Raw genomic sequence first — 144,179 nt, 5'->3', positions numbered from 1 at the left:
GATTATGAAGTATATCTTAGTGCAATTGGTGCACTCATATACCTTGCAAATACTAAAAGGCCTATAGCCTTTTCGGTTAATATGTTAGCAAGGTATATTTCTACTCCTACTAGGAGACATCGAAATGAGATCAAACACATGAGCTTGCTTTATTCTAAAGATTGCAGTCTCGATCTTATTAGTTATATTGATGCTGGATATTTATTTAACCCGTATAAATCTCGGTCTCAAACAAACAATGTGTTCACATGTGGGGATACTGCCATATCTTAGAGATATACAAAGCAGGCTATCTAAACACTTTATCGAACCATGTTAAGATAATAACTATTCATGAAGCAAGTCGAGAATGAGTATGGTTGAGATCCATGAGACATCTCATTCGAGAAAAATGTGGCGTGAAATGTGACAATGTACCCACAATTTTATACGAAAATAATGCAACATGCATAACACATCTTGATGGAAAATTCATAAAAGGAGGTAGAACGAAACACACTTCATTAAAACTTTTCTACATACATGAGCTCCAAAATAATGATGATATTAACGTGCAACAGATTCGTTCAAGTGATAATGTAGCTGTTTTATTCACCAAGTCTCATTCAATTGCAACTTTCAAGAAGATGATGTACAAAGTAGGGATGCCAAGGTTCAAGGATGATCTCATTAGGGAGAGTTAATACGCGTTGTACTCTTTTTTTCTTACGAGGTTTTGTTCCACCGGGTTTTCCTTATAAGGTTTTTAATAAGGCAACCTATATGCGTATTGTTAGAGATGCGTACTCTTTTTTCTTCACTAGATTTTTTTCCTACTGGTTTTTCTAGTAAGGTTTTAACGAGGCACATTATCTATCAATTAGACATTTAAGGGAGAGTGTTATAAATATATCATATATAGTGAATGTCTACTTTACCATATATAGTGAATACCTACTTTACCATATATTGTGTATATCTATTTATGGAAAAGTTACAAACCTCAAAGTTAGTTTTCCCCTATAAATAAAGGAGTTTTGCTTTATTGTAATTCGCCCGATCAAGAGATCTTTTAAGAGAAATAAGAATGACTCTCTTCATTCTCTCTACTCTTCTTTATTCTTTCTTGTTTTATAACAGTAAGAGTCTTAAATTAATATTTGGAATAAAAATAAGGTCTACAAATAGAAAGTGTTTACTATTTTTTCCGGCAAAAAAAAAATTGCTACACTAATTTTTACTAACATTAAACGTGTTGCAAACCCTTCATTAAAATTTTTCACAATAGATAAAATTGTCTTTTTACTATTATTTTAATAATTATTTAAAAATTAATATTTAATTATTCTAATATATAGTACTTCAAATTCAGCTAAATATTGGTTATTAAATTAGATGTAGAACTTGAAATCTACTAAACTTTTAATTTTCAATTCCTTTTCTTGTTTAAACTATGTAAGAGTCTTAAATTAATATTTAAAATAAAAATAATGTCTACGAATAGAAAGTGTTTACTATTTTTTCCGGCAAAAAAAATTGCTACACTAATTTTTACTAACATTAAACGTGTTGCAGATTCTTTCAATTTCTACATTGTAACAATATTACACCTTTCATGAATGTTTATAGGATAATTGTAAAAACACAAAAGATTATCTATTTAAGAGTTTAAATTCTTTTCTTAATACATATTTTTGCATGCTTATTATTTTTGTTCAACCTTTCTTGATCTATTCTAATGTTTTCACTGCCTGTAGATTTGCCGCTACAAAGGAAAAAAATAAATTTACTGACTAGCTTCTTCTTCTTCGCAGGTTGTAGGGCCAAAAAAAATAACAAATCGAAATTAAGGTGTGTGTGTATATATATATATATATATATTATTCTTTCATGGATTCAACATATTATAAATCCTACTGATGAATATTTATTTTAGGTTTTATGATATAATTGTATTTAAATCTAATTTACAGCTATTTTATGTTTTCTCTTCATATTTTCAGAACTAAAATGAGATAAAGATTTTCGTCCGCAAGATTATCAACTTTAAAGAAGGAAGATCTTTCTTATCAAAGAGGACCAATTAATAAAATATTTGTTATTTTTATTTTTTTTTCACTATCAAATTATAACACTTGAAAAATTTGAGTTAAATTTATTTATATATATTCCACATTCTACATAAATTATATCAATTTTATGTATAGTTGTATGATTTTAATTTATATTACCTTATATATTTTAATTTTTAATTGCTTCTTTTCGCGTGTTTAGGGTGTCATTCTATAACCTCGGTATTTTTCTTAATTAGTCTAAAGTTGTTTATATATATTCCATAAAGTATATCAATTTTATATATATTTGTATGTTTTTAATATATATATCTTACAAGTTTTGATTTTCAATTACTTCTCTTCTCATGTTTAAGTGTCGTTCTATAACCTTGGTAGTTTTTTTTAATTAGTTTAAAGTTATTTCTAATGTTTTTGTATTAATATATTAATTTTGTTTAATTGTTTTCATATTTCAAAAATCATCAATTTGCTTATTAATCCAAGCATTTTTTCTTTTATAATATTAAAATAATTTTATCAAATTGAACTCATTGAATGAGGTACACGTTGCGATGCGCGTATCCTAAGACTAGTAATACTAATATAAGTGACCATTTATAAAATTAACCCGATTTTTATATTAGTGATATAGAATTTAAACTCTTTTAATTAAAAATTGCGTGAAACCTTAATATTAATCGTTGGTTAAATTATTGCTAGTTCTTATCCAAACTCCAAAATATGGAGTTGCTATTGTACCAAAGAGACGTGGCATAGTGAGAGATCTCCATAAACTAAATTTATTAACAATAATGGAATAAATAAATATTGTACTCCTAATCAATTAATTGATGAGAGTCTCAGAATCATTGGTAAAGTTTGTGTTATATGTTCAGAAGGTTACAGGTTTAAGGTGTGAAAATAACCTTTTGTAAAAATATGAGGTAAGATTGGGTATTATAAATCCTTGAAGTTCGACTCTTTCTGAACCCTACTTGTGGCGAAAGTTTTAGTGGATCGATCTATCTGTATAACTCCTAATGTATTGATTAACTAATTGATTAATATATTAATTAGATGGCGCATAGATGTCAATAATTAATGGAAGAAAATGCATGTTTGCGGTTGCAAGTTGCTACCTATGAGATTTGGAATCACTTTTTCGATACAAAAATGTTACTAGTCAATTTTCTATGTTTTATTAATCATATATTATAAAATAAGTGAAGAGTTTTTTTTTTTCTCTAATAAAGTAGTGGACATAGATTAGCAACAAGTGGATCAAAAGTTAATAAAATAATGAGCAAATAAACCTGAACCACAACCTTAATATATAAGACAAGTACAGACATTCTTTTCTTGAAGTTTCAATTACATTGTAGTTCTGATGATTAGAAACACTAAGAACTCTTTAGTTTTATCATAGTACTTCATTACCCAAATCACCCACTCACCATGTCCCCCTCCCAATATATATATATTAATCTTAAGTGAAATTCTGTCCGTGTGAGTTTGCTCATATTGTTGATCATAATTTTATTTTATATGATAATGACATTAATTGAGCTTAAACAAAATAATGATGATTCATGTAACCTATTCTAACTATATAAAATTGAGGAGTTAGTTTATTTTATTCTTAAATAAGCATATTATTATCTCTTAATTTGTTCTCATTCATAAAGTTGATCATGAAACTACTTTGGCACCTTCATGTTGCCACTTTGTTAGAATGTTCTACTCTGGTTTAAAAAATGGATTTGTTGGTTTATTATATTATCTTGGTTTAGCTAGGTTTAATATTCACTCTTTTAATACGATATCAGAAATAGATTCATCTTTATTCTTAATTTATATATTTAATATTAAGTTACAAATTATATTGTTCGATCTCCAAATATCTAGTATTTGATGTTTCAAGGAATGGTATTGAAAATTTACTTCAACATTATTAAGTGTATTATTGGAGATGGATTTTCGTATATGAGAATAGTATTACAAGTAGGAGTGGAGTATAATATAGGAATAAATTCAGAATTTAAGTATTTATTGATCATGAATGAGAGAATCAATTATAGAATGTATGTATAACTCTCTTGATACTTTTATGCCACACATAAATATAATAATCGACCTCAAAATTTTAGATTCTGCTGAACGCACAAACTTATGGTCGAATTTAATAACGATATCATCCTTATCTAATAAACATTGAAAAATATAAAATATTATGTGCATACATTATGTTATTTCCTCGACTCTTTACGTGTTTAATTTTTTATATTTTATATTTTTAATTTATTTAAAATAAAAATTTTAACTTCGCCAGGAATTACTAAATCTATCATTGGACAGACATATAATGGTGGGTGAAAGAAGTTGCATGCAAATGTATGGTTTGGCGGAACTCCAAGAGAAATTGTCCTGTTGTATTATGACAACCAAGTAACTAAAAATGAATATGCAATAATCAAATGAGTGACACTAGCCTTATAGTGATTGAAAACGAATTTTCACTATATTTATATGAGAATAATATGTTTTAGTTTAAATTAAAAAAATTGATCGCATAATATTTTTTTCAATTGTCCTTTTTCAAGTGCATATTTTCTTCTAGTTACAGTGTCAACATGGTGATGTCAGTCTGACAAAATGACAAAGTGACAATACCACACTGGTAGACTATACAAGAAGGCGTAGTCAGAATTTAAAATTTATAAATTTTAAATTTATTAGTTGTTATCGAATAGAGACAAATTCAAAATATAAAGTTTATGGGTTCAAATTTTATATTTTAAAGTCATGTATTTATTGAAACTTTAATAAATTTTCACATATAAATTTATGCACCGCATCGAATTCAATTCAAGTGCTGAGTTTAGATGAACATGGTATCAATACTCTGCATCCGCCTTTGTTACCGATACCTCATTTTATACAATTACTGGATTCGAAATTAAATACTTGACATACTCAATGATTTTCTAATACATAAACAAGATTTAAACTAAAATTATTGGAGTCGTTCAAATCCGTACCTAATATTGTAGCTCCATCCCTGACCATACAAAGAGTACCTCAATAATCATTTAACATATGACCAAAATAATAAGGGAACAGTTCTCCCATTTCAGACAAGAATTGGTTGATTATGAGATATTTTCTGATAGGCTGACATTAACATCCATAGACTATCTTGAAATTAAAAAAAATAATTAAAAAAAAAGATTTTGAACTAGGAATACACATAAGACAAATAAAGCTATTTTTCTTTAAAACTATCGTGTTCGGATTAACTTTTACACATCTTAATTAATTTTTTGAAATATTTGTCACCTCCACCAGCAACATGTACCAGGTAGTTCTATCCATCGAGGCTAAGATAGATGGAAAGAAAAATCACTTAATGTTTTTATTTCTACTTAGTTTTAAACCCGAACGTTCTCAACCGATTTTATTGATCACTAGGTCACACCCTTGATGCGACAAATAATAAAGTTATTAATAATAGTAAATAACAGATGAAAAAATATCTAAGATGCTATTAAGTAGATTTATGCAGTGTATTCAGACTCAAGAACATAACTTGCCTAGGATATGTGGTTACAATAAGAATATTCTCCTACAAATCATTTTAATTTGTTGTATGGATCACAATAAAAATATTTTTCTAGTCATGGATTTCATCATCCCAATATGAGGTAAATGACTCTTGATTTGCACTAAATTAATTTAAAGTGTGTAAATGGAAGCATCTAATCATATTTAGTGATTTTCATATGGAATAAAGTTCCCTTTTTATCTCTTTCATAAATTGTTAAAAAGCAAAAATGTAAGAAAAGAAAATAAATCACCTAGAGTGTGGTCGAATGGTAAAGGTTAAAAGAAATCTCCCAAACTTTAGTTCAATGATAAGAGCATAACTTGTGATATATGAATTTACACACGTTATGAATTCGAGGAGTAAAAAAGACAGACTATTATCCACTAAATTTCGAATGGTGAACTACTTGCCCTCGAGATTTCTTGATCATCTAAAAAAATTTAAAAAAAAAAAAAAAAGAAGAAGGAAACAATGCAAGGTTTGTGGTGCTCTAAGACTTTTAGAGTACCTTCCACTAAAATTTTTGGAGTACCACAACAAATAAGAGTCCACAAAAAAAAAAAAAAATATACTACGTGGTATCTGAGTCAGCTAGTTTACCGCTTCTTCTTTTTAATGACTGTGAGATCTAAGTCAATTTACACACATCTTAATTAACTTTACAATATTTTTACTATCTCCAACCATCACAAATATCATGTCTCATATTTTTCTATAATTTTTTTCATACTACCTCCAACCATCACAGATATCGTGTCTCATATTTTTCGATGACTTTTTGCTTATGAACAATAAATAATGCCTTGATCACAAAACCAATGAGAAAACAATCCAAATGTAAATACTAAATAAATAAAAGTTCACCAATAGCGTAGCCACATATAGTTTAGACTGGCCAATTAAAGCCCCTTCGTTAAAAAATTATATTCCTTTTGTCTAACTTGACACGAAATTTATGAAAGAAAGAAAAATTTTTGAGGCTTGTGGTCTACAATTAGTCATAGATGTTTCTATGACTATAAATCATGTCATTAAGAGTAAAACAGATACGTTAAAATTAATTGGTTACTAAATATAGGAATCTGTTATTCTTTTGGGGGATTGACTAAAAAAATGAGTCATATAAATTAGGACCGAAGGAATATTACGTATATGAAGAATTATACAAAATATATAAATCAAAAATTATTTTATATATTAAATTTTGAACACTCGTAATGAAATTTTTTATTTTGCCACTTCAGTGAATATGTTAAACCAGTTGTTGTATTGTGGGAATTATTTAGCTAATGGCCAGTTGATTGAAAAGGTAATACGCCAGCATTTAGGTAGTAATATGTTAAAAGTAAACAATATGGACAATTACAATTCCTCTCTATGGGTCCCTTTTAAGTGGATTTCGACTCATCATTATTATAAAATAATCATCATTAACAGGTTTTAAAAATAATTTTTCACTTTAAAATTGACCTAGATTTCGTCATCTACCACTATATTATTGTTCTCAAATTGGATAGCCTCTTCTAAGATTGACTTTCAACCTCCATACTGTTCGGACTTTTTAAAAATATTATAGATTATTATGTCGAATTTTTCACACGTATAACAACATTTTTAAAGAGTCTCAACATGTATCACAAACATATCTTCTTTGTTAAACTTGACTATTACATGTACTATTTAGCAATTATCCAAAATTGGATCATGTTAGAGATTTCATGACATGCATGTATGGAATGGGACAAATGGACATACATAAATATGTTGATGCATCATGGGACCTGTCAAACATATTGTATGACCACAAAGACATCAAAAACACATTGAAGTGACATTAGTTTTCGGATCCTTCAAAAATACAACGAATAAAGGGTTGTTCAGCTAAGAGTAATAGTATTAGTACAAGAATTTCCCCTTCTGAGCCGCTAAATTATGAGGTTTGGCACGTGTCAAATCCTGCAGAGTGCATACTTTTGGAGTATCCGACATGAGTGCACTGAACCTCAGTATATCCAACACACACCTGGCGTTATTTTTGAAGAATTCGAGCAACATAGTAGAAACACATACCACTTACCACACGTGCATACATGAGTGCACTGAACCTCAATATGGAGGATCGGGATCCAACACACACCTGACGTTAGTTTTGAAGAATTCGAGCAACATAGTAGTAACACATACCACTCACCACACGTGCATACATACCATACCGCCTTTTTATCGATGTGCTTCCTAAATTGATGTTGTGATTTTTCTGCTTATGTAAGCTCTCCCCTTACTACAGTTTTTAACTCTGTTTGTTGCTTAAACTGGTCCACTTTCCTCCTATAAAAACCCCTCATTACTCCACCAATGCTCTCCTACAATCTCACCATTATCTGCAAATTGAAGTTTCTTCATATAAATTTAACTATGATTCCATCAGAGGCTACTGCAACTCACTACTTTGCGTCCGAAAATCCTTCACCTTTGCCTCTTGACTTCAACTTCATGCACAACAGTTTACCATCAATCCAGTTTAGCAGATACTTAACAAATGTACCAAATTATCCAACTTCACTTCATGTTCATGACTTTAACAATCTGCCACAATCTTGCATCAGTAGTAACTCTACCTCTGATGAAGCGGACGAGCAGCAACTTAGGATCAACGATGAGAGAAAGCAAAGGAGGATGATATCTAACCGAGAATCAGCAAGAAGATCCAGGATGAGGAAACAAAGACATCTTGATGAGTTATGGTCACAAGTTCTTCGACTTAGGACGGAGAATAATAATTTGATTGATAAATTGAACCATGTTTCGGAATGTCATGAAAAAGTCCTTCAAGAGAATGTGCAGTTAAAGGAAGAGGCTTCTGACCTTCGTCAGATGCTTACTGATCTCCAGTTTAACAGTCCTTTCCCTGATTTATGTGACCTCGATGACGACGTTCCATGCACCACTGCTCATCTCAAGGCTGAATCATCCAACCTATCCATCACTTATTCAACAAATCTGCTTCACTGAAAAGAGAGAGAGATATGTTTTGTTTGTTTACTTTTTTGTTCATGTTGTATGTTTTACATGAATGCCAAATGAGTCTTTATCTCATATCTGAATGCCTAATAACATCTTAGGATTCATGTTTACTCTCAGTTAAGCCATTAATGTTTTTATTTTTTTTAATAAATGTGGTGTCTGGGCCAGCTTCCATTCCACAAGATACCTGCCACCTCTCACCAGCAATAGGTACCTAATAACTCAGCCCACCATGACTTGGACAGATGAGAAGAAAACACCAAGTGTTTCTGAGAGTTTATGAGCTACTTCATTGACCACTAGGCCACACCCTTAGGTGCTTAATATTTTCATGCATAGTTTAATCCTCGCTTATTCTATAGCCACGTCCGGATAAGATTATTTGAACATGAAATCAACAGTAGCCCCATGACATAAAAAACAAAATCAAAGTTTCCATGATTGATTTACCTCAGTGACCAGTACTCTGAGAAACCGCAGTAGGATTGATCGATCAGTCATTAGAACAATCACCATCAGCAAAATCCAACAAAATTCTTAACAGGAAGGAAAACAAGACATAATTGAGTGGGGGAGAAAGGAGAAAAAAGGAAAGCAGCACTACAAACATCTATTTTTTTTTTTCACTTCCACATCACGGAAAACAGTTTATGCAGCGAGTGGCCTCAGTAAATTGAGGTCAGCAAAAGGCAGGCCCCAATCCCATGGTCAGACCTATTTTGATACATATTAGCACAAGCATTAAGACACATAGAAGTGGAGGGTGCTGGTGATAGTGGTTCATTATAGAAGGAACTACTATAAGAAGCAAAAACAGTTGAAAAGGAAACCCCACTTTGACAAACTATTGTTTTTTTAACTTTTCTGAGGACCGGGTTATCAAGTCTATCCAAATATGCAGTTCATACTGAAAAGACCATTCCTTTCAGGTGTTACTGGGTATTTTTGACTTTATACAACACATTCGCAACTCATATGCCTCATAAACTCCCCTCTTTCTGTGCCTATATCTCTATCTCGATCAGTATCTCTCTCCGTGTATCTCAATACTTATGCAGATTCGTCATCTCCCAGATTAGAAGACATAACTTTCTACAGAACTAAACTTCCACTCAGTGATAATGAAACGAACCTAGAGCCTAACTCAACCTCGAAAAGGCAGCTTAAGAGGTGAGGATTGTCCAACACCATATAAAGAGACCACGTGCCTCTTAACCCAATGATACGGGAGTCCAACACTCAGATTTTTCAATCCATTCTAGCATCAGTATAACAAGAGGATAGGGATTTGAGTTGCATCCTAGTGTTGCAATCATCCTGAAATGCAGGATAATTAACAAGAAGATGGACTTTCTCTAGATTTCCACTAGAACAAAGAGGTCATGACACAAATAGATAATAAACTACATTGCTCAGACTCATCAAAAAAGCTGATGAGGTGTGTCAGATCCTCCAAATATAGTATATTTTTGGAGGATCCGACACAGGTGGTGCAACATTTTTGACAGTCCGAGCAACATTGGTAGTAACTACATTTCTTGGATGTCAGTGGAAGGAAAGAAGTGGCTCAAGGACAAAATTGAGCTCTGACAGGACCTGATCAAAGCAAATTAGTTGAGCCTTCATCTTTGTTTTACCTTGACATTTTAGATAACCGATTTGCTTATTTGAAAGCCAATTGAAAGTAAGAGCCTCAAACACATTGCTTCATATTAACTAACGTTTTAGATTCTAGAGTAAATATAAGTCTCAAATCACTGAGCCAGAATAACAACAATAACAACAACAAACCAAAGTGTAATCTCACAAGTAGGGCCGGGAGAGGGTAGAGTGTACAGCTGTTCACTGACCTTACCCATACCTTGAGAAGGTACAAAGGTTGTTTAAGGCAGTAGCAATAGGAAGAAACAATAGCAAGACAAAACACTAATCGAGGCTAAAGAAAAAACAGGTCGTAGTAAAAATCTAAGAATACGAAATATAAGATTAATACTAATACTCCTGTAATGGGAAAGTGATAAGCCCGATTATCTACTAACCTTCTACCCTAATTCCCGACCTCCACACCTTTCTATCAAGGATCATGTCCTTAGTTAGATGAAGTTGTACCATGTCCTACCTAATCACCTCATTATGCTAGAACTACAATGACGATAAATGTTAGGTTCAGAAGCTATACAAGACGACTCTCTGAAAGTTCCATTACGTTAGAATGATCACGTGGTCAGACATGCACATCAGATACCTATAACAAGCAAACGTTATGTATTGTTTCCTCTATCTGGAGACTGTGACCTTTTCTCGTGAAGTTAATAGCCACCATGACATGAACAGACTAGCAAACAATTTACCTAGTGGCTGGTATTTTCTCTGCCTTAAACATTTCTGCTAATTACAGTATCATATTCCTATCAAAAGCTAAGCAGAATGCTTTTTAAAAGACAGTCAAAACACTATTGAACTCGATTTTAAACGGCTAAAGAAGTGCAAAGTTTAGTGGCACCTGATGTTCAAATCCTGAGTGATAGCATATCCTCTTAACCTGGATAATCCAGCGATTAGCTGGCCGTGTTAGGTACATTACGCCAGTAATGGATGCAAAATACTATTTCAGTTTGTACATTATACGCAGTTAAAGCTCACAAATAGTTCCATCATTAAAGTTAAAACTGTATATAAAGTTCTCAACCCTTGTGAACATGACATCAGAATCATCACAAATTGTTCATACAGCTAAGTTTCATTATTGTTACTTTATATTACTGTGTTTTGAATACAAGTCCAAAAGCTCATTTGTTAGCCATGAAAATGGTCATAAAGCCTTTCCTTTTTAGCCACAAAAAAGGATTTTCTTCATAAAGCTTTTCTTTATCAGCCACAAAAAGGATTTTCTTCATAAAGTCTCCCTTTCTTAGATTCCAATCTCCTTAAAAGTGAAGTAATCTTACTTCTTCTACCTAGTTCTTTTGTATTAGAGTTTGCTTGCGCGCTCCATTAACTAATTGACTCATACCAATTATACTTGGTGAGATTCGAATCCGAGATCTCAAGATAGTTTACTCTTCTTCTTTTTTTTTTTATCTAAATTGGGAGCGGGGGAGGGGATTACAAGGTGGGAATTCAAACACTCACCAACAAGGTGAAAGTTCATGCAGCCAACCAACTGAGCTACTAAGATTCCACTATGTAGTTTACTCTCACGTCACAACTATTAAGGTGTTTTGTCATCAAATTATGTACTTTACCGCATTTCAGTTACTTTACTCAATAACTATGTCTCGATCTCAAACTAATTAGGTCTATTCCATTCCAGGGGTTAGTCATATTTAGACAATTTTTATACTTATCCTTGCAATTTCCCTCCATCATCCAAAAAAGGAAAAAGAAAAGATCCAAATAACATATTTCCTTTTTTAGTACAGCTTTAGCTCCCGGATATAAAAATAAAATCAACTAAAAAACACAATTTAACAACAATAACATTAGTCCCACAGTGCAGTCAGTAGCGGAGCCAAAATTTTCACTAAGGAAATTCAAAATTCGAAGAAGCCGTAGGGTTTTCAGCATCAACAACAAAGACATAAAAGCAATTTTAATTATGTATAAACTATATAATTTTACGTCGAAGTACGTGACCCTGTCTCTTAGTGGGGTTGGGGGTTGGGGGTCTGAGGAGGATATGATGTACCCGACTTTACCCCTACGTTTGTGGGTAGAGAGGATTTTTTACAATAGACCTTCAACTCAAAAGAAATAATATTCGAAGCAGTATTGCAAGAAAAGTACAACAACAAAGTAGCAATATACAAAACAAATGAAGCAACCATTATAATACACATAAAAGAACAAGAAATTATGTGATTCTACATAGTAATACCAAAAAAGGAACACAATTTAAGACCAAGTAAAATAAAATGTAGGCAACTTAAGAAAACTGGATATATATATTGAAGAAGAAAACTACAAGTAGAAGGAATCCAAGTGAGCCTTTTTAACCTAGTTTTGTTCCAAAAAGCAGGTATGGATGTAAATAATGTGGCAGATATGAAAATATTTTCTAGAAAGCAACTTTACATCAAGCTGAGAGGGCAATTTCCAAAAGTGCACTGGAGGGAGCTTGTATGTAATAATATGGGGCTACCAAGGTGGATTTTCATACTAAGACTTGCTATTCTAGGCAGGTTACCAACGAGAGACAGGTTGTTTAAATGGGGTGTTGTGACTAATCAATCTTCCCATATTAGTTGGGGCATAGATTGGTGGTTTGCTTTTCCTCTTGAGCTAGCTTTTGAGTATGAGTTAGGTCCAAGATTCATTTGTAACATGGTATCAGAGTCAGATCCATTCCTCTTTTGGGCTTCCGGTCTACGCACCAGTGCCAGTTAGATCTAGGCGTGAAGGGGTGTTAGAGTGGGTAAAAGTCCCACATTAGTTGGAGAATGAACTAGTGGTTTGCTTATATGGATTTGAGTAATCCTCCCCTCACGAGCTAGCTTTTGAGGTTGAGTTAGGCCAGTATCTATTTCTTGTCATGATATCAGAGCCAGGTCCATCTTCGTTTTGGGCTTTCGGTCCACGCGCCAGTGCCAATTGGGCCTGGGCGTGAGGAGGTGTTAGAGTGGGTAAAAGTCCCACATTAATTGGGGAATTGACTGATGGTTTGCTTTTGAAGTTGAGTTAGGCCCGAGGTTCATTCTTGACATCCATAACACATTTGTTTTTTTACATGTGGCGTCTCTACTACAATATGTAAAAAATTGTCATGGATTGGTATTGTACGGGACCCTAAAGAATGGAATGAGGAGATATCTTGGGTTGTTACATATCTACTTGCCGCTACTGTTTATCACGTCTGGAGGGAGAGAAATTCTAGAGTTTTCCAGAATAAGAGGCTCTCATCTATGCAGATAATATGACAAATTATACAAGAGGTGCATGTAAAGGCTACTATGAAGCATAAGATTACCCACTGGTTACAAGACTACAACTATTATCTTGCTTAGTTTGACTAGTTTGCTGTTGTTACCTTTTATGTTTACTTGGATTCATGCTTTGATGGTTGTGGGGATGTTATGTCTATCAACCATCTTTTAACACCATAAAACGTCCACTTTGATAATAAAATAATTTTTTGTGTTTGTTATACTGTTAGTTTGTTTTGCGTACCATACTAATTTATATGCACTTATCTTTTGTGTTGGTTATACTTTGTTTTGCGTACCATACTAATTTATATGCACTTATCTTTTGTGTTGGTTATACTGTTATCGGTCCTAAGCTGGGGTTGTATCAGAAACAGCCTCTCTACTTCTACGAAGTTAATGGTATGGTCTGCGTACACTTTACCCTCCCCAAACTCCACTAAGTGCGAATACACTGGGTATGTTGTTGTTGTAAAAAAAAAACTAAAAATTACATGAATACACAACTTATGTTTCCAATATTACAAAAAATCCCAACTCTCTAAATATATCACAAAAATTCCAACATATACACAGAATGTTATGCATATGTGTTATGTATATTAATAAGGAGAGAGAGTAAAGTAATTAAAAAGTAAAAAAGAGTGCAATTACTTCGAAAAGGGTTGGTATTTATGTTATTTATATATAAAACAAATGTATTGGGCCACAATATCATAGCCCAAGATTCCATTTTCTGCTCAAAATAGCAAGATATATGTTTTGGTGCCTCAGCCAAGAATATCAAGAAAAATAAAAAAAGCTACAAGTAGTTGGTCTAAATATGACCAACTACTGTTATATTTTATTTTTAAAAAAAGCTAAGGATGCCTAATTTTGATCAAATGTTACCTTTTTCCGAAAATTCCTCATACTCTTCCTTTGACTATGTCATTTATACTGTCTAAGCTGAAATCACCTCTCCAAAACCCTCTAAACTAGCCAGAATTGAGTGAAGAAAGTGTAGTGATAGCCAAAATGAATGGCAAGAAGCATGAACCAAAGAAAAACATTTTCTATGGCCTGATGCACTTCTTCAAATCTGATAACAAACAGAAGAACAACATCTCTGAACATGTTCAACATTTCACAATTATGCACTTTCCAAGGGTGATAATGTTGGAAATACTTTCAAGATTACCAATCAAGTCCATTTTCCAATGTAAGATTGTTTGCAAATTATGGTATCATCTTTTAACTTCCGACCCTTTATTTGTTAAAATGAATCAAACAAGATCCCATAATATTCCATGCATTTTGCTGTCGAATGGTGATTACTCCATCTCTTCGATTCTTGAACTTAAAGCAGGTTATGATTATTATTCTTGTCGCCGTAATAGACCCATTGTGTTGAGTCATAAGTTTCACCTCCCTCCAGGGGAATTACCATTGCGCGTAGTAAGTTCATGTAATGGGTTGCTTTGTTTGGTGAGTGGTCGCATTCGCTATGAAAACCATTCGATTTACATTAACAACCCTCTTTTGGGAGAGTGTTTCAAACTTAGATTGCCCGAATGGAAGAAAAGTCTTTGTCCTCTTACTTATCGATTTCGCTTTAGTGAATCCTCTGAGCAATATAAAGTGTTGAGATTTGCAGTTATGTTTGGGGGTATTCGTGATGTAGTAGAACTGGAGATTCTTACTCTTGGCGTTGATGAGAAATGGAGATATGTGGGCATAGTTCCCCGTCCTGTATGGTTTTTTTATGAAAAGATTTATGTCAATGGTGCTATTCATTGGATGGATTGTGAAAATCCTTCAAGTGTTGTCCGCATTAACTCATTTAATATTGCGACAGAAGAAGCGAAGACCTTGCCAGCTCCACCTGGTTTGGAAAATTCAACCTCCAGTTGGACGCTAGCAGAGTTGGGGAATTGTCTCTGTTTGATTGACATTATCGCTTTTGATCCTTTTGATATATGGTGGATGAAAGAGTATGGAATTGCTGAATCTTGGATTAAAGATCGCATTCATGGGAATGGTATTCCTGCTGCTATCCGTTGTGTTACATTAGCACCATTCATAATTTGGAAAGATGGGGAAATGTTGATGCAAACCGATAGTGATAGCATACGACTAGTTTCTTACAGTCGAAAAGAGAATAAGTACAGAAGGGTCAAGGTTTACGGTAATGGCAGTGCACGTAGTATATGTATTCCAACCTATTACTCGCTCAAGACCGTCATGGGGGACAACTTTCAAGTCTCATATGTTTATCCGAAGATTGAGATAGCTTAGATATTTAGTTCGTTTTTCCTCCAATAGATTATATTTTCCTTTCACGTGTCCAGCATAAATATACAGACATGTTACCTTCTCCAAAAGAAAAAGAAAAAGAAACAACTCTGCCTATGCAAGTATACATTATCCTTTTTGAACATTCCTAAGTTATTTGCATTGCAATGTCTACAAAGCTGCCTTTCATTTATTAATTTCATTCTGCACTTGTCTTTATAGAACGGACTTTCCAGACCCCACTTTGTGGGAATATACTGGGTATGTTGTTGTTGTTGTTGTTGCTGCTTTATAGAAAGAACTAGAAGAAACATTAGCGTATCAATCAAGAAAAGTTTCTTCAAAGAAGTGCATTTTGATTGAAAAAGGTACTTGTTTGGGGTGAACAGGAAGTGAGCTTTTTGGTAAAGTTTATAGGGCGAGTGATGTTCCCGTTGGGTAGTTCTTGACTTAGTTGATGGTTTTCTTGAACAACAGACTTATAGCCAAGCTATCCATTTCCGTAAAACCTAGTAATCTTCGAATCATGATCAAGTAATTTATATTTTCATTTGAGTACAAATCCACCTGGTTTAGCTTGACACTATGCCCTATTTTATTCTTGCCTTGTTTTTGCGTCCAACTTGGATTTCTATGGCTGGCTAGCTTTACTGGCTTTAATAGCTAGCAACTTTCCTTTATGATCAAATCGACATTGGATGAGGCCATTAGGTCAAATGTCTTTAAGATGCTGGTGTTGCTTGAATCCAGGTAAGGAAACAATGTCCCCCAACTGTTTTCTGCAGGCTCCAATTGCTAACAAGCTTTGGTAATTTTTCTGTTCTTTTGCATGCCTTAATACTGCCGGACTGCAACTGCGACAAGTCATTGTTACTTCAAAACTAGGGGTGGCAAGATCAACCTAAACCCGCCCGGTGTTTCTATGGGTTAGGACATGAATTGTTTGTTGAGTTGAACCTAAAATGACCCATCAATCAATTTGGTGAAAATGGGTCAAAGTAGTATTGAGCTCATCAATCAGTTCATAGATTGGGGAATCGTCTCTGGTTCAGCTCCACCTACTCTATAGATTAACAGCTTAGTTCTTTTGATTTTGTTCAAGATGAAAGAAGTTGAATTCTCTACACCTACCGTATAAAAGGAATATGATTACTAACTTGACGGAGCCAGAATTTTCATTGAGTGACTTCAAAAGTAAATACAAACACTAGTCAAAGTGGGTTCAGCATTACTATATATACATAAAAAATAGTACAATTTTCGTTAAGATTAACCGCTAAATCCAAAGTGGCTCCACCACACCACTGGTCCTGATTATCAGTTTGGTCTTTTCTTTGTTGACCATAAAAACAAATGCAATTTGAAGTTTTTCAACTATTTTCTTCGGCAATAACATGAGAATCAATGATACCAGTTAACTAAAAGAAATAAAGGAAAACAAAAAGGAAGATGATAATGGATGAAAGAAAACAATTTGAATCAAAATCAACTAAAATCAAAATAAGAAGAAAACATAAAGTATGAATGCAAAAAAACTACGTGAACCAATATAAGAGAAAAGAAAAAGTCGTATGTTTGTTATAAAAGATGAACACAAAATACTACTTAAATAAAAGAGCAAATACATCAAAACCCCTTCAAACTTGTTGCCAAAATTTACTTTAAATTCTAAACTAATCGGATAATTATTTATCCCTTAACAACTTTCAGGAGAATTAATTTCCCTTTTACGGCTGATGTGAAAAAAAAAAAAAACGAGTGAATTTTTTTTTTTAAATGGCCCAATTTATATATATTTAAATTAAAAAAGAAAATAAGAAACCCAACATCATCTTCTTTCTAGCACCCACTTCCCCACCTCCACCCCGTTTCTTCATCTACTTCGAACCCCCACCCTTTTCTTTGTGTATTGGTGTGTTTCTTTCTTAGCACTTTTACTTGTGGAAGATTGATTTTTGAATTTGAATTCATTGAGGTCTTTAATGGTGGTGTTTCTTTGGTTGTTTTATTCTTTGGCAAAGAAGAGCTGATTTTGGACAAATCTGGAGAGAATTTTTTAATTGTAGAGAAAGTGATTTTGGTTGAATTTGAGTATTTGGTGGAAGTAGAATTGAGCTTTTTTAATTGGGATTTTAGTGCAAATTTCTCTTCTAGGATGGGCTTGATGAGCTTGATTTTGATTTTGGTTGAACTAAAAACTGAATCAGACAAAGAAAATTTCGTTTTTGGAAGCTTGATTTGATTCTGGATTGTACCAAAATCAGAGGAAGAAGAAGAAATCTTAGTTAATTTGGTTTGATTCTTCGAAGAGCTTGTGAATTTGATGGGCTTAGTTTAATTCTTGGAATTAGAAAGTGAATTTATTTTGAATTTTTTCTTGATTGATTGCAGAGGATCATCATCATGGTTGAAATGGGCTTTTCTTGATTGGATTAGAAAAATCATCATCTTTAGTGGTTGAAATTAATTTCTTCTTGACTAGTTTAGGAAAATCATCATCAATATCTAGCTCCAACATTCTTCTTCTAATTCTTATTGATAAAAACATTAAATTGATATTTTTATGATTGTTCTCTTGGTAGTGTTAATAGTGAAAATGAAAAAAAATTGAAGAAAAAGACATTTTCGTAGCAATGGTGGGGGATGGAAGGGGAGAAAAAGTGGTGGATGGGGGACTACTATCTCTGTTGAAGAAGAAAAAGGCATTGAGGTGGGGTGGGGGTTGTGAAGAAGAAGAATGAAGGAGGTCTATTTTATTTATATAAAATAATATATATATATATATATATATATATATATATATATATATAAATACAAATAAATACTATATATCTTTTTTTTTCTTTTTTTAAAAATAAATATATAAAAAGTATGTGTGTGGGATTATTTTTTTTAAAAAATAATTATAATTTCTTACGTGGCAATGACGTGGCGCTGATTTGGCGATGATATGACGCTTGTGTAGTGCACTCTCCGTTGTGAGAGTGGGATTTCAATTTTGAGGTTGAAATTAAATAATTATAAGTTAAGTTAAAGTGTTAAAGTAAATTTTGACTATAAATTCGGGGGGAAATGATGTATTTTCTCTAAATAAAATTATAAAATTTTTTTATATAAAACCAAGTTCTAAATTCTTTTTTTTATGCCAGGAGCCAATCATAAATACTGCCACCTAAAGTGTCCCACTTATATTTTGACAAAACCGATTCGTTTTTGGGTAAAAGTCTAGTTAATTTAGGAGTGTATTTAATATTAGGATTTCTTATGAAAAATAGTTTGTTCTTCCTCCCAAATATTAATTCATAAAAACACACTGACATCTTTTGTTTCATTCTAAAAACATAATTAATAAATTTAGTTTAATAAAGCAAACCAAACCAGAGTGTCCTGGGAACAGCAATGGGTGCCAAGAAAAGTAAACCCATAATCTCTAAGCCTCTTCATGTTCCAATTAGTGTATCTAATCCACCTTTGGATCTTCCAATGGTGATCATGTTGGAAATTTTCTCAAGATTGACAATTAAGACCATTTTCCGATGTAAGACTGTTTGCAAACGCTGGTATCGTCTTTTAGCTTCCGATCCTTTATTTCTTAACATGTATCACACAAGATCTCCTAACTTTCCTTGCATTTTATTCAAGGATCGTCATGCCAACCCTTCGATTCTTGAACTCAAAGCAGATTATGATCATTGTTCTAATCATGAAAGACCCATTGTGTTGAGTCCTAAATTTCACCTCCCTCCACTGAAATCGAAAATTTATATAATCGGTTCATGTAATGGGTTCATTTGTTTCTTGGACGGTGAAGTGCATGATGAAAATCGTTCGGTTTACATTAACAATCCTCTTTTGGGTGAGTACTTCAAACTTAAATTGCCTAAATTGGAGAGACGTATCGTTCGATATGTTGCTTATGGATTTTGCTTTAGTGAAGCCTTTGGACAGTATAAAGTATTGAGATTAGTAGTTACGGCGGAATTAGCAGAATTAGAGGTTTATACTCTTGGAGTTGATAAGATATGGAGAAATGTGGGCCAAGTTCTCTGTCCAAAACCTCAATGTGAATCATTTGGTAATGTTAATGTCAATGGTGTTATTCATTGGCTTGGAAAATGTACCAGAATTTACTCATTTGATATTGGCACAGAAGAGAAGAAGCCCCTGCCAGCTCCACCTGGTTTGGAAGTTTCATACTGGGATTTGACGCTAGCAGAGTTGGGAAATTATCTCTGTTTGACCGACAATAGCTCTTCTGAGCATCTTGATATATGGTGGATGAAAGAGTATGGCATAGCTGAATCTTGGACTAAAAATTGCATTTTGAAGTATAGTATTCAACCAGATATCCTTAAGGATAGGTTTATACCAATCATGATTTGGAAAGATGGAGAAATCTTGATGCGAAGAGATGGTGGCCCACAACTAGTTTCTTATAACCCAAAAGAAAACAAGTTTAGGAAGGTCAAAGTGTACGGTGGATTTGCAGCTACTAGATACAACCCAAGCTTTTACTCACTCAAGACTATCATCGGGGAAAGTTTTCAAGTCTCTAATGCTTATTCGGGGAAAGTTTTCAAGTCTCTAATGCTTATCCGATGACTGAGATAGCTTAGATATTTAATTTGTCTTACTTCCTTCTGGATATCATGTTTTGCTTCCATCTTTCTAGAGTAATTTAGCTTAAGACCTTACAACTTTTACTGTTTTAAGATTTACTTTGAGTTCTGGTAGTATAACTCCGCACCTAAGTTATTTGCATCGTAAAGTCTCCAAAGCTGCATTCCTTTTGTTCATTTCATTCAGCCCTTTTCTGAATTGAACGAACTACAAAGGAACAAAATGTCGTGCTATCAGTTAGGTCGGCCTTGTTTGGGCTAAACGGTACAACATAACTCTTTTGATCTTCTTCAAGATAAGAGAACTTGAATTCATTGCGCCTCTCTTATTATAAGCTGGCTTCTATATTAAAGGATAGGGTTTGAATTCTGTAATCTCTACACGACTGATACTCATTTCTTGCTATGAAATGCTTATTGGAGTTAGTTACCTTTGGGTTTCCTGTCAAGTTTCGAACATTTTGGTTGCTGGTGTTTTAAAGAAGCAGCAGGATGAGAGGTGATAGTCGTTTCGTGCTATGAGATGCTTATTCAATGTCTTTTACTCTCTTGAAGCATTATATCTGGTGGTATCCACAGTCAGTTAAAACTTTTACGAGTTTCTGATCATGCATACTATGAATTTCCTATATTCCATATTTTCTATTTTATGCTATGCTGTGGTACAATCTCTCATAGCTTCATCCTTTGTAATGTATAATGAACTTTATGATCTATCTTAATATCTCTTCCTTTTGGTTGGTGTTCTTTATTCAGCCTCCTTGATCGAATTTAGATACACGTATTTATATTCCACATTTTTATGCTTCATATGCATCGACCAAACACTATATTATCTTATGTGAATTTACGTTGGGATTAATTATTTTTAATCTCAAACCAAACAACCCTGAAGTGGTGAAGGATACTGGTTTATTCAAACTGAATGGCCTTGAATTGGGATATGTGCGCAATTGTACTTGCACAATTTGTCCAACCTGAGCTATTATGCCTTCAATTCAAAATGCAATCCAAATTCTCAGGTGTTCATCAGAAGACAGGTATTTTTGTCAAATGAGATACGCGTTTTATTCACGTGCGAAGCGCATACCCTAAACTAGTATAAGAAATATTATGTCACACAACAAACTAAGGCCGTACCAAATACATAATCAATCAATAAGAACTAATTAGGACCATAAAACAGAACAGCTGTACTCTTCAATATCAATTTAAAAACTAACAATAATTATACGATAGCATTTAAAAAGTAACAATAAACGATAGAAGGCTATGTACGTGACTATAGATACGAACAATCTCGTTTGGTCCTGCAGCCTCCATAATTTCAATTTCTCTCCAACAATTCTGCAGAAGCTTTTTGTTGTTCCTCCTTCAGGTTTATGGTGTAAAAGTTATTTTCCAGTGAATGTGCAAGGAATTTCGAACGACATATCGAGTGGATTTCTACGAAAGATGGTTCCGACACAAGAGAACCATAAAATTTAGAAGGACACTTGAAACGCATTAAAGACTTGATAGGAAGACGAGAAAATATATCATAGACAATATCTCTTTTTTTCTTCTCCATAGGAAAACCGTTTGCTGCTGTAACGTAGGGTTAACTGCCAACGCCCATAGGGTTTTTATTCATACACTAGGTCTAGGATATTTGTTTTATTTAGTTATTATACCTTAATTTTAATTATAAAATAAGTAGACATATTATACAAAACCTCCCCAATAATAATGATTTGTTTCTCCTAATTCATATTGGAATAGGTTTTGTAATCCTATTTTAATTTGATTTTCTATTGTTATAAATAGGGTACTTAGTCACATATGTTAATTCCACTATTTCAAATCTAAAAAATTGTTACTGAAATTTGGCAAAATGGAACCCAACTTTCTTCATGTGGACAAGACTTGAAAACCTCTGTGAGAGTCATTTGATAATGTTAATGTCAATGGTGTTGTACCAGCATTTACACATTTAATATTGGGACAGAAGAGGTGAAGCCCGTGCTAACTCCAACTGGTTTGGAAATTCCATCCTGGTATTTGACGCTCGTAGAGTTGGGGAATTGTCTGTGTTTGTCTGATAATAGCCATAATCAATATGTTGATATATGGTGGATGAAAGAGTATGGAGTAGCTGAATCTTGGACTAAATATCGCATTTTGAAGGATAGTATTCAACTAGATATCCGTAATGACAGATTTATACCAATCATGACATGGGAAAATGGTGAAATCTTGAGCAAAGAGATGGTGGCACACACGTAGTTTCTTGCAACCTAAAAGAAAACAAGTTTAGGAAGGTCAAAAAAGTGTACGGTGGATTTGCAGCTACTAGATACAACCCAAGCTTTTACTCACTCAAGACTATCATCAGAAATATTTATGTTTTGCTGGCGTAATTTAGCTTAATACCGACCAACTTTTACTGTTTTATCATCTATGTTGGATCTGTATGCTCGTATCGTATCAATAGAACGAAGGAACAAAATATTGGCCTATCAGTTTTACTTTGAAGAAGTGATTATTTATGTAAAAAGTTACTTTGGAAGTTCTGTTTGGGGTAAATGTGACAGGTTCATTAGGGCAACTTATTTTTTCTCTACTCTCCTAAATCCTAATCTTTTTGGTTGTTCTTTCCTCATTTGGACTATAGTCAACCAACCCATTTTTCTTGCTACCTAGTAATCTCCAGTTTGTTTCTTGGCTTGCAATTGAATAACACTTCAGTTTCTCAGAGCAGTTCTTACTGGCACTACTTTTTCCTTACCAAATTGAGCAATGTTGTGCTAGCATTACTAAAAAAAAAAAACAGTTTTTCTGACCACAAAAAACCGACCACATGTAGTCGGTTTTTATTTTTTTTAAAAAAATATTATTAAAAAAAACGAACACATGTGGTCGGTTTTATATTTTAAAATTCCAAAATAATATTTTCAATAATTTTTATGTTAGTTATTATTCATTTTAAAAATAATAATAATAATAATAAATAAAAAACCGATCACTTGTGATCGGTTTTTTAATTAAAAATAAACTAAAAGAAAATAAATTTATAAACCCGATCACTTGTGGTCGGTTTTATTTAAAAAATATATTTACTTAAAAAAAACATAAAAAGTAAAATAATTTCAAAAAACCGACCACTTGTCGTCGGTTTAATTAAAAAAATACAATTAAAAAGTAATTTTAAAAGCGACCACAAGTGATCGATTTGGGAATTTAAAATAAAATAATAAGATAATAAAGATATCAAAACAATACAATTAAACCTAATCTTTACGCAAGAAATTCTTCAAAGCCAACCGATATTCATCTACGACCTATAAACTACAACAAAACAATACAATAGTGATCACAAAACGTCGATTTTAATGAAAATAATTCTCGTCTAAGCGAAAACTTTAATCCTAAAGAATGACTTGAATGAAAATAAAGAAGATACATATATACACAAACGTTGAATTCTATTATCATGACCTCATTGATACACTACATTCAAAACGAAATTGAAAGTTATTAACATGTTCAAAAGTTACATTGTACACACTTCTCCTTTCATAAAAATTTAATTATAAACACACAAATTAAATATAAAAAAATAATCACACAAAGCAGGTTAGCCAGAAAAATACTTCAAACGATGAACTTAGATTGATATTATAAAAGAAACTCCAAAGTGCAAAAGATATAATGTAATTAAATTAAAAAAAAAAAAGAGTCTCACGCTATAAAAAAAGGATTCATAAATTAAAAATAAAATGACTTCTACTCCTATAATCTCACGTACAATAATTTTTATATTGTAGTAGCCTAGTAGGGAATTTTGTTCCAAAAATAATGATAGTTTTTCATAAAGAAAAAGAATTTTATTTTACCAAGATATTTACCAAAATCAAAAACCTATGTATAACATAAAAAGCAAACTTTTATGGTAGTTTTAGTTTTTCCAAGAAATATAGTACTGTAAAGCATAAAACCTACGGAGTATATTCTTTAATTTAATGTTCATCTCAATATTTATAAAAGTATTTTTTTGATAAAGTTTGATTTTAAGAGTATTTTTTTAGTTGAACAGTAGAAAGAAAAATATTCATTAATTTTTCTTCCATATATTTTAGGAATCTTATTTATTTTAGGAGGTTTAGTTAATATAATAAAAAATAATTAAATAATAAATTAAAGAATATAGTAAAAAGATAATTTTGTCTAAAGAATAGTCTTTTAACACTAAGGGACACTTTTATCATTTTGCCTATTATTGTAATAAGTCTATAAATAGAACATGTTAGGGTTTATTTCATTTGGTTGTTGAATATTGATGTAAGAACACTTGAGAGAAGACTCTCTAGGCCGAAAACTAGGGCATGACAAGCGTGGAAACACTTGTGAATATGTATTGTTTGAAAACGTTGGTGCTTGAGCGGTGGAATCCCTCTCGTGTCTTCGTAAGAGTGTGGTGTTGCTATTGTAAGTTCCAGGGGTCCTTAGATGGAATATGTCTATGGGTTCTTGGATCTTATTGTAGCATATGTCTCACTTTCTATCTTTACATTTCATGTTTTAGTTTGTGTTGTCTAGTGAACCATTGGTTCTTGTTGTTCTTGTAATCTTGTAACCGTTGATTCTTGTTATCATAGTGTTATTTCTTCCTACTATATTGTTGATTATCTCTTGTTGTTGTTGCTGTTTTTGGTGTCAAATAAACCTACATATCTTGTATTCATGATGATAAAATAACTAATTATATGATTTAATTTTTTTAAAAAAAGTTGATCACATGTGATCGTTTTTCGACAATAATTTTTTTTAAAACTAAATCGAACACTTATATTTTATTTTGTCAATAATTTTGTAAAAACCGACCACATGTAGTTTATTTTTAAAAAGATTTTCAGAAAACTGACCACATGTGGTCGGTAACTAAAAATATTTAAAATACCAATCACATGATTGGTATTTTTGATAATTTTTTAAATACCAACCATATGTAGTCAACTTTTTAGAAATTAATTAAAAAATATTTTATTAAATAAATTAAATCCTACCCGACCCAACCAAATAATGCAATTCCCAAATTGAAATCGCGACCGTTAACACACACACTGTCTTATGAACATACCCACACTAAATCCATCCACTGGCTCTTCTCTCTCTAATTTCCCCCAAATAAACAAAGCCCTAATTTTCTCTCTCTTAATCGTCCAATTTTCGGCATTTTCCATCAATTTTACCCTTCAATTTCACTATTGAATACGAAATTGGGGTGTTCTAATTGAAGGTAAAATCAGTTTTCGTTGGAATTATTCTAGCTGAAACTGAACCTAATTCTTCAGATTCACTGGTGTTTCTGTTCGTCTTCACGGTAATTCATTTTGCGAAGCTTTTCATTTGTGGGTTATTTTTCGTTTGCATAAACTGTACTTGTGTTACGGGGACTCAAGCTTTATGCTTTTTATTTTCCAGAAAGCTCGCATTTTGTTGTAGGTTTAATAGCAAATCTGTGTGAATGGACACTTGGGGATGAACGAGTAATGCTAATTTTGCTTGATTATGTTATTTGGTATAGGTTGTGCATTTTTGTATGTGTTAGTTTCGTCTTAGTGTCGCCGCCGAGCTTCCACCGCCGCCCAGGTACCAACCAAACAACCCCTTAGTGTTATCCCAACATGAACCAGTATGATTATGACTAGAATTCTGATTCTTGAATTCCCAAAAAACTGCAAGTAAAAGGAGCAAAAAGTAGTAGATATTTTTTCCAAGAACTCAACATTTTTCATCATTTCAATGGGTTCCTGCCTTTTCCACTCTATACACATTTTTAGCAACACCCATTTTATCAATTTCCATCACAATTTTGACACTTTGGTGTCTTTATCAGTGTTAGTGGCCTAGAATTTTCGTTCTTCTTTGTCAGTACACTCTCCTTAACAAGATTGTCAACATTCCATGTCTACTTCCTTGTTCTTGCAAGTAAATTAGGGTCTACTTTTCTTGATACTCTATTATAGTTTTAGTATTTTGGTGATTTTTGTATGGTGATTTTAAGCTAAGAATATGAGAAAATAAGGATGTTGATGTAGCTGAAACATATTTGTAAGACTTGGAATGTGGTTGGGAATGTGGAAATTGATTAAGATTTTCTTCTTCCAGTTGCCTAATGGGTTGCTTGGAATTTGATGTTTCTGTTTGACAGAATCCGAATTTGAAAAAAGGATTGCTTTGCTATTTTTTCGGTGACCACTTATCTCTTTCTCTTTAATTTAGGTCAAGCAAAGGTAGGTTGATTTCTCTCTATTTTCTTATAATGAAGTCTTTAAGTGTAGTTTAGTTTGGGATTGTTCGTTGTAGAAGGCTTTGAAAGTCATAGGAATTTTGTGATAATTATATGGTGTGAGAGGGACATGCGACGTCTCTACTTGTTTGCTTTGTTACACTTGTTCAATTGTTTGACTTATACTATAAATGAATATGTTACTTGAAAGTGATTAAGTGTAGTTACTGAATTTTTATTTTGAATTTTGTTGAAGCGTGGGTATTTGAAATGTGAACTTTTTATTTTGAATTTTGCTATGCTTGGTAATTTGTGAGGTGACTTAGTGACTTGAAATTGATTAAGTGTAGGTACTTGAAATGGAAATTTTTGTTTTGAATGTAGTTTAGTTTGGTAACTTGTGAGTTGACTTAGTCACTTGAAATTGATTAAGTGTAGGAACTTGAAATATGAATTTTTGTTTTGAATGTAGTTTAGTTTGGTAATTTGTGAGGTGACTTAGTGACTTGAAAATGTTGAAGTCTAGGTAGTTGAAAGGTGAATTTTTGTGTTGAATGTGGTTTAGTTTGGTAAATTGGGATGTAACTTAGTGACTTGAAAATGTTGAAGTCTAGGTAGTTGAAAGGTGAATTTTTGTGTTGATTGTAGTTTAGTTTGGTAAATTGGGACGTAACTTAGTGACTTGAAATTGATTAAATGTAGGTACTTGAAATGTGAATTTTTGTTTTTAATGTAGTTTAGTTTGGTAACTTGTGAGGTGACTTAGTCACTTGAAATTGATTAAGTGTAGGTACTTGAAAGGTGAATTTATCATTTTGAATGTAGTTTAGTTTGTTTGTTTGGGTTGACTTAGTGACTTGAAATGTGAACTTTTGTGACTTGAGCTAATTACTTGAATCTGATTGATTGTGTAGATGGAACCTGATTATAGCTTAATATATCAATGGAATAATGATAATAGAATGGGTCTTAGGGTGGAATTTGTTGAAGGTGTTAGACGATTTGTTGAACATGCTAAGACACTTGATGCTTGGTCACATTTTTGGGCTATTTGTTGTCCTTGTGTTAGATGTGATGGTTGACGGGATTGTTTAATGAAATCTTCAAGACGGCAAAGATGCCCGAGGCTTGGAGGTGGAGCACCATGATACCTCTCTATAAGAATAAGGGGGACATCCAGAGTTGCAACAACTATAGGGGGATTAAGTTATTGAGTCACTCTATGAAGATCTGGGAGAGAGTGGTCGAGGTGAGGCTGAGACGGATAGTGTCTATTTCAGAAAACCAGTTTGGATTTATGCCTGGCCGCTCGACGACGGAGGCAATTCACCTGGTACGGAGGTTGGTGGAACAGTATAGGGAGAGGAAGAAGGACCTGCACATGGTGTTTATCGACCTGGAGAAGGCCTATGACAAAGTCCCCAGGGAGGTGCTTTGGAGATGCTGGGAGGTGAGTGGAGTACCGCTGGCATATATCAGAGCAATCAAGGATATGTATGATGGAGCGAAAACTAAGGTGAGGACGGCGGGAGGGGACTCAGAGCATTTCACGGTCCGGACAGGGTTGCATCAGGGATCTACTCTTAGTCCCTTTTTGTTTGCAGTTGTGATGGATGTATTGACGCGGCATATTCAAGGGGAGGTGCCGTGGTGTATGCTTTTTGCAGACGATGTAGTTTTGATAGATGAGACTCGAGGGGGTGTGAGTGACAAATTAGAGGTGTGGAGGCAAACCCTTGAGTCTAAAGGGTTCAGGGTGAGCAGAAGCAAGACAGAGTATGTGGAATGCAAGTTTAATGACGTGAGGCGGGAGAATGAGGTAGTAGTGAAGCTGGAGTCACAGGAGGTAGGTAAGAGGGAGAGTTTCAAGTATCTCGGGTCCGTGATCCAGAGTAACGGTGAGATTGACGAGGATGTCTCGCACCGTATTGGGGCGGGATGGATGAAGTGGAAGCTCGCGTCGGGGGTGCTGTGTGATAAGAAGGTGCCACCTAAGCTTAAAGGCAAATTCTACAGGACGGTAGTCCGGCCGGCCATGTTGTATGGAGCGGAGTGTTGGCCAGTTAAGAACTCCCACATCCAAAAGATGAGGGTGGCAGAAATGCGGATGTTGCGCTGGATGTGTGGGCTGACTAGAGGGGATAGAGTTCGGAATGAGAACATCCGGGAGAAGGTTGGTGTGACACCAGTGGAGTGCAAGATGCGGGAAGCCCGATTGAGATGGTTCGGACACGTGAAGAGGAGGGGCGTGGATGCCCCGGTCCGTAGGTGTGAGAGGCTAGCGTTGGATGGTTTTAAGCGGGGTAGGGGTAGGCCGAAGAAGTACTGGGGTGAGGTGATTAGGCGAGACATAGAGCAGTTACAGCTCACCGAGGACATGACCCTAGATAGGAAGGTCTGGAGGACGCGAATCAGGGCAGTGGACTAGGGCCAGTCTGAGTCGCTAGTATAGCGAACTACTTGGTGGGGGTTTATTCCTGTTAGGAGTCCGTGTCCCATGTTTTATTATGAAGCTGTTCTTTCCTCTGTTTTATATTACTTATGGGTGCCGTATTTATGTTATGTAATCTTGTAACCTTGTGCTGTGCTTTACTATGTGTTTGTGTGGTACCGCGTGTCTCGAGCCGGGGGTCTATCGGAAACAGCCTTTCTACTTCTTCAGAGGTAGAGGTATGGACTGCGTACATCCTACCCCTCCCCAGACCCCACTAGGTGGGAATACACTGGGTTTGTTGTTGTTGTTGTTGTGTTAGATGTGATGGTACAAATCTTTTAAAAGATAAAGTTGTGAACGAACATCTTTATAGAATGGGGTTTCTCATGAGGATTTTTTAAGATTGCGTACTATTCATGGTGATGTTGAGCAAAATAATTTTGTTGTTGGTGAAAGTACTAGGTCTGCAGGGCATAATAACTATCAAGATATTAGGATGATAGAAATGGTGCATGATGCTTTTGGGATGCAACACGGGGGCGACTTTAGGAAAAATATTGAAGATGCTCCTAATAGAGAAGCAGGCCGTTTTTATGAACAACTGCATGCTGCTACTCATCCTTTGTTTGACGGATATTCGCATCTCGTTTGTCTGTTTCTGTTAGTAACTTTTAACTTTTACAGTTTTAATTGTCTGTTTCTATTTAAATTTTTAATTATTTGAAAATTAATAATTTTATCGTATGCAGGCAAAAAAAATGGGCAGGAAGGTAAGACGATGAGGTATTCGAGAAGACCCATGTAAGGAAGAAAAAAAATTCAACTGATGAAGATGTCTGGGTTGAATCTCGTGCAAAAGCTACCCATGTAAGAATCAAATTTTGTATTTATGAATCTTTTTTTCAAAGTTGATATTATTCAAGTACGAGTAGTTTAATATTTTTTACTATTAATTTTAACTTTACTTTAAATATAGGACAAATATATGCAGCTCGGTAATGAGTATCGTAGTACTCAGCCTCCTGAAAGTCCGGGTGACACAATACCTAAAGATGTAGAGGAGTTATGGAAAGAAACTGTGGGTCCTCCAGTTAGAGGCCAATACTATGGATACCACAGAAAATGTTTTAGCGAGAATATTAGGTCTTCGTTCGGCCCTACATTCTATCTCTCATCAGTTTATAGAGAAACCGTTGAATCACTAAAAAATGCTATTTTTAAACTCACTGAAGAGCTTGCTGCATATAGAAAGAGGGCGAAGCAGAAGGAGGAAGCAACATCACAAATCAGGATGCTGCAACAATAGTTCAACTTTTTTATTTGATCTGCAGGGATTTCCTCCTTGCCTTGGTGATGCAGTTTGGGCTGCAAAAGGTTTAGGCCCACTGGATAATATCAGCACAGATGAGGAATCAGATCTTGTGTGTGCGGCTGAGGATGCGGATGACGAAGAGGATGATGAGTGGTAGTTTTTAGACTTTTGTATGTGTTGAAGTTTGGGTTTGGAAATGAGTTGTAGTTTTTACACTTTTGTATGTTTTTAGACTTGTATTATAAGCTGGCTGTAAGATGTTATCTTTTTAAAAAAATTATTAGACAAATCGCTCGCATGTGGTTGATTTTCTGGAAAATTTTACAAAAATCGTTCATGTGGTCGGTTTATTAAATAGATTTCCAGAAAATCGACGAAAAATTTTACAATGTGGTCGGTTTTTTAAAAAAAAATTCAGAAAATCGATCACACGTAGGAGTGGGCATGATATGGTATATATCGAATTACCATATCGAATCGAAATTTTTAATACCGTGGTTTTTGGTATTATGGTATTTAGTATGGTATGTGGTATACCTTTTAAAATTTTTTGGTATATGGTATGGTATACGGTATTTACAAATGATATATCGAAATATCGAATATCATATCGAAGTATATAGAGTTATATATATATAAATGCTTTTTATATACACACAAAAAAAAAAATACTTAGTATTAGTATAAAAATGTTTAGACTTTAAAACTTTCGTTACTCTATCTTGATTGAAATGTCTTTTTGGTGTAATTGACTGATAAAAGGAATTGTTTATACTTCTTTTTCAATATTTCTATATGTGTAATGCATTTTTATGATACAATTAAGACATGTTTTTGAAAAGTCGATGTAATAATACTCTAGTATACGAGTATATATTGTCAAAGTTAAACAAACTATGGTTACCGATTACCATACTGCAAAATATTGAAATCAAACGTCAAAATACCGAAACATACCGAATTAATATGGTACGGTAATGAGATAATGTTTTTAAAAATCGAATACCGAAATTACCGTATCGAAATTTCAAATACCACACCATACCATGCCTACCCCTGTCCACATGTGGTTGGTTTTCCTGGTAATTTTATAAAAAATGACTATTAGTGGTCGGTTTTAGATAATTAATTAATTTTTTAAAAATGAATAATTGTGGTCTCTTTTTTAAAAATTAATTAATTATATTAAATAAAAGAACAAACATGTGGTCGGTTTTATAAAAATTAATTAATTAATTTAAAAACAAAATCGATCATTTGTGGTCGATTTTATTAAAATTAATTAATTAATTTAAAAATATAACCGATCACTTGTGGTGGGTTTATTTTGAATTTTTTTTCTTTTTAAAAAAATCTTGTTGAATTTTAAATATATGTATAAATATATTTTTTTATTTTATTTTATTTAAAAAAAAAATCCGACCACACGTGGTCTGTTTTAAAAAAGTTACCACGCTTTCACCGACCACACATTTTGATCGATTTTGTAGTCGGAAATGCAGGAAAACTGATCACATGCGGTCGATTTGTGTGGTCGATTTTTCTGTTTTTTTGTTAGTAGTGTAGGTGGATTTCGTGACACAAAATGATGTGTTTTTTCCCGCAACTAACGATAGAGGGCCCTTTCTTTCTACCATATTATCTATCCATTAGAATACCAGTGATTCTACTTCACTCATTTTTGTTAACACATGAAATTGGAATTTTTCATTTGATTTCGGTAATTTTGGCTAAGAACTATAAGTCATGTGTAAGTAGGGTAACGTTTGCATATACCCCGCCCTCCGTAGAACTAATAAGTCTTGTCGGAGATTGGTTGGTTAGCTTGTTTTTGTTTAGTCATTAAGAGAGTGACGGATATTTTTCAGCTATGCATTACATACCTCATGGGTCAATATCAAAATAAATGGAAGAAACACTTAAAATGGCTCAAATGAATTGGCTTATAGTTTGCATGATTTGCAGGTTATTGCATAGGAATGGGGTTTTATCTTGTTCGCACCCAAAGGGTAACGGTTGGGGGTTCCTTTGTCGTCACAACAACAAAAATAGATGGAACAACTGTCTCCATTCCTATCACTAACTAAAATTATCATCGGGGATGAAATTCAAAATGTCGTAAGTGTGAAGTAAATAATCAACATTACTGCAATTGGGCTCACCTTGTGTGAACTGCGTACATCTTACCCTCCCCAGACTCCACTTTATGGGAACACACTGAGTTTGTTGTTGTTGTACTGCAACTAGAATTGCCATTATTCCTTTAACTATGAATTTTTTTCACTTTTCGATCAGAATCTTCAGTATAAAAGGAATAAGGTTAGACTAAGGCTTACTAACACAGTTACACAACTACACACTTACACTGGTGTAATACCCCACAAGCTCCTAAATAAGTTTTCAACTATCCATCATATGTTTAAAGGCCCCAAAGCGATTATGTTAAAACATAGATAAGTGTCATGATCGTTCACTTTATGTGTAAAGAGTTTTCGATGCGAATCATGGTCATAGGAAGCACTTCGAGCAAAGTTGAGTTAGAACATTTGTTATCGATAGAGTTTAGGTCATGGGTGCCTTTAGGTGGGTACGAGCTACACAGTTCAGGAATAAATTTTAAACAAACATGTTTCATGACCATTACCCGTATCCCAGCATTCTATATATATGTATAATTGTTGTGCATGTGATTTATGACTAGATTTTTTATAAGTGCATTGTTTTATCCTTTCTTTTGGGTTGCATAACAGTATTCGCCATACTGACTGTCTCCTGACGCTACATCGTTTCATGATGTAGGTTTGGGAGCTTTTCTTGTAACTCTGTGTAGCGTTAGGTGGTTCGATATTCCGGTTGGTCAGCTGTGAAGTGGTGAGCCCTACATCCTTTGAAAGATCTGATCTCTCTTAGTTTTCATTTACTATTCCAGTGCTTTTGGATTTCCTTTGGCATAGTCGGGGTCATGTCCCGACTTGGTTGATAATCTTTGGATTAGAGGCTTTTGTGGACAGTGTTGGAATATCATTATGGATTTGGTTTTGACTCTCGATCTTTCTTTTGATTTACGTGTTTCTCTTATTATCTTGGTTGGCTTCCGTTGTTCATCATTTCTATTATGCTCTTAAGGTAAGGCTAGGAGTCATCTCAGGCCTTGGTTTGTTTGGGATGCCCGTCACGGCCAGGCTCTGATTTGGATCGTGACACATGTTCACGAGTTTCCTACCGTAAGTATCAGTTTGTTGCCCATAGAGATTGGGATAAATTTCATGTTTTTTTCAGCATAGTGACTTGGAATACATGTGCCTCTCATTTCTATTTCTGTTGTCAAGTTTGATAAATGCTCTTGCAATAGAGTTTAGGGCAATTCAATTTGCTAAAATGTCAAGAGGATAGGCTGGAGTTAAATATTATGTTGTTCTTCTACTATCAATTTTTGACACCATAGATCCAAGACATTGTCAAACATGCCACATGAACATCAAATACATCTGGCATCAGGTATCATTCAAAATCTTCTCGACTATTACTAATTTATGTAGTTATTCTAATGAGATAATATATAAATATGACCTTAAACTTGACACCAAATTATAACTTTGACCTTAAACTTTGACAGTGCACAAATATGACCTCCGATCATACGTGACAAAACGCGTATTCAACACGCAAAACTGAGCGCGTCCAACTTAAAATCTAAGGGCATAATACATAAATATGACCCTAAACTTGACACCAAATTATAATTTTAACCTTAAACTTTGACGGTGCACAAATATGACCTTTAACTATTCAAAACTGCACAAATATGACCTTTAAATGACTTTTCACTATTATTTTTTCATTATTTACTACTCAAAGATTAAAATGACATCTAATTTCTTTTGTCATTGCGGAAAAAGAGCAATATTGAAGATTTATTAATTATGTGGGTCAGCCTCATATGAAAAAATCGCGTGGGTATGTATATATATTATAAATCAGAGGGTGAATTTAAGTTATATAATATATCTAAATATAATTTATTTAAATATTAAATTAAAGATGAAACTATACTAATAATAAAAAAAATTATAGTTTTAATAAAACGTTATTAAATTAACATTATTAAGGATAGTAGTAATAGTATATTAAATTAACATTATCAAATTAACGTTATTAAAATGTTATTAAATTAACTTTATTAAATTAACGCAGGGGCGGACCTACGTGGTTGCCATGGGGTTCACCCGTACCCCCTTGTTAAAAAATTACGTTGTATATATAAGGTAGAAAATCTATATTTATGTACGTATATTAATGTTTAACCACATGAAACAAGACACTTAGATAGCCCAGTGGTGTTATTTGCTCTTATTGGGCGCTTCCTTCAGCCTACTGCACGGGTTTGATCCCTAAATAAATAAAATAATAATAATAATAATAATAATAATAATAACGACGCCGTTTTAACCCAAAAAAATAAAACTTTGACAGTGTACAAATATGACCTTTAACTATTCAAAACTGCACAAATATGACCTCCCTCCAAGTCAGCCCTTTTAACGACGTGGCACCGTGTGATTGGATTACCTTTCCACATAGGCACGAGTGAAACTCACTCATAGGGGTTGCAAAATCGGAGGTTATAATTGTTCAGGTTTTGAATAGTTAAAGGTGTTATTTGTGCAATATCACAGTTTAAGGTCAAAGTTATAATTTGGTGTCAAGTTTAGGGTCATATTTATGTATTATCTCTATTCTAATACAAGGTTAGTATGCGATATAAGTAATAAAAGTTTCTTGATTTGTGAAAATGGACAAGTACGTTGAAAGACCTATTTTAAGTATAGAGGCCAAGTAAAATGAAACGGAGGAAGTAAAATCATATGTAATTGGAAGTTTTAACATTTATTTATAAAAAGGATCATGGAGATAGGTGATTTATCTATGCGGTGCCTAAAATATTCTGATATCTTATGAACTATGGCTTGCTCATTTGGTAAGATTGTATAGAATAGGGGAAATTTGATAGCTTATGAACTATGGCTTGCTCACAACTTGTAAAATTTTTATGTTTATGAGAAATGTTATAGACACAAAAGTGTTATTCTACAGTCTCATTGCCAAACAAATATTATACAATTGCATGTTTAGAGCAAATTTCTACAAGAGGTTGTATTACGGCTTGAACTCGTGACCTCCTGGTCACACGACAATAACCTTATAGTTATTCCAAGGCTCTCCTTCACGATACATAACTATAATTTGCATATTTGATTGGTAGTTATTGTTTTGGTTTAGCACAATCAAGATAGGTTGATAATTAATGATGAAAATTGAATAAGACCACCCAAATGAGCCTTTTAACTTTCTTTGTTTTGGACCACAACATTATACAGGCCTAATATTCCATTTTTCTGCTCATAATAGTGCCAAAAATAACAGATTTTTTTATTTGTAACAGATATTTTCAGTTAATATGTTATCTTATCCTTCTAGCCAGTAGTTTCCTTTAGCCAAAAAAAAATGGGTTGTTCTTTGAATACTCATTTGAATTATTTACCTTCAATTACATTGAAAAATGGTTCAGTAAACAGAATTTCTAAGAGAGTTTCTTGTTCTATGTTGAACACAAGAGCTATGGCTAAAGAACTGCATTTTAACCATGATGGTTCTACCACAAAGAAGCTTTTGGTCATAATGACATTTCTTAAAATTATTGATATATTTTTTAGAATATTTTTATTTTGATTTCATGATTTTGAGTTGGGTGAAATTTTGTCCAGGCAGGTGTGGATTTGGTGGCAGAGCTGATTGGTGTAACTTTGGGTCCAAAAGGAAGGAATGTAGTTCTTGGAAATAAGTATGGTCCTCCCAAGATTGTTAATGATGGTGAAACTGTTCTTAAAGAGGTATGTACTTACATTACAAGGATTAACAACATTGTTATATGCTTAAGATTGATATTGTAACAAGAAAAAAGATGTTGGAAATTCATGTAACTTGGGATTATGTAAATGAAAAGGTATTCCAATGTTATCATGTTACAGTAAGGCAAAAACGCTAGTTGATTTCTTACCTGCTGTTCAAGCCTTAGTGGATAGAGTTACCTGTAAGGTCGGTACCTGTGCTGATGACCAGTGGCGAAGCTACATAGACTCAATGGTGGTCACTTGAACATCCTTTATCGAAATAGTGTGTATATAGGACAAAAACAACTTTTTAGATATATATAGTAAATTTTTTGACACCCTTAGCAGAATTCCTAGTTTTACCACTGCTGGTGGAAGGTAGCGTGTAATCTGTTGGAATTGGTCGAGGTGTGGACCCTGACACTCTGGTTATCAAACAAAGATGTACAAATAAAAAATTAAAAGAATTGAAGAACTTGGAAGAAATGGCATTTAGAGTGTCACCATTAAAGGAGGCTTATGTTGTGAATGGTTCAAAATGACAAAGAAACTAGAATAATATAGATACTCATTTTTGACTCGGAACCTTTTACTTGTGTCCTTCCTTCATACTTGTGTAAATTTATAAATTCTATTGTGGTTCTTTTTTGAAGTAGTTTATATTGTGATTCTTTTTTGAAGTAGTTTAAGTGTCATCAATATTACTTATTTAGTTCCTTTGTTTTGGGACAAATGGTTACTTTAGACTTCTAAAGATAGATAAAATTAGACATTTTCCATGTTCAGGGTGTTAAGTGTCTTCAAGACTATGGGAATGTAGAAGGTGTTCACCTATTCTTAGTAACTTGTCCTCTTCTTTTAAATTTTTTCTTCATTAATGTGATGAACACCTGAAGCCTAATTGGATTACGATGTAAATCGGGAATGTAAGCAAAAAGTTTTAAGGGATGGTACAAAGTATATCCATGTAGTAATTGTATATAGGTACTTCTGGATGCTGATAGAAGATAAGTAAAAGTGTTTTTTCTATAAAGATATACTGTCAGATAGAGTCAGCCTTTTCAGCTTCTCTAATTCAACTTATTTTCGAATTCGGTGGACTAGTGGTGCTTCATGTTTTTACATTTCCACCTTAATATCATGTAATGAATATACATATTGTTTTCAGTACAGATTCAGCTGGACGATCCTCTGGAAAATGTCGGAGTAAAATTAGTTAGGGAAGCCGGTGCCAAGACTAATAATCTCGCTGGTGATGGTTGCACAACATCTATAGTGCTTGCTCGAGGTCTGATTGCTGAAGGTGTCAAGGTTTGAATAGAATGGAATAACCTAGGCTGCTTTCATGTTTTAGTTATTTCTGGTGATTAATTATTATCTTTCTCTAGGTTACTGCAATGGGCGCAAATGTTGTCCAAGTGTCTCGTGGAATTGAGAAAACTGCTAAAGCCCTCGTTTCTGAGCTCAAGTTGATGTCCAGAGAGGTATAAGGACAAATTACTTCCCTTTTTTGCTTTAGACGGAGTCACGCAGAGACATAAGTGTTTGGTCAAGAATATGCTTTAAAAAAAAAGCCTTCTTATCCAAGACGTATGAGGATGTACGTGTACAATCATCAACATGTCTGTTGACATTCATCGAACCTTCCAGGTTGAGGATCACGAACTGGAAGATGTTGCTGCTGTTAGTGCTGGCAATGATTATGCCATCGGGAATATGATTTCGGAAGCTCTTAGGCAGGTTGGAAGAAAAGGTGTTGTCACAATTGAGAAAGGGAACTATACTAAAACCAATCTAGAAGTTGTCGAAGGAATGCAGTTTGATCGTGGCTATTTGTCACCTTATTTTGTAACTGATCGACGAAAGAGGATTGTTGAACTTCATGATTGTAAGGTAGCGACTTCTTCTGTTAAGCACTAGTGCCTGTCGTATATCAGGTATTTATAGGGCATAAATGTTTTATGTTGCAGTTGCTTTTGGTTGATAAAAAAATTTCAAACCCGAAGGAGTTGGTAAAAATTTTGGACAATGCAGTAAAGGAGAAGTACCCGGTTTTGATAATCGCAGAGAGCATTGAACAGGACGCTCTTGCTCCCGTGATTAGGAACAAGCTCAGGGGTGTCCTAAAGGTAGCTGCAATAAAAGCTCCATCTTTCGGGGAGCGCAAGAGCCATTGCTTAGATGACATCGCTATCTTGACTGGAGGTAGTGGCATATGCACAGTAAAACAGAACTTGTTAGTTTCTTATATCTGCTACCTCGTTTCTTTTTGTCTCTCATTAACATCGATGTAATGGTTTTTAAAGAGATGTTATGGCTTATCAAGAAACTTTTTCTTAAGCTTATCATTGATTATTTATGAATTTTACATTGTTTTTTACTATCCGCATATTTAACTGGTCATGTCTCCGCAGGAACTGTGATCAGAGATGACATGGGCTTGACTCTTGAAAATGCCCACAAGGACTTGTTAGGCAGTGCTTCAAAGGTGGTCATTACGAAGGACTCTACACTGATAGTTACTGATGGAAGTACTCGAACGGCTGTTTCAAAGAGGGTTACTCAGATACAAAATCTTGTCGAGGTGTGTCATCTATGGCTACATTTGATATATTCACAAGTTTTATGGAGTTAGAAGTAGTGTTAACGCTAACCGACACACATAAATACCTCATCAATTTGCAAATATGCAACTTGAAATGCTAAAGGCCTGAGAAAATTGTGTCGTAGAGAGAACCACTTACTCCGGACAGTAAAGTAAATTTGATTAGTGTGAATAATGCAATGGATTACACTGTCTTAGTGAACGGATTTTATCCAAATTCTCCTCCACAAACGCAAATGATTCTCTAGAACAGCTCTTTAGTTGATTGTCATTTTATTTTGCAGAACACAGAAGAAAAATTCCAAAAGAAAATCTTGAATGAAAGAATTGCGAGATTATCCGGTGGTATTGCCATCATTCAGGTAACTAAAGATCTATCTGTCCTAGCATCTTGTCAATCTACATAATAAATATCATTGATACCCACAGTATATTTGATTGTATAAGTTGTAGGTGGGAGCACAAACACAGGTAGAGTTGAAAGACAAACAACTAAGGATTGAGGATGCCCTCAATGCAGCACGGGTAATTCTAACCCTTCTTCCAATGCTTAAAAGCCATGCCTGATCATACATGATCAGACACAAGCATAGCCACTTGTCATCCCGATTACTTTATATACTAACTTCTTTGTGACGATTAGGATGAATTTAGCATAACTTTTGTGTTGGTAGAAATTTCTCAACCGCATATCTATAATTCAAGTTGAAGGCAATGGATTTGCCAATCTCACAGCCACGTTGTGCATCTGACCCTGAATACACGTTAAGTATTTTGATGCAATTTTTGTTTAGAGCGCTTAACATAAGCCAGGATATCGTGTAAAGTCTCATTCATAGCATTTATTCCACACTGTGCTATCAAATATTTCTTAAAGTGATCATTCTACAAAGCAGTAAGTTATTCTACTTTGCATGCTCAGGCTGCTACTGAGGAAGGAGTAGTAGTGGGCGGTGGATGTTGTCTTCTGAGGCTATCATCAAAGGTGGATGCTATCAAAGAAATGTTGGACAACGATGATCAGAAGGTTCATGTTCTTATTCAGTTTCATTTTCTGAAAGCTACTTTCATTTCATTAAACTATCTGAATTCTCAGTTTCTTGAGCTACTTGCTTTTCATCGCGAGTATTGGATAGTTGTGTTTTCTCCAACTGGTGCTGCTTTTGCTAATCTGATCTCTGGACCGACTGTTTACTCGAATTATTCACAGATAGGAGCTGATATTTTCAAAAGAGCACTATCGTATCCTGCAAAACAGATTGCAAAGAATGCTGGTGTAAATGGGAACATTGTTGTAGAGAAGGTAGCTTTGAATGTTTTGTTATTTTTGTACAGTTTTTCAGCCACTAAAGCTATTAAATTCAAACGGAATTACATTATCTGAATTCTTACCATATTTGCAGATTTTTTCAGTCGATAACATGAAATATGGATATAATGCTGCAAGAGATAGATATGAAGATTTGATGGCTGCCAAAATTATGGATCCTACAAAGGTAAGATAATCGATAGAACTCTTTTCTCTAAATGTTTTCCATAACGGCCATTTTAATGATATACAAGTTAAGGAATTACACATCATAACCAATACTATAAAACACAACTCCGTTTACCAGCAATAGTCCAGGACTCGTCTATTTATCAGCTACTACGATATGGCTAAACAAGCTTGATTCTGTTAGTGCGCGGTAATTTTATTTGAAATCTTACTAAGAAATGTGCGAATCAGGTTGTTAGATGTTGTCTAGAGCATGCAGCAGCAGTTGCCAAGACCTTCCTGATATCAGATGCCGTTGTTATTGACATCCCCGAACCAGTATCATCCAGACAAATAAGACGACCACCACCAATGCCAACTTCAGGTACTCCTCGTCCTACCAACAACTATAATACGTAAACTGTCTACATCCTCTCTCCAAGTCTCTGTATGCGGTTTGATGTCGAAAGTTTTTTAACTCCCGAATCCAATGATATTATCACGTAAATGATTCGCAGGTCCCAGGCTCTCTGGTCTCTCAGGTCTAGAGGCAAGGGCAACTGGTCTCTCAGGTCTAGGGGCAAGGGCAACTACTCTTTAGTTCAGACATGAAGTATTAGCTCATCGTAACAATGCCAACTTCTAACAATTTGTGCCATGATCACCGACAAAATCCTCAGATGTGAAGATAGCAGAATTGATCATTTTTCACCATCAAGTGACACATTCAAACTTCTCGAATCTCCAAGAGAACATATCAGATCATCAGACAGGATTATGCGCGAGTAGAAGTATGTGCCTTGCTTGAGGTTGCATGAAAATAAATTGCATTTTCGAGCACATTTTTGTAAATTTTGAAAGAACTGATAGTAGAGCGATCCATGAAAACTGATGTGGATTGTGTACGAGCAATTACTTTCGTAGCTGGATAAAGTATATTTTTTTCACATATGTAGTTCTGCTCATATCAATAGAAATACAAATCTGATATGCAAAAGTATAAAGACTGTTTGTAATAAATGATGCTTCAAAATTTGTTTATTCTCAAACATAAACAAGGTAAAAGCTGCAGAGTTTCCCTTGAAGAGACATCTTTTAACTTCATTTTCTCTAGGTATCTGATATCTCCCTTACTTTTTCTTATGTTTCCATCTTTTTTACTAGTGAACAAACACAATTACAATTTTGAGGTACTCTTGTTGTGGAAAGAAACACTAAATATTATGTAAAATTGAAGAAGGGGAGAGCCTTGGAGTAACTAGTAAAGTTGCTGACACGTGAGCAGGAGGTCACCGGTTCAAGCCGTGGAAACAGCTTTTTGTAGAAATGTAAGGTGAGGTTGCGTACAAATAGACCCCGTGCATAGCGGGAGGAGCTTTAGTTCACCAGGTTTCCCCGAATCTTAATGCTAGTTGGAAACTAATACATGACCTTAGTTCCCTTCACCTAATTAATGTCGCAAACTTACTAAGGACATGAACTTAGCTAGTTGTTCTTTAATTTCGATTAGCACCTATATTTCTCTATGCTTCATTTATTGCATTATTTCGTTGTTGATACTGCTCTGATTTCTATAATCTCTTTTTCAACCTACTTATTGTAGGTTTGAGCTGAAATATTATTCATTGTAGTTGAAACAAAATATACAATCAATCATATCAGCAATAAATTCATAAAATACAAACAAAAAGAAAAAAAAAAATCACCTATTTTTTTTTCTTTTTCCTTGAATAGACCATCCCTCGAATTCCATCCGGATCCATAACAAAACCCAAAGGCCTATAAAACCCGAGAACTCGGGGCTCCGAATAAAGAGCAATATTAGTAATCCCTTTGTTTAACAGGTCGGTGACCAATCTCTCCATGACAGCTTTACCTAAACCAATCCCTTGGAAATTGGGGTCCACAACCACATCCCAAATAATGGCATTGAAAACTCCATCCCCTGTAGCTCTAGCAAACGCTACAGGGCTTCCCTTAGTTTTATGATGCTCAATCCATATAAGTGAGTCAGTGTTTTCTAATGCAATTTGTATCTTTGATATGTCACGTTGAGGGAATCCAACGGATACGAAGATGGAATTGAGGTGATGGAGGTTGAGATTGGTGATTGAACGGTGGAGATTGAAGCCTTTGGATTGAAGGGAGGTGTCTGAGATTGACAAGGTGGGGGTGGGGGTGGGCGTGGGGGTGGGGGGAAGTTGGGAGAGAATGGTGAGGTTTTTGTGGGGGTGAGGGGTGGAGGTAGAGGTAGGGGTGGGTTTGAGGGTGAGGGGTACGTGGATGGAGATGGGATTAAAGAGAAGCATTGTTCATGATGAAAGGAGAAAGTGATAATGAGTTATACGTAGATAGGCTTTTGGTTTCTTTGAGGTGTGTGGTTCTCATGCAACGTGACATTATGGTGAGAAAAATGAGTCTAGAAACCCTCCCAAGTTTTCAAGTAAAAAAGGGATAAGTGGATCCCGCAATAAAAAAGTTAAGTTCTTCGAACAACTGGAACAGTTGTCGCAGGTGTGTGGTTCTCGTGCAGTTGGTGAACAACTTCTCCCAGTTGTCGAACAACTTTGATAGTTGTTGAACACAGTGGTAATGTAGAGTAGAAGGTGTGGGTTCTCGGGAACCCACACCCGCTACCGTAAGGCTTAAAATTACAAAAAAAAATCGTCAAAAGTTATAAATATTAATAGGTGGGAACCCATAACTAAACCAAGGGATAGCTTAGTGGCAGGAAAGAAGCCCTTGGGAACCCACAAGTTTAAAATTCTGGATCCGCCTCTGGTTGAACAACTACGTAAAATTGTTGAACAAGTATCAAAGTTGTTCTACAACTGGGAAAAGTTGTTAGAATGCAAAAACTTTTAAAAAAAAAACTCAAAAAAAAATTGTTCCACCCACCTAATTTTAAAAACTTAAAGGACCCTCACTTAATTGAACAACTTGTTTGTCCCTTTTAATTCAAAGTTCCCTTTATGGTAGTGAACTTAGCTTGTTGAGATATCACAAAGCTAAGTTTGGTATTAGATTTAGAGAAAATGTTTTATTCCACCTTGAACTATACGTAAAAAGACTGAAACACACTCAAACTTCTTTAAGAGGGTCCTATTACCTCTGGACTAGTTAAAACTGTATTTTTTACTACCTTAATGCCTATGTGGCATACGTGGCACAACACTGAAGGGTCCACGTAGGCACACTGTGTGACACGTATGTGCCACGTAGGCACTAAGGTTGTCAAAAATACGATTTTAATTAGTCCAGGGGTAATAGGACCCTCCTAAAGTTTGGATGTGTCTCAGTTTTTTCACGTATAGTTCAAGGTGAAAATAGAGTATTTTCCCTTAGATATATATTACCATATTTGGTTAATGATATAAATTTAACTTTAAAAATAAATTTATGAGAAAATGACCCAGGTTGGCCCATGTTTGAGTCATTTGACATGGAATGGCCAGTCGACGATTTTAATTCTACTAATATGGTCTTTTCCTAATGTGGGTCATTTTAGCCCAGATAGTTCAGATATAGTTTATATACCATACTGATACAGTTCGTCAAAAAATTAGAGCAACAAATTTATGGGTAGAAATTATATCATTGTTATATGTGTGTGTATGTATGTATATAAGATACATATAGAAATTGTATCTTTATTATATAGAATATATATCTGTATAAGACATATAAATAGGGGTGGGCGTTTGGTATTCGATTCGGTATTTTCAAAGTTCGGGTTCGGTAATTTGGTAATCGGTATTTGAACATAGATACCACATACCATACTTATAAATATCGGTTCGATAGTTCGGTAATTGATAAATTAAACTTTGGTTCGGTACGGTATTTAGTAATACCATATTAAAGTTGGACATGTGCACATGTACGTTTAAACTTCAAAGAGTATATTTAATAGAAACCCTATTTAGTATTCTTTTTGTTGCTTTTTTCGAATATATTACCAAGGTCCAAGAGATTCTTTGGGATGACTATTACTATAGTCTATTGGGTTGGGTTTTATATATATATATATTTGATATTCGGTAAATACTGAATACCAAGCGGTATTAATATCTTGTACCAAACCCAATCTCGAATACCAAAATATTGAAATTTTACTCTCAAATACCATACCAAATACCAAATTACCGAATACCAATTACCAAATTTTTTGGTTCGATTCGGTAATTCGATTTTTGGTATTTATGCCCAGGCCTACATATAAAGTTGCCAACAAATGGCTAGAAAATGAAATTAAAATTCAATGATTATGTTTGTGTCAGTAGTCTCAACCGAAATGCTATTTGTATCTATTCCCTTAAATTTATATCATCAACCAAACATTGTATAAATATTATAGCAAATTTAACAATGGAATATCCCATCTTATATAGCATATCAAACGACTCGGTATACCTTTCGATCTTGGATTTGAGCCTTGAAAATTGTTTCATTATGAAAAAGACAATGACACTTTTTTCAAAGAAGATTACTACTTCCTCCGTCTCATTTTATGTGTCGTCATTTCCTTTTTGGTCCGTCTAAAAAAAAAGGTCACATTTCCTTATTTGATAACTATTTAATAGCACCATTTCCATTTTATTATTAGTGGGTCCCACTTATAAAGAAAAAACAACTAAAAGGTAAGCATTAAGCGGGACAATTTTGTAAATTTTACAAAGTAATCACTTATTTCTTAAATTACGTGCCCGGTCAAATGGCGCCACATAAAATGGGATAGAGGTAGTACAAGATAATAATGTGACAAAATACATTGTCAGGCCCCTCAACTTGGCGTCATCTTTCACTTTGGCACCTCAAGTGGACATTGTTCGCTTTTAGCACCTCAAGTAGTATACGGATGTGTCATTTGGCACTTTTCACAATCCGCAAAAATATATTAGATGCGTGTATTACACGGGCGGTGACGTGTAAAGTGACTAAAATGATGTATAAAGTGACCATTAATAATAGGACATTTGTCATTTTTTATTCAAATAATTTTTTAAATAACTAATTTTTTTAAAAAAAAAGTCACCCCCTCCCTCTAACCCACCCACCCCCGCCAGTCCTCTTCTTCAAACACCCCGCCCCCAGTCCCCCCCAATCATCTTCTTTCCCCTTTCTCTTCTTCAAACACACCACCCTACCCTCCACCCCAATCATTTTCTTTCCTCCCTTCTGTAAATACTCTCTCTGCCCCTACCCTCGCTCTCCCTCCCAGCCCCACCCACCCACCCAAATCTTCTCCAAACACTACCCCCCCCCCCCCTCGAACCCCACCCACCCACTTGAATCTTCTCCAAACGCCGCCCCCGCCCTCCCTCCTAGCCACACCCACCCACCTAAATCTTCTCCAAACACTACCCCAACCCCCAACCCTCAATCATCTTCTCCAAAAATCCCACCCTGCCCTCCCTTCTTCATTTTTTTAAATTTTCTTCATCGATTTTTAATTTTTCTTCATTGATTTTGCTTAGTTTTTAGTTTTTTTCATGGATTTAGCTCTATTTTTCAAAATTTCTTCATCGATTTTCAGTTTTTCATTGATTTTGCTTGGTTGTCACTTTTTCTTCACGAATTTAGCTCTATTTTTTATTTTTTCTTTATCGATTTTATTTGATTTTTCAGTTTTTCTTCATTGATGTTGTTTGATTTTCAGTTTTTCTTCATCAATTTTGTCCTTAATGATTAAAAAAATGGTTCTTGTAATCCAATTTTCACGAACCCCTAAAAGCGTATATAATTTTAAAATTTCTCTCAATATTTTTTACTATTAAACAACTTTAAAATTGACAAAAATAATGGATAAAATGAGAAAGAAGTATAAATTAATAGGGGGTGAGTTAATATACTGTTTTTGGCAGGACAAACCCCTAAATGTATATCTAATTTTTAAATCTCTCACAATAATTTTCACCATTAAATAAGCTTAAGATTGACAAAAATGAAGCATAAAAATGAGGAAGAATGTATAAACTAATGGAGATGAGTTAATATATTATTTGTGGCCAACTTGGGCACCACATCAGCTAAAAAAGGGGCTTTCGCGCCTTCATCTAGGTGCAATACACTCACCATGTCAACTCAGCAAAAGGTGTCAAAATGACACATCCATACACTACTTGAGGTGCCAAAAGTGGACAGCGTCCCCTTGAGATGCCAAAGTAAAAGATGATGCAAAGTTGAGGGGTATGGCGATGTATTTTGCCTAATAATGTTTAAAGACATCATCGATAAGATGTAATAGTCTAGTAAATGGTTGATTTTATCTTAGTAGATCTCAATTTTAAGTCCTGAGTTTTTGTTTTTTGTTTTTTTAAACATACATATCTAAATTGAGCTTGGAGCCAAAAGGACTATTTTTTGATTAAAATTTTCAAAGGAGACACTTGATTTGAAAAGAAATCAAAGGTGACAAAATGTTGGTGGTTGAGCGATTTACAAATTGCCTGGTCTCTAGCAATTTTCAAGTCGCATGGTATCCAGCAGAGGTGGATCCAGAATTTTAAACTTGGGGGTTCCCAATAAAATAAATAAAGCTGAAAAAAATTAAATGGAAAAAAAGGTACCTCCACAAGGGTTCAACTCACAATCTAAATAAAGTTGAAAAAAATTAAATGAAAAAAAAGGTACCTCCACAAGGGTTCGAACTCACAATCAGCAACAACATGTATGCATCTTAGGTGTGGCCCTCCTACCACTAATTCACACCATTACTTTGTTATAGGTTTCCACCTGTTAATATTTAAACCTATTTAGAATTTTTCTAATGTAATTATAAATCTTACGGTAGCGAGTGGGGTTTTTTGGGAACCCCTACCCACTACCGTAGATCCGCCCCTGGTGTCCAGCGATTTGCAAATCGCATGATGTCCAGTGATTTGCAAGTCGGCTGGTGTACAGCGATTTGCAAGTTTTCTGGCTTACAACGATTTGCATAGATATTTTCATTATTTAAGCAGTTTCTTGCTGTGAGTTGTAAGTCATTCGTTTCAGCTCTAAACTCTGTACTTTCGTATTTTGCTATTCTCGTTTCAAATTCGATAAATTTAAAGTATCACAAAGATCAAATTCATTGTCAGTGAGTTCTTAAACGATAGGACAACATTCAATTGACTAATATATGTCAAAATTTGTTAAGGTAATGAGACTACAAAAAATTTTAACAGTACGGAGAAATATAGACAAAGAATCATCATTTCAAATACAAGTCTCAATGTACATTATAACTCCATTTACTGAAAAAGACGTTGGATATCGTCTAATAATAACCACATCTTCTGGATCACTTATACCCATTTTGTTTCTTAGTAAGAGTTGCAACAACTCATATTTAAGAGATAAACATTTGCACAACTACAGGCTGTCGACTATATATTACAGAACCAACTTCATATAAAATTTTACCGTCCCAATATAAATTTATTCTTATTGTATGTTGATTCATATTTAGTACAAGAAACGAGAGTAAGCTCCATAAGAGTAAATACTCGAGTTGAAACGAAAATAGCTGAAATGAATACTTCACGGCAAGAAACTACTTAAACTCATATTCAGTGGACACCAGGCGATTTGCAAATCATTGGACACCAGGCGACTTGTAAATCGCTATTGCTCAGTCACCATCATTTTGTTCCCTTTGATTTCTTTTCAAATCAAGTGTCCTTTATAAAATTTTTGACAAAACAAATGAGACTTTTTAACTTTGGACTCTATTTAAATTAGTAAAACTTCCAAACAAGTGCGAACATCTGATTTAAGAAAGAACCCATAAATTAAAAACAGAATAAAAAAGAAAATGAATATTTTCATTAATTTAAAACCTTGGCACGAGTTTACCTTCTTGTCCACAAATCACAATGTGCAAGTGGTTGTTCTAGACAAAAACTTAGAGTTAAATAATTCTTTTTCCCTGTGAACTAAATATTTTTTAAAAAGGGGGACAAAAAAGGCATGTTTCACCTAACCTTGTCGTGAGTATAATTTTTTTTTATTGTTATGTTTCGTTCAAAATTTATTATATTGAAGTTCAACTAATTCGATTTATATATTGCTAGGCTCAATTTTGGGGAGCTATACGTCCAATATGATATATTAAATGCTTAAATTAATTAAAAATAAAGGAATTTCACTTATCTCATCACGATCCATTTTGACGTTTTGAATGTTTTCTCATGAACATACCCAACCACAAACATTTAACAAGGACTTTCCTAAGTTATACTGAAACAAAAATTAGATACATTAACCAATTGTTGTATAAACTAAAAATGAAAGAATATTCTAGATGAAGTGACATATGCTTATTTCGGTATTTGAGTTACTGTACACATTTGGGATTCAAATTTGACTGGAATATTATTGTAATAGTATATATCTTTTTCAATTGTCATGAGTTCAATTTCTAAAATTTGCAACTCCAGCATATTTGAGAAAAAAATATTATTAAAGTCACATAAAGAAAATTTGTTGACTTTATTTCATTCTTTATCTTGTTTATGAGAGGGTTAGCTTAATTTAATTTGTTGACAATTAATTCAAGTTATCTTTTAAACAAATGAGATTTTGTATTGACTTAGTTTGAGATGAAGACATGTAGGCTTTACGACCCTTTAAAGGCCAAACTTTTTTTTATGAAGCCTTGATCTATTTAGTTTATTACTATGCTAAGGTTGTATAAATATATTTTTCTAATAGTAATAGTATGTGTAAAATTTCAATCAAATAATATAGGAATTAATTAGCGTTATTTTGTTAAAAAAATAATAAAATAAGAGGTTATGTGGTAAAATGATTTTGTAAAATCATTGTTATAAAATAATAACACAAATCAACCTTTCTATAGCGACAATAGCATATATGAGTCAAGTTTTTAAGGATGGTGGCATAAATAAGTCAAATTTATAACTGATGACATAAAATGAATCATTTCTAATAGTTCGGTGATATATTTGAGTTTTTTTTTTCCTTTTTTTGATACTCCTTCGTCTTAATTTATGTGACGTACTTTTCTTTTTAGTTTATTCCAAAAAAGAATGTTATACTTACTTATTTAATAATATTTAATGGCATATTTCCCATTTTATTCTCATTGGATCTCATTTAACAAAAAAAGTCAATCAAAAGTAACACTAAAGTAACTTTAATAGGAGTATATTACCTAGTAAATATATCAAAATTTTCTCTTATTTATTAAACTCCATTTTAGATCAACTTATGTCACATAAATTGAGACAAAAGGGAATAATAAATACTCTAGACCATCTATTTTTGAAATGACATTTACTTCTTTCGTTTCATTTTAGTTGACACTTTTGATTTAACAATTCATTAAAAATATATTAATCAAATGTATGTTTTACACAATTAACTCTATTAATGATATATTGAAATTCTAAATCAAATATTATTATTATTTTTAGTTATTTAATATTAAGGATAGTGTAAAAAAAACGTAATAAAATATTCTTGATTGTATAAATAGATTTGAAATGAATATGTTTAAAAAACAAAAAGCTAAGTAAAATATATTATTTACCTAATTAGTTGAAATGCACGTTTGAACCATATTTGGTGGATTCTTGAAATTTTGTATAAAGAGCAGCCATAGTTTGACTGCAATACGTCCAACCAATATTATTTGTACAAAGAAAAAAATAGTCATTCTTTTTGGTTGGTGAGTTCACACATATATTGACCTTTAATCTTTATGCATTTACTATTTATATATTCAAAAGTATCTACATCTTAACAACCCCATTATCATATATTTTTCATTTTTCTTCATTCTTTTGGTGTATTCATTTTCGACATCATCGAGGTAATTGTAGATTCTCTTGGGTTTTTGTTTAATCTGTTGTTAAATTTCTGCCTTTTTGTTTTGTGATTTTTAGTATTTGATTGAAGAAGTTAAGGTTCAATTCTTGAATTCTGATTTGGGTTTTTCCTCATGAGCTTCATTTGTCACACATTTAACTTATATCTTTATGATCCCAGATCATAAGTTTTTTCTTTTAAAAGTAAAGTATTGTTTGTGAATTTTGTAAGGTAATTATAGCTTTCTTGGTTTTTGTTTTGTGATTTAGCATTTGATTGAAAAAGTTAAGCTGCAATTCTTGATTTCCGATATGTGTTTTTCTCATTGCTTCATTTGGGGTGTCTTGGGGTAGGTGAATTCATACATTATACCTATGTTTTCTTTATTATAACAATGATGTCTGGCCCGGCTTTTGCGCACCTCGACTAAATCCACGAGATACATGTCACCTCCCATCAGCAACATATCCAAATCCAAAGTTTTTTAGCGCACCTCGGCTAAATCCATGGGATACATGTCATCTCCCACCAACAATAAATCCAAATCCAAGGCTAGGACAGATGAGAAGAATCAACATTAAACTTATAGTTAATATCTTTATGTATTTGAAGATCTTAACAAACCAGATCCTAACTTTTCATTGTTCTTAAGTATTAGTTTTGTTTATTTTGTTAATGTTCTGATTTTTATGTTGTGATTTAGTATTTGATTGAAGAAGTTTGCTTTAATTCTTGATATTCTGATATTGGTTTTTCTCATTGGCTTTATTTTGGGTTTTTTGAGGTAGATGAATTTATATATTAAACTAAGATCTTTTAAGCATTCTCTATGTACTTGAAGAACTTTTTTTATCTGGCTAACCGTGGTATCCGGGCCAGCTTTCTCTCACCTCCACTTTGTTGAGAAGATCTCAACAACCCCAGATCCCCAACTTTTCATTATTGTTAAGTATTAGTTTTGTTTATTTTGTTGAAGTTCTGATTTTTATGTTGTGACTTAGTGTTTGATTGAAGAAGTTTGCTTTAATTCTTGATATTCTGACATTGGTTTTCTCATTTTCTTTATTTTGGGTTTTTTGAGGTAGATGAATTTATATATTAAACTAATATCTTTTAAGCATTCTCTATGTACTTGAAGATCTTTTTTTTATAACCGTGTTGTCCTGGCTTGCTTTCGTGCACCTAGACTAAATCCTCGGCATACCTGCCACCTCTCACCAGCAACAAAAGATGGGAAGAAGCACATAGTTTTTTTTGTCTCTGCTGGGATTTGTCTTTGTATTTGAAAATTTTTACAACCCAAGATCTTACGTTTTTGTTGTTTTTTCTAGAAAAGTTGTCTTTGTGACTTCTTCTAGGTAATTATAGTTTTTCTTAGTTTTATGATTTAGTATTTGATTGAAGAAGTTAAGCTTTAATTCTTGATATTCTGATATGGATTTTCTCATTGCTTCTTTTAGGTGAATTTGAGAATAATTCTTAAAAATCTGTTCTTTGGTTTTTCTCTTTTCTGTGTAGCTTTCTTTTGTGCTTTTCTGCCAAAAGTTTGGACCTTTTCTTTTTATGTTTCATCCAGATCTGATCTGGGATGTATTTGTTTCTTATGTTTACAGTATGTCCTTCTCTTGGCACTCTCTGCGTAGCTTTCTTTTTTATGCTTTTTCGCCAAAAGTTTGGATCTTTTTCTTCTTATGTTTTATCCAGATCTGATCTAGGATGTAATTGTTTCTTTAGTTTACAATGGTTGCACTTTCCTTGGCACTTTCTCGTATTGCTCTGTCATCAGATTCTGTTATTCCTTCCTGCACTTTGGTAAAGCAATTTGGAAACAGTTCTTTCACTTTTGCTTCTTTGGATTGGTTTTATAAATTGTTTCTGTACCCTTTCATTTTAAGGTAGCTGAATAGCCATTTCTCTGTAATTGGTTTGACAGAAAGTATATTCGAATCTATGTCTAACCATTGACCTTTCTCACTTGTGGTGCGTCTTTACAAGACGTCAAATAGACAAATTGTCCCCTTTCCTTGAGCAACGTGTTTGCCCAATTGAAGTCAACTTGTGGTTTAAACTCGTGACTTGACTGAGGGAAGTATAGGAGGAATCATGATCTTTAGTTCTTTTATCAGCTTAATCCTAGAACAAATAATCCATACGGGAAGTGATAACGAGAGTAGATCTGGCAGAAATGTCCTCAAAATGTGTTCTAGTTATATGTGCTCGTTGTTGCTATAGGCTGTTGCTGCTTGTACTTTTTATGCTTTCAGTTTCATCTCAAGGATTAATTTCCATCCTCTTGTAACAGATATACACCATGGCTGCTACCCCAACAAGAATTGGTCTAGCTGGCCTTGCTGTTATGGGCCAAAATCTTGCTCTTAATATTGCTGAGAAAGGATTCCCCATATCTGTTTACAACCGAACCACTTCAAAAGTTGATGAGACTGTTGAACGAGCTAAAAAGGAAGGAAATCTCCCTCTCTATGGCTTTCATGACCCTGAGTCCTTTGTCCTCTCTATCCAAAAGCCTCGCGTCATAATCATTCTTGTCAAGGCTGGAGCACCAGTTGATCAGACCATCAAAACCCTATCTTCTTACATGGAGAAAGGAGACTGTATCATTGATGGTGGCAACGAATGGTATGAGAACACAGAGAGGAGAGAGAAAGAAGTGGCTGAGTTAGGTCTTCTGTATCTAGGGATGGGAGTTTCAGGTGGTGAAGAGGGTGCTCGAAATGGACCGTCACTGATGCCTGGAGGCTCTTTTGAAGCCTACAAAAACATAGAAGATATCTTACTAAAAGTCGCTGCTCAAGTTCCTGATAGTGGACCTTGTGTTACATACATTGGCAAAGGTGGTTCTGGAAATTTTGTTAAGATGGTTCACAATGGAATTGAGTATGGTGATATGCAGCTGATTGCAGAGGCTTATGACGTTCTGAAATCTGTTGGGAAGCTCTCTAATGATGAATTGCATCAAGCTTTCTCAGAATGGAACAAAGGGGAGCTTCTGAGCTTCTTGATTGAAATTACAGCCGATATATTTGGAATCAAGGATGACAAAGCAGATGGATATTTGGTAGACAAGGTTTTAGACAAGACTGGAATGAAAGGTACGGGTAAATGGACCGTTCAGCAAGCTGCTGAACTGTCAGTTGCTGCTCCTACAATAGCCTCGTCCTTGGATTCAAGATTCCTTAGTGGATTGAAGGATGAAAGGGTGCAAGCAGCCAAAGTTTTCAAATCTTGTGGGGTCAGCGACATCCTTGTTGAACAGTCTGTTGATAAGAAGCAATTGATTGACGATGTCAGAAAAGCACTCTATGCTTCGAAAATATGTAGCTATGCTCAGGGAATGAATTTGATAAGGGCAAAAAGTGCTGAGAAGGGATGGGGCTTGAAACTAGGGGAGCTTGCTAGGATTTGGAAAGGTGGCTGCATTATTCGTGCTATATTTTTGGATCGTATTAAGCAAGCTTATGACAGAAATGCAGATCTCGCTAACCTGCTTGTGGATGAAGAGTTCGCAAAGGAGGTAGTTGAACGCCAGTCTGCCTGGAGAAGAGTGGTCTGCCTAGCTATAAATTCGGGTATTAGCACACCTGGCATGTCTTCAAGTCTTGCTTACTTCGACACGTACAGGAGGGAAAGGCTTCCTGCAAATTTAGTCCAAGCTCAAAGGGATTACTTTGGTGCTCATACTTATGAGAGGGCTGATTTGTCAGGGTCATTTCACACTGAGTGGTTCAAGATTGCCAAACAGTCGAAGATCTGAGTTCTGCTGGTTACATTCTTGTCATTGACCTAATTGAATAAAATTCATGTCCTCTCTTGTAACTGAATCCGGGAACTTAGATCCCGTGGTATCATCTTGTCATCTGGTCTCTCAAGTATTGAAGTTTTTATGTTTGTTATGGAGCCTATTTGTACCTATAGGCCTTGGCGGCTTTTATCTCATATTATGTCTTCCAAGTTATTGAAACCTATCGTACTAATTAAAGAAAGTATTATTCCTTGTTTTAGATAAGCCTCTTCGATCTTCATCAGCCATTAATTTTGCTCTATGGTGATTTGCATTCTCATTTTCCTTGACCATTTAATGCATTCATCTTCTTCGTTTGCTCTACTTTGTTCAGGTGTTTTACGCTATATTGTCTGATTCATTTGAAAAATCTGTGCTAGTATACAGAAAAATAATATCTCTGCTAGGATTAACCACTAGTGTGAAAGATATGGACCTGATATTTTCCCAACTTTCTTTATATAAGGTAATTACCTTTTGATAAGTTGCTTTATGTGCTGGATACCCCTCTTTTGCAGCTATGCTGCTAAAAATCCTTTCCGTCGGGGATATTACCGCATCCAAATCCCTGTGTCCTCTTCCATTAGAGTTAATACTTGAAAAGATCTGCATACACCAGCCTCCCCTGAGTCCACGTTTGGGATTACACTGAGTATGTTGTTGTTATTGTACTTGGAAATGTCAGAAGGTTTTCATCACCGGATTTCATTTGAAAATAGGGGCCTTCGGATTCAACTAATGATCAATAGTAAAGGAGGGGAACACACTTTGTCTGGTGTTTGCCAGGAGTTCTCATATTTTGGTTAGAGGCTTGCATTTCATTGTTGCGATAAGTGGGATTGCCTGAATAGACTAATGTTTCACACTTCAGCAACTAAGAGTTCTGGGCTTTTTCCTTTATAATATCAGATTACACAAACAGACAAATCTCCTCATTATTTAGGATGATTGGATATCTGCTATGAACTTATGGGATGATCAATTTAATCTTTCCTTATCAAACAAATAATAAACTTGGACCTCTTTCAACTTTTGTCTGTTGAAGCCAAGTTGAGTTGCTTGCTAAGGAGCAAGTTAGATTGAGACCGTGTTATCAATGTGTTTTCGGCAGTTTGAATCAAGCAAATGACTTGAATTCCCTTAACCTTGGTTGGCAAGTCCGCTAAGGAATACAAACACTCCTTATCTAGGACTATCATCATGCCAAAGTTGCTGCATTTTCTAAGCAAGTCAATCTGAGGCTCCCCCTTTCGGTGTGTTTTCTGAGGTTTAAATCATTCTACGAATTAGAGTTCCCTTAAACACTCGCGAACTTTGTTAAATGATGACTATTTAGTGGCATTACAATCTCTCTTTTCTTTCACATTTAAAGCTATGTAGCAGATGTTCAAAATTCTGCCTCAATTTCTCATGACAAATTCTTGGTAAGCTGCTGCCCTTACTGAGACTTGTTTGTCCATGCCTCTGCATCTTTATTACTGTCATTATACTACAATATCCATGGAGCCTATACATTTCTCGTTTTGATTTCCATTACTTTTTACGTGGATTTCACTTTTAAAAAATCATCTGTTCGTTAGTATCTTATATCTGATTGAGTTACTGTAAATTTGGCTCTGGCTGAGTTAATTTGCTAGCTATTGATATCGACAACTCATTTTTACACCTTTATTAACATCGTCTTAGGTTGTCTGTTTGTAGATGGTGCACATAGCCTGAACTCGGGATGTTAGCAAGCTTGTGACAGATGTTTGAATTGTCAATTCTGCATGCCCTTTCTCACATGGCCAGTTGGTCCATCAAAAGTCTTAGCTATATCGTCTTGCTACTTCTTCGCTTATGGCCTTATCAAAAGTAACAAAACTAGATGTCATTTTCACTCTGGTGCGAGAATCCTGAATGTGAGGTTTTTCTTCAGCACATTAATGCATGTTTCTATGGGTGTGTCGATGTAGAAAATCTTGCTTTAATTAAATACAACATGTTGAGAACTTTCCAGTTGTTTTAAGTACTGCTTTAACTATCCTGAATAGTGTTTGAATTTGAAACATGATTTGTCTGCAGTTCATGTGTACTTGGCCAACGTAGGGAATGCAGTTAAATCATGAATGTACATAGTAGGGTGTGTCTAGCGGTTAATAAAGTGGGTGAAAACCTTAAGAGACCACGGTTCAAATCCTTGCAGAGACCATTAAGCTAGGTGATTTCTTCTTGTTGACCTAAGTCTTTATAGATAGAGTTACTAAATACCTGTGTTGGTAGGAGGTAGCAGGTACTCAAAGGAATCGTTGAGGTGCGTGCAAGCTGGCCTGAATACCACCCTTACTAGAAGAATATTTTTGAAGTGCCCAAATGGATGGTTTAGGTGTATGTCGCAGGTTCAAACCCCAGCGCAGACAAAAGCTTAGTTTTTAGGTGGAGAAGGGTACAGGGACGGACCCATTCATTATCCACTGAATTTCGAACTGTGTGCCACTGACCTTCGTAGATTTCTCGATTATCAAATAAGAAAAAAAAGAATGTGCCCCAAATAGGGTTGAATGAATGTCTGTTTTGGGGTTGTAGGATGGGGATGTTAAGATGCCTTCCTTCTTAATGCATATTTCAAACAAAATTACATTAGTAGGCAAACTTTTTGGGCTTTCCTTACCTAGTCATGGTATAATTTCTTTTAAGAAGAAGACTTTCTTATAGGACATTAAGCTTTCTAGGTTGCTTCCTTTTGAACTAGTTTGGACTTAATATGACTAGCTCAATGTTAATTTAACTCTTTTTACCTGTGTCTGTACCTAGAAGTAGTCAACAACAAACAACAATATACCTAGTGTGATCGGCGCACGCAGACCTTACCCCTACCTTGGGAGAGGTAGAGAGGCTGTTTCCGAGAAGACTGTATCAAGAAGTAGTCAAAGTTCTTTAATATTAGCTTATTTTGTTTTTACTTAGATTTTATCTGCTATATTTGGTGGTGTTTCCAGAGATCAGATAAATTGTACATCATCCCTTCCCTTTCTTTGATCTTTTAGTCAATTTACTTTACTTGCTACATTTATGTAGCCCTTCTTATAAGGTGAGTTCCCCTACCAACATGTGGAAGCAGCTCGACAACCAGCTTAGTATGTCAAAAAATAAGAAACTCAAAAAACTAACTTCTATTTGAACAAGAAACAGAAGGGAAAGATTATAACAACTTCCACAGTTAACTTCTTTTATTGGAACTCCGGTAGTTATCATAGAGTGATTGATTGAGGAGATTTATCGGTCGAGAAGGAAGAGATGAAAACTTGACACTAGAAGATATGTGAATTTACCTCATGGATGACAGACTCTTAAATCTGGACATTATAGGATATATGATGCATTATAGTTGTTGTTCATGAGCTGAATAGGCTTGCCCAATATTTTACAGGATCTCTCTTCTTTCACCATCGGTGACCAAAGTGAAAAAAAATTTGAAATACTCCCTCTTGTTGAGGGTGAAGAATCAAAGAAGAAGGATTTGCAGTGATTGTGGCGTCTCAGTTTGGCACTTAATTCGCATGCTTTCCTCTTGTCGTTGATCTGCAATAGCCATAACCTTTGCCACTCTTTGCTTTATGACCTGAATCTTCTTTCGCTGCTTTTGTATTCTTATCAGACAATTTCTTCTTTGCCAGTTTCTGTTGTTCCTTGCTTGAGAACTTCCTGGTGTCTTTTTCTGCATGCTTGATTTCATACTTCCCATAACTTTGCTCTATGTTTGTACATACTCCTTGATGACTTGGACCAGATGAAGCATCCGAAGTCATGGAGTCGTCACTCCCACCATCATCAGCATTTTTGTATCCTTTCCTTGGAGTTCCTTCATTGTCATCGTCATCGTCTCCTTGATTATAATCACAGTAAGATGAACCGATATACATCGTCCAACCAGACTCATTGCTGTTGCATTCTTCTGTTCCTCCAGGGTGTTTAGGATACTCCATATTACCCTCACTGGAAACTGAAAGGCATTCAAATAAAAGGAAGAAGAAGAAGAAAAAAAAGACTAACCTTTACTCATATCCTCCATGCATGTATCATGATTCAGTAAGAAACTGATATTAGCTGTTGCAGCACAATAGCAAGACAGGCTGAGGTTGTAGGATTCTCTCTATTTATTTCAGTTGTTATACTTATCTGTCACACCTGAAATATCATCCTCTTTACTCACAGTGTCTATCTCATAAATAGAGAAGCAGTTTCTGAAATGGCAGTATTGGGAGGGTGCCCCACACCAGAAATAGCTAGGTAAGTATGTGCAACCCCAATGTTCTTGAATAGATAGAAAAGGCCCTATCACTGTACTTTTTGGATATAAGAACCTTTAAATTCTTTGCCTGTCTCATCCACCAAGATCAGACTTTCATGTGAGATACATGCATTGAATCCAACTGTCTTTTGGCTTCTTGTATGAGGTTAAAATATGTAGTGTAAAATTGCTGGTAAATTTGCTGTCATGAGACCAGGAGGTCACGGGTTCAAGCCTTGGAAACAGCCTCTTGCAGAAATGGAAGGTAAGGCTGCGAACAAACACCCTTGTGGTGGGGCCCTTCCCCGGACACCGCGCATAGCGATAACTTTTGTGCACCAGGCTGCCCTTTAAATGTAAAACTCCCAACAGTTAAAATTTCTTTTTGTACTTGTGTCTTGTCTTGCCTCTGCCCTTATCTTTCACCTCATAAAGCAGGCATTTGTCTTTTGTGTACTTTTGAGGTAAAACATGAAACTCACATTACAACAACATACCCAGTAGTCGGTAGGGTTTGACGAGGGTAGAATATACGTAGACCTTACCCCTACCTCAGAGGTATAGAGGTTGTTTCCAATAGACCATCGGCTCAAGGAAAGATGTTCCAACTCAGTCCCGAAATGGAAGTACAAGAAACAACAAATAATAACAAAAAAAACATACAGTAACAGAACTGAAACTACAACAAAACAATACAATAATCTAGGTACAAAGAACAACAGATAGTAAGAGAACAACTCGAACGACAAGAAAAAAACATGAATCTCACAGTAAACTTCCTATAACAAAAAATGGACTTTTGACATTAGCAAATGAGTCAGCTATGTGATTACAGTTTCATTGTGACTGGGACCAAAAAGTTCTGGTTTTTTAAAACTTTACTCATCTGAGTCTGTTCATCTTTTGTTATTATATCATGATGATGGGCTACTTGAGTTTTTTGTGGAATAAATCTTGATTGTTTATTTCTTATCTTCCTCTTGGTAGTATAGTATTGTTATGATTTATGAGTCTTCCCTACTTTATATTCTTGTTTTTGGCTTATTATCTATTGAGATTAGACAGCAAATGTCACTTTGCATGTTTTCCAGGCCTATATATAGTGTGGCTATCCTTTTTAATAGAATCTTGAATTTTTTTTCCTCACTTGCTTGGGCTCCATATGGGGGGGCTAATTCTTGGAGGTTATTTAAATAATGGGACAACATTTTCTTAGCTGGGGATTTGATTCAACAGCTTGTTTTCTTCCTTCCATCATGTGTGTTTTTCAAAACTTGAATTATGAGAAAATCCAGGCCTCATGTGCAAGAACATTGATGCTTTTTTGGATTGCAATCATATGCATGTGTGTCATCATTTTTCTGTGGAAGACACTTTTACACATCACCAAAATTCCTATTTGATGTTCATTTCTTAAATCTTGGTTGATTAGGCACTCTCTTAAAACAGCTCAAATGACAGATAATGTGATGTTTATAAAGCACTTAGTGATCTGGCTCTATAGTGTTCTATCTAAGTTTTGGTTGGCTTTTAGTTTCATTACTATTAGAAATCAAGTGTTCTCATCTTTATGGCTTGCAAATATTGATCCTTTTTTAGTGCTCCAAAGGGTGTGGCCTCGTGGTCAATAAAGTGCATTGAGAAGTATGAAGTCTCGAGTTCAAATTCCAGTGGAATTAGTTGAGATGAGCGGAAGTTGATTCGGATATCACGGTTATCAAAGAGTATGGTCTCATGGTTAGTAAAATGCATCGAGAACCATGAGGTCTCGAGTTCAAATTCTAGGGGAATTAGTTGAGGTACTCGCAAGCTGACTAGGAGTTATTGACAAAAAATTGTTCTTCACCATAGAGTGTGGTCTCATGGTCAATAAAATGCATTGAGAACCACGAAATCTCGAGTTCAAATTCTAATGGAATTAGTTGAGGTGCACGCAAGCTAATTCGGACGCCATGATTATATAAAATAAAATGTTCTTCACCGAAAAATGTAGCCTCGTGGTTAATAAAGTGCATTTAGAACTCTGGGGTTTCAAGTTCATATTCCAACGAAGGCAAAAATATTAGTTGACTTTTTTTCATAGAATTACTGGTGTTTGTCAAAAAGACTAATTATCTTATGGAATAAGTTGAGGTGCCTGTCCAAGTCAATATTCTTCACCAAAAAGTGTAGCCTCGTGGTTAATAAAGTGCATTTAGAACTCTGTGATTTCAAGTTCATATTCCAACGAAGGCAAGAGTATTATGTGACTTTTTTCCATAGAGTTACTCGGTATATGTGTTGGTCAAACAGACTATATATCTTATGGAATAAGTTGATGTGTTTGTAAATTGACTCTAACATCACGATTATAAAAGAATTTGTTATTTTTTGGCATAATACATAAACAAACCCTTTAACTTGACCTCAAATCACATTTATGACCTCCAACTTTGGGTGTGCACAAGTACGCACTTGAACTTGTATAAAGTTAAACAAGTAAGACACACATGTCCTATGTGACATAATAGACGTAGGACGCCATGTAGGACAAGAATTGGCCATATAGGACATGTCTGTTTACTTGTTCTACTTTATACAAGTTTAAGTGTCTGCTTATGCACACCCAAAGTCGGAGGTCATAGATGTGATTTGAGATCAAGTTAAATTGCGTGTTTATGTATTGTGCCTTCTTTTCTAAGTTGGATATGAAGCCTTAAAACTCTATTCCTTAGTGTGACAGGTGAGGTTCATGCATTTTAATGGCATTATTAGGCTTTAATAATTCATCATAAGTTCCATTATTCTGGTTTTTATTTCACCAAATAGAAATATTCCTTATCATAAGTGACCAACCAATGGAATGACCATAGAAAATGCAAAGAGCCATGGCCAGTCTGTTTCCTTTTAAGTATCTTTCATTTGATGATCCACTAGTGTTGGAATTTGAACATGGTAAGATGAATTAGAACATGGCTAAGTTAATTCCTTTTTATTTATTTTAATTTTAAATTCTCTTATTTTGGGGTTTTTTGGGAGGTTTTTTATTTTCAGCGAGCGTTCGGTATTCATTTTGATGCCCAAACTAATTTAAATCAGAGGCGTGTAAGGCCCATTTAAGGGCAAGCGCGATCCTACCAAGAATTATTCTTCATTCTCAGACTTGAAATTGAGACCTTTCGTTCATGATAATAAAACTAAAGGTGAATTAAATTTATCCATCTCCACGACGGAAGACAAAAATCCAATCAAGTAATAAGTGAAGAAATACAAGTAATTGACTATTATAAAGAATATGACAGGCCGGTGTATTAACGTTTTCGCTATGTGTAGGGTTCGGAAAAGATCTGGACCACAAGGGTCTATTATACATAGTCTTAGCTTGAACCCCCGACCTCCAGGGTCATGTGGCTGCAACTTTATCTATTATTCCAAGGCTCCTTTCACTGTACTGTGTGCTATCCACTGTTATTTTCGTTTGTACTTCGGGTACACAGAATCGGTATATGCAGAACAATAACTTCAACTAGAGTTCAAGTATAAACAAGAACACAATGAAATATATCAAATACCCTCAACAAAAGATCAAAATGACCTTTCCAAGAGGTGTATTTTATTCTTTCAGAAATTAAGATGAAACAAAAAATAGCGAAGTCGTCCGAATTCACGGAGATTCCTTAAGGAAATAATTTCCCTCACTGTACCCGAGGTTGTGGATTTTTTCCTCCCAGGATAAAATGGCTAAACAGACCAACTGTAGCGGTACTTCAAACGGTTGGAATATCTTCGAACGCACAGAACGTTTTGATTGATCACACAGAGTAATTTTGGAAGACAAGAAGTAATTTTGTATTCTGAAATTTTCGTACCAAAACCTGTGGAAGAAAGCAGGTTTTTATAGTCGTAACATGCCTCTTCTAAAAAGAGGCAATGGTTCACTTCAAAGGTTGCACCTTTTCTGTAAATTCATGTCTGTTCATCAAGGAGTGTGTTTGTTCCGAAACAGTCATGTCATTTCATGCGAATCAGTGTGTTTGTTTCGAATAGGCATGTCACTTCACGAAACATTGTGTCATTTTCAGAAGGGTTGCATCCTTCTAAAACTAAATATCAGTTCGAAACATCGCATCTATTACTGTTTCACTATTACTGCATGTTGCATGTATATAAATAGAGTTCTGAAACTCTGCAGTAAAAATTTACTGCATTTTTCCTTGGCATTCTTCGGAATTCAAATAAAGTTTGTCTAAAAAGATAGATCTCATCGATCGATCATTTTTCAAATCCAAATCCAAATTCGAAACCGAGCGAGCGACGACGACGACGGCGGCACGAGGCATCGCTTATTCCTTGCCTCACTTATCCATGTGGGAGTGTGTTTCACAATATAAACACTTTAAAGCTTCTTAATGTGGGAGAAAGAAGCTTTAAAGTGTTTAGTTGGATTTGGATTTGGATTTGGATTTGGATTTGGATTTAGTAAGCTTTCCTATTTTTTAGTACACTTTCCATATTGGTGTGATCTCAAAGTTTTCTCTTCCACTTGATTTTTCTCCATTTTCCATTCACACTTCTCATTTACTATGAACCCAACAATCCCCCACATGAATGGGGAATGGCTATTTTTTGTAAAAGTTTTACGAACAAGTATGTGATCATCAAGCAAAGACTGATTGCATCTGGATAAGTGGGTTTCCCTTTGAACTTTTCGTAGTGAACATGCATCAGATGCACTCGGTCAATTGGTAGATTTGATATCTTTGAACCGTCGAGCTTTAATGTACACCTAGACAATACATGTCACACAGTCATCCTTTTAACGTTTATGGTTCTCATGATTTTGTTCTTTTCAGCCATGAACACGTCCCGGTTTCATGAGAGCTTAGAGAATAGGCCTTTATTAACATTCTCTTTGAAGCGGCTTTCACTTCGCCCTCATATAGGTGATTTTTAAACATTCAATCCTGTAGATTAAAACTGTTTGATCAAATCTGCCAAATTTAGATAATCATTAAAAGACTTTTAACCTTAAGTCTTATCCTTGTTTTTACTATACATTGTCTACGTCATGAGAAGGGGTTGGGTAATTGCCAATGTTGAACCTGCCAGACACAACTTTGTTTGATCTCCTTGAACCTAACTCTTGGGATCTCCAGTCTGCTAGTTAGAGTTACCGTCATGCTGACTTGTCCTGGGCCTTAAACCCATTCCTTTGGATGTCCGTTCAACTCCTTCTCTAGATAGGCCTTTTATAAGTGGATCCGACACATTATCCTTACAAAAGGCTAAGGAGTTCCGAAACTATGCAATAAAAATTTACTGCATTTTTCCTTGGCATTCTTCAGAATTCAAATAAAGTTTGTCCAAAAAGATAGAGCTCATTGATCGATCCAAATTCGAAGCTGAGCCGAGCGAGCGAGCAACGACGACGCGAGGCATCTCTTATTCCTTGCCTCGCTTATTCATGTGGGAGTGTGTTTCACAATATAAACACTTTAAAGCTTCTTTCTCCCACCAATGTGGGAGAATTTAGTAAGTTTTCCTTCCATAGTAGTGTGATCTCAATTTTTCTCTTCCACTTGATTTTTCTCCATTTTCCATTCACACTTCTCATTTACTATGAACCCAACATCCATATCATCTAATTATTTATGGCCATCGAAGTGTGTAACTTCTCGTGTCTGCATCTCCAAAATTGTAAGGGTAAGCAAACTGAGCACCACACGCATTACTCTGTTATATCCTCATACTCTTCTCGCTGAACCTCGGCTCTGATACCAGTTGTTGGGCTCCACCAGCCCAAAGATACTCTTACATGGTGTGATATTGTCCATTTTGAATTAAGTCCACACAGTTTTCTCCAAAAGGTCTCACACTATTAAGAGATCGTACACCTTATATGTAGCTTCTCAATTTCTTCAGCTATCAATGTGGCATTTTGGTTCCACACCCAACACAATATATATCCTTTTTTTTTTATAATCGTAGTGTTCGAACCAACTTTCATCTCGATTAAAATCGGGAATACATGTCATTCCCACCAGCAATAAATATCAGGTACCTTTGTCTGCTAAAATTAGAACAAACAAGTAGAATCATCAAATGTTGCTTCATTTGTAACCCTAAACCGTAAATTTCATTTATACATTGTCAAACACCAATATTCATTGAATTAAAATCACATATAAGAGAATTTTACGTTATATATAATATATAATGTAGTTTAACTTGTTATAGGAGAAATTTTCTTTTAGTGATATTTTCAAAAATAACTTTAGCCTATTATTAACTCATTATTTTGATTTGATTGAAGGATGGGGGTATAAGCTTAAACATGACATGTTATTCAAGGACCTAATAGCTCCAATTATTAAATCTATTTTCTTACATTTGACAAGTCTAATTTGATTGTTCCATCAAAGCTGTCATTCAAAAAATTGGATATTTTTAGAAAAAAATCCAATTCATGAGTTTGCTTTCTTTTATTGTGAAACATTAGTTCTACTCTTGAATATATAAATCAATCATATAGCCAAATTAATTAATATTATTAATCACAGTTGTCCATGTTTATATTAACATGTAGTGTTGCTATTTAATTTGTTAACTTAAAAGTTAAACCTAATTATACAATTTAATTAATTCGGAATTGTTTTTGTTCAACACGTCTTTATATAATTATGCAATTGTCGCTCGTATGATGATAATGTATATCAACTTATTGTATATCCACGTATTAAATATTAATTATAATTTCCTCAAATTAATGATTAGTAATCTCAACATGCATGTAGTGTTGCTATTTAATTTGTAAACTTAAAAAAATTAACACCTGATTAGATGAACTAATTATTTTCGTTCAACACTTCTTTATATAGTCATGCAACTATCGTTCCTGTGATAATAATGTATATCTACTTATAGTATATCCACGAATTAAATAATTTCTTCAGATTAATAATTATTTAGTAATCTCGACATTCATGTAGTGTTGCTATTTAATTTGTAAAGATAAAAGTTAACACCTAATTATAAATGGACTAATTCGAAACTATTTTTGTTCAACACGTTTTTATATAATTATGCAATTGTTGTTTCTATAAAGATAATGCATATCTACATATAGTATATCAACAGATTAAATATTCATAATAATTTCTTCAAATAAGTGATTATTAATCTCAACATGCATGTACATAGTGTTGCTATTTAATTAATTCGTAAAGCTTAAAACCTAATTATATTAACTAATTTGTGATGATTTTTTAGAATCCCACGTCATTATAAATTATAATCAAGTAATTGTCACCCCTTTATAGATGATGATAACACATATCTACCTATATAGTATATCCAAACATCAAATATAAATTATAATTTCCTCAAAATTACTTCTTTTTGTTCTCCATACGTCTTTATAATCATGTAATTGTTGCTCTTACATAGGAAGGGGTCTTACAGTAACCGGTAAAGTTGTTGCGATGTGATCGGGAGATCACAGATTCAAGCCTTGGAAATAACATCTAGTAGAAATGCAAAGTAAGGCAGCGTACAATACACCCTTGTGGTGGCCGAAGCCCTTTCCCGGACCCACACTTATGATGTCACTTAAGTATGATCAACTGATATATCTTCTTACTTCATTATATCACTCAACTGTGATAAACTAATATGATTTGTTACATTCGATACGAATTTATGATTATTTAATCATAATGAATTTAGAGACCAACATGAATTATGGTGCAGTGATAGGACTGCTCTACCTTTAATCGAGATGTCTTGGGTTCGAGTCCTGATCATGCAGAAATTTTTGTTGGGAGCACCACCCCTAGCTAGAATAGGCGATATAATGAGCAATTCAAATCAGTCGGGGCTCCAATATGGATATCGAACGACCTTTCAAACTAGGAGAAGTTCGAATGGGCATGGGCCAAGTTTGGAAGGCCCAAGTGGTGAAGAAGATCTGCACTATTCATGGGTAATATACATGTGCATACAACTTTGGGCCCAAATCACTAGCCCAATCATTTTTTGACTTAAGACAACACCACTTCTAATTCTAGTAAGAATTTCATGGGCCGGCCCATTTTGATACCGTCTGTTTCCAACATAATTTAATTCATGAAAATTAATTTCAACCACAAATAAAAATATTGAACAAACAACAACTTTATTGATAAATGATATGGGTACAAATCTGTTCCTCCCTTGATTCTTATCTCTTGATTTTCTCCGTAATTCGAGTGCCGTTAGTGGCGTATTTCTCGAATGTAGGCATATTTGGATTTGATATGAATTTCTCCATAATTCGAGGGCCGTTAGTGGCGTATTTCTCAAATGTAGGAACATTTAGATTTGATCTCCATGACAGGAGGGCTTGTGGATCTTCTTGATGTATTTAATTACCAAGAAGGGAGGTTTTGATCCCTATATGAATATCCCATGAATTTATTGGGACTTTCGAGATCCCTATCTTTTTATGAATACCCATCAGTTTATGGGATATTCAAGATGTCTGTTTCAGAAAATATGTTACCCTTTAAATAGGCGGAATTTAGGATAAAGTAGCCTCCTAGAACTCTAACAGAATTTAGATTCTTCTTGAAGAGTCCCACAAATTTTACATGTGTACAAATGCCCCTACTTCAAGGCTTGTCGAAGTGTAGATTTGATGACGAGTCTTGAAGTACCAATAGAGCTTCCATCTTTATGCGGCGGCTACCTTATTTATGAGAGAAGAGATAAAGGGCAGATTTGGTCCCACTTGGCGTGCCAATTTGTTTTCAACATAATTTAATTATGAAAAATTAGTCTCAACCACAAATAAAAATATTGAAGAAACAACAACTTTATTGACAAACGATATGGATACAAATTGGTTCCTCCCTTGATTCTTCTCTCTTGAATTTTTCCATAATTCGAGGACCGTTTTGATTTGAATTTCTATGTAATTCGAGGGCCGTTAGTGACATATTTCTCGAACGTAGGAACATTTAGATTTGATCTCCATGACAGGAGGGCTTGTGGTTCTCTGTAATTTGAGGACCGTTAGTGGCGTATTTCTCAAGCGTAGGAACATTTAGCTTTGATCTCCATGACAGGAGGGCTTGTGGATCTTCTTGATGTATTTAATTATCAAGAGGAGAGGTTTTGATCCCTATATGAATATACCATGAATTTATTAGGACTTTCGAGATCCCATTCTTTTTACGAATATCCATCAATTTATGGGATATTCAAGATACCTGTTTCAGGAAATATGTTACCCTTTAAATAGGTGGGATTTAGAGTAAAGTAACCTCCTATAACTTTAACAGAATTTGCATTCTTCTTGAAAAGTCCCACAAAACCGTCATTTAACTTTAACTTATAGGGAAAACAACATAAATCCCACTGAGTTTGGAGCTTAGTTATAGAAAATTTTAATATTTTGCATAATTACTGAAAATCTCAATTTTAGGTCTGTCGAGATACATAATTAGCTCTCGATACATCTAACGAAAATACATTTTTTTCTTGTAAAGATACATAATTAGCTCCCCAACACATTTTTTTTTCCTGATCTTTGGTCTAGCAAGATACATAATACATCCAACAAAGAAACATTTTTTCTTTGTAAAGATACATAGTTAGTGTCCCGATTCATCAAATGAAGGTACATAATTAGTTAAGATTTTTGTAATTACTTTATAAAGATATGAGATTTGTGTAGATATGGTAAGTTAAGGTATATGTTTCAGTTATTTTTCCTAACTTATACAATTTTTTGCACGTGTATCAGTCAGGTATATGGTGTCTGAACTTGGGATTGACAGACTCTAGCTAGACTCGGTGGTTGAAGTTATATGTGGGTGAAGTTCATGCAAAAATTATTAGACTTCAGTCTTGTATAATTGAAGTTCAATAAATCCTACTCGTCTTCGATCATTTCTACTTGAATTTCAATCATATGTGCATCAACTTTAAACAAAATTGGATGAAGTTAGGCGGAATGACTCAACATCCGTGGCGGAGCCACAACTGACAAAGGGTGGTCAAATGAACACTCTTCGTTGGAAAAAATTTTCGAGTATATAGGTTAAATATAGATATTTATGGTTAGATACATGTTGTTGCACACCCTTGACAAGCTAGAGAAGCATAGTCCAGTGGTCAAGAGTGTGCATTTCTGCATCAACAACCCGGGTTCGAACCTTGACAGGTGCAGCACTGCTTTATTTCTAAAAGTCTGGCTCCGCCACTGATTCAACATCAGCCACATATGATTGAAGTCCACAAAAAAAGGAGTAAACTTCATCAATATAGGTATAAACTTCAACTATATGTGTCTAAAGGTCGACTTTGTCTTAATTTTGAACTCCATGTATCCAAAGTGAATACACATACTAAAAAAAATTACTAAATGAATACAAATTAAATGACGAAGTTAATATTGATATAAGAAAAATTTTGACGTGGTTGAGACAATAACTATATATTGAAACATACACCTTAACTTACCATATTAACACAAATCCCCACCTTTACAAAGTAATTACGAAAATTTTAACAAATTATGTATCTTCGTTTGATGTATCGGGAACTAATTATGTATCTCGTCAGATTCAAAATCAGAAAAAATGCATAAGGAGCTAATTATGTATCTTTACAAAGAAAAAAATATATCGCCGTTGGATGTATTATGTATCTCGACAGATCCAAAATTAAAAAAAAATGTATCGGAAGCTAATTATGTATCTTTTCAAAGAAATGTATCTTCGCTGGATGTATTGAGAGCTAATTATGTTTCTCGACATATCCAGAATTGAGACTTTCAGTAATTATGTAAAATATCAAAATTTTCTGTAATTAAGCTCTAAACCGTCGGAATTTATATTATTTGCTTTATTCAATTCACATGCACCTTACATCATATCTAATAGAGGTGTCCTGAATCTGGATCAATAAAATTAAAGAATAACTTCCAACAAACACCAGTATTTTGAACAAGATTCCTATTATAGTATATGTTTTTGAAAGTAGAAAAAAATTTCAATAAATAGCTAACAGATTATTTATAAGTCAATATCCACCACCACCTGTGCGAAGCATTTCTGGATATATTCAAAAGGTAAATACTCAATTAAACTCTTTTTTTTTTTTTTTAGTAATTGGTGTTTGATATTCTTCTTGAACTCGATTAATTTAGATTTATATCAGAAAATTCTATTTTGATTATAAAACACTTATTAATAAGGACGACTTTAGTTATTTAAGATTCAAGCCACAATTTTCTATTAAGAATAAAAAAATATATATCTTTGATGGTAAAACCGAATTAAATTAAATCATTTATAGTTACTGCCATGATACTACTTATTAAAAAAAGATTCCTCCTTTTTGTTTTTCTCTCTATACATACACTATTAGAAGTATTTTGTTACATTATTATTTATACTAAATAAATGTATGGATAAATTATGGTACAAGTTATTTACATAATTTTTTATCACTTGCCCATAGTTAATTAAATTCAATTTGAATAAATTATGGCACAAGTTATTCACATAATTTTTTTATCACTTGCCCATAGTTAATTAAATTCAATTTGAATAAATTATGATACAAGTTATTCACATAATTTTTTTTATCACTTGCCCATAGTTAATTAAATTCAATTTGAATAAATTATGGTACAAGTTATTTAGTTTTGTGTAGTCGGGTTAGTCTTGTGTAGCCGGGTTAGTAAACCTAGGTCCGTGTTCATAGGGTCCTTGTTATGGGAGTGTAGGTTATTACTAGGTGGGTGCACTAGGTCATATGTCTTAGTAACTATTTTGTTATTCTGTGTCGCCCTTATGTGTCGTATTTCATATTTCTCTGATGTCTATTTTATTATTTCTTATTTCTGATTTTCTATTGTGTTTTTCATCCCTTTGTTTACTGTTCTCTACTTTGAGCCGGGGCTCTATCGGAAACAATCTCTCTATTTCTTCGGAGGTAGCGGTATAGATTGCGTACATCTTACCTTTTTCAGACCCCACTCTTATGGGAATACACTGGATATATTGTTGTTGTATGGTAGAGGTTATTTACTACATATTTTTTATCACTTGCCCATAGTCAATTAAATTCATTCTCAAGCTATTTTTCTTCTCACTAGAATTTTTTGGGTCAATCACTACTTAGATTGTTCAATATTTTATAATGGATAGATCATGCACATACTATATAAAGAAATGATTGCACATGTACCCATAACTTTCCAATCAAATAATCATATAGAGATACTAATTTTTTTAAAAATGATTGCACACATAAAAAACATACTTATATTTTTACACTGTGTTTCCTCCTCATTCCAAATATTAGTCATTTTAATAAATTAGCTTCCTTCAAAATATTTGACCATATAAAAAAAACAATAAGTATTTGTAATATATTTTTGAGTTCACCCTTATTGCTCCAATTGGTGTAATGTCAACTAAACGGGATATTTAAGTTAAAAGAAATAGAAGATAGTTTGATTAAATTGAGAGTAAAAGTCTTTGCAATAAAATAATAGAAAATTAACCTAAATAGTCATCTACCCAAAATTGATTAAACTAAAAATAATATATACTAACATATAATATAGGTACAATTAATGGGAGTAAAAGTCTTTGCAATAAAATAACAGAAAATTAAATAATAGTCATCTATTCATTGATTAAATTAAAAACAATATATAACATATGATACAGGTAGTACAATTAACGTATAATAAATGTATAACTTATGTATGTCGATTGGAAAAAATAAACATAAAAAATTGATTGACTATTTGTATATACACGAGGAGGAATCTTAATAACTCAATTGGTTGGCTACCTAAACTCTCACAGTATTTTATTTGTGAGAATCCAATTTCCACCTTGTAATTCCTTTTCCGTCCCCCTTCCATCCCTTCCTGAAGACCTACGTTCTGTTGAACTAAATTAAGAGCTTTTTTTTATCGCAGTAAATATCACTGTAAAGACAGACAGGTGTACTAAAGCTTCTACTATGCGCAAGGTTCGAAGAAGAGTCCCACCACAAGGATGTGTTGCACGCAATTTTACTTTACATTTCTGCTAGAGGTTGTTTCTAAGGTTTGATGACTGTAAAGGAAAAAAAGATTATTGCCCTTCCATTTGACACTGTCCGATTACTATTCACTAAGACGGACTTTCATCTCTATTCAAAAGTTGGACCTAGCAGTTAAGGCCCCTTTTATGTTTGCACTCGAAGGCTAATCTCCATAACTTTCCTCCCCCCACACCCACTAATAATCTTATTATATCTATATAATATCTCATATCTATTGTTTAATTATATTACATTTAATTTTTTGGATATATCTGAAGAAGTAAGTATCCAAAAAGAAATGTATTCAAAGAAACTTGTGGTGAGATGATGAATTATGAGTTGACTTATGCATTCCGAATTAATTATGATCATCATATATATTAGCCAACCTGATAACTTAAGTATAATGAACTAATTATGAACATGAAACATTAAAATGTATCTGATGTTAAATACTATATTAGCAACACACAGTATTTGAAATATACTGATCGGACATCAATTTTTTTGACATTTTATGTAATAATATTACAAAAATATGGGATGCGGGATAATTAGCTCCCATAGTAGTGTAGTTTATGTTGTCTTAGCCCTTCCACTTGACACCGTCATATTACTATTCACTAAGGTTGGCTTTCGTCTCTACCCGATGGACGTGTCTTCCTGTCGAGCTCCTTTTTGCCTTCCCCACTTGGGAATAAAAAAAGACAGAAGAATCAATCCGGTGAAATGGAATTGACGTGTACTAATTTGGGTCAGATTAATAAGTTTACGACCCCCACCCCCACCCCCACCCCACGCCCATGGCCCACCCCAACCCACCCCACCCACCACCAAAAATATATATATAAAAAAAAAATCCATTATTAAAAATAAAATGAAATAAATTTTGGCTGGCAAAGTGGACCCCACCTATTGCTCACATGATCCAATCTTTCAAACTAACCAAGCTTCCCAATGTCACAGTTCAACTGGGACTCAAACAACACAACAATTCACTGATTTATTTGCAAAAAAGATTTAATTTTTTTTTTGATTAAAAATTGAAAATATGGGTATTCTTGAAGGGAGTTTTCTTAATTGGGAATATGAATCTTACCCATCATATGGAGATTTTGCTGTTCTTCCTTTGTTTGCTCTCTTCTTTCCTACTGTCAGATTTTGCCTTGATAGATTTGTTTTTGAGGTAATACTTTTTTTTTTTTACTATGAATTCTGTTAATTTTTTTTATTGATTGGGTATCTTGAAGTGTATTAATCTTGAAACTTGTGGAAAGTTGGGATTTTTGTGCTTCTTTTGGGCATCTTGAAGTAGTAGAGTCTTGTAATTTATGGAAAGTTGGGATTTTTGTGCAATTTTTTGGTTTTTCTAAGATGGGGTTTAGTTAGTTTTGTTGATTTTGTGTATTTTTTGGTTGATTTTTGGGGCATCTTGAAGTGCTTCAGTCTTGAAACTTGTGGAAAGTTGGGATTTTTGTGCTTTATTTGGGTTGTTTTGAGATGGGGTTTTGTTACTTTTGCTGATTTTGTGCATTTTTTGCTTGTTTTAGATGGGGCTTTGTTAGTTTTGCTGATTATGGTGTGGATGGACCCCACTTTCTTGGGAATTAATTAGTTATGCTGGTATTTTTAGATGGGTTTGTGTTAATTTTGCTGATTATGGAGTGGATGAATTTGAATATCATTTGTATGATTTCTATGTTAGTAGTTGGTCTTTTGAGTGAGGTAATTCTTATAGCTACTGTTCCTTTGAAGTGCTAGTTCTAGAAGCAAAGCTATATCATGAGTATAAGTATTTTGATTGCTTGAAGGTTCTGGTCAATCAATCTTGAAGCAGGACCCTTTGTGGTCCAGCCATTCCCTGGGCCCCGGGTGGGGGAGCTTTGGTGCACCGGGCTGCCCCTTTATTCTTGAAGTAGGAGAAGAACTCACATTCGAGGCTTCAGATTTGCTTATGTGTAGAGTATGGGAGTATACTTTAGTGAACTTTTTGAGGAGATTGAGAAAATGGGTGTGCTTCAAGGGACTTTTCTTGATTGGGAACATGAATCCTACCCATTGTACGAAGATGCCACCGTTCTTCTATTGGTTGCCCTCTTGTTTCCCACTATCAGATTTTTGATTGATATATTTGTTTTTAAGATAATTTCAGCTCCGAATTCTGTTCACTTTTTGGCATCTGTTATCAATTGGTTCTAAGTGCTTCAGTCTTGAAATTTTTGGATATTTGGGATTTTGGATACGGAAACAGCCTCTCTATCTCACATCTGAGGTAGCGGTATGGACTGCGTACACTTACCCTCCCCAGACCCCACTTGGTGGGAATATACTGGGTATGTTGTTGTTATTTTTGCATTCTTTTGGTTGTTTTCTAGATGGGGTTTTGTTAGTTTTGCTGATCCTGGTGTGGATGAATCTAAATGATCTCTATGTTAGTCATTGACCTTTTAAATGGGGTAATTTTTTAAGCTATTCCTTTGAACTGCTAGTTCTAAAGTCCTACCCTGGGACAGTGTACATAAGAAATTAAAGCAGATGATATTCAGGAGGATAAGTATTCGGATTGGTTGAAGGTTCTGAAAGCGCATTATCGGTCAATTAATCTTGAAGTAGGAGAAGAACTCGCATTGCTGGGTCAGTGTTTGTTTATGTGTAAAGAAGGGAACATACTTTGGTTTCTGTTGATGCAAAGTTGTTGAGATGCTTCTTGTGATATTATCAGATTCGCGAAGAGTCTAAACTCGGTAGAGCTTTAACATGCGTAATTTCTTGTTAAACTATTTACATAGAGGGGAAAACTGTAACTATGCTCAAAATGATTCAGCTACCCTTTTCCTTTCTAAAATGTTATTTTCCTATCAAGTAATAAAGCAGTTGGCACATACATTTTTCACTTAAACAATGCCATACTTGGACATATTTTAGCTAAAGGGATGTTAAGATATTAATGCGGTTAAGAAGAAAGTATTAGAGCAAGTTATAGATATTGAAGATACAATTCATGTACACTAACAACAACCATTACAACTACACCTCAGTTGCAAGCAATTTTGGGTCTTCTATATGAATTTAACTGACCATGTTGCTCAATTTAAGCTCATGTCACCAATGTTATACATAATTAAATAAAAAAAATTAAAATAGAAAAGATACAATTCTGTAGGAAACAGAAAACGAGTAGCATGGTTTGCGCATAATAAAAAGCTTTTCCGATTCACCAATTGAAAAGATCTATGCTTAAAAGAAGAGGCAGGCTGACATGAAAAAAAGAAAGAACACGACGCAGTTGATGAAACTGAGGCAAATTTTCTCTAAAGAGATGTGAATACTCTGAATAGTAGGTTGTTAGAGTCTTATCAAGTTTGAGGCAAACGTAATTATGTAAGGGAAGTCTTATCAAGTTTGAGGTGAACTTAATTATGTAAGGATCTGAATCTTGCTTTGTTCTTTTCTATTTTCCTCCTTTCAAGTTTCTATAGTTTTCAGTTGGAACTTCTTTTCTTAAAAATCAAATGTAATGCTGCTCCTAGAATAGGTAGATTCTTTCAGCTTCTTTCTAGTTTCTACTTAAATTGTTCCTCTTGATGATCTCTTTTTCAACACGGAATATATGTACATATTGCAGAAAGTGGCCAGAAGGTTAATATTTGGGAAAGGACAAGAAGTGATCGAAAATGAGACTGATGAACGGAGGAAAAAGATACGAAAATTCAAAGAATCAGCATGGAAATGTATATATTTTCTCTCTGCTGAAGTGTTTGCACTTGTGGTGACCTACAATGAGCCTTGGTTTACAAATACCAAATACTTTTGGGTAGGGCCTGGTGATCAGGTCTGGCCCGATCAGATGTACAAGTAAGAATTGATATCCTTTGTGTGTAGTTCTTCTGTGTTGCACTAGAGAGGGTGGGGGTTGAGGATGGACGGTGACTGGTAATATTTTGAGACATAATTGGTGAAGTTTGCAGGCAAGAATAGCTGCTTTTTATGATTCTTGGAGACAAAAGCTACTAGCTTATGGCCTCATTCTCCATAGATCATAACATTTTCATAATCTAGATCTGTTGATTTTAAAATTAAGCTTACATAGATTTGAATCATAGTCTCTGCCTATCTGAACGACGGTCTTATGTAAATTTAGGACCAAACTGAAGGCACTTTATATGTATGCCGGCGGGTTCTATGCATATTCAATATTTGCTCTAATATTTTGGGAGACAAGGCGCTCTGACTTTGGAGTTTCAATGAGTCATCATGTTGCCACTGCAATTCTTATTGCTCTATCCTATAATATCAGGTGTGTTTTTATTGAGGTGAGCTTATAGCTTTAAATAAAGGTCGTTTTATTTGCTGAGATTTTGCTGGTATAAGTCCATATGTAGCAAAGGGACACAACTTGAGGGCATTCAACTTCTCGGAGCCAGACATGATTGGAGCAGGGGGCTTATCCGTGTTGTTAGTTTTAAATCCTTATTGGAAGCAGATGCATGTAAAGAAACAATTCAGCTACTAGCCTCACATATCAGATTTAAAGAAGTAAAGTTGCGAATTCAACGACGATACTAAACATGTAAAAAATATGTCAGGCAAATGGATTTTGTTAAATTATGTTCAGTTCTCTTGCCTCTCATGGAGTTATTTTATTTAGGGGATCTTCTAGAATTCAGATTATGGGTTAGCTCTTGTCTTTGTCCGTATTTTGGTTAATTTGAGATAAAAGTAGACCTAAGCTAGCTCCCGGGACTTTGGACTAGTGGTAAGAGTGCAACATGTAATGTGTGCTTAGGCGTGTGTCATGTGTTTGGACTGTATTGCAGACAAAGCCTGATGTTTATGTTGAGAAAGGTAGAGGAGCGGGCTCATTGTTCATCAAGTTTCGAACCATGTGACACTGACTCTCAGAGATTTCTCGATTATAAAAAAAGTGGATGTAAACCAAGGTCCTTATGGTTTAAAGTAATAGGTTTATGTTGTGCATAGTCAAACTAATTATACTAGATATATATGACATGGTAGGAACATCGTTGTTCCCATGTAACCTAGCATCTGTCCGTTCTTTTCCTTTTGACTCTTATCCTCCATCTTCTTTTACCTTTTCTCATTAATAAATTTGTTTTATTAGAAAAAAAATTAACAGAACAGAAAAAACATGAACAAATTCTAAGGATTAAGAGAAACAGCCAGAAAGCAAAACTTATTGATGAAATGTCAGCAACTTGCACTACATGACAACAGAGGTGTCATTGTGGTGATGCTCTGTAATTGTTCAAATTCTTAGATGAGAGGAGTTGCCGGCAGGGAACCGGTAGAGTGATGATGCTTATCTATGTCGGATTGCTGAATGCTGATTATTTAACAGGCTGCTCTGAATTAAAGATAAGGTGGAACATTAAGGCGATTAGTATAGTTGGTCTGCCATAGTACGGCTCATGCTATTTTCAGTATCCTGTCAATAACTATGACCACTGCAGGTATACAAGGCAGAAACATTAGGAGTATATTGGATCTTAGAGAGTCAAAGAAAACTTTGTACGATCAAGAAATGGGAAATTCTAAAACTTTCTTGAGTTACTTCTATACCCGGGGGGATGCAATGTTCAGGCATTCAGCATACGGGTTTGGGAAACCTAGTAGCTTTGGCCTAATCCCTGTATTTGTCTTACGAAATTCATATAATTTGTACACTTTTTCAATTGAGAATTCAATCACTTAAATGGGCTAAAAATCTGAACTAATAAATGTCAAATCTTTCGTCCGGCCCCACTTCTATAAGCAGTGAATTTCATTAACGGATCAGGACATCTGAAAAATAGGAAGGGCATAATGATCAAAGACTATTGAGGAGGATGTGTATACTATTTTCATTAGTCATTAGTGCGGGTTCCTAGTGAACTAATTATGATTTTCTGCCAGTTGATAGACTTGATACTCTGAAATGGAAGTTGGGGAGTAATTGGGTTTTTCCTGTCAAGTCCTTCTATGAAAAACTTTTGGTGAGGGAGGTAGAGGCTTTCCCCGTAAAGTCGATTTGGATTCGTAAGGTGCCGAGGAAGGTATGTTTTTTCTCTTGGTTAGCTGCTAGAGGGGTGATTTTGACGGCAGAAAACTTAAGAAAAAGTAAGGTCATATGCATTAGCTGGTGTTACTTATGCAAAGAGACGGGTGAGGAGGTTGATCATCTTCTATTACATTGCAACCTGACCACAAGACTGGTGGGATATGTTTAGCTGGTTTGGTATTTCTTGGGTGATGCCTAGAACTGTAAAGGAAATGTTATCTTGCTGGAAGAAGCAGGAGAAAGTGGAGGTCTTGGAATGTTGTTCCTTTAGCTTTGATGTGGATTGTTTGGGGAGAGTGAAATAAGAGGGCTTTTGAAGGGGTAGAATTGACTTTCGGCCAATTGAGGAGTAGCCTGCGGTCCCTTATTAATTTTTGGTGCACCCATGTAGTGCCGGGTTATATAGAGGATTGGGTGTGTCTGTTGTGGAGAACCATGTCGTGTTGTAGGTTCCTTACTTTTTGGTAACACTTCTTGCATACGGCGGACTTTGGCCCTGTGATTAATGAAATGTTTTCCTGACCAAAAACAAATGATTTTCTGTGCTAACAATGAGGAAAGCCATCCCAGAAATGTACGAAAAGGACCAAAAATTCTCATGACTTGGTGCTATCAATGCAAGAAATTGATAAATATGTGTACCCATTGTTACTGCACTCTCTTATTTTGCACTAGGAGTAAACTGTGGTGTGGATTTTGTTTGATGCTGGGACAAGGAGAGACTTCCTTTTCAGGCGGAACTGTAGAAGGTAAAGGAGGAATAACATAGCATAGTTGTGACTCCTCCAACATTCTTGTCAACTAATTTGGAAGAACTGAGTCATAGAAATTTTGTATACATTGTTCAGGCAGTCCGCAGGATGCGTAGGGGTAGGGCGACGGGGCCGGATGAGATAGAAGAGGTTAGACAGGCAGTCCGCAGGATGCGTAGGGGTAGGGCGACGGGGCCGGATGAGATACCGGTGGAGTTTTGGAAGTTCGTTGGAGAGGCTGGTGTAAGGTGGTTGACTGGATTGTTTAATGAAATTTTCAGGACGGCAAAGATGCCCGAGGCGTGGAGGTGGAGTACCATGATCCCTCTCTATAAGAATAAGGGGGACATTCAGAGTTGTAATAACTATAGGGGGATTAAGTTATTGAGTCACTCTATGAAGATCTGGGAGAGAGTGGTCGAGGTGAGGCTGAGACGGATAGTGTCTATCTCGGAAAACCAATTCGGATTTATGCCCGGCCGCTCGACGACGGAGGCAATCCACCTGGTACGGAGGTTGGTGGAGCAGTATAGGGAAAGGAAGAAGGATCTGCACATGGTGTTTATCGACCTGGAAAAGGCTTACGACAAAGTCCCCAGGGAGGTGCTTTGGAGATGCTTGGAGGTGAGGGGAGTACCGCAGGCATATATCAGAGTAATTAAGGATATGTATGAGGGAGCGAAAACCCAGGTGAGGACGGCGGGAGGAGACTCAGAGCATTTCACTGTCCTGACAGGATTGCATCAGGGATCTACTCTTAGTCCCTTTTTGTTTGCGTTAGTAATGGATGTGTTGACGCGGCGTATTCAAGGGGAGGTGCCGTGGTGTATGCTCTTTGCAGACGATGTAGTTCTGATAGATGAGACTCGAGGGGGTGTAAATGACAAATTAGAGATGTGGAGGCAAACTCTTGAGTCTAAAGGGTTCAGGGTGAGTAGAAGCAAGACAGAGTATGTGGAATGTAAGTTTAATGACGTGAGGCGGGAGAACGAGGTAGTAGTGAAGCTGGAAGCACAGGAGGTATGTAAGAGGGATAAGTTCAAGTATCTCGGGTCCGTGATCCAGAGTAACGGTGAGATTGACGAGGATGTCTCGCACCGTATTGGGGCGGGATGGATGAAGTGGAAACTCGCGTCGGGGGTGCTGTGTGATAAGAAGGTGCCGCCCAAGCTTAAAGGCAAATTCTATAGGGTGGTAGTCCATCCGGCCTTGCTGTATGGAGCGGAGTGTTGGCCAGTTAAGAACTCCCACATCCAAAAAATGAAGGTGGCAGAAATGCGGATGTTGCGCTGGATGTGTGGACTGACTCGAGGGGATAGAGTTCGGAATGAGACTATCCGGGAGAAGGTTGGTGTGACTTCAGTGGAGTGTAAGATGCGGGAAGCACGATTGAGATGGTTCGGACACGTGAAGAGGAGGGGCATGGATGCCCCGGTCCGTAGGTGTGAGAGGCTAGCGTTGGATGGTTTTAGGCGGGGTAGGGGTAGGCCGAAGAAGTACTGGGGTGAGGTGATTAGGCGGGACATGGAACAGTTACAGCTCACCGAGGACATGACCCTAGATAGGAAGGTCTGGAAGACGCGAATTACGGCAGAAGAGTAGGGCCAGATTGGGTCGCTAGTGTTGGGAATTACTTGGTGGGGTTTTTTTTATTTTTTATTCCCGTTATGATTCCGTATTCAGTGTTCCATGCTTATTACGAATCTGTGTGCTTTCCTCTGCTTTCCTCTGTTTTATATTCCTTATGGGTGCCGTATTTATGTTATGTCATCTGCTTCTGTGCTTTACTATGTGTTTGTGTCATATCTTGTGCCTTGAGCCGGGGGTCTTTCGGAAACAGCCTTTCTACTTCATCAGAGGTAGAGGTATGGACTGCGTACATCTTACCCCCCCAGACCCCACTAAGTGGGAATACACTGGGTTTGTTGTTGTTGTTGTTGTTCACTTTTCTTTTTCCTATTTCTGAAAAGCATTTCGAGCACATACAGGATTCCGGTTAATGTTTATGACTGGCTGCAACATGTAGAGTGTCTTTTTTTCGTTTGAGATGCTCTATCTTTTTGTGAAGCATATGGGGTGACTTCCATTTGCATCAATATAATATTTACTTTATAAAAGGAATTGTCGAAACAATTACAGAAATTATCCTTTTTTTTTTTCAGTGAAGGTGTTCTCTATTGATAAGGTTGATACTCTTTTGGACAGCTCTCTCAATCATGTGAAGTTGAATTTTAATTGTCTTTATGTCTCATGTTCAAAAAATTATTTTTTGAAAGACTTATGGCGGAAAAGAATCATCAATCATGAAAGCAATAACTATTTTCGAGGATCCTGAGGGATGTGTTACTCTGTGAAAAATTGAGTTTAATGATGTAGCTACGAATATTGTGCTTTCGTAAAGATAAAGATATGGGACATGTAACATTATTGGCTTTCTGTTTTCATTTTTTTGCAGGTTTGCACGTGTCGGTTCAGTAGTTTTAGCCATTCATGATGCCAGTGATGTATTCCTCGAAATCGGAAAGATGTCCAAATACAGTGGTGCAGAAGCTCTTGCTAGCTCTGCATTTATTCTTTTTGTTTTATCCTGGATTATACTTCGCCTCATATACTACCCATTCTGGGTTCTTTGGAGTACAAGGTGAGTCATAGGTGCCTTAACTTTTCCAATTTACAAATAAACTACTTTCTGTTTCTTTGTAGAACCCTTCATTTCTTGATTTAACCTTCTTAAATAAATATAGAAGCACCACCTTATGTGGTTTTCGTTGCTTTAAGTTACAAATTGCATTATCACGTTGATGTTGAAGTTCAAACTGACATAACTCTTTAGGCTTTACATCAGCTTTCCCCGCATTGCCTTGACAGCTTTACCTGCTTTTGCTTTATGCCATATCCTAGACACATTGGTTTTGGGAGCTAATTATGCTGTATTAATGCTTAGTTCTTAATTCAGGGGATCCAATATAGTCAACTAGCTCCGAAGTGAGGAGTTGTTGATTGATTGATTTTGACGCTCAGTTCTCTTTTGAAAACTTCGTTTATGTTTTTCAGAAATATGAACCGACTAGTTAATGTAACCCGTTTGTGAGAAATAGTTCGTGTATGGGATTTATGTGAAAGTTCTTTTATTCTTCTCTAAATGCAGTTATGAAGTTCTCCAGACCCTGGATAAGGAGAAGCACAAAGTGGACGGACCAATCTATTACTATCTCTTCAATTCTCTTCTATTTTGCTTGCTGGTTCTTCATATATATTGGTGGGTGTTGATGTACCGGATGCTTGTTAGACAAATCAAAGCGAGGGGCCAACTGAGTGACGACGTTCGTTCTGGTAAGTTTAAGAGTCACATGCTTATCTTGACATCGTGATGTACATTTTCACAGCAAATCGTGGCCAATTGAAGCCATAGATTAAATTCTGTTTGAAGTCTACTTTTGCTGCTTGCATGGCGCAGGGCTCGAACTGTGACCTAAGTCACTAGCCCCTCAAGATTTGCCACGAACTCAGCCCTGGGGTGATAAGTGAGAGTGTGAGACTTGTATTGATGAGTTGCACCAAGATGATGCACAAAAGTGTACATTCGCAGCTTTACAAAACCCAAACCCTTGTTATTCTAATCTTGTGAGGTGGCTGAGAAATTCTATTAAACTTTCAACGCAAACAGAGAGACCGTCATAGTTTAGCTTGTGGATTCTTTCTGTTGCATTAGATATAGTACTTTTGTTTTAATGTATGTTTACAGGACGTATTTATACACGACTGTCAACAACTTTTAGGATTAAAAACATGGAATTAGATGAATTAACTTCTTATAATGCTTCCACAAGCTGAATTGGATGTGGGATTGTAAAATTCATGTTTGGGTACTTCCATATCTGCAAAGTATAGAAAGGGAAACTTCAAAAACTTATACTGTCATTAATAAGCACTGACATAATGCATTTCAAGGCTGTTTTTTCATTCTGGCCCGGCAGATGATACTAGCAATAACATTTCAATATGAAGAATAGAAGTACCCGTTCTTCTGAGAGATGTTTAGTCTATGCCCTGTAGACCAATAATCACTAACTTATTTTGCTGCTATCATTCACTCTCTATGGATGGACTCATAACGAGTTTTCCATGCACTAGTCGTCAATGGTGTGAATGTCTTCCCATTTAAATGTTATTGGTCATAGCAATTAAGGAAATAAATGGCTGAATAAGTGGAGCAAACTGATTTTTCCATATCGCAATGGTGGTCCTTGACTATGTTCTACCTCATGCAGATTCTGAAGACGAGCATGAAGATTGACCATGTCTGAAGACATCTACTGCTGCTACTTCATTTGAAGGTACTTGATCAATCCTAATTGATTTGGATGCTACTAAATGCGGAAAAAGACAAACAAGTATCACGATAATCAGTTTTTGTGAATTATGTGAGTAACCGGTAAAGTTGTTGTCACGTGACCAGGAGAAACAGCCTCTGGCAGAAATGCAAGGTAAGGCTGCGTACAATACACCTTTGTGGTGGGGCCCTTCCCCGGGCTGCCCTTTTTATGTGGTACATGTAAATGCTACATGTAAAACATTTATGAATGCTATGGAGATCTTGAGGGCATTCCTGCTCTTATCTAAAAATCAGAATTGCCATCACTTTCTTTTTAATCGCGAAAGTGAAACTCTACATGCATGCAAGTTCTATATAGAACAACTTTCCCGTCATGTTATTTTCTGCGCTATTTTCACTTGAGCTCGGGTGATGAGGAAAAATATCTCGATTTACTTGTTTATGTTTGTCGCACTTTTTCTTTTGCAGAAAGGAAACAACCAAACGCTCTAAAGAACTTGTCAGTGAACTGACGCAATATTCTACGATTGATGCTTTGGCTCATCAAAACTTGTGATCAGTTAAGGGGGTTGAAGGAACCTCACTCATTAATGGTGAAGAATGCCATTTGATCATTTGTAGTTAATTTAACTCTATGATTTTTCTGGTCATTGACACTGGCATAGAGACATCAACATGTTGTTTCTTTTTTCTTTCTGTGATTTTTTGGCACCAACAATGTGCATAATGACTTCGATTTGTAAAATAGTTGACTTGAAGCAGTTTGCGCCCAAAGGGGGATTGATGTAAACTTATTCATGGTTTTAACCGTCTTTTGAGCCACGGGTCTATCAGAAACAACCTCTCTGCTGCCTACATTCTACCCTACTCTCTTTCTTCTCTATTTTCTCTTCTCCTTTTACAATTACTATCAACTTTTGGAAAAAAAAAATATTTTAATCTGGCGTCACAATTAAGCACTTAAACTTGTACAAGGTTAAATAAATAGACACATGCAGCATAACGTCACGTAGGACACAATTATGCCACATAGGACGTGTGTGTCTACTTGTGCACACTCAAAATTGGAGGTCATAGATGTGGTTTGAGGTTAAGTTAAAGGACATGTTTATGTATTATGCCTTTTATATAAGTTTAAACGTCAACTTGTGCACACTCAAAAGTTGAACAACATAAATAAAAGTTCAAGCTAAGTTAAATAACACACTTATGTATTATACTCCGTCCGTCCAACAATACTGGATACCATTTTTGGACATGTATTTTTAATGGGCCAAACAACATAAATCCCGACAGTTGGAGCTTAAGTGTAGAAATTTTTGATATTTTGTGTAATTACTGAAAATTTCAATTTTGGGTCTGTCGAGATACATAATTAGCTCCCGATACTTCTAGTGAAGATACATTTTTTACTTTGTAAAGACGCATAATTAGCTCCCGATAAATATTTTTTTATTTTGGGTCTTTCGAGAGACACAATACATCCAATAAAGATATAATTTTTTCCTGTAAAGATACATAATTAGCTTTTGATGCTTTTTTTCGATTTGAGTATATCGCGATACATAATTAGCTACTCGATACATTCAAAAAAAAATATATAATTAATTAAATTTTTTTAAATTATTTTACGAGAGTTAAATTTGTGTAAATATGATAAGTTATAGAAAACTTTTAAAAAGCATGAAAAAGAAAAAAGAAAAAAAGCCCATTAAAAACAAAACAAAAAGAAAAAATAAAAATAAAAATAAAATCAGTATTCTCAGTGTTGAATGTTCTGCAAGCCAACATCTTCTTCAGTCGAATCAAACTGTAAGTTCTTTAAACAAATACCCCTAATCGCTTTGTTTCTTCTTTTTCTAATTTGTATGATTAATTTTCCCCTTTTTTTACAAGATTATATGTATATTTTTTGATACCCATGTGATTTTCTTGAAAAAGGGGTTACAGATATAGAATCATTTTTTTTTCCTTTGCATTTTGAGTTTTTTTTTTTTTGAGGTAATTTGGCTGTGTGAGATCCAAGATTTAGATGTTAGTGAGTTTCTGAATGATATATTATAGTCATTTTTGGTGCATATGTATACATAGTTCAAGCTGAAAACACTAGTTACACCTCTTAACTTAAGGAGAAAGTAAATTTTTTTTTTTTAAAATAAGAATTAATGCTTAAAAACATATTTCAAGATGCACCTAAGGGTGTGGCCTAGTGGTTCAATGAAGTTGGGTTGAGCATCATGTGGTCTCAAGTTCAATTTTCAACTGAAACAACCATTAGGTAATTTCTTCCCAACTGTTCTAGCTTTGGTGGACAGTTACCTGATACCTGTCCCTGGTTGGAGGTAGTAGGTATTTCGTGGAATTAGTCGAGGTGTGCGCAAGCTAGCCCGGATACCACAGTTATAAAACAACAACAACAACATACCCAGTGTATTCCCACCTAGTGGGATCTGGGGAGGGTAGAGTGTACGCAGTCCATACCACTACCTCAGGTGAAGTAGAGAGGTTGTTTTCGATAGACCCCCAGCTTAGAAACCACAGTTATAAAAAAACATATTTAAAGGTTTTTTTTTTTTTTTTTTTGCATTTCGTAGCTGAATTATCAGGTGTGGGTGCAAATTTCCTGACATAATATAACCAACTATTTACCAAAACAACAACTCACCTATCAGTGTCGTTCAAGTAGGAAAAGTGAACAATTGATAAGGTCCAAGCTGAAACCACTAGTTCCACCTCTTTACTTAGGGAGAAAGTTAAAAGAAAAACAAAAGAAGAGTTAATGGTTAAAAACATATTCAAAGATTTAGTTCTTTTTGAGTTCCGTGCATGAAATATCAGGTGTGTGAAATTCCTGACATACTAAACCAACTATTTAGCAAAACACAGCTCAACTATCACCATCGTTTAGGTAGGAAAAGTGAACAATCGATAAAGTCCAAGACGAAAGCACTAGTTTCACCTCTTTACTTAGGGAGAAATGTTTTTTTTTTTTAAAAAAGAAGTGTTAATGGTTAAAAACATATTTAAAGATTCGTTTTTTTTTTAGTTTCGTAGCTGAAATATCAGGTGTGTGAATTTCCTAACATACTATAACCAACTATTCACCAATACACAGCTCACATATCACCGTTGTTTAGGTAGGAAAAGTGAACAATTGATAAAGTCCAAGCTGAATGCACTAGTTCCACCTCTTTACTTAGGGAGGAAGGTTTTTTTTTTTTTAAAAAAGAAGAGTTAATGGTTAAAAACATATTTAAAGATTTGTTTTTTTGAGTTTCATAGCTGAAATATCAGGTGTGCGAATTTCCTGACATAATATAACCAACTATTAAGCAAAGCACAACTCACCTACCACCATCGTTCAAGTAGGAAAAGTGAACAATTGATAAAGTCCAAGATGAAAGCACTAGTACCATCTCTTTACTTGGGGAGAAATTTTTAAAAGAATCATCTTTTGATAAAGTTGTTTGTGAATTACGCTTGTAAACAAGCTAATTGTAGCTGCTCATCATGTTTATTTAAACATAATTGCTTTGAGACTTTTTCATGAAATTGGTGTTTGGTTCGGTTTGTAGGTAGCAGTGTGCTGTCTTGTTACCTGTCCTTTCTAGCAATTGTAGTGTTGCTCCGGTAGTTTCTTGTGCTTCGACTTGTGTTATTACTTGTTGTTGCTTGTAATTCAACTATCAATATATTTTTTTAGTTTCTGTCCTGTTACGACTATCTGATGGTTTTGTTACTATCTGCTATTTCTTGTACTTCTGTTACTTCTTTTTTTAGACTGCTTTAGACCTTTTTCCTTGAGACAAGGGTCTATCGGTTGCTTGTGGGATTACACTGGGTATGTTGTTGTTAGTGGTGATGATGCTTGGTTTGAATGATGACTACCCGTTTCTATTTGTTCTAGTTGTTGCCGTGGAAGTTTAAATGAATGAATAATCTTTGTTTCGTTGTCAAGAAAGTGCAATTATGCAAACCTCTTATTTCAACTTCTGGCATTTGAATCAGTTAGCTATGCTTGTTCCCAAACTCTAATCACTCCCTTGACATGGGCCCTAAAGTTACTATGTGAATTTGATAATAGTTGATATCTGTAACAATTAATAATCCTTTTGTATTCGAAGACATTAGTTATAAGAGAGCCCTAATGAGTATTACAAAGTAAAGGAGTATTGCACAAATAACGGAAGCAGTTCTACATTTATATTTTCTGAGAAGAACAACAGAAGTTTCGCTTTGAAGATCTCACTCTTCCCTTTTCTCGCTGAAATAGGGGAAGTGCCAAAACATCTATCACTACTTTGCTCGCTTTTGTTGCACTTTTCATGATATTTTATTTAGCTTCTGTCAAGTTTACATTTGCCATGGAGCTGCTCCTCTACTTCCTTTTTTATGTCATGCTGATTCATCTATTGGCCTCACAAAACTGTTTATTTCTTTTTTTCTTCATTTTTTTTTTTTAATTATTATTTTGTGAATCTTTTCTTTTATGTTTTCCCTTACTTGTGGATTCTTTTTCCAGAAAGGTGTTTCTTTTTTCTTTCAGAAGTACTTTAGAGTCATTTGCGGATATGCTAGTAAAGACTACTTGATTTTCCAAATACATTCTTCAAAACTGTAAATACTTCATGTTGCCAATCGATCAGTTGGGACCCTTCTTGGCATCAGGAAGTTGCATGCCACTGATCCTGTTCTATATAAGATGGATAGATATTTGTAGAGTTTTTCCCATCTTGGGTTACTTGCTCCGGTAGTTATTGTATTCATTAAGCTACTCCCAGACTAGACCAGTGTTTTTAACAGTCACCGCTTGGTCGCTTAAAATGATGTGGATGATGCCCTGTGCTTTAGAGAAGTTTGCACTTCAAATAATGGTGCACAAACTGATTCCAACAAGAATTGGTCTCTTTTTCGAATCTCAACTTTGAGGAGTTGAATTAGATATCGGCATTATCATATATTGGATGCTTAAATTAGTTGTGTTAATTACAGCTTAATTTTAAATTGTACTAACTCCATACTTGTCTGATAATGTCTAATTTCTAGTAGTTGCGTGCTTTGCTTTAAAGAAGGTATGCCCTTCACTTCTCTCTTTTCTCTTCAAGCCCCGTGGGTTTATTGCATTTTTGCGCTTGTCGCTTTTTAAAACACTGGATTAGACCACGTGGACCAGCTACCCTCATCTTCATAAATACAATGATTTCATAGTAGTAACTTGGATAGGGGCATCTTCAAGCCATTGTACTTGAAGTGAATCTCCTCAAACCGTTAAGTGACCAGGTCTTGAATTCGTTTTCTTCTTTTTATCTTTCTCAAGTTCATATTTTCAATGATTGTCGGCAAACGAGATATTAAAAATGGCTAGTAGGAAGCTCATTTGGAAAGAGGTCATTGATCACCTCAAAATTCTGAAATCAAGCTGAGTTAGAAGCTACGTGATAGCATTGATTTGACTGTCTTGCCAATTTGGTGATCTCCCACTGTTAGTGTTATGATCTCTACTGTCCATGTTTTGGTGTTGCAATCTTTTACATCGACTTATGTCGTAGAACTTTGTGGCAATTACTCTCTAGCTTTTTCTGTTCTTGCTGGATGAACCTTGGCTTGATAGAAGAACTTGCTTCATTTGTTGATCTCCAAATTTTGTCGAAAAGTCAGATGTTCTTAAGCTCTTTGATGTGGCGATGTGTTTTGGCAATTGAATTGATTTATAGCCTATCAATCATGGGAAATGTGTTCGTATTTTGCAACGTATAGAGTGACAAATGCATTTTTTCTTGAATATTTTGCAGGTGATAAGTTGACCAAGTAGAGATGGAAGACATTCTAACAGAAATCCCACCACCGTCAAGGTTCTTTTTGGAAGATCTGAACAACTTTTGTCCTCCGTCTCCTCCTCTTCCCTCTCCATTCCTGTTGTTTTCAACTCCTAAGCGGGAGAAATACTCTCGTCCGTCTCTCCTCATCATCGCCATGTCTTCTCCGTCACTTCAAGTATTTCATCACGTGTCCTCCAAAACCCTTGTTGGAACTCTTATCCTTCCCGAAATCCCATTCTCTGGCAATTCAGTTGAACCCTCTCTTAAAGACAAGTCATGCAATATATATGCCCTGAATGAAGACGATAACTTGATTATGATCGTGTCTGTACAATATCCAGTTACTGCAGAGAGATCTCATGCAGTTGCGAAGCTACTGATTGGAGAACAGATTATCCCGGAAAAGGTCTTAATTTTGGATTCCATTCGAAGTTCTAATTTTAGAGGAAGACTTTCACCCGATGAAGCATTTGCATTTAAGCTGGAATCATCCGCAGAAAGAAAAGCAAACGCACCATTGGTAAAATGCGCAGACTATCTTCCATCAGGAAGTGTTGTGGATGGCTTGGCAGCAGCTTTATTGAGCCGATGCCAGTTAAACAAGATAAGAGGAACGCTGTGTGTTTCATGGCCTGAAGTCGGTGTTTCAGTTATATCACTTGTTAAGTCTCTACTGCTCAAGGATGTCCTCTCCTGTGTGAAGAATATCGACATGAAGAAACTCGAGGAGGAATTTCTAAAATTAGGCCGGAGTAAGGATTTCCTTCTTGATTCTGAACTCTATACATGATGTCTCTGGCCCTTGTTCCGGGTACCAGTATCGCGTTGTTCCTCCTTTTTTGGTAAGATCGTTCCAATGAAGTTCGAATAGAGCAATATTTTCATCATCTCCTGGATTTTACCAGCTGGACATGGTTTACCATGCCAGATCCATTTTATGTTTAACAGCTACTTTAGAGTGATTTTCTAATGTGTTTAGATTGTGTCCATTGAGTTCATGGACTTGAATGGTCAGTGTATGAAACATTATAAACTTAGGCACTTTGAGAGAAGTTTCTTTACTTAATATTTTGGGAACTAAACTTTGGCGAAATTTGTTATAACACGCCTCACCTTTGTGGGGGTCCTATGAACCCCCTCGACTATGTATTTCCGTATTCAGGGAAAATATTTTGAACCTTCAATCTGACACACTGTCCACTCATATCGAACAGAAACTATGTTATGATGAGATAGAATGCAAGAAATATTGCAGTGTGCTGTGATAGATATTGAAGAAATTTTGCGGGAAGTCCGATTGAGATGGTTTGGGCATGTGATGAGGAGGGGCACAGATGCCCCGGTTCGTAGGTGTGAGAAGCTTGCTTTGGATGGTTTCAGGCGGGGTAGGGGTAGGCCGAAGAAATACTGGAGAGAGGTGATCAGGCGGGACATGGAGCAGTTACAGCTCACTGAGGACATGACCCTAAATAGGAAGATCTGGAGGACGCGGATTAGGGCAGAAGGCTAGTGTCAGTTTGAGTCGTTGGGGTAGGGCATTACTTGGTAGATGTATTATTCTTGCTAGGACACTTTGTTGCATGCTTTATTACGAATGTGTTTACTATTCTTTATTTATTATTCCTTGGGATTGGCGTATTTATGTCCTGACATCTTGTTCTATGCTCTATTAAGTATTTGTTTATTACTCCTTATCTTGAGCCGAGGGTCTATCGGAAACAACCTTTCTACTTCTCCTGAAGTAGTAGTATGAACTGCGTACATCTTAACCCCTAGACCCCACTATGTGGGAATACACTGGGTTTATTATCGTTGTTGCTGTGATAGATAAGATCCTTCTTGTATCTTAACTAGACGTTGAGACTCAATCTGGATACTAGACACAATTGGAAATCCAATTAAAAGAAAATTTGTACAACAAGAATGAATAAGTGCCAAGTGTAATGGGACTGCAGAACTGAATAATTTCAAATAACAAAGAAGTAAATTTGAATTTAAGCAAATAAGAAAAAGAATATAGCTCGGTGCACAAATCATATAATCACATTACTAGCGTTCGAGAAAGAGTCGTACCTCGAGGTATTATATAGACAACATACCATGCAAATACTAATAACTACTTTGACTACTCAAACACGACTTATAAGCCATAGAAAAATAACTTAAATAATTTTTGATTGTTTAAAGAGTAAAGACATTTCCCCCCTTAACTTTAGCACTTATTTACCTCCTTAACAATTTTTAAATGAATTAAATTCCCCCTATAGCTGACGTGACAAAAAAAATGAATTTTTATTTTTTAAAAAAAGATCACTTTATTGCTATTTTTATTATTATTATACATATATATATATAACATTAAAAGAAAAACGTCTTCATAGAAGACATTTTCATCTTCTTCATCACTCCCCTTCTCCACTCCCACCCCACTCCCAACACTTCATTTCTTCATCTTCTTCATATCTCCATTCCGTTTCTTCGTAATTCCCTTCCTATCAAGTCCTAATTAATCCAAAATTTTATTTTTCGATAATCAAAAAGGGTTCAAGATTGATGAACAAGTTTGATTCTTGGCCAATAATTTCTGTCATGCGAATATCATCTATGCCATTTTTGAATTTCGAACTGTTTATGCCATTTTTGTAGACATTTTTGAGTAAGAAATTGAAAATTTAGGAGTTTTGGAATTTTGAATTTTGGTTAATGTGAAAGAATTTGGATTTGAGATTTTGTGTATTGATGTGTTTTTGTGATCATGTACTTGTATTTAGTTCATTGATGAATTTGCTCAAGCTAATTCAAGTTAATTTTGTATTTGATGAAGAAAAAAATTCATTGAAAAAGCTTGTGGTAATAGTGAAAGAAATAGAAAAAATGGTGCTTTTATGTGAAGAAGAAGAAAGAGGAAGAAGGGGAGGGGATGGGGCTGTTGTCTAATGAAAAGTAGAAGGAATTGGGGTGGGGTGGGGTGGGGTGGGGGCTGTGAAAGAACGAAGGGGTTGGGGCTGTGAAGAAGCAGAAGAAGGAAGGGGGTGGGGTCTATTTTATTTATATAAAATATATTTTTTTCTAAAAAATATACTCTTTTAAATATATATATATAAAATAATATATATTTTATATATGTATATATAAAAATAGTATATATTAAATATATAAAAAGTTAGTGTGTGGGATTATTAAAAAAAAATAAAAAATCTTACGTGGCAAATGGCATGGCACTGATGTTGTATTGATTTGGCAATGACGTAGTGCGTGTGTAGCGCACTCTCTGTTGTGAGAGTGGTATTCAGTTTTGAGGGGTGAAAATAATTCACTTTAAAGATGTTAAGGGGATAAATAAACGAAACTTAAGTTTAAGTGCTAAAGTGATTTGTGGCGACAAGTTCAGGAGGAAAAAAATGTCTTTTCTCTTGTTTAAACAATAATCACCTCCTCTCCTCCACATCATCACCACTTTCAAATAACTAACGCATATTTAAACAATATTTTTTGTTTGCTTAAACAACTTTTCATTGTTTTTCAACCGTTGCAACTTTTTTTCATCCAATATTTTTTTATGAAAAATTTACAACTACATCTGAATGAAAAAATAGAAGAAATGAAAACACACAAATATAAAAATAAAAATTCTAAATGAAGATAAATAGCAAAAAAAACTCAAAAAAAAAAAAAGAATGACAAGAAAATATACAGAGGAAAAAAATGCAGAAGACAAAATGATAAATATAGAAAAAAAGGAGGAGGAAATTAAAAGTTCGAAAATAGAAAAAAGAAATGCAGAAGACAAATAACAACTATAAGAAAAAAAAAAGAAGGAAATTAAAAGTTTGAAATTTAAAAAAAAAAAATTTAATATTTAATACTTATTTATAATATTTTACAAATTATAATTAAATTTCAAATTTTTTAAGAGCCCGTTTGGATAGGACTAAAATCTGATCAAATTAGCTTTTAATATTTTTTTTTTTAGTTTTTTAAGATGTTTGGTAAAATAAACAAGTGCTTAAAAAAAGCTAAAGCTAATTAAAAAAAAAATCAAAAAGTGAAAAGCTGGGTACCCCATCATTTTACTTTTCTAGATTAAAATTCTTTTAGATTTGACTAAAATATTTACCTTTTAATCTCTTATATTTTCCTCCGATTACAATAACATTCTAAACTTGTAGTCCTTAATATATAATTTTTTTTCTTTTTCTATTTGCCGTTTCGCTTCATCTCTTCCCTCCAATTTCCTTTTCATCTTTCTTCTTTGTTCTCATTGAATTGTTCAAAAAATTTATATTAGATTTAAAAATAATAAATAATTTACTTTATTTGTGGTGTTAATAACTTTAAATACATTTAAGTCATTTTAACAAGAAAAGAGTATTGAACATCATTTGTGTACAAATCACATTAATAATTTTTTTTTTAATTTCAACACTTTTATTCAAATACTTATTTACTTAATTTATAAATAATTATTTAAAACTTTTAATAACTTAAACTAAATAACTTTTTTAATCCTATCCCAACGGGATTATCCCTTTTTAATTAATTCATTTACCCTCTCCACACAATACAAACCTGACTAGCTAGCTCAGTAGTACTATACTATAATTTCCCCCAAAAACAAAAACCCTCAAAACCTCAAACACAACAACAACAATGGACGGTGTCTCGTACCAACGTTTCCCCCGTATCAAAATCCGCGAAGTGAAACACGACTACATGAAATTCGAGCTCCGAGACACAGATTCCAGCATAGCTAACGCACTTCGTCGCATAATGATAGCCGAAGTCCCAACCATAGCAATCGACCTCGTAGAAATCGAAGTGAATTCTTCTGTATTAAACGACGAGTTTATTTCACATCGTTTAGGTTTAATACCATTAACGAGTGAGCGTGCTATGAGTATGAGGTTTTCGCGTGATTGTGATGCTTGTGATGGTGATGGACAGTGCGAGTATTGTTCGGTTGAGTTTTACTTGAGGGTTAAGTGTTTGAGTGATCAGACACTTGATGTTACTAGCAAGGATTTGTTGAGTTCGGATCATACTGTTGTTCCTGTTGATTACTCTGATGGTCTTGATAATGCTACTAATAAGTATGTTCTTTTGGCTGGATTTCAAGTGTTATTGTTGTTTTTTTTCTGTTGAATATCTTTATATGGTGTTGATAATGCTACTAATAAGTAAGTTTTTTTTCTTTGCTGGAGTTGAAGTGTTATTGTTGTTGTGTTAAATATCTTTATATGGTGTTGATAATGTTACTAATAAATAAGTTCCTTTTTCTTTTTTCGTTGGATGGATTTGAAGTGTTCTTGTTGTTGTTGTTGTGTTAGATATCGTTATGCATGTATGTATTGAGCTTCTAGGGCTGATAATTTCTTGAAAGATTGGGGTTTCTTGCTGCCCTATATTAGGTCTGTTTGGCCAAGTTTTGGAAAAAAAATGAGGTAATTGATCAAGCTTTTGAGGGAAGAGTAGCAGAATTTGTTTTTCAGAAGTGCGACGGGAGAGTAGAGTAGTAGAAGCTGTTTTTCAGAAGCTAAAAGAAGTATTGCTTGTTAGGCCAAGCATTTTGGCAGGTCAAAAGTGCTCATTTTGAGGTGTTTGGCCAAGCTTTTGTGGGGAAGTAAGTGCTTGTTGAGAGCAGAGAACAGCAGAAGTTGTTTTTGTAGAAGCTAAATAAGGTAGCTTTTCTTCAAAAGCACTTTTTGAGAAGCATTACACTGAAACATGAAATAAACTGGTTTGTGTTTGAGGCGTTATTGTTGTTGTTATTGTTGCTGTTGTCAGTTATTGCCATCTTCTTAAATATCTTTGTGCATGCAGGCATTAAGTACTCAACAGAAATAGGATCTCTATTTCAGTTTACATGTCCTGAGTTGTTTTAACCCTGATCGATTATAGAGAGCTATCTTAAGTTTACTTCTTAAAATATTGGGAAATGATACAAGGTACTTGGTGAAGTAAGGTCCAAGATGCTTTTGAATTATTAAGCTTTAGTTGCATAGGTAGTTCATTTAGTAATTTGATGGTCACAAATTATAAGTAGTTAAGTTGGGACAAAGTAGTAAAGTCTCCATTTTTTGGATTTGGAATGAGTCATTTGTTGATTTTTTTGTGTTTTAGAATATCTGGGTATTTTTATCTCTTTAACTGCCAATGAGGAATTACATTATTCTGTTGTGGAATAGTTCTTCTTATGTACTATTCTTTTGTATTGAGATTGTAGACCAGTCTTGGTGATTTTGAGAATTTTTGTGCAGTCTGGTTTGGCTGAAATTACAAAGGCGTGACATGATTCTGTTTTCCATTGGTGTTTCTGTTTTCTTTGCAGGTGCATATTAAATTGCCTTTGATATGTCATTCCTTGGAGTACAGAAAAATATCCGATAATTCTGTTGAATTATCGTCCATTCGTACTGTGCATTTCAAGAAAAAATGATTAGACATCAATCAAGCTCCTAATAAACTTAGCAAATAGGGTTTTTTTCTAGAAAGGATAATAGATTTGAAGGTGGCGTTAATTAAAGAATACTAGAATACCACGTGAAAAGGATCGTATTTTATCTTACTTGACCTTTTTTTGGTCACAGATAGTATAAGAAAGTAATGTTATTTCTATATGCTTAGTTGGAGATCTGTGGTACAGAAATGCCTTGGTTTGTACGCGCTAACTATCCAGAGAGGATATTTACAATCTTGTTCTATTTTATGCAGGGGAATCATAATTGTGAAGCTACGACGTGGACAGGAGTTAAGGTTAAGAGCTATAGCAAGGAAAGGAATTGGCAAAGATCACGCAAAATGGTCGCCTGCAGCAACTGTGACTTTCATGTATGAACCAGAGATCTACATTAATGAGGACATGATGGAGTCCTTGACTCTCGAGGAGAAACAAGAATTAGTTGACAGTAGTCCCACAAAAGTCTTTGCCATTGACCCTGAGAACAAACAGGTTGCTTTAACTTCCTACTTTATATGTTTTATTGCTGTAAAATCCTGTACTTCTACGCCTGAAGTTTTCACTTTATCTGTTCAGTACTATTTGTGGTTCCTATTATTTTTTCAATGAACAGCATGTCACGCTTTATATAGTGATGAATCAAACACTCTCTCTCCGTTTCAGTTAAGCCTGAGCTTAACTCGAGATTTTTATCATGCTCAGAGTCTGCCATTCATGGTATACTTAAAAATTATTCACTTGACTGGGAGACTGGGAAATGGATGATAGTGGGAAGTCCTCATACTTCTCGAGGTATTCCTCTATGTGGTAGTACATGGGTCAATGGTGAGATTTCATGTTTATGTTATCTGTACATCCCTTTTCAGGAAATTTGACACATTTTTCGATGAGAAAGAAAGAATAAGTTGAATAATTAATTTGGGATAGAGGGGAGTACTTAGGTTTAATTGGCTGATGCAGCTGTTCTTGATTGCTTGTGTTGTGTGTTTAAATTATGAGTAAGCTCCTCATTTGTGGTTATAAATAAGTGTGGTAAGCTCCTCATTTGTGGTTATAAATAAGTGTGAGCGTGAACTGATTTTTGCTTATCACCATTTTCTTTTCTATTTGTTCTGATTGGTAAAAATGGCCATAACTAATGTATAGAGTGACCCGTAGTTCGTTTTTTTGTGCTTTCTGGAATCTGTCCATGTAATATATTGTTATCTATCCAAGGAGAAATTTCCTATATACACACAACTGAACTGACTAAGGTTAACGACTTCCACTGGGATGCTTTGAGCTTGTTATGATAGAGAAAATCATAGCAAGAAAATGAAGAGAGACTGGGGGGAAGTCAGGTCTAAGAAGTCATCTCCCGTCCCCCTTCCTCAAAAGTTGCTTTTCACGTTGTTAGTTGGTTGGCCCCGGTAAATTTAGCTTTTAACTCTAAAGTTTTCTCTTGTCAATAAGGTGAACTCTTTTGTGTTCCTATTGAGGGGTAATGACAGAAAACAGTTCAAGCATGCTGGAAAATTGAAACTAAAATTTCTGGATATTTGTTAGCTGCGAGTAAGCAAACTTCACATGAAGCATCTTGATTTTGCTAAATCTGAATGGGGTCTGATAGCATATTGGTTTATATGGGATTTTAATTCATAGAAGGCACCAAATTCCTGTCAGAGCTACAAGTCATAATTATTCGTATGAGTGGTTGAATGTTTTCCTTTCGACCTTTGCAACAAGGATGATTAAAAAAAAGAATTTGTTTGTTCTGCGCTTACTCAGCCGGTCAATCTACTGAACCTGGAAAGTGAGGGAGATCTCAACTTTTAGCCTAGCCAGATGATTAGGGAAAAACATGTACTAACAGGTTAATGAGAGAAGCAACTCGAGACATCTCCAATGAGTTTTGGTTTTCTCCTTTTGTGGGAAGCTTTACTGCAGACATCTTCAATGAAGCTCAATTTCATTTTCTTCATTGCAGGTTATTGTGGTTGATCCCGAGGCATATACTTACGATGATGAGGTGCTCAAGAAAGCTGAAGCCATGGGAAAACCTGGACTTGTAGAGATACATGCCAAGGAAGATAGTTTTATTTTCACGGTCGAGACAACTGGTGCAGTTAAAGCTTCACAATTGGTGCTCAATGCAATAGAAGTGTTGAAGCAGAAGTTGGATGCAGTACGTCTTTCAGATGACACCGTGGAAGCAGACGATCAGTTTGGAGAGTTGGGTGCACATATGCGCGGAGGGTAAAACCTCGTCGGTTGATTTTGAACTTCTTCACTGATTAAAATCTGCTAAAATCATCGATGTTAAATATATGTCTGGTAACAAGACATCCATGAACTACTTACCCATTTTCCCTTTAGGACGACTTATCTCGACTGATGATGGAAATGCAGGAAACTGTTTCTGTTTGTTGAAAGGACTATGTTTTTGTCCATCATCTTGTACTGATAGTACTAAACTTTTGTTGGATTCCATCTCACAATGGATCATCAATCCCCATCTATGTACTGACTTGCTAAGACGCGTTATGGATGTCGTGCAGCAGAAAAGTGAACACAACCTCTCTACCGTATAAAAGTAGGGGTAAGGTCAGCGTACATTCTATCTTTCCTGTATGTTACTCCAGCAGAAAAGTGAATCGCCCGTTGGTGTTATTCTCTTTATCTATTTAGCTAATATCATCTGGGAGCCAAGTCTCTGACTATTTAAGGGTTGCTTGGTTTACAGTTTAGTTTTGCAGGAACTATATATGCAATATGTCAAAATGGGTTGAGTTTGTTAAATATTACTAATTGGGATGAAGTGTCTATAAGTTTGTCATAATTTAATCCGTTCAATTCTTGTTAAGTTTTTATTTGTGAGTTAATTCCTCATATTATCATTGAATTATTATCATTGAACTATTGACAATATCTCACAAAAGTCACTTTTGTTATTTTTATGACAATAATGTCACCCAACTATTAGTTTATCTCTTATATTGTCATTCTAGCATTTTAAGCTACTAAACTCACTTAATTAAGTTTAAATTTATGACAAATTCATTAAATTATACCACATAAATACATAACAAAAAATAGGTCTAATATAAAAAGCAATAAAATTCACCAAAATGAAATATATATTTTAAATAAACAAAAAAAAATTAAGAAAAATACATGAGATTTATAGAACTATTTCAAAGAAAAGTGGACGCGCACTCCATTTCATATTATTTATAGACTTTTCTCTTTAAAGTTTCACTTCTTGACTTATTGAGTCAGAATTTGAACTTTATAAATTTTGAATTTTAATTTATTTTTTAAATTAATGATTTCTATATTATTAATATGTATACATTTAATTTTTTTTAAAAATAGATATACAATTTTAAAATATACATGTTAAATTATCTTAGTTTATATTTTGCTTTTGTTCACTTATTTAAGAATGACGGAAGTATTAACTTATTTTTTGTTCCATATATTCTATGTTATTTGTCAATTTATAAGACTAAAATTTAATTATTATTTATCTTTATTTTAATTCTTTTTCAAAGTATAAATATAATAAAATTTCAAACAAATTCTTATATTGTTAAATTTTAGTATTTATTAAGACACTAATAGAATATAGTAAAAAATTATAAGGTAAATTAGTAAAATTATCCTTCTTATTTATAATTTTATATGGAATGTGTAGAGAAAAGTGGATAAATAATATGAAGCAGAGAGAGTGATCCCTTAAAAACTAAAAAAAAAATGGTCTTATAAAATCTCATATTTTTCTAAAAGTTTTTAAAGTTATTTTCACCATGTATAATTTATCTTTATTTAAGATCTATTTTATTTTGGTGGATTTATTACTTTTATACTAGAATTTGGTGGATTTTATTGCTTTTATACTAAAATCATTTTTTGTTCAGTATTAGGTGGTATAATTTAATGAATATGTCGTTAAAATTGAATTTAAAACATTACTTAAGAAAATTAAGTGAGTTTAGTAGCTTAAAATGTTAGGATGACAATATAAGAGATAAACTAATAGTTGAGTGACATTTTTGTCATAAAAAAAATAAAAATGACTTTTATGGAATATTGTCAATAATTCAATGACAATACGAAGAATTAACTCTTTTATTTGTTTATTTTTGTTTATTATCTTATGAAATTTGTTTGAATATCTAATAGAAAAAATTTCCTTATATTATCACTTTCTTATTAGGCCCGAACTCATTATGAATGTGTTCATCACACATTTGATTTAGCAATTCTCTGCTTAAATCAGCAACAATAGTTTATTCAAACCTATTTGAAAATTATATGAGTATTACATATCACATAACAAAGAGAAAAAAAAATACAAAGCCCTATTTACAAAATATTAACATAATAGTGGCAAAATTATCTAGTTTATCATTTTATGACAACTAAAAACTTTCAAAATGTAAGTGTTAAAATTTAGTTGGATCTCTTTAATATGTCATCATTGCATCACCCAATTTAAATTTATTCATAATTTCTCTAGTATCGATCCAAATGAATTATCTTAAACGATTTCATCAGTTTTCATATATTATTTAGGATCTTTAGCCATAAAGTAATTTCTTAAATAGTAGAAAAAATAATGATGAAAGGAAAAAAAAGATTTGTACTCATAGGATATAAATTAATTCCCAAAAAAAGATTTGTATTCATTAGGATATAAATTAATAATTCCTAAAAAAGATTTGTATTCATTAGGCTATAAATTAATTCCTTAAATTGTGACGAATATAATGTTGGAAAAAAAGAGATTTAGAACCCTTCCTCCAATACAGTTGTTTTTTTTTGGGGGGGGGGTTCCTCATCCGGGGTACTGATACGAGAATAATCACGAAAATAGACTTATGTGGGTGTGTATTGAAAGCAACCAAGTGTATGTGCAAGAGAAATGTAATTAAAGGCCCAAATACACACCAAAATAGCCCACTATATACACTAAAGGGGCAGCCTATTCTTGAAAGGCCTTTTTGGTCATTAACTTTTATTTGTTTTGTAATATATAAGGAACATGTAGGGTTTTATTTACTTAGTTTATGAATGAAATTGTAAGTCTTACAAGACAAAGAAACACAAGTCCTCTTTCCTTGAGGCACCCAAAACCGAAATTAGGGCTTAGAACAAGTGTAGAATCACTTATGTTTGCATTTGCTTGAAAACATTGATGCTTGGGAGGTGAATTCCGATCTTGTGTCTTTGTAAAAGATAGGTTTATTGTTGTGTGTAGTGTTAAGGGTCCAAGAGTTACCATTCTTGGGTTCTTAACATTATACCTTCATGTGGTTTATCTATCTATCCTTTTTCTTTTGTAATCTTGTATCCATTTTGTATCTTGTATTGTAAAGCCGTTTTTGTTGTTGTTGTTATTGTTCTCATTGTTGTTTCATCTTGTGTTGTTAACTTAGTTTGTTATTGGCTGCAAAAGGTGTCAAACACCTAGTTATATTGTCCTTCTTGTATTTCATTCTTGAATCCGAGAGTGGTCTTCAAAAGGGTCCTCGATTCTTTGAATTAGTGGACTGTTTTTGAAGTGTGTTTGGACTGCTTTAAGCCATTTCCGTGTGTTCCTTGGTTTTCTTGTATTATTTGGTATCAAAGTCATCTTTGATGTTGTTCTTACAATACCAATCTTGGGCTTTCTTGCTAAGAAAATAAAAAAAAAAAACAAAAAAAAACAAATTTGGTGTTCTTGTTGTTCTTGGCCCTGAAAGTAATGTTCTTGTTGTTCATCTTGGCCGAGGTTGCTTGTAGCGTCTAGATCTAGTAGTCCTTTGGTGTGTATTGTTGTTTCTTGTGTTAGTTTCGTGATTCACTAACACTAAAAGGTGTCTAGATCTATATTTGAGCTTGAATTTATTAAAGTTGTATTGTGAACAAGGACCTAGGGCGAGAATTTATGACTTGTGTCCGGTTGGGTCTTGAATTCGTGAATATTGTTGTTGTTCTTGAAGGATTGTTGTGGTGTTCATCTTGTTCTTCATCTCATCTTACAACTTAAGACAACTAAAAGTGTAATATATATTCAAAAAGGTGAACCTACAAGTTATAAAGTTGTTTGTGAGAAGACTTGAGCCATCACTTAACTTGACATCTACTTTTCAACCACTTTTCCTTATTTCAAGGGACCTTGTTTTGTGAGAATTGTACAAAGTCAAGTCTTGCCTTTTGAAGATTAGACTTAAAGGAGATTCAAGACATATACTTTCCCTCCAAAACCAATTGTTTTCATTACATAGTAACTAAAGTTTGTAAACTTCAACTAGTAACTAATTATGGGGCCGTGACCAATGGTGTGCTGCCACATCACCCAAGTTACTATTCACACGAAAAATTTAAGCTCAAATTGTGATCTTTTAGTTACATTTTGTTGTCTCATTAGTTTCGTTTGTTGATTCCAATACTAACATACCAACTAGTGACAATTTACTAGATTATGAGTTGGTTTTGAAACCATTTTTTTCGTGTTTACGTTCCTTTGTGTGTTTTTATTCTTTTGAGTCATTGTACACACTCGGTTCACCTCTCAACGTCTCACAGATTACAAGCAAACTTACAGCAATTGTGAGATCAAAAGTGAGAAAATCCGAGGGATAAAGGATTAAAGAGAGAGTGGAGGACCATTCTTTGAACAACTAACTTGTTTATTGTTTTGTAGGTAACTTCTTGGCTACAATGGACAACAATGCTCTTGGTGCTATCTTGGAAAGACTTGAAACTATCAACCAAGGAATGGAAAGTATGCTCACGACTATGTCTTCAATCCGAGGAGAGATGTCTACTATGAATGAGAGGTTGGATCGAATGGAGAGTCGAAGGAACTCTCGTGCTTCTACTCCTCGACTCCATGTTTCCTCAAGTAGTCAGGACCAAAACCCTTCTATCACCATTGCCCCCGATACTTTGGCTACCAAAGTCAACCCTCCAAGTTCACCACAAAATGCCATGAGCCAAGTTACTAATTACCCTCAAAATCGAGAATAAGGTAGATCACTTCTCCCGCAAGTTGATCAAGTCCCACAAGAAGGACTTGGAGGCCTATTTCCTCCCATCCAAACTCTACAATCGAAGCTCCACATTACTAAAATAGCCTCCTCAACCAAAACTCCACTTCCACAAAACCGATATGTCCATATAAAGGAGTATGGAAGAAAGAGACATGAAGTATATGGAGTCTACGATGATGCTTATATGATGGAAGGAGACTTGAGTCGGATAATATTGAAGCCAAGTCTCAAGATGGAGAGGAAGCCAAGGTTCAAAATGAAGATGTTGGCCGAGACTTGTTCATATTGAGCTCTCGAGTTCTACATGTTTTGCGGACTATTTTGAGTGCTTGTTTTTGAAGTGGCCAATTAAACGAAGTGAAGCCGTGAATTTGTGGGCAAATTCTTCTCAAGATGGAGAGGATGATACGAGAATAATCACGAAAATAGACTTATGTGGGTGTGCATTGAAAGCAACCAAGTGTATGTGCAAGAGAAGTGTAATTAAAGGCCCAAATACACACCAAAATAGCCCACTATATACACTAAAGGGGCAGCCTATTCTTGAAAGGCCTTTTTGGTCATTAACTTATATTTGTTTTGTAATATATAAGGAACATGTAGGGTTTTATTTACTTAGTTTATGAATGAAATTGTAAGTCTTACAAGACAAAGAAACACAAGTTCTCTTTCCTTGAGGCACCCAAAACCGAAATTAGGGCTTAGACAAGTGTAGAATCACTTGTGTTTGCATTTGCTTGGAAACATTGATGCTTGGGAGGTGAATTCCGATCTTGTGTCTTTGTAAGAGATAGGTTTATTGTTGTGTGTAGTGTTAAGGGTCCAAGAGTTACCATTCTTGGGTTCTTAACATTATACCTTCATGTGGTCTATCTATCTATCATTTTTCTTTTGTAATCTTGTAACCGTTTTGTATCTTGTATTGTGAAGCCGTTTTTGTTGTTGTTGTTGTTGTTCTCATTGTTGTTTCATCTTGTGTTGTTAACTTAGTTTGTTATTGGCTGCAAAAGGTGTCAAACACCTAGTTATATTGTCCTTCTTGTATTTCATTCTTGAATCCGAGAGTGGTCTTCAAAAGGGTCCTCGATTCTTTGAATTAGTGGACTATTTTTGAAGTGTGTTTGGACTATTTTGAGCCAATTCCGTGTGTTCCTTGATTTTCTTATATAAGGTACGGTGCCTGCATTGGAACCCCGACTAATCCCTCCAACACACTTTTTTTTGGTTTCCCATCCAATGTCCGGTGCTCGTATTAGAGCCCCGATTAATCTGAATCGCACGTTGCAGCTCCCAACAGAGTTTTCTCTATACCCAGGGTCAAACCCTCGACCTCTGGTAGACAATCCATTCACTGCACCACAATCCATTTGGTCCTCCAATACACTTGTTGTTATAGGACACTTGTCACTTGTAAAATCAAATGGTTCAAATTACTCCATTTGCTTTTACTTATCACATTTTTTTACTGACATAGCATGGTAAGTGTAACACACTCAAAAGTCAAACGGAGCGTGTGAAGTTTCTTAATTAGCTGAATTTTTCTTTAAAATTATGCTTTGACACACTCATTAAGAAAAATAATTAATAACATAACTATTTTATCACAATACTCTTATTAAATGATGCTTACATTATGTCTTGAAATTAATTTGAAGAAAAAATATTAATGTTAAGAGTAAAATAGAAAAAAAAAATTATATGCCAAAAATGATAAGTAAAAATAAAAAATATAATTTAAAGATTAATAACAGATAAAGTGAACGGAGGGAGTACTTCTCCTCACTAATCACTTTCCAAACATAACAACCTTTCTTTTGCCTTGTTCATGCTCAAAAAGGGACATGTGAAGTGATTTTACAAGTGAAATGTATCCATATAAAAAAGGGATATGTATGCATAGTATTAATTAGGAATGTTAATTACTACCTTAAATAGCAGAGAAAATAACAATGAAAGAAAAAGGGGTATGTATTAATTAGGATGTGAATTAATTCTTTAATTAGTGCTCCTTCACTACTTTTAAAATGCGAGTAAAAAGAAAAAATTCTTTTTCATTTTTGGGATAAACAATGAATTTCTTGTGGATCAGATTACATATCAACTCAATTTTAAAAGGAATTGAAATTTAATAGATCAAAATGAACTAAATTACTTTTTCCGTGTTCGCTTTTACTTATTACAAATTTCTTAATTGAATTTTTACTTTTACTTGTCATCTTTTACATATCAAGAGTAGACAACTTTTTTTTTTTTTTTAATTTTATCCTTAACATTAATTTTTTTTTTTCAAATTAATTTCAAGATACACAATGTAAACATCATTTAACAGGGGTACTACGGTAAAATAACTATGTTATTAATTATTTTTCTTAATAGGTGTGTCAATTTTAAAATGTGATAAGTAAAACCAAACGGGGGAGTAGCATGATTACTTTATCATAGTACCTCTATTAAATGTTGTTTACATTGTGTCTTGAAATTATTTTTGGAGAAAAAATAATTAATGCTAAGGGTAAAATAGAAAAAAAAAGGTGTCTTCTCTTTATATGTCAAAAATGACAAGTAAAAATACAAATTTAATTAAAAAAATTAGTGACAAGTAAAAGCAAACTGAGGAAATATAATGGTTGAATTGTGCTGAATCATACTCTTATGAATTGATTTGTTACTTCTGAGTCTAAGAACGCATTATGAACAAGTAAAGTGAACAAATGGAGTATATTGAAATGGGAAAATTATAATTTAACTTTTAAAGATTGAAAAATTATATAAGTTAATAACTAAATTTGGGTTGGGTGGGGTGGGGGGTGGGAATGGGGGGTGGGGGGTGGGGGTGGGCGTGGGGGTGGGGGTGAGGGTGGGGTGGTAAGCAAGGAAAGTTGGGTAAGGCCTTTAGCTGCCAAGGTAGAGGTTTTTGACTAGTGACACATTGTGGTGAGTAATAACTGTCAACTGTGAGCCTCAAGCTCTACCTAACTCTAAATTTTCATGGTCAATTCTACCCTTCAAACCACTCCATTATTACCATTAAACCATTATCTCCCCTCTATTTAATCTTTTTCCTATAATACACACCCTCATTTAAAAATCAAATGACCTGTTTTTTTTTTTTTTAATTTTTTTTTAAAAAATATTTTTTTTCTTTTTAGTAATACTTTAATTTAAACCTTTCACGTGGTATGTTTAATATCACAAAAATATTTGACATAATATTAATTTAAGATCACAAGATTCAAAAATTCTTTTTATTTTTTAAAATTCTGTATCAGATAAAAATATATCATTTTTTTGAAACACGAGTATTGTATCATATTGTACTGTTTTAATGAACACGATATTTGCATAGATTATATGATTTTCATCGTTATATAAATTCATACATCAATAATCTAAAGAATAAATCTACATAAAAGTATAGTATGGATAAGACTATTATAGAAAGATAAGAGAATGGCTAAAACAAGATATCACTTAATTAGTAAAAATCTAAAAATAAAAATTATTATAACAACGCAATCGAATAAAATTGATCATTACATAAAATGTGACGATCCTTCGATATCTAACCATTAATGGTAACCATCCAAACACATTGTACCTAACGCTAAAATTTTCTTATTTGGTCAATTCCACCCTTCAATTCACTCCAATATTACCATTTTACCACTGGATCTCTTCCTCTATATAAATCATTTTCCTCTAACATGAAAATCATAACATCACAAAAAAAAAAAATAAAAAAAATTAGTGATAAAAAAAATATATATACAAAAAAAAAGGGTAGAGATCTGATCAATGGCGTCCATTACTAAAGTGCAGGTTGATAACAATGTGTTTCCACCATCTGTTGTTAAACCTCCTGGTTCTAACACCACCTTGTTCCTTGCTGGTGCAGGTTTTTTTTCTATTTTTTACAAGAAAAAATAAAATAAAATTTTTTTTGATTTGTTATTTTTTTTTCTTAATTATGGTGTGATAAAATGTTAGTAATTCAATTGGTTGACGACTCGAACATATACCACTTTAAGAGAATCAGACCTCGAAAGTTTAGTTATTCGGGTGGAAGGGCCCACGGTTATATTAGTCCTAGAGTATACCACTTTAGGAGATTCACATATAAAAAATGTGTTGCCGTTTGATTGGATATGGGGTTTAAAAATAAATGACAATTTTGTAAAGTTTGAAAGATTGCATCTCTTAAAATTCTTTTAATGTTTCCGTTTTATTTATTTTTTCTTATTAAGTGAGATTCAGTTAAGACAAAATGATATGATGCCATTAAATAGGTCTCAAATTATCCGTTTCAAATTGAGATATCACATTGGTTAACATAAGTAATTAATAACATGCTTAGTTTATCATAGTGTTTCTATTAAATAATATTTATATTTTAATTTGACGAAAAAGTAATTAATGCAAAGAGTAAAACATGAAAAAAAAATTGTCTCTTCTTGATTAATGAAAAAAGATAAGTAAAATAAGAAATCAAATTAAAAAATTTGAGACGGTAATTTGGGACGTGGGACGGAGGAAGTATCAAATAAGAAAATGTACTACCTGCATTTAAAAAAGAGAATCTTATGGTATTAAATTAGAGATATGTTAAATGCATCAAAATATCCTTTAATCTTGTGGTCTTAAACATGTCATGCAGAAAGTTAAGTAGCCGTTTGGCTATGAAAACTAAAATTTTTTGGAGTTGGAGTTGGAGTTGGAGTTGGAGTTGGAGTTGGAGTTGAAATTGGAGTTGTGTTTGACTATGTCTTTTTTGAAAAAAAAAATTTGACTTTTGAAAAAACTTTTTTTAAATATGATTTTATGCTCTCACTTTTACAAACTATAAAAATCACCCAACTAAAATTTACCTACTAATGAAAAAAAAAAATAGAATTAGTCACTATTATAAAAATAATTACATATACATGGCCATATTTAATGAATTTCAATTACGACATATATAATATTTATATTAATAGCTATTTTCTCATATTTAAAAATTTTAATTATGGATGTTATATTAACAGATCACTGCTTTCTGTTGTTTAGGTAACAAATATTATCTTTCAAACAAATTTATTTTTTTAGGAATTTATTTCCTTCATTTTCCGTTCCTAAAAAATAGGAAATGATGAGTTGTTATTAAATTTTAGCGTGCCGCTAATTTATTTCTTTAATTTTCTTATACGTGAAAGATTTTACTGTGTATGAATAAATTATTTCTATGTAAAACATGTTTTGCATATTTATGGTATATTATATTGTATACCATAAATATATAAATATACTTAGTATGTTTCTTTATACTTTGTATTTTTATATATGTGTGTATATGGTATAAACTTTATATATAACATACTTTGTATATTTCTATTATAAATATAATACTTTATATATTTATGGATATAAATATAAATTAGCAGTAAAATAATGTCTTAAATAAGGGAGACAATTAAATAAGAGATAAAAATAATGATGAGAGAGAAAAAGAGATATATATTAATTAGGATAGCATTAAGTTTGAAATTATAATCATCTTATTCTTTAAAACTGCTATATATATAATATTGAAAAAATAATGTTATAAGGAGAGTTTTATGTAAAAATTTAAAAGATTGGGGTTATATGTAATAATAATGAAAGTTGGAATTGGAGTTGAAAAATTGTGAAAACAACAAAAACCTGTTTTCCCCTTTAAGAAAAATTTTTTGGAATTATTTTCCGAATTTTTATGACTAAATACCATAATTTCTAACTTTGAATTTTTTTTTCGAAAAAAAAAGAAAAAAATTTCATGACCAAACGAACCCTAAAATTTAAAAGTTTCTTAAAAAAGGAAAGGAAGAGTCATTCTTTCTTTAAACGAACTTAAAAAAAAAAAATCATCTTTTTTAAAACAAATGGAGTAATATTTTTTTTAAAGCAGACTAAACAATAACAACATATAAAATGAGAGTCCTACGGTATACCACTTTTAGGAGATAAGCATTCCCTTCCCAAAATTAGTTATTGAGGTGGGAAGGCACACAGTTATATAAGTCCAGAGTATACCACTTTAGGAGATTCACATTTCAAAAGTTAGTACTTCCGTGTGTTTCATTTTACTTAATATATTTTAATTGGATACTGAGTTTAAGAAATAAGTAAATTATTTTTTTATTAAAAAATATAATACTACTTACTATCTTTAATTAAGTGGGACTTTATAAGTAGATCAATAAGGATAAAAGTAAAACTGTGTCTTTAAATAATTATCAAATAAGAAAATGTGATATTTTTTTGAAACGAATCCAAAAAAAAAAATGGTGATACATAAAATGAGACGGGGGAGTAGTTATTACTATGGGAGGGCCTATGGTTATAATCTAAGTTGCGCAGATTCTTCACTTTCAATGCCGTATTCGTGTCAGATTCTCCAAAAATACACTAGTTTTGATGAATGCGACAGCATCCGTTGACATTTTTAAAGAGTATGAGCAACATAGGTTATAATAGTCCTAGAGTATACCACTTTAGAGGATTCACATCCCAAAAATTAGTTAGTGAGATGGGAGGGCCTACGATTATATAAGTTGTTTAGGGTATGCCATTTAAGGAGATTCACATGCCAAAAGTTAGTTATTGAGGTGGGAGGGCCTACAGTTATATAAGTTTTTCATTTAACTAATGTGGGACTCAAATCCTATTTCTTGTAATAATAACACAACAAACAACCACTTTCTGCATCCGTCGTCCTCGACAATAGGTGCAGTGCTAGCTTGGGGCTAAGGGGTCAGTGGGAAATTATACTTATTTGTATTTACATGACGCGCCTTCCTTTTTAGTGAGTCTCAGAAAGAAATGACACTTTTCTGACCGCATCACTGGACATTGCCATGCCGGCGTCACCATCCAAGCGCAATGGGCATGGGGAGTGATGCGTGATTCTGATACCAAATGGTGCAGATCCAATTCGACAAAACAGTGATCACAAATGAACAGTAATCAATGGAACTTTGCTAAGCCGTAAAATAATGAGAAGTATGGTCAAGTAAAATAATCACAAGTACTGTATTCGAACTACTGTCTGACGTGACTAAGCCAGCTCACACAATGGAAATAGTAGTCCTATTTTCAGTGGTGAAGTCAAAGTTTTCACTAAAGCGGAGGGGTTCAAATCTACTATATCTACATAAAAGATAAATTTAACCATGTAAAAATAGTATAATTTTCCATGTAAAAGTAGTATAATTTTCCGTGCTCCCCTTGTCCAAATGTGGCTTCGCCCCTGCCTATGTTGCTCGGGCTCTTCAAAAATGTCGAGTTGTGTGTGTTGGATGCTCCAAAAGTAATGCATATTTGAAGAATCTAACACATGTCGGCAACCTTTTTGGAGAGTCCAAGCAACATAGGGAAATGCTATAGCTAACGATCGATTAAGCAAAGTACCTTCTTAAGCACAAGGGAAATGCTAAATTAACAACATGATAACTAACTTGACAGTGACAGTTGAGTGCTACTTGCATCAAGGTGAGATATCCCATGATTAAACCTAGGATAATAAAGTTGTATCATTAACAAAATGCAGTATAATGTAGAATTCAACGTGTTTAGGATTGAGGCGTAGTTGTTTTTTTTTTTTATAATCTATGGGGTTCTAATGACTTTAATTTAATGTCTGTTGCAGGGATTAGAGGGGTGGATATTGAAGGAAAATTTGTGAAGTGCACTGCGATCGGGGTGTACATGGAAGAGAGTGCCGTTCCATTTCTTGCTGCTAAATGGAAAGGGAAAAGCTCCAAGGAGTTGACCGATTCAGTTGAATTCTTCAGGGATATTGTTACAGGTATATCTAAGATGCAAATGTGAAAATAACTCATCGGATTACTGAGTTCCAAATCTTTTTTTTTCATATTTATTTAATGAAATCTTTAACATGGATAGATGGTTCGAGCCAAAGTTACTGCGCTTAGGTGAACACTACATCCGCCCGTGAGTTTGAGCTACACATAGGTAGCCCAAGTAGGCCTAGGAGAAAACTTTGCGAAAAAACACTCAAAATGATTTTATCGTTTGATATGTGATGTATTTTCCTCTCTGTATACTTTCACACACTAGCTCTCTCTATAAGAAAAGAAATATATTTTGGATTCAAATAATAGGAAATATAGCAAACATAGGAAAGAATAGTTTCGAGTTTACTGAGTTGTGTTATGATTTTTTGTTTTGCTTAAAATTTATCTAATCCATCTCGATGAAATTTAACTTTGTCAAAATATAGAAATAGGTATAACTCAAGTTGATACGTAAAAGAACTTTGCTAAAACATAAAAAATAATTTTATTGTTTGAGAAATTATGTATTTTCCTTTCTGTGCACATTCTCACTCACACTCTCTCTAGAAAAGAAAAAATCTTTGGTTTAGTGATTAAACAAATTATTAAAATGTAACGAACATATGAAATGATAGTTTCGGGTTATGATTTCTAATTAACCTAAGTTTGATCTTGTTGAAGAGTCCCACGTCGAGGGTAAATGGGATGGGTGGTGTGTTTACATGGGTTGACCAATTCTCGCCTTTTGAGCTAACTTTTGGAATTGAGTTACATCCAAGATCACTTTTCTTAACGTGGTATCAGTGCATGCCCACACTTCAGATTTCCAGTTCTGGGCATGAGGCGGGAGTGTGCATGAAGAGTTCCACAGTGAGGGTAAAGGGGGTGGATTTGTATCTTCATATGACTTGCTCACCTCTTGAGCTAGTTTTTGAGGTTGAGTTAGGCCCAAGATCCATTTTCATAGCAGATCTAATGTATCTTGATGAAAGGGAACTTTGGGAAATTGGGCGTTGGCCTGGTGCCACCTAGTTGAAGTGTTACTTGGTCGCAACTTCTCTTTTGAGAATGGTTTTACTTGGTCGTCTATGCCTAAACTTCATGTGTGTATCCATCTAATGTCTAGATGCCATTCCTGTGTGAAGTTGCCGTTTTGTTCTGTTTGATTAGGTAAATTTACAACAACAACAGACCCAGTATATTCCCACAAAGTGAGGTTTGGGGAGGATAAAATGTACGTAGTCCATACCACTACCTCCGAGGAAGTAGAGAGGTTGTTTCCGATAGACCCTCGGCTCATGATTAGGTAAATTTAAAGTTTGAAAATTGAAGATTTGTTAACCTCGGAGGATTTTGAGAAATTTCATATTGAAATAGCAATATAATAGGAGAATTAAGCTCTTACAAATGAAGAAGTTCGGAATAAGATGCTAAGTACTTAGGGTCTAAAAACAATCAAAAGATTTCTTTCCATCAAAGTTAACATTTGTGAATGTTTTCATCCTTCCTCTCTGCTAGGTCCCTTTGAAAAATTCTTTCGAGTCACTATGATTACGCCCTTGACGGGTAAGCAATACTCTGAGAAGGTGGCAGAAAATTGTGTTGCCAATTGGAAAGCATTAGGAACCTACGGTGATGCAGAGAGTGAGGCCATCGAAAAGTTTCTCAGTGCTTTTCAGAGTGAAAACTTCCCACCTGGTGCCTCCATCCTTTTTACTCAATCACCGGCTGGGTCATTGACGGTATGTATAATCAACTATATTGAACGATAACCAAAAAAAAAACCACCGGTTAAGACCCTTTAGACAATATTTACTCACCAAATAATGGATTGTATTTATCTGTAACCTCATTGACATTACTTGTATAATTCTTTGTCCGAGTCCAGATTAGCTTCTCTAAAGATGATTCAGTTCCTGGCACTGGGAATGCTGTTATAGAGAACAAACAACTGTCAGAAGCGGTGCTGGAATCCATAATTGGCAAGCACGGAGTTTCACCTGCCGCAAAGAATAGTCTTGCCAAAAGAGTATCGGAATTGTTAAAGAGCAACGCTGAGGCGCCAGTTTTTGAAAAACCAGCAAGTGATCAACCTGCTATCTAGTAATGGACTACAGAATTGATCAGAAATCTACCATTTCAGAAATTGAAGAAACATCTGCCGTTCCAGAAATTGGAGTTTACTTAGTACAATAAAAAAGAGGTTCTAGTACTGAAACTCCTTTGTCAACTTGGTCTCATGTTGTCAAGGTTGCCTGTGTATACTAGAGGAACGATTTAGCCTAGCTTTTCTAAATTCTCTACTATGTCCTAGTATGCAAAAAAAGGCCCATCTCTGAGTCTGCGTTAACTATGTAATGCGCGACTCAACATGCCTTTGTTAAATTTATATCAAATATGTTCTTGCCGTTTGAGTAGTGAGCTATATGTGAGTGCAGTAATGAAAATATGTTCTTACCTATTCGTGAACTAGTATAATTGATGGTTTAGTGACTGAATAAGGGATGCATTATAGAGTGGGTAAATTTTCCAATGTTTGGTTGGAAAGGAGAAAAATAATTTGCTAACCATCTGACAAGTAGTTTCTGTTTATCCTTAAGTTTAACCCCTACCACCATATCCATACCTTCAAAACTGTGCATTTATATTAAAGTTTGCTTGGCATGACAAAAGTTTTTTGTCATGGAAAATAACCTTTTGGAATGTTTGGATGGTGAATATAGAATATTTTTGAAAAGATATTTATTAATAATATTATTAGCAAACTAAGAGTGTTTTTTGATGGATCTTTTGAGTACGGAATTAACTTTTACCAATTAGCGATGGAAGCATTTCACTAGTTATTGTGTTGTCATCTTCTTCTCATTTATATTTGTGCCTGTAGGCATAAAGTATGCAATAAAATTACTCTCTAAAGTACTTACGGTGTCCTAAATTGTTTTTAACCTGAACTAGTTGTAGGAGGTGTTTTACCGTTATTGATAGAAGGTACTTGTTAAAGTATGGTCGAGATGATTTCAAATAAGCTTTGGTTGAATATGCTGTAGTACAGTTTGAACAATTCGAAGGTGAAAATTTATAATAGTAAGGTTGGGATAGAGGAGTAGTAGAGTTGCCATCTTGTTTGTGGAATGAGTGACTTGTCGATTTCTTTGAGTGTCTTTGAATATCTGGAACTTTTTTGCTGGGATTGCATTATTTTGTTGTGGAATGGTTCTTTCTATGACATCTTTTCGATAGAGATTGCAAAACAATCTCGATGTTATTGAGAATTTTGTGCAGACCAGTTATGCTGTCGGATTAAAAAGGTGAACTTAATTCAGGTTTCCGATTGGTGAATCTGTTTTCTGCAGAGTGCTCATTAAGCTGCCTTTGATATGTCATTATCGTCTGTGCCTTTCAAGAAATAAGTGATTAGATATCAATCAAGCTCGAACGAACCTAGTAAATAGCCTTCTTTTCTCAAATGGAGAATAATTTTTAACGTGGTGTTAAGAGAGTAATGTTTTTGAGAAGGATCCTAGTTCATACTAAACTTTTTGATCGTCAGCGTATGAGAAAGTAACGTTCCTTCTAATATGCTTGTTTCAGAGATTTGTGTTGCAGATTCTTGGTTTATACGCGCTAACTTTCCAGAAAGGATCTTGACCATCTTGCTCTATGTGATGCCAGGGGAATCAATCGGCAAGAGTTAACGTCAAGAGCAATAGCATGGAAAGGAATTGGCAAACATTGACCCTGAGAAGAAATAGGTTGGTTGAACTTCGTACTTCAAATCGGAAATGCTATACTGATACGTCTGAACTTTTTCCTTCAGTGAACGCTATCAGAGGTTCCGATTACTATTTCATGAACAACACACCAAAGTCTGCTTATATTATGAACTTTTATCGTGCTCAAAGTCTGCGGTTCTTTGTTCATATACAAAATTGTCAATTGACCTGGAAACTGGAAATGCGTTATTGTTGGCAGTATCCCATACCTTTCCTAGAATTACTCTATGCAGTAGCGAACGACTGAATGAGATATGGGCTTAAGGAAGATTTAGGTTTAATTATCTATCAAAACACTGTTCTAGAGAAAATTCTTGTTAAATTCAAGGCATAATATATGAACTAACGCTCAAACTTGGCTCAGCTGACAAGTAAGCACTTCAACTTTGAGAGTGCACATGTAGACACCTCAACTTGGTCTCAACTAACTCGTCCCCATGGACACTCGACGCTAATGTGACACATAAATTTTGGAGGTGTCTAGATGATCGTTTTGTAAGTTGGGAGTGTTCAACCGACACAGTGGAGATGGGTTGAGATGTCTAGATGTGCATACTCAAAATTGGAGTGTTTACTTTTCAGGTGAGGCCAAGTCTAAGTGTTTGTTTATGTATTATGCCTAAATTCAAATTAACCTACATTTTTTTTCATGGGGAATATGATCTTGAGGGCGAGTGCCTAAACGGAGTTCCCCTCTTTAGGAAATTTGGCACCGTTTTATTTGGCTTTCTAAAGTTCTTGCCTTGCAATAAGATGAACTCTGTCGTGGCTCCCTATTAAGAGGTAATGACGCTGGAGGCGTAAAACTAAATTTTCTGGATGTTTGGTAGCAGCAACTAAGCAAAACTTTTCACCTGAAGCATCATCTTCTTTGAAGAATTTGAATGGGTCTAATAGCATATTGCATGTTTACTCTAACTGACGTTTTCTGTGCTTAATAGGAAAACGCGCATTCAATTGTTGTTACCTTATTCTTCACTAGTAGAACTATCGTTGTTTCTTTTACATTGATTATCCTCGATCGATATTGTTCTTTTCTTTGATATTTTTCATCTCAACTTCTTTATTCTTGTCTTCTTTCTTTCAAGCCTGTTTTCCTCATTTGGTTATAGAGGAAATGGAAGTTCTTGTATCTATCGGTCAACTAGAACTTCGTTAACTATATAAGATCTGAAGAATCTACTACGAGGATGTTTTGGCTAATAAAAAACAAGATTTGGAGCTTTTTGAATCATAAACAACGTCTTCGTGAAATTATATGGAAATTTTAGTTCTAAGGGAAGGCACCAAATTCCATTCTGAGGTACAAGTGATAATCATTTTTGTCAGTGGTGATTGTTTTGCTTCCCAACAAGAACGGTAAAATACAGAATTAGTTCGTTCTGGAATTACTCAGCGATCAGTCTGCTTCACCTGGAAAATCAGTGAGTTCTTAACTTACAGCCAGGAGCCTGATTTACTTTGAAAATTATGGTGCGCTTGAACCCATGGTACCTCCGCTGAACTCGGTATTTTATGTATATATTCTCTAGAATTGATTTAATATTACGGGCTGACACCCATGCTACAAAAAGACTAAATGGTGTACTTGATTGAATGCTTAGCTATTTACCCTATGGAACAGGATCCAGTTCCGTACTGTCTTTCCTCCTACTCTTTAGTGGTGCACTCGTGTTCTAAGAATTCTAGATTCGCGCCTACTTATAAACTAGCCAGATGATAATGGAACCGCGTATTAATAGGTCAATGAGGGGATTAAACTCTGACATCCAACGATATCCGTTTTTTTTCACGGGTTCAACCCTTGGAAAGGGCCTCTGGTAGAAATGCAAGCTAAGACTGCGTACAATACACTCTTATGGTGACCCTTCCCCGAACCCTACGCATAGCTGGAGTTTTAGTGCACCGAGCTGCCCTTTTTTCGTATTTTTCTGTGTAGCTCTTTGAAGTTTATTCACATTGTGTTGCTGTAATTGTTACTTTCAAGAGTTAGGTGTTTGTTTTTCATTTTCATCTCTTGCAGGTTATTCTGGTTGAACAACACGCATATATATATATATTTATGAAGAGAAAACTGAAGCAAAGCTTCACAATTAGTATTCAATTTCTTCTCTTTTTAAAACTGTTCAAATGTTTAACTTATTTCTTTTAAGCAACAAGTGTTGGAACTTTTGTTATATAAAATTAATTATTATAAGTATTTTATGAAGAGGTGTCTTTTAAACGAAAGCGTATGTCCTTTCATTGTTTGGTTACCACCAATTCTTTTTAATGTCAACTTCCGCATATTCTTATGTAATTTTCTACAGAGACACGTCTTTACACATTCTCCAAAAGATAAGTACTCATAAGTTCAAGTTTTTGCTTTCCAATAGAATTTTTTTCGCTATTTGCGTTCGTTGTTCGTACTGTCAAACCACATCTTTCGTCGTGCAACGGAAGAGTGAATCATTAGTGTTATGCAGTTCATCTATTACTCTTTTATCGTCTGGAGATAATTTTAGGTGGCGTGTGGTTTGACAATTTACAATTTAGTATAGGATTTGCGAATGAATGTTGCGCTAGGCCACCTCGAATGTGTGGGAGACCCGCACGTACAGTTTTTAGGAGGGTTCTGATTGAAAAATCGGTCGATGTCCACCCAATTAGGGGGTTCTGATTGAAGAATTGGTCGATGTCCATCCGATTAGGGGGGTCTGATTGAAAAATCGGCCGATGTCCTCCCGATTAAAGGAACTAAGAAATTAATTGAGTACAATAACTTATCTTCAAGCTTTATCTATTCTGGTGTAAAGCAAAAATATGAAGAAATTCAACCATTCTTGTCCATGAATTAAACTTAGGTAAATAGTATAACGTGTTGATTAATTCTTTGTTTACAGCAAGTTTCCATTACTAAAAATAGACTTTGTGCACCAAATCAGGACTAATAACCCTTAATGTCAGTGCTAATCTAGAACCTAAGAATAAACAAATTGAAAATCAGATTAATTAGATTTTATAATCAAAGTCAAGTAACATGACTATAATATAACTCATGAACCAAAGTTCTAGATAAAATCTATTCTTGAAATCACTTTTCTTGAGTCAAGGGTTTAGCGTACAGACCACTCGGCCTATCTTTGTAGACCTGACTTGTAGGATCTCATAGGGTATGTTGTTATTATTGCGTAACACTTGGATCATTGTCGTTTGGAAAATATTTGGTTGAAATTGAAAAAGCGAAATACTAGTTTGTACTAAATATCAAACTAAAGATTCATCGTGAAATAATTTCTGCATAACTAATTCTCACATTACTTGTCAAAGTGTCTCATTACCTATACCAAATATTGAAGTATGCTATCTAGCTTATTATTCAGATTACTAATTTCATTTACGATAAATGATATTGTATTATCTTAAATGCTCTAATTGTGCAAAAATTCTTTTACGTTATTAGTGAAACTCAAAAAGAAAAACTAACTGGCCTAGAAGAAACATAGATTCCTGGTACTTGTCCACAAAGTTATTATGTTCAATTAATTGAAGTCACAATTAAATATAGTTTTGACATTTTTTAAATGTCAACAAAATGATTATATTGAATTGTTCAAACATTGTAAGTAAAGTTATTGACGAAACTCAAAAGACACAAAGGTTTGGTCACTTGCCTTAGTATTTGCGTACAAAACTCTCCTTAAAAAAACACAAAACATTTGATTTTATTTGGTAATATTTGGTTTGAGATCACTCACCTAACCATGCCAATAAATATTAGTTACATCTTCTCTTGACTATAAAACATCTTTTACATATTTTACTCCAAAATACAAAGAAAAAACAAACATAAAAAAAAAAACAGTCTGGTGCGTTAAAACTTCTGCAATGCACGGGGTTTAGATAAGGGCCGAACTACAACGGTTTATTGTTGTAGTCTTACCCCACATTTCTGAAGAGTCTGTTTCCACGACTTGAATGCATAACCTCCTGATCACATGACAATAACTTTATCAGTTACTCCAAGACTCCCCATCGAGAAAAACCAAACACAGGAAAAAAGAAAAAGAGAAATGCATCTAGTCCCAACTATGACTAAATTTGCCATGATACATTCCAATTTTATGGGGTCCTATTATCCCCGAACTAAATTTTAACGTATTTTTGTCATCCTTTTTAGCTGACGTGACATTTTTTGTCAACTTTTTTTAGTTGACTTGGTCCTATGTTATGTAATAAAGGTTGCCACATCAGTACAAAAGGGTGGCACAAATATGCTAAAATTGAGTTTAGGGGGTAATAGATCTCTATGAAGTTGGAGTGTATCGTAGCAACTTTAACCATAGTTCGGAGTATTGCCTATCTCAAATTAAAAAGAAAAATGTCACTTTAACCAAAATCCTAAGTAAACTTGCATATATCTCTACTATATATAAAGTGACAATCTTAATCACATTTTGTATACTCTACTCACTAGTCACACACACACATTCATATCAATGGCTTCTATTAATTTTTTTCAATCAAGAATTATGATTTTCAAATTCTTGATTTTTGTATTTATTTGCAATTGTCTTAGCAAATTGATTAATGGAATTAGTGATTCACATTTAAGTCTTGATTATTACAAGAAAACATGTCCTTCTGTAGAAGGAATTGTGAGAAAAGAAATGGAATGTGCATGTCTTTCTGATCCTCGTAATGCTGCTTTGATTTTGAGATTACATTTTCATGATTGCTTTGTTCAGGTAATCCAAAAAAATAAAAAATATTTTCGATTTAATTAGTTCGAATTATTGATTCGTGTGAGCATCTTATCTAGAAGTTTAAGCGAGAAGTATATTAGAGAGAGTTTACTTTGTTAATAATGTCGTCTTTCATGAACACCTTACACCATCTTGTGTGAACTCGAGAGAGTTTACACAAATAGACATTTTTTTGGTTTTGTATTTAGAAAGTGACCACTCTTTCAAAATGAGATTACTACTCTGAAGTTAGAAAGTAGTCACTTAGTCTGAAGTTAATATTATTTAGAGCACGGGTCTAAATTTTAAAAGTGGTCAATTTTTACATAAATCAGAAAAGGTGTCATCGTATGTAAATTCAGCATGAAAGATGAAGCTGCAGAAAATATTTTTGTTTTATAGATGATTCGATAAGATTTGTATATATGACCTTTTAATACTTAATTACATTATTTCTGAACAACCTCCTTTGGTGTGACAGTCAAGTATGGGTTGATTTACACATAGCCACTTTAGTGGCCTCTATTTAGAAGGTGACCAATTTTCGAAAATTAGACAAGAATTGCCAGCTGGTCTAATTTTGAAAAGTGGTTAACTTTTAAATACAAACCACAAATGTAGTAATTTTAGTGTCAAACGTGTGGAAATACTATTTTGCTTTATACATGGCCCTAAGATTTGAACGTATTCCAACCTGTTATCTGCTTTAATGTCATGTCGAATGGATTGTGATAACTCTGTTATCTGCTCTAGAATAATGTGATAGGGCTGCGTGGTTCTGTTATCTGCTCTAATATCATGTTGAATTAATGTAACAGGGTTGCGACGATTCAGTTGTCTGTTCTAATATCATGTTGAATTGTGTGATAGGGTTGTGACGGCTCTATTATTTGCATGTTGAATAATGTGATAGGGTTGCGACGGCTCTGTTATTTGCTCTAGTATCGTATTGAATAATGTGATACGATTCCGACGGCTCTGTTATATGCTCTAATATCATGTTGAATTGTGTGACAGGGTTGCGACGGCTCGGTTTTGCTGGATGATACAGTGACATTAAAAGGAGAAAAGAATGCTCCAAACAACAAGAATGCACTAAAAGGATTCAGAATTATTGATAAAATTAAAAACAGCATTGAATCTGAATGCCCAGGAATTGTTTCTTGTGCTGATATTCTAACTATTGCTGCTAGAGATGCTGTTCTTTTGGTACATACATATTCTTAAAAAAATGTTATTTATAATATTAATTACATTAAAATATTAGTGTTTAGGTTAATGAGGTTATATCGAATCAAACATTCAACACAAAATAATTAAAACAATAAAACTATTTTTTGTGGTAACTAATAGAGTAAAGCATTTAATATCGTCATGAATTATAATCAAATTTGTTGCGACACACTTCAACTTCACGGGGATCCTATTATTCCCTGAACAAAATTTTAGTGTATTTTTGTCATCCTTTTTAGTGATGTGGCATCTTTTTAGTTGACGTGGCACATTTTATGTGATAAAAGTGCTACGTAGCACAAAAATACACTAAAATTGAGTTTATTGGGGTAATAGGACCCCTGTGAAGTTGAAATATGTCGTAACAACTATGACCATAATTCGAGGATGTACTGAATGCTTATCTCTAGTTAATATTCTCTTGATTCCGTACATATCGAAAGTTTTAGTGCACTAAGCTGCACTTCTTTCGTGTTGATATTCTAAATAGACTAGAGATGCAAAATATTCTTGGTATGTTATTTATGATATATTACTAGAATATTAATGTTTAGGTTTTTGGTGTTATGTTATTATTCTAATTAATTAATTATCAATATCATAGGAATAAGCTAATTAGTAGTTAATATTAATTAATTAATTAATTAATTAATTTTTTTACCAGGTTGGTGGACCTTATTGGGATGTTCCATTAGGTAGAAAAGATTCAAGAAATGCAGCATATGAATTGACAGATACAAATCTACCAACAGCAGATGAAGGATTAATTTCTATTATTTCTAAGTTTATTTCACAGGGACTTTCTGTTACTGATATGGTTGCTCTTTCTGGTAACCACTCTTTAATTAATTACTACCATTTTCCTTGCATGCTTAATTATAAATATTAACATATTAAGTGTGATCTCACAATCAGCATCTGAAAAGTTAAAGTGAACACAAACTTTTTTTCTATCTTGTAAAGGTAGAGAGGTTGTTTCCAATAGACCTTCGGTTCAAGCATACTTAATTATAATCACTAGTTATATTTATTTATTTTAAATAAAAAACAATCCACTTCTTTTTGTCATGAGCTAGCTAGTAAATATTTCTTGCCCTTTTAAAAAATGTTATAACTTTCTCATTGCAAAATTACTTGTTTAGACACCTAGTAGAACCTAGAAAGTTAGCATATGCTTCCTCTATTTTATTTTAACTATTTAGAAGAAAAATAATCTTTTTTGTATTTGAAAACTCTTAATTTAAATTGTTCTTTTAACTCTTATGACATGTTTTTATAATCATAGAAATGTGATGACATGTTTAAAATCATTCAAATTCTGAGGTATGCACTTTTGAAATGTGTCAAAAGTCTTTCTTTTTTTCATGATTGAGAAACTTGTTCGGAGTCAACCCTAGCAACCCGATGATAATATACGTGCTTATGTATTCATCTCGACTTACATTTCAGGCTTAGTTTGCATACACATGCCTCTAATTAACCTTTACCACTTGAACTAACTCTAACGATCCAAAAAAATTTTTATTTATTAAACTTTGTGCACAGTCAAATAATACCTATAAAATCATGAAACTTTGCATGAACAAATTTCTTTAATTATTACACAAAAATTTTGTCCTAACTTATCAAAATTTTGGCAGGTGCACATACAATAGGGAAAGCAAGATGTGTGAATTTCAGAAAAAGAATATATGGAGATTTCAAAATGACAAGTACTTCAATGATAAGTCCAATTTCTTCATCATACCTTAGTGAATTAAAATCATTATGTCCTCCAATTGATCAAATTAATGGATCATCAGACAACAATGAAACATCAATGGACAATATTACCCCTGATTTATTTGATAATTCTTATTATCATGTCTTGCTTAAAGGTGAAGGACTTATAAATTCAGATCAAGAATTATATTCAAGTTTTCTTGGAATTCAAACAAAGAAAATTGTTGAGAAATATGCTGCAAATACAATTGCATTTTTTGAACAATTTGCTCAGTCAATGGTCAAAATGGGAAATATTACAAATCCAGAGACTTATGTGAATGGAGAGATTAGAAAGAGCTGCAGATTTGTCAATTCATAGAAGAAAATTGAGTTATTAATTATGTAATACACAAGAAGAATATTGAGAATTTGTTTGGGTTTCCTATTTGATTTGTTTGTAATTTCTCAACAAGAAAATTTATGATATTATTATTGAGACTTATTGAAGTTTTTGTTATAGTAATGAAAATTCTGATGTGCCAATAAAATCCCCCTTAAATTAAGAAATTCAAATTAGTTTAATACGTTAATGTGTCACTGTAAGCACAAGATATTGACATAAATTTAAATTCGTTCAGTCTGCGATACAAGATATCGGGTGAAAATAAAATTATCTTTAACTTATTGGTTGAATTTATGCAAACTCTTGATATCATTTTCCTTTTCATTACTAACCAAGAATTAAAGAAAGTGAAAATTATCCTAAATAAACTTATTAGATTGTTTATTGAAAGTTATAGCAAAACTTTTTAATAATTATTAGACTAAAAAAATAATTACAAGTTATAACAATTTTTTAGAAAAACCTTTTTAAATTAAATATTCAAAAATTAATTTTTGATATTTATTATTTTCCTATTTATAGAATTTATTACTCTTCATTAAATCTTTTTGATAATTATGGCAAGTTATATTATTGGTATCAATGATTTTTTTAATTTTAATTATTAATTTTTAAAGTTTGTTGATTTTTTTAAGAGTCAAATATGGTAAATATATTTTTAACATTAGTGATTTTTAGTTTTTATTAATTTTAATGATTAACTTACTTGTACACTTTATCACGTTTTACCGTCTTTGATTAGCAATAAAAATCTTGGCTCTCTTCTTTTGAGTTTATTCACTATGTTATCTTCTTGTACTGATTGCTCCTCATTGCTAAGCTAGTATAATGGTGAGATCCAAGAAAAAGAGTGAACGAGCAGGAGTAAAATAGTCATATGTTGTTCCTCTGTCACAGGATATTGGTTGTAAATTAGTAGATTTTTCCGGAGGAGATATACACTTTTATATTTTTCTTAACCCAAAACACCATCAGAGAAGCTTGCCTCCAGCTGAAGTTTTTGAAAATGTTTGTACATCTGTTTCTAGCAAGTCCTGTCTGGTTAGCCCCATGATAGAATGCACTTTCAACCTGCTCCTTAAGTTTTTAGGTGGCATATATGGGGTAATTGAGATGGGGCACTGTCAAACAAATTAAAAATCAGATATCATGACCAAAAAGAACAAGAATGAGTCAAAAAAGTGTCCTAGTTAGCTTGTTTTCTTAGGTGTAATAGTGTTTTCTTGATTGTTAATATAATTTGATTTTGATTCTTTTTTTTCTCTATTAAATTGATATTGAATCATTTTCTTTATTTACTCTTTGTTTTTTTTTTTTAAGATAGTTAATTTGATTTAATTTTTTGGTGCTCATTACTGTTTGTTTTTCTACGATTGTTGGTAAGAATAAAATTTATTTTTTGTATTTATGTAGTATTTATATAATGTTATGCTATTTTAACATTTGTTTCATATTTTACATCGTTGAATGATATTGATATGAACTAAGTCGCATCAGATGGTATTAAATTTGATATCAACTACATCAAATTATACATTTTTCGATTCTACAATTAGTAACATTTGACATGAATATTGTATTTTGACGTTTATTGGTGCTCATTACTCTTTGTTATTATAAGATCGTTGGTATGAACAAAGTTTAGTTTTGGTATTTAACATAGTATTTATATAATGGTCTTCATCCTTTTCTGTCAGAAAGCAAACACCAATATCAATCATGGTTAATACTGATTATTTTTTTATTACAATGAAAAATTATTGACATCAAACAATTATCGATTAATTTATTTTCAATATTTACGGTGATAGTTTTTTACGTAATATCTATTAGATAAACTAAAAAGGTTATATAACATAAAACATGATTTTTTTTATCGATTGTCACATTCACAAAACCCATTCAATATAAATGTGATATACGAGAAACTTCATCGATACCAATTTTAATATCAATTTAATACATTGAGAATTCAAAATAAAAGTATTACTTAAGTATGAAATGAGTATGTAAACTGGTTTCAACGTAATTTATTAAACAATTCATAGATATTGTATTGTGTACTATACTGGTTTCATACACTAAAAGCAGTTATAAGAATACAACATTTGTATGCAAAATCTTATATATCAACACAAATAACAGATTGTTCATGTTTTCATTAATATTCATTGACATATATTTTGTTGTCACATACAATAGATATTTACCAAAAAATCGATGATACTACTTTGTTGATCTAAATACACATTACTCTCGTGTCATTGTGTATAAGCATTAGTGGACATGCATCATTTATCAAAAACTTAATCTCAATTTGGATTGAGGTAATGTCAATCTTCAACTGTCTTGATATTGCATTAACCAATCCTCTATACTTTGAATCTACGTCTTATATCATTCCATCTACAACAAAATGTTTAGGTCTCCCTGTAAACACATTACATAGTTCAGTATTAGAAATTATTTTAAAATTCATATTTTGAAAATATGAAAATTCATAATATCAACATACTATATTTCATAATTTCAACACAAAAAAAACTTATATAAAATAATACAACAAAATAAATATTATATCGAAATTGTTCTAGTCAAAGCAATCAGAATAATATTATGAAAAATGATAAATGTATGAAACATGATCGAATTATGAAATCATAGATTGAATATTATTTTTGTAAGAAGAAACTGTTTACACGTTAATGAGGTTGGAACAATACTTTAATTCAACATTTTAATAATAAAGAATTTAAGAAACACATAAAAAATTATTTAATTAATTATTTAGATACGTATGATTAAAAAATATCAATTTTCATAAATAATTTAACATATTTGACGAATATCATCTCCCTCCATGATGTATCATGATTGAATGCAAATTATCAAAATTCATATTTTGGGGATGAGATTGATATCAATTATTAAGGCTAACTATATTTAAGGAAGGAATATTGTGGATTAGTTATATTAAATCATTATTTTCCTTTTCTATAATTATTTTGATATGTTTTTTTTTTAAAACAGGAAATATATGTTTAAGTATTTTTTTTAAAATAAATTATTATAACTTAAAAATTAAAAAAAGTTGCTATAACTTGTAATAAATATTCTAATAAATTTATTTAGTTAATTTTCCTTTAGTTTATGCCATTAAATCATACTTAAAAAAACTCAAAATTCAAAAAATACATCCCATTGATAAGTTGAACAAATAAGAAATAAACATAATTAATTTAATGAAAATGAAATATAGCATGTGCCTACTCTTTGAAATATCTCACACCATTGGATAAGTGAAGCCACTCTTTATGTCACTTGAGACGTTCCATGAGGCTTTTAAGTTAGAAACAATATAGTTTAAGAGTATAGTGTTAGGTAGGGGCGTATAGACCAAATCGTTAAGTCAAATCGAATCAACGAATCAAATCAAATCGAGAAAAAAAAAATTACTTATGGTTTGGTTTGATTCGTTTGGCGTTAGAAAAAAAAAATCGACCATTTTTTGTTTTATTTGGTGTTAATAAAAAAAATTAAACCGAACTCGAATCAAACCGACATAATATATATATATATATATATATATATATATAATATTCAAACTTTTTTATACATAAAATATTAATTATAATTTACTTTTTAAATACTTTTTCAACTAGTTTAGTAATTTTCAATAATTTGAAAGTAGATGTAGATATATATTTAGATTTGGGCGTTTAAGTTGTAATATTTGTCCATTAATTGCTAATTAAATGATCGAAAACACAATATAAACTTAAAACCTAAATTTTTCACTCTTCATCTCACTTTTTAGTTTCAAGAGAGTTTTCCGCTCCTCATTTTTTCATAATTATGGTTTTTCTTTAGCATATGAGTGAAAACATATTTGATCTAGTCTTCGATCACAATATAATTGTAAAAACTAAAGATTATAAAAAAAATGAAAAAACTGAAAAAAACGACCAAAACCTAAATCGAAAAAACTAATTTTATGTTGGTTTAATTTGGTTTATAGTTTTAATAAACCGACATGATTGGTTGGTTTTTTTTTTTTTTTAACAAAAATCGAACCAACACGACCTATGTACACCCCTAGTGTTAGGGTTTTTGTTCAGTTTTTAAAGTTAAATTTGAGCATTAATTTTTTATTTAGTGAAAATAAAAATAATATTATAATTATTTTTATTTTTTAAAATAAAAAAATAATTCTCTTTCCAATTTGGTTAATTTTTTTTTTGAGGGAAATGTTTGTACCTCTATAAATAGAAGATGTCTCTTCTCGTAAAAAAATATAATAGCATTTACAATGTAATCTTTAAAAATCTTTTTTAGGAAGAGATTATTCTCCCTACAAGTTTTTATGTTTTTTTGAATTAGTTTTTAATATGTAAGTCAATTGATCAAATTATATCAATAATATGTTCTTCAGCATATTTTTCTTTGTCGTCTGAATTATCACATCTATAATTTACAAATTATTAGTTTTTGCATGATACACTCTCAATTTCGAATTACAAATATAGTAGCAAAACCTCAAAACGTGAGTGTGAAAGTTAAAATATATAATGGTCTGTGATTTTTATGTATTAGCCCTATAATTAATTAAACTTTTGGAACAATAGTTTAGTAGTTATAGAGCCCTTTGGAGCAATTAGTTTAGTATTCTCAATTTTCATTTCTTCACATCCCAAAAGCCTCATAGGAAAACGGTAACAAAAAGGAATTGAACTATCATATATATATATATATATATATATATATATATATATATATATATTTAATGGTACAAAAATTCAAAATAAATAATCAAGAACAATTCAAAAGATTATGACAGAGTGTTAAAAATTCTTTTATAAAAAATTATAACTTTCGAGTTTAAGTTATGATTATAAAATCAACTTTGATAAAAAATACATTTTTTCAAATAGATCTTCTCAATGCAAGTCATATTAGTAGATCTCAAAAATATGAATCACCAAGCGAAAAATCCAAGAAGATAAACAACCAAAAGTGATAAAAGACAGTCTGATGTACAAAAATATTTCATTTCATTAGTGATTACTTTCCCTGCTCGAACCTAATAAGTCACATAAGGATAACTCTACTGTTGCTTCAAGACTCCGACAATAACTCATCAAAATTAATACAATCCTACCTTTCTCTACATTTCGATTTTAAATACAGTTTGGTTCCTTATTTTGACGAAAGAGCTCATTTCGGACCCATAGCTTCTTGAATTTTTATTAATTCGTTAACAAAAACCTTCCTATCGTTCATCCTTTAATTCGTGAAAAATTAATATTACAGTCCTCAATATTCCCTACACTTTTATTTTAAACTAGTTTAACCGCATGTAATTCGCACGTGTAACGATTAATTATTTAAAATTAAATGATTTAGTGTATTGTAGAGATTTTAAATAAAGTGTAAGAGTTTAAATCACTTTTCAAAGATTCTTCACACTTTAATATAATAATGTAAACATAAATATATATATTTTAATGTTAAGCACATATATATTTTACCATCAGAAATTTCAAATGGTTGATAGATCATCACTTTTACGTTGTGATACAATATCTCTTTCGCTTACTGCCAGAGACTTAGAGAGACACATCAATTAGAACCATATTTCTGGTACGATTATTTTTTCTATATTTAAAATCTTTCCTAGTTTTTACAGTCAAATCTTTATAGAATTATTGATTATATTTGTATTACGTAATTAACTTTTAAAAATTTGATATTTCTCAAATTTTTCTTATTCTAGTGCTTTTATATTTATTTTAAGATTTTTTAATTTTTCTTAAAATCAAATTTAGTTGATTTAGAAATTTTAAACTAATAAAAAAATATTAGTTGTCATTAATTATGATGGATTCTAATAAGAAAAGATTTATAATTAAATATATTTTAATTAATTTTTAACTCTTAAATATTAGAAAAAAATAATGAAAAGAAGATTTTGTGTAAAATAAAGGCTTTTAATGAAGGACAAAAAATTCAAACAATATTTTTAAGACTCTTTACACTTTCAATATATTATAAATATGGATAGATATTGATTAAAGATTACAAATAGATTATAGATTATAGATAGAGATATAGATTATAGATATAGATATAGCTTATAGCGTATAGGTTATAGATATACTTTGGTCCCTTATTTTATCAAAGAAACTCACGTAAGACCATAATTTCTTATTTTTTTTAATTAACGAATAAAAAGTTTCCTTATACGGTATTTCTTTTTAGATTGCAAGATAAGAATTTCCAGCACAATATAACTTCTTACTAGTTACTCCTAAGTCCTTAACATTAGAAAAAGTTAATCCTTTAAAACGTAGTCCAATATTTCAACATTAATAAATCAACATCTTTTTTTTTTATATTTATATATATATATATATATATATATATATATATATATATATATATATTATGTCCTGTTTACCAAAAAAATACTCCTACCAAGAACATGTAACTTAGAAAAATAATACTCCTCCGTCCGTTTTAAATATGTCACTTTTTTTAGCTTTGCATGATTCTTAAGAAGATTATTAATTAGATCATAAAGATGGAAAAAATAACTAATTATACTTTCTTCATTTCTTTTTAATTACTTAATTTTCTTTTTTAAGTCAAAAGATACAAATTTTGATCAACATTTTAACATGTATTTCTTAATCAAATTAAAAAAATAAAATTACAATTTATAGTACTTTTCATATAGTTTTTGAATATTTAAATTATAGTATTAAAAAATTAAATTAATCTAATTTAATTTAGCTTTGAAACTTAGTAGTTGGCACTGAGAATTATTAAATTTTTTTTTGAAACCACCTGTATAATTGTAGTAATTAAAGAACATGATGTTCAATGAACGAGTTGTGAATCCAAAGGAGGCAAACAATACTAGATGCTGTCTTCCCACTTGTCCAAGCGTTGGTGAAAAAAGGTGTACTATTGGGAGGTAGCAAATATCTCATAAAATTAGTTGAGTTATGTAAGTTTAATCAGACGCCGCCATTATAACAGATCGAGAAGTTAATGGAAAGTGAAATGTTGTATAAGAGAGCGAACACGATCACATAGGTACCCGAACATGTATGTAGGGAGGTAGCAGGTACCTCATAAAGTTAGTTGAACCGCACAAGCTAAATCAGATGCCACAATTAGGACAGAGAGGTAAATGGAAAGTGAGCGTTATGCAAGACATCGAACAAGATCACATGATGCATGCACTAGACATCGAACAAGATCACATGATGCATGCACTAGACATCAAACAAGATCACATGATGCATGCACTTTTAGGCTCGGTGTACGGTGTAGTCAAGGGACTAATGTGTGATATATGTTGTACCCAAAAAAAGCAATACATGCCATGAACTTCAAGGGTTACAAAGCAGTCTAGAGTTTGTCAAACAAGGCCAAGAGGCTTTTTTTGTAGTCCGAACACTAGACAAAAGGCAACTCAATAAATTCCTGACCAAATCTTGATTGGAAGAGTCTTGATTTCTTATAGTACTAGCTAGGAACATGCAAGTGTACGTTAGTGTCCCATGAAAATTTACTATTGCACTGAGGTTTCTTTTTGTCTATGTTGCTCGAACTCTTCAAAAATATCATTGGGTACGTATCGAATCCTTTAAAAGTAATGTATTTTTTGAAGGATCCGACACGGGACATTTTTGGAGAGTCCTAGCGACTTAGCTTTCTGGCACCTAATCTTTGTTAAAATAGACCAAATTGTTGTTGCTGATGTACCCTTTTAATGCAGAAACTTATCTGTCTTACAAATATCAGGAGCATGTTTAAGCTAAATCTTTTCAGAAAATAAAACAGTTTGTTTGGATGGTTGTTGAGTACTGTTTTATAATGTATCGTATTGTACTATATTTTGCTTTACGGACTTATTTTGATAAATACGTATAGTATTTGGATAGATGACATTTTTAGCCCAAACTTGATCTTTTCACTCTTCTGGGCCTCCTTTTGTATCTCCAAAGCCCATTAACTTAAAACTAACCAAAGTTAGTTTATGCCATTAAATCATGGATAAATTACACAAAAATACAAATTTAAGAGACATAAATACATAAAAAATATATCTTTTAAAATATTTCATAAAATTGCATATTTCTTATTTTCCTCTTGATATACATATTAAATAAGGAAGTAACATATTTGCATTTATTTTAGAAAAATGAATAATGAGAGAGAATCTCTTAATATTTTAAAAAAATCAAATTAAAAAAATTTCATTAGATCTTATCATTTGCAATTTACAATTTGGTTCAATTTTTTCCATCTCTATTAAGCTTTTCTTTTTTTCCTTAAAATTTTAAAAGATTTACTGTGTGCTTCATGTTGACAATCATTCAGATTCTTTGAAAGATTTTCATGCTGTAGAGGTTAAAAAATCTCATAATTTCCAGCGGAATCATGACAATGATGATGACCATTACAATGGTCCACAAAATTAGCAATCGATTTTGGCGTTGCTTGATACATATATAATATTGTTAATTTCTCAATATATTTTCGTACTATAAATGGTAATACATATGCGTGATACATTTGTTGTCGCTATATTGGTGATAGATAGATATGAGTGATACATTTGTTGTCAGAATACTGGTGATACATACGGTAAATACTTGTTTGATACTTTTAACATATGTTCGACATATGTAAACTATTTATTTTTGTGTGAGATTAAATTTTGAATGAGTATTGGGTAATTTTATAATATGTATCATTGTGATATATCTGAAATCAAATGTATTTATGCTACAATCTGCGTGTGATTTACTCTCCGTAATAATTGAAAATCAGTTACTTCCTTATTTAACTAACCAGAAGCACTTTTTAAAGCACAGACTGAAACAGGTGAAATCAAAGGGCATTACTTGAATGCTACTGCAGCTACATGCGAAGAAATGATGAAAAGAGCTGTATTTGCTAGAGAATTGGGCGTTCCAATCGTAAAGAAAGTTCGAGCAAATATTTATTTTTAGATTCTTTTGTCTATTAGAAAAAGAGATAATCTACTATTTTTCCTTTTAGCAAGTCTAAAATGAAATAAAATAAGTAAAATAACTAGGAGACTGGAAATGAAAGTCTCAATTGACTATTGTTATGCTATATGATAACCATGTGCTTCATGAAATCCCCAACTTATAGTATTATGGATTTTTAATGTTGGTCATGTATTCAAGAATATCATTTCTTATCAGTTTCCTTCTATCGAGTCCTGGGGTACTTGTACCAAAAAATATAGTTGTGTCATTAGAGCCAGTGTCATGTTTCCACGATATTCTTAGTCATGCCATGATCCATAAAACTCAGTTAGTCAAGTGACTCAGGAAAGCTCAGTAATTTAGTAATCTTAAGTACCATTTTGTCAGTCACCGAAACCCAGTTAATTCAGTCCAATTTAATCATGTTCAGTGTCTAATCAGATGGGAGAAGGATTTAGCACCGAGCGAACCCAAGGATGGAAACTCACCTGTCAGTTTAAGGTGTGATTCTTAGAAGCAATCCTTGCATTCCAGAATTCCATAGCCAGCGTATGTTGAGACATCTTATCTGCTAGTTGAGGGTTGATAAGGTGGCTTACCTGCTAGTTGAGGTTTCCCACCATTTTCATTAGAGTACCTGCCAGATGAGGGTACCTTTTCAGTGTGTTTACCAGTGGCTCAGTTGATGTGTGAGCTGATGCTAACAGATTTGAAGCTTTTAACTCTGAATAATTGCAAAGTCTTAAGCAACTTTTGTTGTTTTTGATTCTTTTTAGTGTTTTAATGCAGATACAAGTGATCGGAGAGAAAACCAAAGGAAAGGAGAATAAATCAGCTGAAATCTGGTGTAAATAAGCTGAAGTGTAGCTGACATCATTTCTGAAGCACCGTCAAACGTGGGACAAACTGTCAAAGTTGCCGTCAAGATTAGATAGAACCTGAGGAGTTGTGATGAAATGTGATGGCGTTTTAGAAGGGCCGTCAAATATGTGACAGGGCATCAAAATCACCATCAACCAGAGGCAGATAGGCTGATTTCCAGTGAAGTTGTGATGCCAGTTTTCACGCTCCATCAAATTTTTTGACACGCCGTTAGATTTACTGTCTGAAGAATCAGAAGATAATAATTCACTGGAATCTCTAACAACTTCTTGCACACGTCGTCAGACGTCTGGCGCGCCGTCAAGATCATCGTCGTCTATTTCAAAGAAAAAACTGAAACTTTAATTTTATTTCCTTATTTAGGGTTGACTATTTAAAGACTTGTTTTAGGGTTTTTATTATCATCTATCAGACAATTAATCCCGTGGAGAGAGATGAAAAGTGCTCCATTTTTTTCATCAAATAATTTTCTTGTTTCTCTTCTAAAAACACTTATCAACTATTGTGGGTTTCTACCTTGTGATTGAATTGAAGAAATACTTGTTGGGTTTCATCCAGTAGTATATTTATCCATATATTCATTAATTCAACTTGTTATTTCGTTCATCAAATCATGAGCGGCTAATTCCATTAGCCCAAGTTATGGGATCCATGGATTAGGGTTTGATATGATGCTAGGTATTTAAAAGATTCACAGAGTAGTAGGACATCTTGAAATTCTGTTGCTTTAATTTGAATCTATTGGTTGCAAAAAATAGGTTATGCCTTAAGCTTATTTGCTTTTGACAGGGAAATAAACTAGAAGACGTGAATTATCAACAGGGACTCGAAAGATACCAACCTTCTGTTTAATGATTGATGCCATAACTAGATTAATCTACTTGAGATAAAATCCTATTGGAAATAGATAGGTTATCTAAGCTCGAGAGAATTAGATAATAAATTGTCTGGTGAGGTCGAGAGATAAGTCAGATAGTATCATCGTCAGGGATATTCTATTGTCCCTACTTACTTCAAGAGTCTCAACCATTCATTACCTAGTATCGGTTAATTCCCAAAACCAATGGTGAACATAACTCTGGTTTCTCATTTATCTTGGTTACAAACACTTAAATATTGTAAGTGAAAATTGACTCTCTGTGAAACTTAAACCCCCATTTTCAGAAACAATAATCTACCAGTAAAGTATTTCATAAACAACTCAAAGTTCACACTCTATTCCCTGTGAGATTCGACCCCAACCTAGTTGGGTTTTATATTGACAACGATCGCTTACACCCATTCAAGAGTATAGTTTGAGCGTTATAAAAAATGGCGCTGTTGCCGAGGTATACGGTTGTAGACTAAAAGTTTGTGTGGGAAAATTTAGTGATAGTTAAGTTTCCTTGATTTACGTTTATTTATTGTTTTGGTCTCTTTTAGGTATTGTGTTATTTATGACGAAAACAAAAAGTTTCGGAGAACCGCTATTACCAATCAACCTGGAACCTCAGCTGATAAGGAGAATGGTTGAACAACAGGAAGCAGAAAGACTAGTTGCTTTGGCCAGGGCTAAGGTGAATGTGCAGAATTTGGGTCAACAAGCACGTCACTAAAACCCTGATGATGAAGACTTGGGTGATGAGGAATTGCTGATTCCTCAAAACCTAAGGCGAGCTGAGCAAGTTGCTGTACAAGTACAGCGAAACATCAATAGAAATCATCCAGTCTGAGGAATATATGGTCAACAACCTATTCAATATGAGTCTGATGAATAAGATGAAGGAATGGACGAAGCTAGTGCAACGGGTGCTATCATTTCTCCACCCTTGGCACCAGGTGCAAAATTCAGCATAACCAGTACCATAATCCAACTCCTGAATCTGAAGGGGTTATTTGGAGGTTTTCCTGGTGATGATCCGAACATGTATTTGGTGAACTTCATCACCATTAGTAAATCCTTTAACAATTTGGGAGTGAGCCAGAATGTGATCAGGTTGAGGTTGTTTCTGTTGTCTTTGTCTGGAGAGGTAACAATATGGTTGAATGAACTAGAGCCTGATTCTATAACCAACTAGAGACAGTTGAAAGATGCATTCATAGAATGGTTCTTTCCACCCTTCAGAAGGGTACAGTTGAGGGATAAAATTAGTAACTTCAGACAGCTCCCGACTGAAGCATTGCACAAAACTTGGGAAAGATTTAAGAAGAAACTTGCACAATGTCCGAACCACAACATGACGGACTTTCACTTGATAGAGACTTTGTACAGAGATTTCAACTCTGTGACAAAGCCAATTGTTTACAACGCTGCAGGTGGTTCATTTATTGATTTCTTTTCTAGATGTTCTGATATACTGAATAGAATGACAAAGAAAAGCTGGGTTTGGCATACTAAGGATTCGGTAGTGGCTAGCCCGACTATTGCTGGTGGTATAACTACGAAGCAGCGTAGAAGGGATGAGGAGCGACATCAGGACATGGCCCATTTAAAGACGCAGATGTACTTGCTGGCCAAGCACTTGCTATCCGAAAAGACTGAAATGGTGAAAGCTGTGGAGTCTCAGGGTACTATTTCTGTAGGTGCATATACGGTGGCAAACTATGTGAGTAATCAGGGGTTTTTGAGGCAATAGCCAAGGTAACCAAGTCATACTTTCTATGACAAGCCTGATTATAAAGATATGGAGCAGGGAAACTGGAGAAACACTAATGACAAGAGTGGTTTGTATATTCCTCCTGGAAGTCGGGATGGTGCGACAACTAGTTCTAGAAAGATGTCCATGAAGGACATGATGGAAAATTTGTTGAAGGGAGTTGAAGCTACTAACTCGGGGGTAACTACTATAAAGAGTGAATTTTCTACCCTCAGTCAGTTGGTTAGCTCACACTCTGCTTCTATTAAGCAGTTAGAGCAACAGATGAGCCAACTTTCTACTACACTGAATCAGAGTAAAGCTGGTACTTTACCTAGTGATACAGTTCAGAACTCGAGGACTGATGGCTCTTGTATGGTGATTACCACTCGGAGTGGTAAAATGTTATGTGGCCCTTCTGTAGGCAAATCTGTGGAGAATGAGGTGAGCATTTATGAATCAGAAGGAAGCAATCCAGTAGAGTCTGAGAAGCTGGATGGTTTTGTTGATATTTCGGAGAAAGATGACAAAAAGAAAGGAGAAGTGGTATTGAAAGAAATGCCAAGACCACCACCTTCCTTTCCTCAGAGATTGAAGAAGAAAGCAGATAACGAAAAATTTAGCAAATTCATGGCAATACTGAAACTACTGACAGTGAATGTGCCATTGATGGAGGCACTTGAGCAAATGCCTCACTATTTTAAATTTATGAAGGATTTGTTAACAAAGAAACAGAAGGTAAGTTGTGAGCCGGCGGACAACATCCACCATTGTAGTGCTGTTTCTTCTCAATCCTTAGTGCAAAAAAAACCTAACCCTGGAGCATTTACTATACCTTGCACAGTTGGGTCCATGAAGTTTACCAAAGCTTTATATGACTTAGGAGAAAGCATTAATATGATTCCACTTGATATCTATAAGAATCTTGGATTGAGAGAACCTACCCCCACAACGATGCGTCTTGTAATGGCAGACAGATCGGTGAAACGACCAGTTGGTATATTGCATGATGCGCCAGTAAAGGTGGATGACTTTATTCTACCTGCAAATTTTGTGATATTGGATTGTGATGTTTATTTTGAGGTACCCATCATTTTGGGTAGACCACTATTAGCCACGGGAAGAGTATTGGTTTATATGGAGCTCAATGAGCTAAAGTTCAGGTATGGAAAAAGGGAGGCCAGATTCAAAATGCATCCTCCTATGAAGCAGTTGGTGGAGATAAATATCTTCTCGGTTGTGGATGTATTCCAGGAAAATGGTAATAAGGTATCGATACGGTATCTAGACGAAGTATGAGTAGTTGAGATAACCAATTCATGTCGTGATGTTAAATTAGGCGCTTTTTGGAAGGCAACCCAAAGTTTTAAGTTTATTGCACTAGTTTTTTTTAATTTTTGTAGCTAAGAGTTGTACAAAGGAGGTGAACTGGTAGCAGTCAACTTGAGAAGGTTGACGTTAATTTTGACGGGCTGTCACAAGTATGACAAGCCGTGAGAAACATCATCAAAACAATCAAGTTAAAGTCTTGTACTATTAAGGCTGACGACAATTTTGAAGCGCCGTACGATCTCTGACGAGCCGTAAAAATTGTTGTCACATGAATTGGGCCCAGTTTTAAAAATTTGAGCTATCCCGGTCCAGCAATAGCTGTTCACATGCCCGCGTACTATAGATACTGTGTGAGACGCAAAGCTTCTGCCTAGAAGCAAGCTACCCTCTTTGCCACTTTCAAATCAATAATAACAATGTCATCGATATTCCAATCCGATCTTTTCTTTCTTTCTTTCAGTTTTGGTTTTCTTTCCTTAGTAAATTATTTCCCTTACTTTTCCAAAGTTGTTTCCATCTATGGCAAAATTTTAAAACTTTCCTTGTTGAAGCCTGAGAGCTAAGTCAAGAAACCTTCTTTTTCTCCCATCTCTGTCTTCTTTCACTCACAAGTCTAATTGCTCAAGGTACACCTGCTAAGTGTCGACATTCAGGTATGAGAAAAACTTTAACTTTATCTTTCTTTGGATATCTTGTGAACTACAAGAAACCTTGGTTTCAAAGGAGTGATTTAAACCCATTAACTTGCTTCAAGCTCCTTTGAAAACTAGGGTTTGTATGGGTATGCGGTATAATTTCATTGAAATCTCAGTTAAAGAACAGAACCTAAGTTGATATTGAGAAAAGTGGTAGATGAAAAATCAAGTAAAAAAGAGTTGGAAGTTGTAATTTTGTCTGACGACAATTTTCATGGCCTTGCACCTGTGTGATGGCCAATAAAAAATGCCGTCAAAAGTTGAGAAATTTTGTAGATTCTAGATAAGGTTGATGACGCTTTTGAAGTGCCGTCACACCTGTGATGGCAAATCAGAAAGGCTATCAAACCTTCGAACTAAAAATAGTGATGATGTTACACTGAGGTGATCCTTCTTCTTCTCATGTTTGATTATGAGCACTAATTGAGGATTTCTATGTTTGTGCAGAACTGAGCATGGCACCCAAGAAAAAGAATCCAACCACACCAAAGAAAACGGCTAAAGAGAGTGTACTTCGACAATTTATTAATGAGGACTCTGATTATGAAGACGATGAACCATTGCCCAGATGGACTAGAAAGAGGACTGGTCCAAAGACACTACCTACATCTAAGCCTATTGAGGTGAAGTATACTGATGATACTGAGGTAACAACCTCATCTGAGCAAGCATCGGAGGAACAAGGATCAAAACACACTGAGCAGGAGTCTGAGGACACTGAACAAGAATCTGAAAACGAGGGTTCTGAGAAGCCTGCAGCTGAAGAAACTGAGTTTGAATAACCATCATCGGATCATCAAGGTTATAAGGATTGTCCAGTACGGGGAGCTTTGGTGAAATGCAAAAACCTCGAGATTAGGAACAATGCAATATGGCAAATCCCTGGAGCTGAAACAATCTTTCGGGACGGACTTTGCAGAATAGATCGAAGAAGTGCTAGAAGGCCAATTTTAGAGAAGAAGAAGATTATCACTATAGGTTTGATCAGATACCCTAAATTGATGCAAAAACTCAAGGATTATGGCCTGGAGTGGACTACTAGGGGAAACGGTGTTTGCTGTCCTTCGTTAGTCTGGTAGTTCTACATGAACTACCAAGCTACGATGGAAAATATGTGCAAAGAAAGGGATAGAACTTCATATAAGCCTCTACTGACCAAAGTTGTAGTACATGGAGTGAGGGTGGACGTATAAGACGCCACCATAAATAGGTTTCTTCATGGGCCAGCCTTTGTCCCACGAGCTACTTCACCTACCTTCTATGCCTGGTTGAAGCATCGAGAAAATCAGCGCAAATGGTTAGCAACTCTTATAGAAAATGGGGAACCTGAGTAGTTGAATAATCCTGCAGAAAAGATAACCAAAGCGTCTCTGAATTCAGAGGCAAGATTTTGGTGGGGTTTAGTACGGATTCATTTGATACCCACCAAGGGATACAACATATTAGGGGATGATCGAGGAATATTATTTGCAAGCTTAATTGATAGAAGTCCCTTGGATTTCAGAGAAATTATAGCGGAAGAGATCAAGATTCGGCTCGCAAGACTCGATGTTGCATACCCATTCCCATGTCTGATTACCAGGTTATGTGAAGCAAATAATGTACCTGAGATTTTAGGTATTGATAAGGAGTTACATGCCAAGAAGACTCTCAACCCTGTCAGAAAAGATGAACTTCAGGCGAGCTTGCGACTTGATCAAGATGCAGTTGGCACAACAGATCCCCCAGTCACTGAGACTATTTCAGCACTAGATGTGGGGGTGAAAAGCTCTGAAGCTATACCACCACCACCAACATATTCAGCTCAGGCAGGACCAGTGCCTCAAAGTGAGCCAACTACTTCAGTTCCTCCAGCAGCAATAGGTTCCACATTTCAGTCGATTGATATTAGGAAGGTGGCCAGGCAAGCAAATTGATGCAAGGTGTAACTACAGGCCTTCGCCAAATAGTTTGCTATAGCTGTGGACAAAAGAATCGAGGTTGCACTTGAACCTTTCATGACTTTTCCTAGGCGGGTGGAAGATCTAGAAAACAGATTTGACGCCCGGGTAAGAGAGATGATAGGCGCTGATCTTGCCACTTTCAGGGTTGCATTGGACAAGGTGAAGCTGAGGTTGGGATGCTGCAGCAGCACCAAATTATGGTGCCAACAGGATCAACCATGCATGATGTATAGGAAGAAATTCCTATACTTGATCTTACTACGGATTCCTTGAAGAAAAAAAAAGAAAAAAGGGGAAAAGAAAGGCAAGAACAAGAGAGATGAGCCAAATAGTGAAGAAGAGAGAAAAACTAAAATGAAGGCAAAGAAGAAGGCAGAGAAGGAAGAATTGAAAAAGGCAAGATTGGAGTCTCTGGCTGACACGGAGAAATGGGAAGCAACCATCAGAGTTAGGGCCGCAGGTGCTTCATCGAGCCAGGCTCCAGCCACTACAAAGGCAGATGCTACAAGTGGAGAGAAGACAACAGATGATGCAGTAGCAGGGTCGGAGACCCAGGATCCTTATGCGTGACTGTATTCAGGTATATCCTAACCCTTAGTGCATTTTATTTTTTATTTTAAGTTGAGAGTGTAGGGAAACAATTGTTGTAACATATTCTGTAAATAATTAGGAGTAGTACAAGTACTTAAGGCAGTTAGGTTGTTTGTGATTTTTGAGTACCTCTCCAGTGGTCTGATCTATTGTATACTGTGTGAATTAAGTCCATTGTGACCACTGTGTATCTATTTATGGCATTAATATGGCAGATGGATAACCTTTAGAAAATAAATGCATGAACAGATGAGTAGAGATATGCGATATACTTGTGTTCCATGTGCGTGTAAGGTCTTACTCAGTTCCCCTTGTGCGTTGAATCTAGAACTTGCCTAGTTAGTTGTACCATAGTCATAGGATAGGAGTTAGGAAAGGATCATAGGCCGTTTTTGCATGTTAACCGACTTTGGCTTAAATAACCATCCAAATGTGAATAATATCCCTCGATCCCTTTTTGAGCCTAAAAAGCCTAGTTCTTTCTTGTATATCCTTCACCTTCCCATGATATCACAATGAACCTATTTTTTCCCTGGTCCTCCTTAGACACTGTGCACCTCGACTTAGATAAATAACCTAAGTTGAAGGTCGCTACTATAGGGGTGCGTGATGCATTATGAGTATGAAGAGAGGTAAAAGAAAAAAAATAAATTACAAGTTGGGTGTAGTGAAAAAGAAAATAAGAAAAGGGAAAACTAAAAAATTTAATCTAATGCTTGAACAGACAGCACCCACCTTGAGCATGCTTGACAAATAAAAGAGGGAAGAAAAGAAGGTCAAAAGTTGAAACCCCAAGAGTTAATGTAGTGCCAAGGAGGTGTAGTCACTATGAAATACTCATGAATATTATACCAGCCCCTAGCTTACGTTAAAAGCTTAAGAAAAGCCCTATAGTGATCCTAACTGACTTGTCTGAAGACTTCGATACTTACTATAAGCGCAAGCCTATGGCATTTGATGCGCAATGTTGGAACTTCATTCTGAGAGGGAGTCTTACATTCATCCCTATGTATATACATGTGAATCTGAGTGAAAAAGGGATTTCTTTGTTGTGAGGGCACACAAGGTATGTTGCTAATAACTGCTCTATTCGGATAATATAATTTGGGTATGTGCTAGGTTGTTATTGCTGAGATTTTTGCCATATCTAGATACTTGTGAGTTACATGGTTGGTTTCAAATACTAGACACAGTTGATGTTACTTTGATTGATCATGGAGATGGTGCATGTATTCTAACCTGATAAGAGTAGTTAGCTGCCGAAATATACTTTGTATACTCCTAGTTATGTTTTGGATACTTGAGGACAAGCAATTGTTTAAGTTGAGGGTGTGGATGTGTGAGCCAATGCTAACACATTTGAAACTTTTAACTTTGAATAATTGCGAAGTCTTAAGCAACTTTTGTTGTTTTTGATTATTTTTAGTGTTTTAATGCCGAGACAAGTGATCGGGGAGGAAACTACAGGAAAGAAGAATAAATCAGCTGAAATATGGTGCAAATAAGCTGAAGTGTAGCTGACGTTATTTCTGAAGCGCCATCAGACATGGGACTGGCTGTCAAAGTTGCCATAAAGATTAGACAGAACCTGAGGAGTTGTGATGAAATGTGATGACGTTTCGGAAGGGCCATCAAATATGTGAAAGGGCGTTAAAATCGTCGTCAACCAGAGGCAGATTATGCTGATTTCAAGTGAAGTTGTGACGCCAGTTTTCACCGCCGTCAAGTTTTTTGACAATCCATCAGATTTTTCGTCTAAAGAATCAGAAGATAAAAATTCACTGGAATCTCTGACTACATCTTTCACAAGTCGTCAGACGTCTGACGCGCCGTCAAGATCATCGTCGTCTATTTCGAAGAGAAAACTGAAACTTTAATTTTATTTCCTTATTTAGGGTTGATTATTTAAAGACTTGTTTTAGGGTTTTATTATCATCTATCAGACGATTAATCCTGTGGAGAGAGACGAAAAGTGCTCCATCTTTTTCATCAAATATTTTTCTTGTTTTTCTTCTAAAAACACTTATCAACTATTGTGGGTTTCTACCTTGTGATTGAATTGAAGAAATACTTGTTGGGCTTCATCTAGTAGTAAGTTTATCTATATATTCATGAATTCAACTTGTTATTTTGTTCATCAAATCGTGATCGGCTAATTCCATTAGCCCGAATTGTGGGATCCATGGATTAGGGTTTGATATGATACTAGGTATTTAAAAGATTCAAATAGTAGCAGGACATCTTGAAATTCTGTTGCTTTAACTTGAATCTATTAGTTGCAAACAATAGGTTATGCCTTAGGCTTATTTGCTTTTAACAGAGAAATAAACTAGAGGACGTGAATTATCAATAGGGACTCGAAAGATACCAACCTTCTGTTTAATGATTGATGCCATAACTGGATTAATCTACCTGAGATATAATCCTATTTGAAATAGATAAGTTATCTAAGTTTGAGAGAATTAGATAATAAATTATCTGGTGAAGTCGAGAGATAAGTCAGATAGTATTGTCGTCAGGGATATTCTGTTGTTCCTACTTACTTCAAGAGTCTCAAGCATTACCTAGTATCTGTCAATTCCCAAAATCAATGGTGAACATAACTCTGGTTTCCCATTTATCTTGGTTACAAACACTTAAATATTGTAAGTGAAAATTGACTCTTTGTGAAACTTAAACCCCTATTTTTGGAAACAGTAATCTACCAGTAAAGTATTTCATAAACAACTCGAAGTTCATACCCTATTACCTATGGGATTCGACCCCAACCTAGTTGGGTTTTATATTGACAACGATTGCTTGCACCCATTCAAGAGTGTAGTTTGGGCATTATAAAAAATGGCACTGTTGTTCGGGATTATGGTTGTAGACTACAAGCTTGTGCGTAAAAATTTGCTGATAGTTAAGTTTCCTTGATTTAAGTTTATTTGTTGTTTTTTTATCTTTTAGGTATTGTGTTTTTTATGCCAAAAACAAGAAGTTCCGGAGAATCACTATTACCAATCAACCCAGAACCTCAGCTGATAGGGAGAATGCCTGAATAGCAGGAAGCAAAAAGACTAGTTGCTTTGGCCAGGGCTCAGGTAAATGTGCAGAATTTGGATCAACAAGCACGTCACCAGAACCCTGATGATGAAGACTTGGGTGATGAGGAATTGCTGAATCCTCAAAACCGAAGGCGAGCTGAGCAAGTTGCTGCACAAGTGCAGTGAAACATCAATAGAAACCATCCAGTCCAAGGAAGATATGGTCAATAGCCTATTTAATATAAGGCTGATGAATAAAATGAAGGAATGGACGGAGCTGGTGCAACGGGTGCTATCATTCCTCCACTATTGGCACCAGGTGTAAAATTCAACATAACCAGTACCATGATCTAACTCCTGAATCTGAAGGGGTTATTTGGAGGTTTTCCTTGTGATGATCCGAACATGTATTTGGTGAACTTCATCACCATTTGCAAATCCTTTGACAGTCTGAGAGTGAGCTAGAATGAGATCAGGTTGAGGTTGTTTCCATTGTCTCTGTCTGGAGAGGCAACAATGTGGTTGAATGAACTAGATCTTAATTCTATAACCAACTGGAGACAATTGAAAGATGCATTTCTAGAACGGTTCTTTCCACCCTCCAGAAGGCTAAAGTTGAGGGATAAAATTAGTAAAACTTCAGATAGTCTACAGGTGCATGCGGTGGCAAACTATATGAGTAATTAGGGGGGTGTCAAGGCAATAGCCAATGGAACCAAGGTCAGACTTTCTATGACAAGCCTGATTATAAAGATAGGGAGTAGGGACACTGGAGAAACACTAATGACAACAGTGGTTTATATGTTCCTCCTGGAAGTTGGGATGCTGTGACAACTAGTTCTGGCAAGATGTCCATGGAGGACATGATGGAAAAGTTATTGAAGGGAGTTGAAGCTACTAACTCGGGGGTAACTACTATGAAGAGTGAATTTTCTATCCTTAATAAGTTGGTTAGCTCACACTCTGCTTCTATTAAGCAGTTAGAGCAATAGATGAGCCAACTTTCTGCTACACTGAACAACAGAAAAGCTGGTACTTTACCTAGTGATACAGTTCAGAACTCGCGGACAGATGGCTCTTATATGGAGATTACCACTCGGAGTGGTAAAATATTATGTGGCACTTCTGTGGGCAATTCTATGGAGAATGAGGTAAGTATTGATGAATTAGAATGAAGCAATCCAATTTAGTCTGAGAAGCTAGATGGTTTGGTTGATATTTCAGAGAAAGAAGATGAAAAGAAAGGAGAAGTGGTATTGAAAGAAATGCCAAGACCCCTACCTCCCTTTCCTCAAAGAATGAAGAAGAAAATAGTAATGAAAAATTTAGCAAATTCATGGCAATACTGAAACAACTGACAGTGAATGTGCCATTGATGGAGGCACCTGAGAAAATGCCCCACTATGCTAAATTTATGAAGGATTTGTTAACAAAGAAGCGGAAGGTAAGCTGTGAGCTGGTGGACAACATCCACCACTGTAGTACTGTTTCTTCACAATCCTTAGTGTAAAAAAAAACTGACCCTGGAGCATTTACTATACCATGCACAGTTGGGTCCATGAAGTTTACCAAAGCTTTATGTTACTTAGGAGCAAGCATTAATCTGATGCCACTTTATATCTAAAAGAAGCTTGGATTGGGGAAAACTACCCTCACAAAGATGCGTTTTGTGATGGCAGACAGATCGGTGAAATGACCAGTTGGTATATTGCATGATGTGCCGGTAAAGGTGGATGGCCTTATTTTGCCTGCAGATTTTGTGATATTGGATTGTAATGTTGATCTTGAGGTACCCATCATTTTGGGTAGACCACTATTATCCACGGGAAGAGTATTGGTTGATATGGGGCTCAATGAGTTAAAGCTTAGGTATGGAAAAAGAGAGGCTAAATTCAAAAGTCATCCTCTTATAAAGTAGTTGGAGGAGATGAATATCTTCTCAGTTGTGAATGCATTCCAGGAAAATAGTAATGAGGTATTGATACGGTATCTTGACGAAGTCTGAGTAGTCGAGATAACTAAGTCGTGCTGCGACGTTAAATTAGGCATTGTTTGGGAGGCAACCCAAAGTTTTTAGTTTATTGCACTAGTGTTTTTAAGTTCTATAGCTAAGAGTTGTACAAAGTAGGTGAGCTGGTAGCAGTCAGCTTGAGAAGGTTGACGTTAATTTTGATGGGCTATCACAAGTATGACAAGCTGTGATAAACGTCGTCAAAACAATCAAGTTAAAGTCTTATACTGTTAAGGCTGACGACAATTTTGAAGCACCGTACGATCTCTGACGGGCCTTAAAAACTGTCATTAAATGAATTTGGGCCCAATTTTGAAGCATCGTACGATCTCAGAATCATTTTATACTCTTGGTCTTGCATTCTTAGATAATACAGTCTTCACAAATTCATGCTCAGTTACCTAATGTTATTCAGTTATTCCCTTTCTTATATGGATATTACTCTACAGTTTCAATCCAGTCATTCAGACTAAGTACTGTCCAGTTTTACACACCCAGTATTCATACAGTATCTATATGTTATCACATCCCAGCTTCAGTTATAATT

At 34.2% G+C, this 144,179-nt stretch overlaps 12 protein-coding genes and 1 long non-coding RNA gene across 20 annotated transcripts; 11 read left to right on the top strand and 2 right to left on the bottom strand.

Moving 5' to 3' along the window:
• Positions 1 to 7,891: 7,891 nt before the first annotated feature.
• On the top strand, positions 7,892 to 8,771 carry LOC107852760 (basic leucine zipper 43). Its single transcript, XM_016697805.2, has one exon. The coding sequence runs from the start codon at positions 7,993 to 7,995 to the stop codon at positions 8,647 to 8,649; it is 657 nt and encodes a 218-aa protein (XP_016553291.2). The 5' UTR covers positions 7,892 to 7,992; the 3' UTR covers positions 8,650 to 8,771.
• A 5,829-nt stretch (positions 8,772 to 14,600) lies between these two features.
• LOC107852743 (F-box protein At3g07870-like) lies at positions 14,601 to 15,860 on the top strand. The gene has a single exon (XM_016697783.2). It carries the CDS (start codon positions 14,601 to 14,603, stop codon positions 15,858 to 15,860), a length of 1,260 nt encoding a protein of 419 aa, XP_016553269.2.
• A 3,396-nt stretch (positions 15,861 to 19,256) lies between these two features.
• On the top strand, positions 19,257 to 20,459 carry LOC107852744 (F-box protein At3g07870-like). Its single transcript, XM_016697784.2, has one exon. It carries the CDS (start codon positions 19,257 to 19,259, stop codon positions 20,457 to 20,459), a length of 1,203 nt encoding a protein of 400 aa, XP_016553270.2.
• A 5,077-nt stretch (positions 20,460 to 25,536) lies between these two features.
• On the top strand, positions 25,537 to 30,782 carry LOC107852758. The gene is made up of 3 exons (XR_001669552.2): positions 25,537 to 25,838; positions 29,931 to 30,048; positions 30,158 to 30,782. It is a non-coding gene; the product is annotated as an uncharacterized LOC107852758 (long non-coding RNA).
• A 5,141-nt stretch (positions 30,783 to 35,923) lies between these two features.
• LOC107852751 (chaperonin 60 subunit beta 4, chloroplastic) lies at positions 35,924 to 41,486 on the top strand. 3 transcript variants are annotated; one of them, XM_016697796.2, is made up of 14 exons: positions 35,924 to 36,166; positions 36,259 to 36,384; positions 37,558 to 37,695; positions 37,773 to 37,868; positions 38,035 to 38,277; positions 38,355 to 38,589; positions 38,799 to 38,968; positions 39,274 to 39,351; positions 39,443 to 39,514; positions 39,912 to 40,016; positions 40,200 to 40,292; positions 40,393 to 40,485; positions 40,719 to 40,851; positions 40,985 to 41,486. In XM_016697796.2, the coding sequence occupies exons 1-14, from the start codon at positions 35,999 to 36,001 to the stop codon at positions 41,065 to 41,067; spliced, it is 1,833 nt and encodes a 610-aa protein (XP_016553282.1). In that variant the 5' UTR covers positions 35,924 to 35,998; the 3' UTR covers positions 41,068 to 41,486. The 3 variants fall into 3 exon arrangements, with proteins under 3 accessions (XP_016553282.1, XP_016553281.1, XP_016553283.1); XM_016697795.2 differs by having other exon boundaries at positions 35,927 to 36,166; positions 39,912 to 40,292; XM_016697797.2 differs by having other exon boundaries at positions 36,024 to 36,166; positions 36,263 to 36,384; positions 37,553 to 37,695; positions 39,912 to 40,292.
• On the bottom strand, positions 39,807 to 42,872 carry LOC107852754 (serotonin N-acetyltransferase 2, chloroplastic). The gene is made up of 2 exons (XM_016697799.2): positions 42,173 to 42,872; positions 39,807 to 40,236 (listed from the first exon to the last, which is right to left on the bottom strand). The coding sequence occupies exon 1, from the start codon at positions 42,773 to 42,775 to the stop codon at positions 42,173 to 42,175; it is 603 nt and encodes a 200-aa protein (XP_016553285.2). The 5' UTR covers positions 42,776 to 42,872; the 3' UTR covers positions 39,807 to 40,236.
• Positions 42,873 to 50,024: 7,152 nt separating this feature from the next.
• Positions 50,025 to 54,306, top strand: LOC107852749 (6-phosphogluconate dehydrogenase, decarboxylating 2). 3 transcript variants are annotated; one of them, XM_016697792.2, is made up of 2 exons: positions 50,025 to 50,142; positions 52,585 to 54,306. In XM_016697792.2, the coding sequence occupies exon 2, from the start codon at positions 52,594 to 52,596 to the stop codon at positions 54,052 to 54,054; it is 1,461 nt and encodes a 486-aa protein (XP_016553278.1). In that variant the 5' UTR covers positions 50,025 to 50,142; positions 52,585 to 52,593; the 3' UTR covers positions 54,055 to 54,306. The 3 variants fall into 3 exon arrangements, with proteins under 3 accessions (XP_016553278.1, XP_016553277.1, XP_047255389.1); XM_016697791.1 differs by lacking the exon at positions 50,025 to 50,142 and adding an exon at positions 50,149 to 50,286; XM_047399433.1 differs by lacking the exon at positions 50,025 to 50,142 and adding an exon at positions 50,387 to 50,870.
• A 2,909-nt stretch (positions 54,307 to 57,215) lies between these two features.
• On the bottom strand, positions 57,216 to 60,025 carry LOC107852761 (protein SOB FIVE-LIKE 1). Its single transcript, XM_016697807.2, has 2 exons — positions 58,114 to 60,025; positions 57,216 to 58,015 (listed from the first exon to the last, which is right to left on the bottom strand). The coding sequence occupies exons 1-2, from the start codon at positions 58,130 to 58,132 to the stop codon at positions 57,612 to 57,614; spliced, it is 423 nt and encodes a 140-aa protein (XP_016553293.1). The 5' UTR covers positions 58,133 to 60,025; the 3' UTR covers positions 57,216 to 57,611.
• A 12,130-nt stretch (positions 60,026 to 72,155) lies between these two features.
• On the top strand, positions 72,156 to 83,420 carry LOC107852756 (ASC1-like protein). Its single transcript, XM_016697801.2, has 7 exons — positions 72,156 to 72,605; positions 75,045 to 75,274; positions 75,561 to 75,716; positions 80,685 to 80,870; positions 81,378 to 81,562; positions 82,501 to 82,566; positions 83,034 to 83,420. Exons 1-6 carry the CDS (start codon positions 72,471 to 72,473, stop codon positions 82,524 to 82,526), a joined length of 918 nt encoding a protein of 305 aa, XP_016553287.1. The 5' UTR covers positions 72,156 to 72,470; the 3' UTR covers positions 82,527 to 82,566; positions 83,034 to 83,420.
• Positions 83,421 to 84,250: 830 nt separating this feature from the next.
• LOC107852757 lies at positions 84,251 to 89,573 on the top strand. 2 transcript variants are annotated; one of them, XM_016697803.2, is made up of 2 exons: positions 84,251 to 84,377; positions 88,358 to 89,573. In XM_016697803.2, the coding sequence occupies exon 2, from the start codon at positions 88,380 to 88,382 to the stop codon at positions 89,172 to 89,174; it is 795 nt and encodes a 264-aa protein (XP_016553289.1). In that variant the 5' UTR covers positions 84,251 to 84,377; positions 88,358 to 88,379; the 3' UTR covers positions 89,175 to 89,573. The 2 variants fall into 2 exon arrangements, with proteins under 2 accessions (XP_016553289.1, XP_047255388.1); XM_047399432.1 differs by lacking the exon at positions 84,251 to 84,377 and adding an exon at positions 86,146 to 86,195.
• A 3,353-nt stretch (positions 89,574 to 92,926) lies between these two features.
• On the top strand, positions 92,927 to 97,357 carry LOC107852755 (DNA-directed RNA polymerases II, IV and V subunit 3). The gene is made up of 3 exons (XM_016697800.2): positions 92,927 to 93,474; positions 95,096 to 95,333; positions 96,808 to 97,357. The coding sequence occupies exons 1-3, from the start codon at positions 93,035 to 93,037 to the stop codon at positions 97,078 to 97,080; spliced, it is 951 nt and encodes a 316-aa protein (XP_016553286.1). The 5' UTR covers positions 92,927 to 93,034; the 3' UTR covers positions 97,081 to 97,357.
• A 7,609-nt stretch (positions 97,358 to 104,966) lies between these two features.
• Positions 104,967 to 113,798, top strand: LOC107852750 (chalcone--flavanone isomerase). 3 transcript variants are annotated; one of them, XR_007047096.1, is made up of 5 exons: positions 104,967 to 105,755; positions 109,524 to 109,682; positions 111,190 to 111,413; positions 111,560 to 111,874; positions 113,344 to 113,798. XR_007047096.1 is itself a non-coding variant. In XM_047399431.1 (4 exons), the coding sequence occupies exons 1-4, from the start codon at positions 105,656 to 105,658 to the stop codon at positions 111,773 to 111,775; spliced, it is 693 nt and encodes a 230-aa protein (XP_047255387.1). In that variant the 5' UTR covers positions 104,967 to 105,655; the 3' UTR covers positions 111,776 to 112,132. The 3 variants fall into 3 exon arrangements, 2 of the variants coding, with proteins under 2 accessions (XP_047255387.1, XP_047255386.1); XM_047399431.1 differs by lacking the exon at positions 113,344 to 113,798 and having other exon boundaries at positions 104,967 to 105,749; positions 111,560 to 112,132; XM_047399430.1 differs by lacking the exon at positions 113,344 to 113,798 and having other exon boundaries at positions 111,560 to 112,132.
• Positions 113,799 to 117,708: 3,910 nt separating this feature from the next.
• On the top strand, positions 117,709 to 121,653 carry LOC107852745 (peroxidase 11). The gene is made up of 4 exons (XM_016697785.2): positions 117,709 to 118,171; positions 119,186 to 119,377; positions 120,066 to 120,231; positions 121,042 to 121,653. Exons 1-4 carry the CDS (start codon positions 117,923 to 117,925, stop codon positions 121,482 to 121,484), a joined length of 1,050 nt encoding a protein of 349 aa, XP_016553271.2. The 5' UTR covers positions 117,709 to 117,922; the 3' UTR covers positions 121,485 to 121,653.
• Positions 121,654 to 144,179: the final 22,526 nt, after the last annotated feature.

The sequence above is a fragment of the Capsicum annuum genome, chromosome 11 (genome assembly GCF_002878395.1).
Source record: "Capsicum annuum cultivar UCD-10X-F1 chromosome 11, UCD10Xv1.1, whole genome shotgun sequence".
NCBI lineage: Eukaryota > Viridiplantae > Streptophyta > Magnoliopsida > Solanales > Solanaceae > Capsicum > Capsicum annuum.
This window is presented reverse-complemented; position numbering and strand designations above follow the sequence as displayed.

Bases quoted from the DNA above. Each gene is read 5' to 3' on its own strand.
- LOC107852743 (XM_016697783.2), top strand. From the start codon at position 14,601: ATGAATGGCAAGAAGCATGAACCAAAGAAAAACATTTTCTATGGCCTG.
- LOC107852745 (XM_016697785.2), top strand. From the start codon at position 117,923: ATGGCTTCTATTAATTTTTTTCAATCAAGAATTATGATTTTCAAATTC. The intron at 119,378-120,065 runs GTACATACATAT...TTTTTTTACCAG, and splicing joins CTAGAGATGCTGTTCTTTTG to GTTGGTGGACCTTATTGGGA. The intron at 120,232-121,041 runs GTAACCACTCTT...AAATTTTGGCAG, and splicing joins TGATATGGTTGCTCTTTCTG to GTGCACATACAATAGGGAAA.
- LOC107852751 (XM_016697795.2), top strand. From the start codon at position 35,999: ATGGGTTGTTCTTTGAATACTCATTTGAATTATTTACCTTCAATTACA. The intron at 37,869-38,034 runs GTATAAGGACAA...CGAACCTTCCAG, and splicing joins TCAAGTTGATGTCCAGAGAG to GTTGAGGATCACGAACTGGA. The intron at 40,486-40,718 runs GTAAGATAATCG...TGTGCGAATCAG, and splicing joins AAATTATGGATCCTACAAAG to GTTGTTAGATGTTGTCTAGA.
- LOC107852756 (XM_016697801.2), top strand. From the start codon at position 72,471: ATGGGTATTCTTGAAGGGAGTTTTCTTAATTGGGAATATGAATCTTAC. The intron at 72,606-75,044 runs GTAATACTTTTT...TACATATTGCAG, and splicing joins TTGATAGATTTGTTTTTGAG to AAAGTGGCCAGAAGGTTAAT. The intron at 81,563-82,500 runs GTAAGTTTAAGA...TACCTCATGCAG, and splicing joins GAGTGACGACGTTCGTTCTG to ATTCTGAAGACGAGCATGAA.
- LOC107852755 (XM_016697800.2), top strand. From the start codon at position 93,035: ATGGACGGTGTCTCGTACCAACGTTTCCCCCGTATCAAAATCCGCGAA. The intron at 93,475-95,095 runs GTATGTTCTTTT...TATTTTATGCAG, and splicing joins CTTGATAATGCTACTAATAA to GGGAATCATAATTGTGAAGC. The intron at 95,334-96,807 runs GTTGCTTTAACT...TCTTCATTGCAG, and splicing joins TTGACCCTGAGAACAAACAG to GTTATTGTGGTTGATCCCGA.
- LOC107852757 (XM_016697803.2), top strand. From the start codon at position 88,380: ATGGAAGACATTCTAACAGAAATCCCACCACCGTCAAGGTTCTTTTTG.
- LOC107852750 (XM_047399430.1), top strand. From the start codon at position 105,656: ATGGCGTCCATTACTAAAGTGCAGGTTGATAACAATGTGTTTCCACCA. The intron at 105,756-109,523 runs GTTTTTTTTCTA...TGTCTGTTGCAG, and splicing joins CTTGTTCCTTGCTGGTGCAG to GGATTAGAGGGGTGGATATT. The intron at 109,683-111,189 runs GTATATCTAAGA...CCTCTCTGCTAG, and splicing joins CTTCAGGGATATTGTTACAG to GTCCCTTTGAAAAATTCTTT.
- LOC107852760 (XM_016697805.2), top strand. From the start codon at position 7,993: ATGCTCTCCTACAATCTCACCATTATCTGCAAATTGAAGTTTCTTCAT.
- LOC107852744 (XM_016697784.2), top strand. From the start codon at position 19,257: ATGGGTGCCAAGAAAAGTAAACCCATAATCTCTAAGCCTCTTCATGTT.
- LOC107852754 (XM_016697799.2), bottom strand. From the start codon at position 42,775: ATGCTTCTCTTTAATCCCATCTCCATCCACGTACCCCTCACCCTCAAA.
- LOC107852749 (XM_047399433.1), top strand. From the start codon at position 50,844: ATGAGAAGAATCAACATTAAACTTATA. The intron at 50,871-52,584 runs GTTAATATCTTT...CTCTTGTAACAG, and splicing joins GAATCAACATTAAACTTATA to ATATACACCATGGCTGCTAC.